This window comes from Phyllostomus hastatus, unplaced genomic scaffold, assembly GCF_019186645.2.
Source record: "Phyllostomus hastatus isolate PE091 unplaced genomic scaffold, TTU_PhHast_1.1 phas_contig_40, whole genome shotgun sequence".
Lineage (NCBI taxonomy): Eukaryota > Metazoa > Chordata > Mammalia > Chiroptera > Phyllostomidae > Phyllostomus > Phyllostomus hastatus.
The window spans coordinates 81,792,380-81,936,558 of NW_025333872.1; the positions used below are offsets into that span (position 1 = coordinate 81,792,380).

A 144,179-nucleotide genomic window follows, 5' to 3' on the forward strand; every position below is an offset into this window, starting at 1 on the left:
AAAACTAGTCAGAGCCTCTACAGTGTTTTCTAATGAGATGCTGCTGCATAAACAAGGAAATAAGGGGGCAGTAGAGGTTCCCTCGTATTCCTTTATAAATATTGATAATGGTTTGTGATGAATGTTAGGGTCTATAGAAAATGATAAAATGGGAAATGAAATCAGCTTTAATTTCAACAAGCCAGAGCTCTGGAATTAAACATCAAAGGATAAAGTTCCAATTTGGGAAGTGGTTTTTTTAATAAACGAAGAAAGGTAAAGTTTAAGACAAGTAACTGAATTTTTTCAACCTCCTTATAGTTGAAAATTAGATATATGGATTTCATTATTCTATAATATAGCATTAAAGATCTTTACAAAATTATCTATTTGTAAAGTTATGCTGACACTTCAAAAACTATTGTTTTAAATGGTCAAAAAAGTTCTAAGTGTTGCTAGTAATGGTCTAACCATGGTTGTCCAAACTTTTGGTGTCCATGGGCCAGGCTGGAAAAAGAATTGTTTTGGGCCTTATGTTAAATGCACAAACACTAATGAAAACTGACAAGCAAAAAAAAAAAGTTTTAAGTACATTTACAATTTTGTTTAGGGACGCATTCATAGCCATCCTGGGATCCATGCAGCAGCGGGCTGTGTGGTGGACACACCTGGAACCAACTGAACACCTAAGCTTAAGTATGAAACCTACCCGGTCAAGTGTGCTTTTTTTTTAAGATTTTATTTATTTATTTTCAGAGAGGAAAGGGAGGGAGAAAGAGAGAGAGAAACATCAATGTGCAGTTGCTGGGGGTCATGGCCTGCAACCCAGGCATGTACCCTGACTGGGAATCAAACCTGCGACACTTTGGTTCACAGCCCACGCTCAATCCACTGAGCTACGCCAGCCATGTCAAGTGTGCTTTTCACATGTCATTTCATTAATATTATTGTTACCAGTGTATATTTGAAGAAACTTGGCTTAGTGGGAGTAATGGATTAACTATTACAAAGCCGGCAAGTAGAACTCTGAGCCTGTCACTCCTTCCACGTCAGCATACCACTGAGAACAAATTTAAGGTAAAAATCTAGAACAGATCTTACCAAATTCAAAAAGGTAAAGGGGCAGCTGGAAGAAGGTAGGAGTATGCAATGACAGCAATTGACTTTAATGATACTAGAGAAAAAATACAATGGTATACTTCTGATCAGTTAGGGCTAATATGTTAGTATTTTATTTATTTTTTAATATGTTAGTGTTTTAAATAAAACATGTTGAGCCCATTAAGGTTGTGTCTGGGTTGGTTTCAACACTATAAGCATTGAGTTGCTGTTCCTGACACCAGTGGCTCAGCTACATTCAGCAAGCGTGACGTGAAAAGAATGACACACAGCAACAGTAACAATCAAATGTAAAGCTGCCAAATAAAGAAAATATCATTCCTAACATCAGAAGATTAAACCAACAGGGCTCAAAGGAAGGTGATTACTGACCATGGCAACCCCCCTACACATATTTTATTACATTTGTTTTCCAATTACATAAGACTTTAATGAGCTGTGGAAAATCACAAGGTGTAGATTACCTATATTAGGCTTACATTCAGCAGCTGTCTATGGCTTTAAATGGCATTTTATTCCACAACAAAGTATTTCAAAGAACATGAACACATGCAGGAACTTGCTGACTTTCAACATACCAATCAAAATGCCATATTTGTCATTGCTCTAATGCCTATAAATGTATTGACTTAAAGAGTACAAGGAAAATAACTTTTGAGGCAATGAAAAGCCTTCTTTCTAAGAAAAATAAGAACGTGTTAAAAAGCAGTTGGTAATATCTATGATGCTAAAAGTATTTTAAGGCAATTAGTTTCTGCAATCTAATTAAATAAGCAAATAATAATAATACAAGAAAATGTTCTTTCTTATTTTATCTGACAAAGGACAAAATGTTTTTAGAATTTGAATAAAAGTTCATAGAATAAAATATCCTATTCAATGTTTGGAAAAAGGTCAATTACACTCTGTTTACAACACACGTTATTTACATGAATCTTACTACATGCTGCTCAGTTCTGTTCCAAAATAACGAGTGTCATGCTTATATTTCTATTTTTTATTAAAGAGCATTGCTTAAATTTATATTTTAGAAAAGTAAAAGAGTGAAGTTTTCAGTTAATTCCATTAGTCTACATTAGGAAAGTGAAAGAACTATTATGGAATATAATGTTTATGTCCACATTTAGAAATAAGCTATAATGGTTTTCATAACTTAGGGGAGATGTATGTATAACTATGAAATTATATCCAGTGCTTTGGGCTGTATTATATCAATCTTCCCAGAATCATCAAGATTCTTAATGAATTCTTGAAGTTTAAATAATTAAAAAAAACATTTATAGTGATATTCCTTAAATATATTGCTAAATTATTTGAACAATAAAGGTCAGTTAATTCTAAGAAAGTCTTAGGAGACTTAATATTTATGGAAAAATTACCACAAACATTTAAGGGAAATAAACATCTTTATGCATGTAGATTCTATACGTTAAGGAAGTGTATTAAATATTTTTTAGTCTATTTTATTCCAAGACTGGATACTGTGTCATTGATTTGCATCATATGCTTTATTTAACATTCACAGACATTTCATTTACCATAGAACAATGATATTTAAATAATTCCTGTCCAGAAATACTATTTTTCACATAATCAATTAAATCTTAATTATTTCCCTTCTTACATTATCACAAAAAAGAAAAAACAAAGCAGAATTCTATCTTGTTATGTTAAAAGGCAAAGATCTAGAGAGATTAAAAGTAACATATTCTACCTCAAGAAATAAATAAATAAGTAAATAAATAAATAAAAAGAAGTTAAAATCCAAATAAATATAAAAAGGAATATAGTAAAGATAAGAAGTCATGGAATTAAAAATAAACAAAAATAACAGATTATAAATTACTTTAAATCTTAGTCTTTGAAAAGGTCATATACATAAAATATTAAAGCCTCCAAAATGACCATAAAAAGGCAGAAGATGCAATTGACAAATTTCAGGATGAAAGAAAGTTCAGATGGTAAAGACATTAAAAGACAATCTGAGAATGATAACAATTTTACATCAATAAATTTGGTAATTTAGATGAAACTGATAAATTTACCTTGAAAAATAAAAATTATCCAAACTGCAATGTGAAATACAAAAACTAATAAGCTTATATGTCTTAAGGAAATAAAGAAGGTGGGAAAAGAATCCTTCTCACAGAGAAATCTGAAAACCTAGGTACCTGGATTTTTTATACTTTTCAAATATTTCAGAAGAAAATAATAAATATTTTACAAACTCTGTTGTAGTGATTATAAGAAAAGGGAAACTCCCCAACTCCTTTTATGAAGCCAGCATTACATTACAAAACAACTAAATAAAAACTTTACAGGAAAAAAAACCCTGATATTCTTCATGAATATAGAGGCAAAACTCCCTTAACATGATATTGACAAATTAAATCCATTGATACATCACAGTGCAGTGGAATTTATTCCAAAAAATGCAAGGTTGGTTTAAAATATTAAAAGCAATCAATTCAAGTCACCATATTAAAAAATAAAAAGGAAATTATATTGTCATTTTAATAAATGCATTTAACAAATTTCAGTGGTTATTTTTGATAAAAACTCTTAGAAAACTAGAAATATGTAAATATACTCAATCTGATAAAATGCATCTATCTATGAAAAACCTACAGCTAACATAATACTTCAGGGTAAAAGCATGAATAATTTACACCAAGGTTTGAGAAGCATATAAAAAGGTCTATCACACCACTTCCATTCGAAATTATACTGGGACAGATCAGTGAAGATATTGCTGCGTGGGGTATCTGAGATTTTCCTGCCTATGTTCTCCTGAAGAACTCTTATGGTGTCACAATTTATATTTAAGTCTTTATCCATCTTGAATTTATTTTTGTGTATGGTGTAAGTTGGTGCTCAAGTTTCATTTTTTCGCGTGTAGCTGTCCAGATCTCCCAGCACCATTTGTTGAAGAGGCTATTTTTGTTCCATTTTATGTTGCTGCTCCCTTTGTCAAATATGAATTGACCGTAGAGACATGGGTTTATTTCTGGGCTTTCTATTCTGTTCCATTGGTCCATGTGCAAGGGACATAAAGGAAAGAATAAAAAAATGGGATCTCATCAAAATAAAAAACTCCTGCATGGCTAAAGAAAACAGCATTAAAATGAAAAGAGAACCAACTGTATGGAAAAAATTTGCCAATGATACCTCAGACAAGGGTTTGATCTCCAAAATATATAAAGAACACACAAGACTCCATTCCAAGAAGTCAAGCAACCCAATTAAAAATTGGACAAAGGCTGGCTGGTGTAGCTCAGTGGATTGAGCGCAGGCTGTGGACCAAAGTGTCGCATGTTCAATTCCCAGTCAGGGCACATGCCTGGGTTGCAGGCCACGGCCCCCAGCAACTGCACATTGATGTTTCTCTCTCTCTCTTTCTCCCTTCCTTCCCTCTCTAAAAATAAATAAATAAAATCTTTTAAAAAATTGGGCAAAGGATCTGAGCAGACACTTCTCCAAGGAGGACATACAGAGGGTCCAGAGACATATGAAAGGATGCTCAGCATCACCAGCCATCAGAGAGATGCAAATTAAAACCACAATGAGATACCACTTCACACCAGTGAGAATGGCCATCATAAAGCAACAAACAACAAATGTTGGAGAGGATGTAGAGAAAAGGGAACCCTAGTGCACTGCTGGTGGGATTACAGACTGGTGCAACCACTATGGAAAACAGTATGGAATTTTCTCAGAAAACTAAAAATGGAACCACCTTTTGACCCATTAATTCCACTACTATGATTATATCCTAAGAGCCCTGAAACACCAATCCAAAAGAACTTATGTTCTTTGCACCCCAATGTTCATAGCAGCACAATTTACAATAGCCAAGTGTTGGAAGCAACATAAGTGCTCATCAGTAAATGAATGGATCAAAAGCTATGGTACATTTACAGTATGGAATTCTATGCAGCAGAAAGAAAGAAGGAGCTCTTACCCTTTGCAACAGCATGGATGGAACTGGAGAGCATTATGCTAAGTGAAATAAGCCAGGTGGTGAAAGACAAATACCATGTGATCTCATCTTTAACTGGAACCTGATCAACAAAACAAACAGGCAAGCAAAATATAGCCAGACACATTGAAATAAAGAACAAACTGATAGTAACCAGAGGGGAGAGGGGAGAGGGATAATGGCGGGAGGAGGGTGAAGGGTTCAGGAACAACTATAAAGGACACATAGACAAAAACAAGGGGGTTGGAACCGGGAGGGAGGTGGGGATGGCTGGGGTGGTGGGTAGGGGTGGGGGGAAAAGACAGACAACTGTACTTGAACAACAATAAAATTTAAAAGTATTTAATAAAAAAAGAAAGTTCTGGTAAGAATTTGCAGGGGCAGAATTGTTTTCTTCAATATTTTTCTTAGTCTTTTTAAGTTCCCTGAGTATGCAAAGTAAAAAGAGAAAATAAATGAAGCATGGTGATTATCAAAGTAAATGACAAAACTGCCCGTGCTGCACAATTAGGAAGGAACAGGTTTCAGTCAGGTGGAAGCACAGGCAAAACCCAAAGTGTACAACCAAAATTATTATGGATTCTCTAAGCAGAATAATAATACAAGATTTAAAAAGGATCTACATTGTTAAATCTTCCTTAAAATTTACTATTTTGTTTATACAAATATGATTTAAAATATCTTTTTTAAAACTTTTACAACTGTATTTATTTATTTTCTAAATTTTTTATTGTTGTTCAAGTACAGTTTCCTGCCTTTTCCCCCCACCCTTCTCCACCACGCGTCTGCCCCACCTCCCTCCCCCATTTCCATCCCCCCTTGTTATTGTCCAGATATAGAAGCTTCACTATAAAATGACTGAATTGTTTTAATATTGATATGTACTAGAAAAATATGAAATGTGAAATTAGTTTGCCACTAATGTTTGAGTAATTCCATTCAAATAAAATATTTTAATATTAAAAAAAGTATCTACATTGGAATTTTTTTCTTTAATGCAAACATCCTGATAGACTCTTTAGAAAATATAAGGAAATCTACAAACATGTGACTAGAACTAATTAGAGAATTTAGCAAAATTGTACATTAAAGATCAATATAAAAAATCAATTCTACATAACATCAACACACAATTTGATTGAACAAGACCACATTAGTATCTATAATAGCATCACAATTGTATTGAAGTATAAAATACTTAGAGATGTCTAAATAAAGATACACGAGACATGTACATTGAAAAATGCAAACTATAACTTAAAGGAAGTAATGAAGACCTGAATAAATGGAGAGCTGTGCAATGTTTTATGGATCAAAAGACTCAATGTTTACCAAACACAATGTACAAAATTTAATTTATTTGCACTACAGCATTAATTGTGAACTAAAATCTATAAAATACAAAACTCTAGAATATATGAGAAAATCTAGTAACCTTAAGTTGGCAGAGTTTTAAAAATTGTACACAAAGAGAATGAATCATAAAAGAAAAAACCTGACAAATTCTACTTTATAAAAATAAAAACTCTTCATCTTTAAAATATATTGTTAAGAAAATAAACTAGTAAATTGTGATCTGGGAGAAAATATTTGCATAACCTATATGATAAAGGACTTGTATCTAGAATCTAGAAATAAACCTTATAAATCTATAAGAAACCCAATAATCTAATCAAGAAATGAACACAGAATTTGAAAATGACACTTTAATAAGGATGATATGCAAATAACCAATAAGCTCATAAAAATGCACATTATCAATGTTTAGGAAAATGTAAGTTGATGCCACAATGATACACTGTCTCACATACACTTGAATGATAAAATTAGAAAGTCAGTAACAAGTATTAGAAAATACAGCCACTAGAATTATTATATATTGTTGATGAGAATGCAAAATAGTACAAACATTTTGGAAAACAGTGTGGAAATTTCTCATAAAGTTAAGTGCATACTTGTCAAATAACCAATGATCCCACTCCTAGGTAGTTACTAAGGAGAAATAAACACTTGAGTACAAAAACGTGGGCCCAGTTGTTCATGGATGCTTTATCTATAAAAACCTCCAACTGGAAAGAACCCAAATGTCCATCAGCTAATGAAAATTGTGGTATATCTAAATTGTGACATACCTATAATATAAAGTACTACCCATCTTTAAAAACCCTACTGATACATGCAGTAGCAGGGGTTAATAATAAAAGCCATTCATTAAATCAAAGAAGTCGCACACACACACACAAATTTAAAACTCTAATCATGGAAGGCAGATCATGTTTTCCAGAGTCCAGGGGATCAAGGAAGGGGTATAGACCACAAAAGTGTATAGGGTTACTTTTTATAATGTTGAGGATGTTTTATGTTATTATTTTGGTAATTATAAACAAATTATCACCATTCTTCAAAATGTACACTTAAAGTTGCATGGATCTATTATATGTGTATTATAATGTAATAGAGCTAATAAAGCTGATTTTATACAAAAATATCTTCCTCGAAGTCACCTACTTGTAAACAGTATAACTAGTTCTCCAATCCAGATATCCCGACTGTGTCAACTATTATCACATGTTTATTAAAGTTAGGGCTCCAATCACGTCTGAAGGAGCCCAGGGGGCATGAGCATTTCAGCCATGAGGAAGCAGGAATCTAGGGGGCCATGCCTTTTTCTTGGTTCTCTTTCTGATTCATATTGTGCTGTGAGACAGATTCATTGCTACCACACAGGCACGATTTATTTAAATGGTACCATTGGTTCAAGTGTGTTCCCTCAAAATTTAAACATTAAAATCCTAATTCCCAGTACCTCAGAATGAGATCTTATTTGGAAATAAAATTAATTGCAGATGCACTTAGTTAAAATGAGAACATAGGGGACCCCAAATCTAATATGATTGCTGCTCTTACAAAAAGGGGGGAATTGAGATAGACCTGAACACAGAAAGAAGAGGAAGGCAGAAACCGGAGTGATGAGCAGAAGCCAAGCAACGCTGCAGATTTCCAGCAACAGCCAGACACTAGGAAAGACGTGCAAAAATTGGCTCTCACAGCCCTCAGAAGAAAGCAATCTGCTACAATGTGATCATGAACTTCTTCTAGCATCTGGAACCATGAGGAAATACATTTCTGTTGTTCAAGCAACCCAGTTTGGGGAACTTCATCATGGCAGCACTGGGAACTAATGCGGGGACGGTGAGCAAGTTCACTGATGCAGTCAGGTCTTCCAGCGGGCTGCTCAGGGTCAGGCCCTGGCCACGGGTACAAAACGTGGTTTTGTACCCTTAAGCTCTTTTTGGAAAAAAAGATTTTAAAAATAAAAATAAATATGTGCTTATACTATATCATGAATAACATTATTCTCTCATAAAGATATTGTTTGTCTTGAACTGTGGATCCTTTTAAAGGATGCTTTCCTTTTCCAGGGTGAAATTTATTTTAGTACTTGTCTCTCCCTATCTTTAGCATTCATAGTCTGTGGAAAAATAAACAATTCTCTGATGTCCTTTGGCATAATTTCCAATAGTATCAATTTCACAAGTTTCAATTTATTTACTAAAAAGTTTGGTAATGACTTTAGAATCACATGGTTCATATAATTTCATGAGTATTTGAATTATTGGAAGAACTCCAGATGCTGTCATGCATTTTCCTAATTCACGTGTTTTTGCATTTAGCTCTGAGACACAAGATTAATGCATCAATAGTAGTTTATTATAATTGTTATTGCTTTATCTTAACTACATATTTAGATGCTTAGTTACCTTAATTTGTTTATTTAGCTAAGTAATTTCACCATGTACAAGTCTTGTTTTCTTTAGCTTATTTACATAGAACAGTTCATTTTCTGTGTAGGTATGAAGGAGCTTTGTTAGTTTTCCTTCTAAATATCTTCATGTGCACCTGTGTAAATCAGAAGACGAATTAAGTTTGGTGTTGGTCTGAATATCATTTCAGGTTGGAGGGTGGGCAGAAGAGGATGAGTGATGGTCAAAGTGACTCATGAAATTCCTGGAGAGCTAACAAGCCTGGTGGATATAATGGCCCAGCAAAAGTCTCTGGAGATGAACTGTGAAGGTTCCCCCGACTATCCCTGCTTGAGGTCAGCCGGAGCATGAAAGGAGACCTGGCCTGCAGTAAAAGGCTTACACATCAAATGGATGTGCATGATGTCACCTTCGCTACCTTATTCTCATGTATGAATAATGACTGGATGGTAACATTGTAAAACAAGAATAAATCTTTTTTTCTTAAAGAGATTAGAATATAAAATGGAAGATAGCCACAGATGCAAAACTGCTTAGAAATACTTTTGTTTACACATGTAAATGACACTACTCTCTCTCTGCCCTATTTAGTCTTAGGGGGAAGATACAGACAGCGCTCTCCATAAGCGCACCCCAAGTCATTTTTGGTGTTGCTGGCTGTTGAAAAGATGAATCAACCTAGCTACCAGGTAACAGAGCACATGTGTTTGGAATAAAAAATAGTCAATAACTGCATCACTATTAAATAATGTCTTCATTAGTGCCACACAAAGCAATTGAACTACAGAATGGAAAGACACCAGATAACAATTAAAAACTTAATAAGTAGTATCTTACAAGTGAGAACTGTCTTACAGACTAATTGCTGATGCTATTTCTTTTCATACTCTGGAGGGACTGTAATGAAGTGGTCACATCTTTAGACTGAGGTCAGAGTTGTCCAAAGATGCTCTTTAAGGCCTATTCCAAGTCTACCCTTCTCTAATATTTCTTATGTTCCTATGTTAGCTCCCACTGGTGTCTGTTTGATCTAGACAGACAATTAATTTATAACATTTGACTTTTAATCACATACTCCCTAGTTAAAAATTTTCATGTTTCCAAACATGTTGGGTGCCTCTTATCCAATCTATATGGATCCAAAGTGGACACTGTACTACACTTCTTTTGTCCCATCTGACTGTTTCAGTTCATTGCTGGGCATGTAGCAAATGTGCTACCCAACTATATGTACAGAAATTGGCACATATTACCACTACACAACTTGCCTTACTTTCACAAGTCGAATTCACTTCTGTAACATGTTCCCAGGTCAAGAAACAGAATACTACCAGAACCCTCAGAAACTTCTTAGTATTTTTTTGCAAATCAACACACTATCCTCAAGGTAAACAAATGTCCTGACAATGAATTGGGTTATTTTTTTTCTTTTTTAAAATGAAATGATGCAATATATACTCTTTTTGTCCAATTTCTCTCTTTCATTATGCTTACAAGATTTATCCATATTGTTTCATGTAGTTTCAGGCTGTTCACTTTCATGAATGTGTACTATTCCATATCTTAACTGTGCATTATTTTTTAAAGCAAGTTTGACTCATTTTCAGTTGAGAACAATTTACAATAAATAGAAAGCTAAAGTATTCCCATTTGTTCATTGGTATCTGGGTAGATTATTCTAAGGTCATCAAATTCTAACATTTGAAAAGCATATAATAAAATATTCATACTACATATGCTAGTACTTGACATTGTTGATATTCATTGCATTTCTTTAGGAAAATGTATTTTGAAAATATTAAGGTGAATGATTTGTGTTACTGTCTTTTTCATTTAGGGTAAGTTTTTAAGACTTCTGTTAAAGCCTAGTCTTGCCTCTTAGAGAAAAGAAGATATTACTTTTCATAAAAAGCATTTGAGGATTGGTGTAGGTGTCCCCAGCTGACTAAGTTCAGACACCAAACAAACCACCAAAATTAATAGATAAATAAACAAGTTTCTCATAACACATCACCCACTCTACTCCCCACATATCTTAACATTATGTGAAATATATACATATATATACAGATACACATTAATATATTTATATATATCTATTTTTAATACAGACAGAAGTTTCTGTATTGTCTGTATTATAAGATATTGTAATACCTTATTGAATTGTCTTCCTTTTAAAAATAGGATTGTGTAAATGGTGATAACATTTAGAAATTTTAAAATCTCTTAGGATATACATTTTTCAGGTGATTTTTATCTTGTTTTATAACTCATTGAATTATAAAAATCCAAAACTTCTTGAGAAATGAAATATGTTCAGGAGTTTACATCTATTTCATTGAAGATTCTTGTATTTATGTGAATATTCAGAAAAGCAATTTCTGTTCTGTTGAATAAAAAGAAGAAAGAAATCCATAGTAAATTACTATAACGATAGATCTTTGTTACAACTTCTACTCTCTCTTTATTCCCAAGGAGAGAAAGCTCAACAGCTTTTGTCATAAGAGAAATTATTGACTATACACTCACTTTTATATTTCGTGCATGAAAAGAAAATCTCAAGACCTAACTCTAAGAGGACTGTTGCTCACTCCCAGTTTTTTTGTTGCAGGGTTATTCTATCTTGCCAAGGTTCACCCATCAGTCTGTTTAATCATTCAAGTACCAATTTATTTAATAGAAGGTGGCATAACTCGGGAACCTCCATGTGTTTTTCCTCTTGTTATATTCGTATGGTATTCAACATGTTAAATACTCTATCCTTGTGTAGATTATATATTATACACTTGGTAGGAGTTATATAGTTATATATTAAAAATAAATCCTCAACTTTGCTCTGAGAAGGTAATAGGATTTTAAGTAAAAATAAATAAATATATATATTTATTTATATTTATATAAATATAATATATAATATATAATATATATATTATATATATATATAATGTTGATGCTGGATCAGGTTTTGATAATAAATCAACCCCTTCTATTCTCTAGTTAATCCCCCTCAAAGAGTTATCCCTTATGTTTCCTTGACAGACACACATATGGAAGAATTAAAATAATGAATTAAGTCCTTCCAGTATCTAAATAATGTCCTCTTAAACTTACTGGACTGCCACTAATGAACATGTTATGCTACTTTTCCAAAATCAAGCTGTTTGTGTTATTAACTAGGATTCTCAGGAAAAAACATACTCACACACAATGGTATTTTACTCTACCTTAGTACATTTTAATTTTAAACCTGTTTTAAGTCTGTCACAAAATGAATTGTGTGACCTTTTATCCCATCGTTTACAACAATCAGAATAGACTAATTCTCTGTATCTAGTTAACAAAGTGTTATAAATCTTCCGGAAATGCGTACTCCACTTACTTTTTGACACACAGTAAAGGGTGGGTGCTCTCCTAAGGGCTTCCATGACTGTCCCTGTTCTCAGTATTTTGAGCAAAAACAAGCCAAGATAAAAATCAGTGTACTGGGTTTATACCCAGTCTTTTCTCTGCTTCATTACAATCCTGATAAGTCTTAAAACTGTCAACCCTGATTTCCTAATAAATAAGAAGAGTCTTGTGCTTTATTGTTCTAAGGAAAATGTATTTCTGAAATTGCTACATAGGCTTTATTTTGTAAAGATTTTATTTTATTTATTTATTTTATTGTTTTTTCAAGTACATTTGTCTCCATTTTCACCCCATAGGCTTTATTTTTGTAAGATAGTATAAGTTTTACATATTTCCTGTATATTTCTAAATACTTAATCATTTTTATAAGCAGTGTTTATGGAATAAAATTCAATATTTTATTTCAGATGTGGCACAGCCAGAGAGAGCATAGACATGTACAGGGGAAAAAAACAATAATTATTCTTAAACTATAGATTTACTGATCATCCCATCACAGTTTTTTCTCCCTTTAGAAAAATCTCATTGTATGCATGAAAGGACATTTCTGATTTAAAGAGAGTATGGTAACATAATTCTATCCACCCCAAACATTACAATTTCCTCACGTGCTAGGGTAATAAGCACATGTTTCTCTCTATTTTCTAATCAGTTGAGTTAATATTCTTAAGAGTATTTGATCTATATCAGATAACATTATATTCATATGGTATCTTTTGATGTGATTTTATATAATTATTGTTCATTTCTGTAACTCATTGTCTTATTCACAGAATTTGTTTCCATCTAAACTTGCAATGCATCTGACTTTTATGTTGAAACTAAAGGAACTCCCTGTAATAAAATGTACACTGATGTGAAAATCTATATCACCTAGAAAACATATCCTCTGTTCATCTGTTGCTACTGGAACAGCTACTGTTGGAGGAAGGTAGCTAGGTTTGGGCGATGCTTGCAGGAAGAGGGAACAAGAGGCAGCAAGGAGGATGCATATGTCCCTTTTTCTTCCTCCAGCTGTGCTGCCTCCTATTGGAGCCCATGCCAGCAGAGCTGAGCTCGGCCAGCTCTGAAAAGTAAGTGTGTTCTGTAGATCCCAAGATCCAGTCCCACATAGTAGAATGTAGATGGGTAGGTTTTAAGGCAGCATATATAATAGCTTAATAACTTATATATATTTTCTTCTATGCTTTTTCATGCATATGACTAATTATTCCCTGCCCTAAATCCACCATACTAATCCTCCATCCTCCAACATACACATACTAAGGATTGAACCAAACTCATAGGAGCATCTGGAACCAACCCTATATACTTATACCACATACACAGTCTTCAACATGGAGATTTATTCCAGAATTTAAAGTGTATCCTCTGTCATTCCAAATAATATCTCTTACTTATTAATTCATGAATTGGGTGTGAGAGAATAACAGAGGCAAAGATAACTCTAATATCTCAGGCCAAGTCATCAGAAGGGTGCTGTAAAGATGTGTGAGGTGCACCTTTGTAATAGACAATCAAAAGTACCCAAAAAGACACGTATGGTTATTTTGAGTCACACCTTGCTCCCAATTCCAGCCCAATCAACCACTAATCTACTTCTGTCCCTATACATTTTTCTTTTTTGGAAGTTTCATATAAGTAGAATTATATAATATGTTGTCTTTTGTGTCTGTCATCTTTTACTTAACATTTTTGAGATTTTTCCATGATACAGAATGTATCAGTATTTCATCACAGAACAGTATTCCATTGCATATCTTTTCATCAGTTAACAGACATCTGGAGTATTTCCACCCTTTGACTGTCATTTGAAAATACTACCATAAACATTTGTGTAGAAGTCTTTGTGTGGACGTATATCTTTATTTTCCTTGGAAAGATACCAAGAGTATAATTATTGGGTTGTAATACAAGTTTAGGTTTAAATTCTTTAGAAATTGCCAAATTGTGTTTAAATTTGTATCATTTTACAATCTCCATGGCAGTCATTCAAAGTTCCACCCTGGCTGGTGGGGTTCAGTGGATTGAGTGCCAGCTTGAGAATCAGGGCGTCACTGGTTTGATTCCCAGTCAGGGCACATGCCTCGGTTGTGGACTGAAAGACCACATCAGTGTTCCTCTCATACACTGATGTTTCTCTACCTCTCTTTCTTTCTCCCTTCCACTCTCTAAAAAAATAAATAAATAAAATCTTAAAAAAAAAGAAAGTTCCAGTTTTTCTATATCTTCTCCAACAGTGATACAATCTTTCTTTCATATTATTGACTTTCTACTTAATGTGAAATAGAATCTCATTGTGACTTTAATTCACATTTCTTTGCATATTATGATTTTAGTTTTGTAATGTTTTAGGCATTTATATATCTTTGATGAAATTATATACTAAAATATTTTCCCATTTTAATTGGCTTATTTGTCTTCTGATTACTGAGTTTTAATAACCCTTTATATACTGTGAATAAAAATTCTTCTCCTGGCTGACATAGCTCAGTGAATTGAGCACGGGCTGTGAACCAAAGTGTCGCAGGTTTGATTCCCAGTCAGGGTACATGCCTGGGTTGCAGGCCATGATCCCCAGCAACTGCACATTGATATTTTTCTCTCTATCTCCCTTCCTTCCCTCCCTAAAAATAAATAAATAAAATCTTTTTAAAAAATTCTTTGTAATAGAATTTGCCCATAATTTTTCCCATTCCATGGCTTGTATTTTCTTTTTTTTTTTAAGATTTTATTCATTTATTTTTAGACAGAGGAGAAGAGAGTGAGAAAGAGGGAGAGAAACATCAATGTGTGGTTGCCTCTCATGCACCACCTACTGGGGACCTGGCCAGCCACCCAGGCATGTGCCCTGACTGGGGATCAAACCAGTGACCCTTTGATTCACAGGTTGGCACTCAATCCACTGAGCCCCACCAGCCATGGCTTGTCTTTTCATTTCATTTCAATGTTTCTTCAAGAACAAATATTTTTAATTTTGGTGAAATCTAAGATATCATTATTCTTTATGGATTTTTTTATTTGGTGCTGCAAATAATAAATCTTGACTAACACAAGGTCACAAATTTTCTCTGATATTATTCTAAAACTTCCTTAGTTTTACTCTTATGTATAAGTCTATAATCCATCTTCAGTTAATTTTTATTGTTTAATAAATTAGAGGTCCAAATTCCTCCTTTTGCAATTTGTTACCAAATTGTTCTAATATTTCTTGGAAAGACTTCTTTTCCCAATGAAATGTCTTAATATCGCTGTTGAAAATCAATTGACTGTAAATGCAAAGGTTTGATATCTAGACTTTTAATTACGTTTCATTAACCTATAGCTATCTTAATTACTATAGCTTTATAATGAGTTTTGAAATAGAAAAGTAAATGTTGCCTAACTGTTGGATTTAAGAGATGTTTATGCTGTTCAGGTTCATTTGCATCTCCAAACCTTTATGAAATTAGAGATTGTGGTGTATCTATGAACACATTTTGAAGAAAATTGGTTATTTTGCTACTCACAGAGTAATTGTACCCATTCATTTATGGTTCCTGGTGAATTTCTAAGACCTGAATTCATAGACATATTGAGCCTCAATTGTGTGGGTCAGGTTCATTCCAGAAACTGAACTCCACTTAACATCTGCTTCTTTCTAGAAAAGAATATTGCTCCTTATCATACAGAATTCTTTGATTTCTTGATTTTCTCTGAGTTTATTCATGATCTTCTTAAGGAATAGATAATCTCCTTTATACATCCAATGCAGACAGCATAATACTGCTGAGCCTGCCAACTGGTATTTCAAGCTTCCACCAAAATATAAGAGCAATGTTAACCTTTAGAAATTTCTGATAACACAACTAAACCTTGTGGTATGCACCTAGGCATCCAGCTTAACATCATGAAATCATAATTTGTACAAGCTGCTTGTTTTCGTTTTTTAGCTAGGGCATAGTAGTGAACATCTTTTCTTGCATCAGCTGTGGGAATAAATAAGGATTTTAACCATATCTTTTCTCAAACTCTGTAATTTGAAAGTATCATTCCCAAACTGAAGGCTGAGGCAGAGCGGAGGGGCAGCCAAGGAGCCTGCTCTGTGTGCTACATCTGGCTCCTTCCACCATCGTGGTATAGTGCCTTAGCTCCCGCCACTGGAAGATGTTCGGTAAAATATAAGAAATTATACCATGTTTGTATATTGATGAGGATAATGCATAAAATACCACCAACATGGATAATATAAAAGAGTGAAGAAAATTGCTGGAGGTATATATCCTTGATTAGGTAAGAAAAGAGATTTCATATAGAGAGAGGAAGAAAGTTTAGATGGAAGAACAATGGTACATCAGTGGATATATAATGGAAGGTAGGTAAATTTATGTATGAGAGCAGGTACTCATGGTGGGTGGAATTTTTCAAGATCATTGTTAGGGTGGTTGGTGATGTGGGCTGTGAAAGAATTCACAAGGAGAAGAAAATGCAGAGACTAAACATTTTTATTTTTACTCTCCCAAGGTAGGGAAAGGGCTGGGTGCAGAGAAATGCACATCTGTGAGGGATAGGGCTTTGGGCTTTTACCCAGTAATGGTGTGGTTGTAGGACAGGATGTTTCAGTTGGGCTGCAAATAGTCTCGATGTTATCTTTGGGTGCAGGGTCCCATCCACTCATGGTCTGGTATGTCCTGTTTCGTAAGTTCCCGGAGCCTCTGTGCCTTCAGGGCACTTCCAGTAATTTTCTAGTCCTGAGGATAAAGGCTCCAGTAATTTTCTAGTCCTGGGGACAAAACAATTAAGGTCAGTCATGCTTTATGAGGTGCAGCCAGCTCTGGGAACCAGGGTCTGAGAAGGTGGCTTTTGTCCTTTTAATTATTACTTGAGTATTCCAATTTTCTCACTGAGTTAGGAGCTCCCTTATTAGCTGAGTGAAAGGATTGGAAATGAAAGATAAGAGATGTGAAATAGTCATCTCAATGAGAGAATAGATGGATGAGGAAATATAGCACAATGGCCAAGATTCATTAGCAACTCACCTGGGATTCCTAGTCATTAATTTAATGTGAGACCACTCAGCATGGCTGTGTGTAAGTCTGTGTGTGTGTATTCCAGGCAAACCCATCAGAATGGGTATGGAGAAGTTGGAAAGTTAGATTAAACAGAGTTTGAATCAGCCAAATAAGAATACAAACAGGAAAATAAGGTAATATGATGTGTACTGATATAGAAGAGCCACAAAGACAAACATTTAAGATTTTAAAACCCACAGTTGTGCAGTATAATCTAATTTGTGTGGATACAAAATGAATGTTAAAACCGAAATCATGGCTTTAGACTGCTGAGATGATGCCAGAGTTTGCTATTGTTTTGGTAAATCCAAGGTGGTACTTCCCCTATCCCCACCTAGCTCTGAGTCAAATCAAATTACCACCACACCCTGAGAGCAGAGGTTTTCCAGAGATCTACAAGTACAGGAAAATATTTACTATGCCATGTGCATGAAGCTTTTAACACAGTTGTGAAAGATGTTCACTAACTCCTTCTAATGCAATGCTACCAGGTTGTAGCTACTAGGAAGCTGAACTGGGGAGAGAGGGCTTGTTGGAACAGCCTGGAGTTGGGACTTCCCAGATACCATGGTATTAATGAGGTTCAGTAGTTTCACTTGGACAGAGGATGTTTCAGTTCATTCTGTGGCATTGGTGAATTGCCAGCGTTCTGACGTGGTTGATTTTAGTTGTGTTCTTCAAATTTTCTTTTTTTAGAGGGAGAGGAAGTTCACCAGGTTCACCAGTTCATTCTGCCATTCTAGAAATTGATCGGGAGATGATTGAATTTTTAATAAAAGAGTATGGTCATAGATACAGTAATAGACTTAGAAAATTTTAACCCAGTGTGCTACTACTTACCTAAGTGCTCTGGAGTTAAGTTTCTCAAACACATTAGAAGTTTATCTCTGCAAGTTCATTTCCAATACTCAGAAACCAAGATATCATCTCTGCTTCTAGCATCATGTTATTATTTTAAATTATTATTTAAAATGGTAATGAGTTTCCTGGAAGTTGAAAGGATTTTTATTACTTTTTCTTTTCTTCATTTGGTAACTATTTAAGAGGAATATATTTAAGCAATTAGTATTTTTACTATGTCATGGCCTCTCTAGTTTTTCATCTATCTCATTTCCAGTTTCCCCACAAGAGATCATCTGTTTATACATTCAGTAAGTGAAATGTCTCCTGCCTTCATATAATTTGTATGTTCCATACAGAAAAGAATGAATCAACTGATCATTTAAAATTAGTTCTTATAGAATCAAACATTGGAATGGAAATAAAAAAGATTATTCCTTTTACCTTCTTCTTTGGAGAACAAAAGAATGTAGACAGGTAGGGACCCCCTTTATCTGAAAGGTTTCTGGAACAGATAATTCTATTATCTTGTAAAAGAAGAGAACAAAAAATATTTGGGGAAATAAAGTGATTTTTTAAAATTTTATTTCCCTACTACAAAATATTTGCCAATTTTATTTAAAACTTGACATTTGGGTCAGGATCAAGATTTTCTTCCAAAAAACTGAGCAAATTATTTTTAAAAGCACAAGTTATCAATCTGCTTTAGATCCAAAAAGACCTTTACTGGATAGTCAAGTTTTTAACAATTATATATAGATGGAATAATGAAGATGTTATTTCAATTATCCATCTCTTTTGAAGTGGTTCTTGCATAGAAAAGGAAAGGAAGAATGCAGATATTTACTAACTATTGAACTTCTTTTCTGGGGAATGTCAGAAAAGGTTACATCCATCACATTTCCTACTAAAAGTTGTTTTCCTAAACATCCAAATGTTTAAATGAGCTGAAGAAGGTATAATCAGGGGAGAAATGTTCTCACAAGTAATATTTATGTATTTTTTGGTAATATATTCATAATATAAGAATACGTCCCTCTGAGTATGTTGGCATAATAATTTGGTTAATGAGGTTTAAGCAGCCTTATTCTCCTCTATACTTTATCTGTAATAACAAACAGAGCTGACTACTATACTTGTAGAAACCAGACCCCCACCACTGAAGGAAAAAAAAAATGAAAATGATGTTCTCCTATCAATCTTAAGCTCCTTTCTACAATGGAGCAAAACCCTAGAATTTGCAAAATAAGCTCTCTTTTCTCTTTGAAGGAATTGAGGTTATTGGCACAAATAAATAAATGAAATAATAAAATTCACAAATTTAAAACATGTTTGATGATACAGAGGCTTTTTCTTAATCTAAAAAAAAAAAAAAAAACCAAAGGAGACACCAGTAAGCATAGGTGTGAAGAGAAGACGTAAGCTCTGTTCTGTATCATAATGAGCAATACTGATAATGATAATGAACAATAATAATCTTGCATAATTAAAACTTTATGCCCATTGATTATCAACTTCCTCCATTTTCCCCTCCCCCTCAGGCCCTTCTACTCTCTGATTCCCTGAGTTCAACTATTTCAGATATAACACACAAATAGTGCAATGATGCAACATTTGAGCGCCTCTGAATGGCTTATTTTGCTTATCATGGTGTCTTCAAGAGTCTTCCACATTGTCCCATATTGCAGAGTTTCTTTGCTTTTTTTAAGGCAGACTGATAATCCTTCATATATATACCACATTTCCTTTGTTCCTTTATCCATCCATGAAAATGTAGGTTATTTCCACATGTTGGCTTTTATGAATAGTGTATCAATAAACATAGGAGTTCTAAAATGTCTTCAGGATCCTGACTTCAATTCTTTTAGAATCAATGAATGAATTGGTATTTTTACTTTTATTTGTTGTTTCTTTTGTGTGTGTGAAACCTCCACACCATTTTTCATAGCATCTGTACTATTTTGTATTCTCAGCAGCAGCATACAAAGATTCTAACATCTCCACATCTTTGTCAATACTTGTTTTCATTCATTTTTTGATAATAGGCATCATGGCAGATATAAGGTGATATCACATTTTTATTTTCATTTGCATTTCCCTGATGATTAATGATATGGACTACCATACATGTGCATTCCACTGACCTTCAAAGGGGGTAAAAAATACACAGTGGTGAAAGGATAGTCTCTTCAACAAATGATACTAGGGAAACTGGATATCCACAAGCAAAAAATAAAATTGGACCCATACCTTACACCATATACGTAAACATCTTATAGTGGACTAAATACATAAACATAAGACCGTGGACTGTAAAACCCTTAGAAAAAAATATACAGGAAAAGCTTGACGTTGGTCTTGGTGACGATTTCATGGATACAATACTCAAAGCACATCAAGGCAACAAAAGCAAAAACAGACAAGTGGGACTACATCAAACTAAATGACTTCTGTGCAGAAAAGGAAACAACCCAGCAGAGTGAAGGACAACTTGTGGAATGGGAAAAATATTTGCAAACCATATATTACACAGGGTTTAATTTCCAAAATATATAAGAAACTCTATGACTCAACAGCAAAAAGACTAATAACCTAAAAATAATGGGCTAAAGACTTGAATAGACATTGCTTCAAAGAAGATATCCAAATGACCATCAAGTTTTAAATGTAAGTAAATTTGATTTTTTTAAATTTATATTTAAACTTAAATTTAAATGTTTTAAATTTAAGTAAACAGACTGGTGGCTAAACAAGAATCGGTGTGGATAATGTAATGCTCTGTGTGGAGACCCAATTTCAGTCATTGGGGTGGACACACAGATATGCTAAACATGTATTCTTCAAAGACAGGCAGACTGCCACAGTTTCTGGGAGTACAGTCAGCAGCTGCCTATTAGCCTCTTGAAGGACTGTCTTAGCTTTACAGAGATACCCATAGTCATGACCCTCTGAAGCCATCCCACCTCCAATGAGTAATTCAGGTGAAGGTTTAAAGGCCCAGTGATTTAGAATTAACATGGACCAACTCTAAGGGCCATTTTCGTCCTCTACTCCCACTGAAGTGGACAGATCCTTTCAGACCACGTTACAGAAAAAATTTTCTCTCTCATGATCCTTCCGCTTCCTCCTCCATTCTGAAAGTATTAATCATAATATCATCCCTCAAAAGCATCCTGGATGTTAAAATCTGTCTCAGTTCTGCTGTCTATAGAAGTCAAATTATGAAAGTGACTGATTGGAGGAACCCCAGAAAGCAGATGCTAAAATGTCATTGTAGAGCTGAATTGCCTGTCACCAGGCTAGCAATGAGGACCCAATCATGGTAGTAGGGAGAACACATATACCCCTAGTATAAGGTAATGGCACAATTGTTAAAATTCTACTGGTGAACTAGAGTCATGTAGTGGTAGAAGAGAATATACTAGCTCATGAGATTAATCTGATATTTGAAAGATAGGGAGAAATAGACATAATAAAAGTGACAGAAATGAATGGCTTTCTAAGATCTAGTAAAAATCTAGATAAGATAAAATGCTGCAAGAAATTGTGGGTTGTCAGTAGAAAGTAGTACATTCTCCTTGCTTGAAGCTAATAGGTTTCTCCACCTCAAGTCAACATAGGAGTCCCTTCTGTCTTGGTCACTTGGCTTATAACTAGGGTTGAATAACAACAAAACTCAGACAGAGATGTGCTGGGCCTGAGAAGAAATAGGAATACACCTCAAAGCAGTTGCTAGACTAAATGAATATTCCAGTAGTAGTTGAGGAAGAATATATGCCACTCACTTCTAAAAGACTTTGATGAAGCAGGCCACTACTTACATTTGAAATCATTTCCTTGAGGTTCAAGATTTACCATCTGGAAAGGACCCCCCAACATGGTGTGATCTCATCATTAGCACGACTGGTCAATGTGAAAGAAAATGATGACTTCTGGTCAATGAGGTCATAATGCTGGAACTGCTATGTCAGATAGTAGAAGAGGGGATGGAACCTGCAGAGGATTTCTTACACAAGAGGGTTACACTAAATCTGGAACATCCAGCAGATGTTTCACGTGCAGGCCTAATGACTGGTATCATATCATGTACTGAGATCATATGAAATGCACTGGTGAGATGTGCCCTCACCCCTGTGAATTTTGGAGGTGGTTCCCTTCCATGGGACAGCACTGTTGGTAGAAGACGCTGCTACAGGCCTTGCTTCACTGATTGCCATGGGGATAGTAGACTCATAAACCAAGAAGATGAAGTGGTAACACTTAACTGTCAGAATCTAGACGGGAGCAAAGTTGACCCAGGGGGACTGACCCACAGATATTTATGAAAATTGTTGCTTCACTTTGTTTCATCCTGCCTGGCACCTTGTTTCTACCCTGTGGCAGTGCGGAGCTCTCTTAACTGTTAAGGAGTAGTTGAATTTCTACAGTCCTAAAATTACATTCGGCCCTTTGAAGGCAACCACAAGGCTGATGTGGCCCCCAGTGAAAATGAGTTTGATGCCCCTGCCCTAGTCGGAAGCAAAGCTGAAGCACCTACCAAGGGGGACTGACTCACAAATATTTATGAAAATGGTTGATAGTACTCAGGATCAATGTGGGTAGATAAGTTCAGCAGTCAACAAACCTACTACACAAAATGTTCCGATAGGTTAGAAAAAATGGTGTAATGGTCTGGAGGTCACAATGGCAGTTGCCTCAGTAAAATGTCAGGATTCCTTGCCCTGTCTCCAGGCCTAACCCAGTTTCTAAACAGGGAACCCATTAATTGCATGAAAAGTCAGCTCTCCAGATGGAAAGACTATCCATCCTAACATGTACACACAGTAATGATAACTCCGGTCCTTTTGCAAACACATTTATGATCATTCATTCAGATAACTGTATCCTGTATAAGGAAAAGGGAAATACTGAACGTTTTAAAGACTGTTGGATACAGAGTCCAAGCTGAAACTGATACTCAGGAACATCGAGCATCTTTATGTTCCTTATCAGCTTGGAGGCATTTGTTTGTGGTCCCAGCAGCAAACAGAGTCCTAGTTAAGGTCCTGTGGCGAAGGCACATTCATTGTATTCACAGAGTCAAACAATTGTGTTTTCCCTGGTCCTAGAATTTACAATGAGGAAAAACATACTTGGTAGTTGCTAACGTTCTCACGCTGTCTTTCAAACCTGTGAGGTAAGAACTATTAAAATGTGTTGGCAAGTTAAAGTCTCTGAAAGTGTCCCCCATACCCAAGTGAGTAAATCAATAACAGTATATCCAATGTCACGGGCAGAAGCTGCAGTCTTCAGAAAGCTGTAAACACACAGGTCAAGTACCTGCCTGGAGCAAAGACTGTACAATGTTGGACACAGTCCTCCAGGACACAGTATATAACTTTAATCAAAGTTATTTATTGTCCTGGCTGGTGTGGCTCAGTTGGTTGGGTGTCATCCAAACCAAAAAATGGCCTGTTTGATTTCCTGGGCAGGGCACATGCCTGGGTGGCAGGTTCTCACCTTGGGTGGGGCATAGGAGAGGCAACCAAATCATATTTCTCTCTCTCATCAATGTTTCTCTCCTTCTCTCTTTTCCTCCTTTCCCCTCTCTAAAGATAAATACTTTTAAAAAATGATTTATGTGTTTTCTTTTTCCTCATAGGAAGAATATATAGATATGAAAACTAAGAGCTGGAGGAGTGAGTGTCCTAGTGCCATCTCTTCCAATAGCTTCTTATGAAATATTTCCTCTCATTCTCCAAAATGTTATGTTTTGCATGATTAGTGCTCCTGGTTCTCAGGAGGGGAATATTTCCACTAGGAAATACTGAAAGGCCCCATTCCATTTTATACTTTATAGCCTAGGCACATTGGATTTCCTATGCTTTGCATTAATAGTTTGGATTAACATGCAAGTTGAGGAATAACCATGGTGGCAGTGGAGACTGATTCTGATGATCAGGAGAATGCAGGGGCACTACCACACAATAGGGGCAGACAGAGTTGGGTTTGGTACACAGATGATGTCCAATTGTGATGAAAACATTTTACCGACCAGGGCTTACTGACCATGGATAACAATATGTTTCACAAGACCTTGAGAGCTCACAAGCTTTCAAGATTGGTAGAAGCATTAGCTGAGGAAGAAGGGACTCTAGAATGGATACTGTAGAAGAGAAATAAGAAGTATTCATTATTGTACCAAGATTGGCTATAACAAGAAGGGCTGTGAAATATCCAAGTCACATTTTTTTGTGTGTGTCCCTGCAGGAAATGCTCTCCAACAAGTGCATGTGAAAATCTGAATCTGTGAGGTGTGAGGATGTACATACTATGGTAGACACACATGCACCATCCCTTCCCATACGCACCCATGGCCCCACTTTGTTGGGAGGGCTGCAATATAACCTTATCCTTCTGTTCAGTTATGTTCCTCCCTTCCTTTCTGCAAGATACAATGCCTACTCCTTAATAATCATCCTCATCATTGCACTTTGTCTCAGACTCTGCTTCTTGGAGAACCCAACCTGTGACTGTTATTTTTAAGTAATCCTTTTTAAAAGTAATATCAATAATATCTACTGTGTGGTTGACAAGAGAACAGGCTTGACAGGTAAACCACTGAGGTAATGCCAGTCTAAACTTCAGTAGCTATTAGGGAAATACAAATCAAAACTCTAATGAGATACTTGCTCACACCTGTAACAATGGCTATTACCAACAAGACAAGTAATAACAGATACTGGAGAGGTTGTGGAGAAAAAGGAACCCTCATTCACTGCAAGTGGAAATACAAATTGGCACGGTCACTACAAAAAACTGTATGGAGTCTTCTCAAAAAATTAAGAATTGTGTTACCATATGATCCAGTAACCCCTTTTCTGGGTGTCTACCCTCATAATTTGAAAACATTTATTTGCTAAGACATATACCCTCCCCCTATGTTCATTGCAGCTGTATTCACAGTGGCCAAGACATGGAAACAACCTGTGTGTCCTTGGATGACTGGATAAAAAAACAGGGTCCATATGGACTATGGCATACAACTCAGCTGGAAGAAAAGATGAAATACTGCCATTTGCCTCAACATGGATTGCCTCAACATGAATATTATGTTAAGTAAAATAAGTCAAACAGAAAAAGTTAAGAATCATATGACTATACTCATATATGGGATATAAAACTGAAAACAATGAATGAACAAACAAGAAAAACAAACAAACTCATAGACACACAAAAAAACCAGTATGGTGGTCACCAGAGGGAAGAGGGGTGTAGGGGGAGTAGCCTGTAAGGGATTCAAATATATGGTGATGGAAGGTTTGACTTTGGGCAGTAGGTACACAATGCAATATGCAGATGATTTAGTATGTACTTCAGTATAGAATTATACACTTGAAACCTACATAATCTTATTAACTATTGCCACCTGAAAAAAATTAATTAAAAATAAAATAAAATACAAACTAAATCTGCTAGAAAGTTCAGTTAGCATTCCAGGACACATGAATATTTTTGTTCACTGAATAGTTTGCATGCCTACCACATGCCAGGGACGGGTGCAGAGCACACAGCAGTTAAGATGACAGATAAGGTATTTGCCCTTGCTTAGACAAGAGTCGAGTGGAATATGTAGAAATTAAACATTAACCACATAAATAACTGTAAGTGTGGTAAGAGGGAAAAGTATAGAATATTTCTCTATCAGTTCAACAAGAGTTCAGGTTAGATTCCTGAAAGAGTAACATCATTAATAAGAATAATGAGAAGGAAAAAAGTAACCAAAGGGCAGAGTCAACAAATATTGTCACATTGATATGTTTGATAAAAACAACAATAACAGAAACAACCAACAACAAACCTATGATATTACCAAAGAAGAAACTGGTCTTTTAAATAATGCCTTCCATCTGTTCCCTCCATAAAATAAAGCTTAGCTCAAGAGAAATCTAAGACTACAATTCAGTTTATTTCTGAAAACTTACTCTGGCAATGCTGATTTGTCATGCTGCACACATAACACCAAACCTTCTTCTGTAATAGTTACTTTTGGACCCCATTTACTCACTTCTTCTAGCAGCACTTTTTCATGCACATTTTCTGGCACTATTCTTTATGATTTTGTGTTCAATCATTGATTACCCACATCAAGGCAATACTCTTATATGCCAGTGAAAGCATCACCCACATTACTTACGGGGCTTTGCATGGACTATGTCAGGAAAGAGAAAGGAAAATTTACTGGAGAAAATAAAATGCTCTATTGAAATCTGTTGAAACAAAACATTTATATATAAAAGCCTTACTTTCACCGACAACATAAAAAATACAGTTATATATGAAAAAGGGGTATGAAAGTAAGAAGATTGAAACACACAAGAGTGTTTTTCCAAACTTGGTTGATTGGTTTTTGTATTATTTAATGAAAAAGAGGATATTGATTTTTAGTAAGATTTTTATGACCACTCACTGAGTTTCCCTTGTGAAAATAACAGTTAAATCTTAAAAAATAATTAGCAAAAGTTAGGCTAAAATATTTTCTTTTTAAAAAAAATATTAAAAAATTCAATACTATTCTTATGTGGAACAAAATAGAACATTTTATTTTAAATTTTTCAGTTTGGAGAAAAATTCAAAATACCAAAGTAAGGTTTTTGTACTCTGAGTTATATAATATCAACATTTCTAACAAATCAAAATTTCATTTGTTTGAATGTCTCTTGGGTACCATTTTAAAATACTTATAATATTCCAAGAATATGAGTGTTTTACTGTAAAAGACATTCAAAGGACTCGATGTATTCTAGGGAAAGCTTAAAATTTTCAATTGGCACTCTTGACAATATAATGACTCTTGTTTTTTTTTCCACTGTCTCTGGCAACATAATTATCATACTAGCATATTTAGTCCAAGTCTCTTGTCAAAACTAGCCCTATAAAATGCCTACTGGAAATTCTTAATCTATTTGCATTCTGTCCAGCCCAATTTGTCATATTTTTCCCCAGCAACTGATTTAAATGCTGTAGCCAATTGTAATAAACTGTTCCCTTTCTTTGAAGACTGCTGTAAGCTATTTTAATTTACAACATCCATCCTTGAAAACTACGCAATGGGTTTTGGATCCTGCTTTTATTTTAATGGGACTCTATATTTCTGCTTCTCATTTTTGTGTTTTATGTCTAGATTTCTTTAGATTCAAAATGAATTATCCCTTCAATTTCAAAGACCAGTTTATTTTTTAAAAATTCTGAGGTTAAGGGAAAATAAAGGCTTATATACAAAAATTATTTGGAAAAATACACAAATTATCCCTTTATGCATTTTATAATAATTATAAATGATTGTCATTATGATATCAGTACCTATATATGCTTTAGCAAGAAATTTATGGAAAAGACTCCAGGCAACAACAGCTTATTAGCTTTGGCTGGTGTAGCTCAGTGGATTGAGCTCTGGCCTGCAAACCAAAGGGTTGTTGGTTTGATTCCCAGTCAGGGCACAAGCCAGGGTTGCAGGCCAGGTCCCCAGTAAGGGGTGCACGAGAGGCAACCACACACTGATATTTCTCTCCTTCTCTTTCTCCATGCTTTCCTCTTTGTTTAAAAATATAAATAAATAAAGTATTTTTTAAAAAGAAGAGCTTGTTTTATTATTTACAAATTATATAAAATTGAGTAATTTATGTGAAAAGCTAAGCAATTTAATTTAGTAGTTGCATCTTATAGTTTTTATGAGGTAAAACTAATAGAATAAAAACAATTTTCAAAGGAACAGCTGTTCATAAAATCCAATTATAAATATTTATTTGCTTTCCTGAAAAAACTGAAGGATGTCTTCACATTTAAGAAAAATTCAGTATGGTGTAACAGAATCTCATTTGGAAAATAAAATCCAATAACCTTATTCAAGACCAGATTTTTCACAATAAAAATATGTGGAAAGGGCAGAAACAACAGCTAATAACCAAAGGTACTTAGAGTTTATTTTACTAAGGTAAGGATTTCATGAAATTATATTATAAAATCATAAACTCTAATATATAATAGTATTAACCTCATCAGTAATATTGTGGATATCAGAAATTTACAATAGGAAATTGTATGAAATTGAAGGACAAATTAAGCCAAAATTAAATGTAAAAGTTCTCCTGTGAAAATCTTTGGAAGGAATGTGAATTTTACTGTTGGATGGGTTTCTAACCTCTTCTGTTTTTTATCTCATCCCTCAAAGCAGAACAAGGCTGTCAAATCTAAGGAAATGGTATCTAACATAGGGAGGCAGACCTAGGTGTCATACACGGTATTACAAGCAAAGTCATATAACGGAGTTCACACAAGCAGAAAGAGGCCTTATTCAGAGGCAAAAATCTTCAGTGTACATTTCAGAGCTACCTACCATAGCTACTGATATTTGGCAGCAAAAGCAATTCATACATATTTGAACCAGTTATAAATAGTTACTAAATATATGCTAAAACTGGAAATCATAATTCCTTCTCTTAATTCTACAACCCATACCAATTTTTATACCATTCAGTGGGTACTTGTTCTGTGGCGTGTTCTTTAACTGTAGTCATGAACACATTTTATACCCTGAGGTAAACCAAGGCCAGAGGTCATCTCATCCCCTTTACACCCCTCTTAGTTATTCTCTTTACATTCATCATATACTCATATTTTTTTCACTGCTTGATCTTTCCTGTTTGGTTTAGCTGTGGAAGTCCAGAGTATACCGGGATTCACTCTTAGTTTTTAAAGCAGTGTAAAGACAAGGAAAATTGAAAGATTTAGTATCAAAACATTTCCCCACCAAGAAAGGACTGGAAATTAGAGAACAAAGAAAGAAAAGAAAATCTAATACCATTGGGTATTAAAGGGCATTCTGACCCTGAATGGCCTATAACTTTTTGCTTTCAGAAATCTGGGTCCTTGGTGAAAGCAAAGCAGTAAATAAATAAATAAAGCAATCAAGCAAGAACATTTTTATAAAGTGTTAAAATTTTATGCCTGGTTTCACACTTTTAGTTTTCCCTTTCGATTTTTTCTGTTGTTAGCATGCTTCATTTCTATATCCAGGAGTTTCATGGATATCATGGCATTAAAATCAAGCCTGATTATGAATTTCTCTTCTCCTGCACAGAAGAAAAGTTATTCTTAGTAAGAAATGGGTACATAAATAAATAAATAAATAAATAAAAGATAGGTAAATGGAAGGAGACAGAAATAAGCAATTGCTGAAGATCATAGAGTCAACAACATTCAAGGTTACTGTGTTCAGCTTATTTTTGTTTTTTTAACTATATCTATTATAATGGCTAATGTTGAGTACTTAGTTAGCAGCAGTCAATGTTACATTCCTGTTATGTGTATCACTCCAATTAGCCTGACTAACCTGTAATTTAAGTACTGTTAATCATGCCTGTTTCATGAGTGAAGAAAAATCTAACCAAGAGGTTAAGTATCTTGCCCAAGGTCGAGCCAGGCCATGGTCCTATGCTAAATGGATCACTGTAAACTGTCTTAAATTGTTGTTTGAAGTAAAGTAAAGAAAAAAATTCAATTAAATGAGCTCATATTTATCACTCCAAAAATCAGATTTATGTTACACACCAATAGTGTATTTGCAAGAGTTGTCAGGTTGAGAACATGCCCAATATTCAGCATAGTGATATTTAATGTCCCCATTATTTTCTCGGAAATTGAACTTTAGGAATGTCAATAATGTGGACCAGTGGATTTCTACCATGCTTATATTCAGGGAGAGCAGAAAATACTGTAGCTGACTATAGGTTTATGAATCTGAACTCATAAATGCTTAAATTAGCACCATCATTAAGATAAAGATTTAAAAAACCATATCTATATGAGTATCACAAAGACATGATGAAAATGGGGCCTCTAGCAGATTATGCAAAATCCCCATGAAGTTTAGTTATTGCCAGAAATTTAACTGTAGTGAAAATAAAGTTTCTCATCCAACAAAAATGTCTTCTCTGCAGAACAAAGCAAGGATATATTGGTTGTTTAGGGCAATACATTTAAATTCCTGTAATTGCAGTATTGGTGCATTTGGCATATAATAATTGAGGAATTATGTTCAAAAGATGTTATTCCACATATACTATAATCCTAGAGTGTAAAAGCTTGTAACAAGTTTTAGAATTCTAAAAAGGCAAAGAAAAGAGGAAGGAAGGATTTTTCAATGAATTTAAAAAAAAATTTGTTGTAATGATGATGAAATTTTTGCCATTCTTCAAGGTCCCTGACAACTACAAATACTGTTCAGGTCCTATCATCGTAAGAATAAAATGCTGGCATATTTATTTATTTATTTATTTATCTATTTATCTATCTATCTATCTATTTGTGTATTTCTTTATTTATTTTGTAAAACTTTATGTTTTTAAGATTGTGTTTATTTTTAGAGAAGGGAAGCCAAGGAGAAAGAAAGAGAAAGAAACATCCATTTGTGGCTGCCTCTTGAGTGCCCCCTACTTGGGACCTGTCCTGCAGCCTAGGCATGAGCCCTGCCTGGGAATTAACTCTTTGATTGGCAGGCCAGCACTGAATCCACCAAGCCATGCCAGCCTGGGCTGGTGTTTTTATATAATCATAAAAATGAGTGTTTGACAAGGAACCTACGCACTCATGCTACTTACTTGCTTTCTTTTCTTTTTAAAGTGGAAAAATGTGGGAAGATGGTCCATTATTTTATACATAAAAATGTCTGGCAGTATTTACCCAAGAATTATAGTTGACAATTTTAATAAATTTTGGTAGATGTATACACTCAATTTCATCATAACAAGGCTTCTGAAATGAAGTTATATGTTTATAGTTATTTCTTTTTGGCTAAACCTGGAAGTTATAAAAGAAAATTCACTTATTTGTATATGTACCTGCACATTATAAATGTATATATTTGTTACTTCACAGCTATAAGTAGTCAATGATACAAATTCAAGTCAGTAATTATTATTTGTACTGGATTATGTTGCTTAACACAGATTTATATTACAAAATGCATTTGAAACATGAAGTCATGGTAATCAATGACAAAATTTGCAACACAGATAAAAGAGTGAATACTATTTAATTTTTAACACTCCAAAACTTCATCTTTAAAATGTGTATAAAAGTCAAGTCAAAGTCTATAAGTTCAAATGCACTGGCATGAGTTGTAAAATATTGCAGCAATAACATGATAGGCTGCTGAATAAATGTTAACATTCATCTACACTTTAAAAATCAGCATCAATAAAATAAACAATTTCCCTAGATTATCTAATTATCATTTTATAATTTATATTATGATGTGATTTAAAAACATGGTATGTTAGTAATATACTCTTATTTTCAATTTTAAAAGGGTTTGATACAATGGCTAATAGTTTGAAACATATGGTGACAGTGCACATCTTTAAACAGTTTCTTGTTTGTTATTTCAAAATTTTAATATATACATGTGGCCAGGCAGCTTATCCAACTCAATTTGATAAGTAGGAAAAAATGTTCAATGAACCTTACAGTGTTCCCATTATATATGTCTTACTTATGAAATACAACAAAGTTAAATTTTAAAGTGTTAAGAAAATAAATTATGTTCAACTGTATTACTTAAAGAGTGTACATAATTGAAAACATGTATCTTTTTAAAGATGCATTTCCTATAGTCATGCATAGCCTTATTTTAGGATATTATTACTCTGTTTTTTTCCCTTCTTTAATAGTGGAGACATTATTTCATCATAAAATATGAGCATTTTTACCCAAATAAAATAAAAATTAATATATTACCATACTGATTAGAGGGAAATAAAGGAATGAAATAAGTAGTCATATAGTCATTCACTGACCCACAGAAGAAAATATGTTCTTCAAATGGATACACAGAAACAAGTGTGAGCTGTTCCAGCCTTGCTTACACCAATATGAGATGAAAAAATCTTGAATTAATTATATGTCGGGGTTTTTTTATTTTTCTAAAATCTCTACTAAAAGAATCCAAGTTTTAAAAGCATTTGAGAAATTTCAGGACATTACATTTCTTACACAGTGATGTGTACAATTGCCTTTGGGAAAAATGATGGAAGAGAAAAGCAACGAACAAAACAAAGTAGGAACAAAGTAGTGTACAAGGTCAGAGACATTAACAGAGAAATCAAAGATCAAAAGAAAAGCAAATCAAAGTCATCATGGCATTTAGATGATACTCTGCTATCTTCTTGGGAGGTCAGAACCTTGTTCTTGAAAACAAACAAACAAACCTGATTTCTATATAAATATTCAACAATGGCCTATCTGAAAAACATCAAAGTTTAGCTTAAAGGGGGAATGATAATGCCAGAGAAAATGTCATTTTATAGTTAAATTCCATCTTTGGCTTATTGAATTTTACTTTGTATAGTTCTATTTTCAGATTTTCTAAACTCTCTGTGTTCATATACTATAATCTTTAAACAACACAATGATCTCGCACGCTGTATATTTTTCTGGCAAAAATCAAGGCACCAACTTTCATTTTCTTTTCACCATGTTAACATCTCATGGCCTTGCTCCCCCCAGAATAAGGGTGAATAACTGAACATTGACTTCCAAATGCGGCTGGGGAGTCAGCAGCAGCCAGAGAATGTCCAGACAGCTTTCTGTAGGACTGTATGTTGAATTGCATGCAGCCAAGTTTGGAGCAGTTGACATTATACATCCTACCACATCTCACTCCTCAACTAATCCCTCTTCTTTGGCTGCCACTGCTCCTGGCTGACTATGCCAATGGCTCTGGAATGGCTAAGTGTCTATGGGTAAATAACCCATGTACAGCACGTGATAATTGTGGTAATTCACTAATTCCTTCATCTAGCTTTGAATTTAATGACCAAAGACCATTAAAGAAGATATTGTCAGCACTACTTTACACAAGCTACCAAACATCATTCCCAAATTTAAGCAGCTATATTAGGTGACTAAGCTGTAGTCTATAAGGGAGTCTGCCTGATGACTAAGACAAGACTGTATCACCACACATGTTGCTTTTCCACGTTATTTCTCTGCTGTTATTTCTCTGCTACATGAAGACCATCTCCATCAGAGGTGAGCAAAATTTTTTCAATAAACAACTGGATAGTAAGAAGTTTTAGGCTTTGCAGATTACCTATGACTCACATGTATTTTTATTATTTTTGTTTCTTTTATGTAAATCTTTCAGAATGCCTATATCACAAAGATAAATGATAACAAGTGTTGGCCAAAATGTGGAGAAAAGGGAACACTTGTACACCATTGATGGGAATGTAAATTGATAGAGCCATTATGGAAAATAGTATGAGAGGCCCTCAAAAAATTAGAACAACCATATGATCCAGCATTCCCATGTTCATTACTACATTGCTCCCAATAGCCAAAATATATGTCTAGATATATACAGTTATTATGCTTTAAAAAAGGAGGTCCTGTCATTTTCGACAGCATAGATGAACCTAGAGGACATTATTCTAAGTAAAATAAGTGAGACACAAAAAGCAAACTACTGTAAGATCTCACATACATGTGGAATCTAAAAAAGCTGAATACGTAGAACCAAAGAGAAGAGTGGTTGACAGTGTGGGGAGGGAGAGGGAAGAGGGAGATAGTGGTCAAAAGCTACAAAGTGGCTTTTTTAATAGAAAAATAAGTGTAGAGATCTGCAACATGTTAGAGTTCATACTGTATCATATACTGATCATTTTTTTCAGAGTAGATTTCAGGTACTGTCACCATAAAAGAAAGAAAAAAATTCTTAGTTTTGAAGCTATGCAACAACATACTACAGACCAATTTGGCCAAGAAACTACAGTTCCCCAGCTCCCAGTCAGAGGCTGCACACACATAATAGTTGCCTTGGCTATGGCACATGCTTAGAAAATATATAAGAAAATAAAACAATGGTTCCAGACACAGTGCTTCCCACTCACCATTTTAAGGCTTGGCTCTGAAGAATGGGAAGCACTGTTTCTGGAATACATATAAAATTTGGTGATCTACACCATCTCTCTAAAGCAACTTCATTCTACCAAGACATTTCTTCTCTTTCTTCTCTGCATTCTCTCTGTCATAAGAATTTGTGTTCCTACCAAATAATTATTTGATATACATAAGAATTTATTGGGTACATTTTTATTCTAAAAGAATACTATGTATTTACCGCATTGGGCTGATCACAGGAGGAAAATAGACATGTACACACATAAACACAGAAACACACAAAAACACCATAGTCTCAATATCCACCAACATGTAATAACTGTCTTTTTGTTTTTCTAAATTCTGAAATTGTATTTTTCTCTTTGAATCTATGGCTACATTTGAAGATTTTACTATGATCTCAAGAGTTTGTTTTATTTGTTCTGTGGAGTTCAGATATAACCTATCTAATCTCATCAAGTCTAACTATAAAATTGATACAAGTTCTGTCCAGAAGCTATCCGGCAATGTACTATGAAAAATAGAGGCATTTATTGAAGAACATACAAGATACAAGAAACACTGTGTATAAGATAATGAAATTTCAGTCCCCTTTAAAATAAGCACCTGGTACCTCACACAGTTCTCCCAATCGCTGTCAGCTGATCTATCATATTTTCCTGAATCTCATTGACAATCTGAAATCTCTCCCCTTAAGATGATTTTAGTTTGGGAAAAGGCAGAAGTCTTAGGGTGCTAAATGTGGGCTGTAGATGGGCTGAGTCACCTGGGCGATTAGCTGTTTCATCAAAATCTCTGCACAAGATGTGATGCATCAGTGGGTGCCTTGTTGCGATGAAGCTGCCAATCACCAGTTGCCCATAGCTGTAGCCTTCTGAATCATTTGAATAGTCTCCGTGGATGAATGTTCAAGCTTAACTCAATTTGATGCAGATTCTTTGCTCTTCTTACTCAGTCATTTTGAATGTTGACTGTACACAGTACACAGACTCACTCAATGGCAATGACCACCCCCACTGACTAGTACAGTGAAGTCATCATTGTTCACCCTTGCACAATCCAGTCCACACTTCTTGTCTTCCAGGTTACATCAATGTCCTACAATTCATTCTCATTATATTAACAATGACTGGACTTTTACCAGGCAGACCTGGTATATTATATGTCATTTAGTTTTTATGCTATTCTTTCTTACTTTGGTTCAAAATTTATGCTATAGATAGTTCATATTTGATTAAGTTTCTTTAATATTTAATTTATGCTCTTCACCATATTTACAAACTATTTGTTATTTGTGTTCTGACTTTAATAGTAACATTTTACTATTGTACAAAGTATACAAAATAATAAAAGTAAAAAGCAAATGGTAAGTATATAACATTATCAAAGAGGGATGACTAAATTAGGTATAATTTTACTCTTGCTATTATTTTATAGATTATATAATAAGTGCTTTTGACATGACACATTCACATATACATGTACCCATGATTAAGTTTTTAATAACTTTATACAGGATTAGTGCATGATATTTTGTTTACCAAATTGAAACTATACAAAATATAGAATTTATCTTTTTAAATTAAACATGATATAAAATATCCTAAAGTTTTTTAAATTTATTGATTGATTTTTAGAGAGAAAGAGGGAGGGAGAGAGAAATGAAAGAGAGACAACAACTTGTTGTTCTATTTTTTTTTTTTTTTTTGCATTCATTGGTTGATTCTTGGATGTGCCCTGACTAAAGATTGAATCCACAGCATTGGTGTCTCATGACAGCTTTCTAACCAACTAACTGACCCGCCTGGCCAGAGACTGTACCAAGATTTTTTGAAATCTTTATTATTATTGGATGCATAATTGTGCATACTTGAACTATGTGGTATTTCATACCACTTCCATAATTATTAAGTCACTATCCTATTTTGGGACACTTAGCTAATCACAAAATTTGCTAAATTTTAAATATTTCTACAATAAATATCTCAGACATAATTGCTAATTTTTTATTGCTATTTAAGAGACAGAGGAAAAGAGACAGAGAGAGAAACATGGATATGTTATTTTTCCCATTTATGCATTCATTGGTTAATTCTTGTCCGTGCCCTGAATGGAGATCAAACCTACATTAGATTATGGGGATGACTCTCTAAAGGACTGAGCTACCCAGCCAGGGCTCCTGTATAATTTTTAAATATGTTTTTATTTGTTTTGACTAAAGTTTTAAAAGGCAATAAGTTAATGAAAAGGCATAAGCATTTTCAATTTTTTTTAAATATTACTGACATCATACAGGGATTTTCAACTGGTGTGCCACAGAACTGTTCAAACATGCAATACCTGCCTATTTAGTCAAGAGCACTGACCTCTTTCTTTCCTTAGGATTGTCAAGTAAAAAACAACCACAGCCAATGCAACAATAGCTTTCTGGTGTGAATAAATAAAAATTATACCTATTTATGTTGTCAGTTTGGCAAAAAATATATGTTTTTGGTGTGCTGCAGAATTTTAATAATTAGTTTATATGTACCATAAGATGAAAAAGGTTGAAAATCACTGATATAACATTCAAGCTGCTTTCAAAAAATGGTACATTATTTACTCTACAGAGCTAAAATCCTCATTCCCCAGGCCCAAGAAAGATGGAGAAAAATAAATATTTGTTCTGTGTGCTATCATGAACCAGAACGCGACATTTTAAAAATTCCTACTGTTCATTCAATTTTTCAAGAGTCTGTTAGATTCATTTCTTTGTTGAGGCTCATACAGTTGGATGACTGATTGGCTGAGTCAGAGGCATATAAATGCAATAGGGTTTTAATAAATTCATGTTAGCTATCATGAATTTTCAATTTTGGTATTGCTATAACTAAAGACTACTTTACAGATTCTTTTATTTTTTAACTTTCTTTTAATATATCTTTTAATAACCTTACATTCTTTTAATTCTAGTGATTTTGAAGCACACTTTGTATTTAAATATAACAGATCTTTTTATTATAGTGAAGAAAAATAATTCATTTACTAACCCTCACCTTATCTGAAATAAAACTGCACATACTTGTATATGTAATTTACCCCATTATGTAGGGTTTTAATTAATATACTCTGGTATTTAAACCTAATTTATTTAATAATAGAGTATAACTTTTATAGAAAACATATATTTTCTTTTTAAGTATATTTTATTGATTATGCTATTATACTTCTCCAATTTTTTCTTCCCTTTATTGCTCTTCACCCTGCACCCCCTCCCCTTAGCATTCCCCTACCCTTAATTCATGCCCATGGGTCATACATATAAGTTCTTGGGCTTCTCCATTTCATATACTGTTCTTAACCTGCCACTGTCTGTTTTGTAGCTATCAATTATGCTTCTTAATTTCCTGTACCTTTTCCTCCATTATCCCCCTCTCACTCCTTGCTGATAACCCTCCATGTGATCTCCATTTCTGTGATTCTGTTCCTGCTCTAGTTGTTTGCTTACTTTGTTTTTATTCTTCAGTTCATTTGATAGTTAGGAGTTCATTGTCATTTTACTGTTCATAGTTTTGATCTTCTTCTTTTCCTTAGATAAGTCCTTTTAGCATTTTATATAACAAGGGCTTGGTGATGATGAGCTCTTTTAACATTACCTTATCTGGGAAGTACTTTATATTCCCTTTCATTCTAAATGATAGCTTTGCTTGATAGAATAATCTTGGATGTAGGTTCTCACTTTTCATGGCTTTGAATAATTTTTTCCAGTCCCTTGACTGTAAGGCTTCTTTTGAGAAATCAGATGATAGTCTTATGGGCACTCCTTTGTAGGTAACTGTCTCCTTTTCTCTTGCTGCTTTTAAGATTCTCCCCTTATCTTTAATCTTGGGTAATTTAATTATGATGTATCTTGATGTGTTCCTCCTTGGGTCCAACTTCTTAAGGATGCTCTGATCTTCCTGGGCTTGCATGTCTATTTCCTTCACCAGATTGGGGAATTTTTCCTTCATTATTTTTTCAATTAAGTTTTCAATTTCTTGCTCTTCCTCTTCTGGCACCCTTATGATTCAGATGTTGGAAGGTTTAAAGTTGTCATAGAGGTTCCTAAGCCTCATCTCATTTTCTTGAATTCTGATTTCTCATTTTATTCCATGTTGAAAGCTTATTTCTTTCTTCTATTCCAAATCATTGATTTGAGTCCTGATTTCTTTTCCCTCATTTTTGGTTCCCTGATTTTTTCTGCATTTCACTTTGTATAGTCTTCATTTCTTCCTCTGTCTTGCATGAGTATGCAATCATTTCTGTGAGAATCCTGATTAGGATTCTGTATCTGAACTCTGTATCTGATAGGTTGGCTATCTCTAGTTCTTTAGTTCTTTTTCTGGAGTTTTGGTCTGTTCTTTCATTTGAGCCAAATTTCTTTGTCTTGGTGCACCTGTTACATTGTAAACAACATAGCCTTAGATTTTCTCCAGGGTGAGGCAACCCACTTTGTGTGTTGTGGCACAGTCTGGACGACTGTTTCTTCTTTAACTCCTTGGTTGTCAGACTTCTGTAGAGTTCAACTTTCTGGTAGTCCTGGTTGTTTTCATTTTTAAATTGGTCGTTATCCTTCTTTAGGTTGTATGAAGAAGTGTAGCTAATCTACTTACACCTCCATCCTTGTTGAAACTCCCATACATTTTGATAATATTTTTGTATTAACCATGTTGTGTAGCTCAGTGATCAATTATCTAACATATTTGTTATATTTAACTGATTTTATTTCTCATTACATTTATTTTATACCACCAATAAATCATTATATTTAAAATTTTCAACCTTCAGAAAAGTTGTAAGAACCATACAATTATTAGTGAATCAAAGAGATTTAGTAACTACCATTTTGTTAAGTTTGCACTTTCTCTGTGTTTTTGAAGTTTTTGAGAGTTGGACACTCTTCTCTAAATGCTATGACATGTATTTATTAATAAGAATGGCACCATTTGATATTGCTATCATATTATCATGTCCAGTAAATTTAATGTTCTTAAATACTACAATACAATAATCAATATTTAGTTTTTCTTATTGCTCTGTCAATGTATTTTCCAGCTGTGTGATGTTTTCATTGTTTATTGTTATTCAATGAAGGAAACAATTAAGGATTATGCCCTGCATTTAGTAGCAAGAAGAATTGACCAACTCATTTCTTTTTATTTATTTACTTTTATCTTTCATGGCATTGGTACTTCTATGTATCCAGGCCAATTTCCTGTATAATATCCTCAACTTGTATTTGTCCAGTTGTATTTTCATGAATAAATTCAATTGGAAATACAATACCATTTTATTGTATGGCTGTACTCAGCAGCACCCATAGTAATCTGTTTTTGGAATTATGCTTACCTTCTCACAGAGTTTTTCAGATTTAAAGGTTCTCACCGTAATAAGGGTAAAGGGGATACAGAGATAATGTTGGCTTTCCCCTTAAATGGACAAGAGTATACATTAGAGTCCTGCATAAGAGCCATATTAACTTTCTCACCTGCTGTCATGATATATTCCAAAGAGGCCTGAATCACTTGGACATCCTGCAAACATAATCCTACTGCATTCTGTCAATATATCTGTATGCAAAGGAGTAATCGGGCAAGAAGTTCAAGATGCATTGGAGGCATTAATAGTACTCATGGCAATGAGAAATAAACCCTGATGTAAATATCAGTGTCCATTGTAAAATCATCTGGGACATGCCAGGGTAACTTCATTGTAATGGATAAATTAGTTAATCTTGTACTTCTAACTAAGAAGGAAAAAAAACACAACATTTGATTCTGCAGGCAAGATGTTCCACACATATGCATACTTCTCTGATCTAGTCACATCAATGGCTAGCTACTGTTTTGGCACACAGATAGAAAAGAACTTAGCAGCTGGTTCAAGCAATTCTAGTAAGTAGCCTACTTGGACAATATGATCTGGCAGACCCAATACTATCAGAGGCAATGTTGGTAACAAAACATGCCTTGTGAAGTTTATGGCAAGACTCAATGGAATACTTACAAGGCAGACTTTCAGTGTTCCTGAGCAAGACTCTGCCATCTATAGTAGAGATTTTTGGAAAATATAGTTGGTATATATGTACATAATATATCCATGGGTACATATTCATTATAGTACTACAGAAATTATCAGTGTCAATTTAAGAAATTTCAGTGATGGACTCATTACTCTGAAAATCAATAAAGGAAAAAGTAAATTATTAATCCTGTCATTCCCTACTCAAGTTTGATTACAAGAAAACCAAATAGATAATAAGACACTTGTATTTTATTTCTAACAGAAGATTCCTAGGTAATAAATGAAGAAAGGATAACTGAAAGGGAAATACACCATTTGGCAATTCCTAGTAAAATAATAACAAAGGATTTAGGCAAAACACTATGAATGGATGTTAAAATCACTACATGAAATGCTTACAGAGTAATTTTAATGGTACAATCTGATTAAAAATATCTTAATACCATTAAGATTAGGACAAACAGATTTTATATACATCATATGACTTGGTTTGATAGGGATTTCATAAAAAGAGACAGAAGCAACTATAAAATATTCTTGCCAGAAAAAAAGAAACGATTACAAATCAAATCAATCTTCCAGTTTATAAGAAACATGGGGTAAGAGGAGTAAGTTAACATAACATGCCAAAGCAATCAAACATCCAGAATAAGAGATACTCTACAGTGTGGATGACTTGATTCCTCAGTTAAATTATGTGTGCATATATACATGTACATACACACACACACGCACAAGTGGGCTGTGCGTACAGCCACTTTAGAAGACAAGGGACAACTTTAGAATAATATCAAAGACAGTGTGACAATGTATGGAATTTGTATAATTTGTGTAATCTGAGCAAATTAACTGAAATCCATCTTTGAGACAGGTAAATTTTAATATGGACTTGGCATTAGATTATTTATTATCCATTTATTTGGGATGATCATGGAATTTTTATTTAGAAATAAATAGTCATAATCATTCAGAAATATATATGAAGGATTATGAATGATACGATGACTTGTTTTGCCTACTCCCAATAAAACAGGTATATATGATAGGAAAAGTCATCAGAAGGGGAAGAACTGGTGAAGCTGTGAGAATGTCAGATGGGTCTTCTGCATACTTTTTCCCCATTCGTGTACAGGTTCAACAATTTCTCAAATAATAAGTAAAGAAAAATAGCTCTTCCTGATTGGAAAGACCAACACATAAAAGTTGATGAATAACATTTTTAAAATATAAAGTAGATTTGTCTTCTCTAACATTGAAAATCTATTTGTTAACCATAAGAGTCATCAAGGATGTGAGTGTCAAACTCACAGATAAGCGCAGGGACACACAAATGTATTTGCTTTAAAATATGAGTGCATTTTCTCATAGTGTGTCTTCTACAGGCACATAATCTATGAACGTGGCTACATGCTTAAATAGAAGACCCTCTCTTGTGCAACAGCCAGAGAGTTATCTGTTTTGAAATTGCATGCATCTTCACATCTCCTATCTCATACATCCCTTAGTTCAATCTCTCATTTAACTCTTTAAATTTGGGTTTTTACTGAAATTAAGTAGATAGTGTATCTACCTTGCTATCCAGTCTTCTCATTCCCACCCATGGGTTTTCACATCCGCATGTCTCCTAAACTATCAACAGCAAATCCTGTAAATAACTGTCAGCAAAAACCGCAGGAGCCATTTCTCCACATGCCTGCTGATTGGGCAGAAAGCAGTCTGATTAGTAAATTGTTCCTATCAAAATAAGAAAGGTCATACAAAACATTCTCAGCTTTCAAGTCTTGAGTCAAACTGGAATTTCAGGTCACACTCTCAGAAATGTGTAAAGTAGTCTCCACACTGCTTTGTACATTTAAATCAAGTTGATTCTAGTTATGACAAACTACTAAGTGATATTTTTTAAGTTTTGTTCACCTCTTGAAAGGCCCTGGTCTTAGAGTTCCAGGATGCCCTAAGGCTGACAGTGTACTTTTCAACATGCATCCTTTTAGCTTTTGATTTGTGTGCACAGAAGGCTAACTATCCAAGTTTCTCCCAGTGCTTCTGTGCAGCCAACAAATTTAATGGGATCTGAGCTCAGAGACCCTTCTTAAAGACTTCTCTAGCTGTACTATACCTGCTGGTTCTTTACCTACTTCCATGGGTATTTCTATTCACCAAGAAACTGAATTTAATTCATAAACTGCAGCTTCGCTTGAATCTTCAACCTGCTCCATTACCATTCAAAAGCCTTTGTCACCTCAGTATTTCTCACTGCATAGAGAATGCACACTTCTAGACTAGTGCATTGACAGAAGACTGTTGATTGTGTTTGTTTAGGGTATGGTAATTATTTAAATGCATGACTGTTTTTATTGCCCTTGGATTAACATTACTACTCTATATTCTGGTGCAAAGTATGCTCTGAATGAAGTGGACTATCTTTTCATGGCTATAAATTAATGAAAATCAATCTACAAAATGTTTATGGTAAATGGATTTGTGAGAAGCAGAAGCTCTTTGTCTTATCCTAGTTTTCAATCCTGATTTATTCATCCTGGTCCCATCCTTCCCCTGTCAACGCGGCTGACACAGAGCTCCAGACATGTCTCCTCTAATCCATTACTTTATTCTACTTAGTCCTCAGCATTTTGAAATTTGGTGAAATTTTTCTTCATATAAAATAGAGCTAGGCTTATCCTACTGAAGCATTCATAACCGTTTCCCATGGAGTTATGTCAAGCCATGGATAAAATATAACAATGATGCACTGTGTTGGAGCATTAAGCTTATGTGAAAGTGTTCTCTAGAGAAAAGTTATTTTAATTAGGTAGTTGTAGTGGGCTGAAAATGCTGTGCCCCTCCCCACCAATCCATGTCTAGCAAAAACCTCAGAATGTGACTTTGAGATTTGGGTCTTTGCAGATGCAATTAAGTTATGATTAGGTCATACTATACTAGGGGAAACCCTAAATACAAAGACCCAATGACTATGGACACCACATAAAAAGGCCATACAAAGAGAGAAACAAAGATTGGAGTGAAGTCTCTACGGGCCAACGCCTGCCAAGGACTGCCAGCAACCTCCAGCAGCTAGGAGAGAAGCATGGGGTGGTTCCTCCCTATGACTATCTAGAAGAACTCGATCTTGCTAATACCTCGATTTCACACTACTTACCCCATAGAAATGTGAGACAGTATATTTCTATTGTGTCAAGCCTCCACAATTGTGATAATTTATTATGGCTGATGACCTAGAAAACAACTATGGTAGTCTAAAAATAGGCATACTACTTTCAATAAAACAAGATACATTTTGGAGTGGACATATTTCCCATAATTATTTTTATAAAAATAAGAAGGGAATATGATAAAGTAAAAAGTAATATTATAAATTTTCCCCAGTCACATTTGGTTTCCTCTACTGTAGGACTATTTCAGCAGAAAAAATAAGTACAATAGTATTCTTTGAAAACTCACAAACATGCTAACTGCTGCACTCAGAAGCCTCTTGGTTTTTGATATCCTCAAAATTTGAGCAACAGTGAAAACTATAGACCAATTTATTGAAAATATATATAAAACTTCCCTTCTTTATCTTCTCCAACATGGAATTATCTCCATTTACTTCCCATCTTTTGCTGTCTACATACGAAGCTCTTAATTTTCTCCTAAATATTCCAAATATGGCATATAACTTTATGTTTATATTTTTTATTATTCACAGACCTCCACTATTATTTCTCTGAGTTAATAGCAAATGTAAATTTCAACAAATTACTTCTCTGGCCTGTATTTCCAACCGCTTATCAGGCCTGGACATTACAGGTTTCCCATTTGTCACCATGCTTCCCATGTAACTCACTGTCTTACCATTCTTACATCCCCAACAAACTCCGTGTTGTTCTTCTTGTGCTTGCTATGGCGCCAGAATTCCAAAGCACCCTGGCTCAAAGCCTTATATTATTTCTTATTGTTCCCCTCTTGTTGTCTCTTTCTCACACATACAATATAACAAATAAATTTTTAAAAATATAATGTGTACGCATATAATGTGTGCTCAATTTGTGGTAGAAACTAAGTTCACTCTTCCTGCAGTAGTTGTAACCCCTACAAAAAACACTGTGTACACTGAAAAAGAGTAACTGAGATGAATAAAACAGAAAGACCTCAGCAGGATTAAAGAAATTTAACAAGGAAGAGTGTAGCACCTTGGATATAGCAACAGTTGGGAGTTGGCTGTTCTTACCTCCAGCCCTGTGGAGACAGCAGCAAAGAGCTATTCCCAGAAGCCAGGGAGAGATGACGGTGTCATGTGGCTATAAGAGAGGGGTTATGAAACAGGAATGTTGCCTTTTATAAAAGGTCCAGCGGGAGCATGGTTACAAAGTTAAATTTCCCAATTTTACTCTCCTCATATCTACTCCAGAAGTAATCTCTTCTCGTTCCTCCTGCTACCCAAAGCCCACCAGGAACCAGAATGCAAGGGCTTCTGGGCACATCCCAGAGAAGTCCACTTCTAGGGGCACAGACTCAGATTGTGAAGGCAGAGAATCAATAGTTGGGACAATACACATTTCCAGAAACTTTTAGCTCATGTTCTTTAAAATATGTGTATAATTTTTACTTATTTGAAATGATGGCATCCTCTCTAGAGCATATCCATGGAGATGGATAAACTCCAATCTCTAATGTATACCTTTCCCTCTCTGCCATAAGCACAGTCCTGAATTGTTCCTGTCTAGGCTTCCTCTGTTGTTTCCTTACTTTGTTACCTCTCTTCATTTTAGTCCAAAGTTAGACGCTGGCTAGATTAATAATTGCAAATAACACCGACAAATCAATCTTTTCCCCTTTTGAAAACAGAAAGGGTTTAAACTCCAACTATAAAGAACTTGGTAGTCACAGCTCTTATCTATCCCTGCAACAAGAAAGACTGAATAAAATGAAAAACTTGAGGCTGTCAGTGAACTCAGGTTGCAGGCACACCACCACCATCTGGACACACAGATGGATCTAGAGAGTCCCAGCTAGGGTATGCGGACCTGAGGCAGAGAGTCCTGGAAACATTAACTGGTCTAAACACTTAAATGACTACTTTGATGAACTGCTGGAGACTGAGAGTAGACTAGCATGAGAGTGAGAAAGTTCTGGAACCCACAGTCTTGAGGAGTCCCCATACTTAAGCAGGTTTTAACACTAAGACCACCAACACGTTCTCATTTCAAAGACCTAAGAAAAATCCCCCTGTGGCTATGTCAGGGTGAGGAGAAGATTAATTAACATGAAATGCTCTGAGAATATGGTGTACAAGAAAGGCCCACTCTCCAGAGAAAATATTTTTACCAGGGCCTCCTCCCAGCTGTGGGAAGGAAAATATTCCCACTGCAGTCCACTCCAGCCTTCCAGTATCATCTAGTGATGGAGGGAGGGGAGTGGGTAAGCTTGGAAAATGTTTGCCAAAACCATAGCACAGGGAGACAGGCCCATAAAGGACTGATATTTAGTAACAATATTATAAAATACTGCCTGCCTGCCATATATCACTACCACACCAATGGGGCTGCAATATAACAGTGGATTGCATTTGGAACAGTTGCAAGAAAGTGGCCTCATTTTGCCAGTCTTAAACATTATCAATAGTGTGTATTAACAATATAAATAAAAATCAAGGTTAGTTTGATATGGTTATTTACCCTCAAGGTTATACACATATTTTTCTGTTGTATCACAAATATCAGTGAAGAAGCACCATGTCCATTAGAAAAATCAAAATTATAATTGGAAGGTAATTAACATCATATTAATGATATTTTTAGGTCAAGTGAAAAATGTGTTAAATATAGACTATATAAATATAGATTTTAAATGGTATAGGAGAAATATACAAAATTTAGGAAGATAATTTATTCTAAAGATAAATAATTTGAAAAATATAATGAACATATACAGGAAGAATGATTATTTTTTAATACAGAAAATAAGATATTCCTATATTTTCTGCATTTGTGAAACTTGTAATATAAAGGGAGGATGGGTTTGAAAGGTATTTTAATCACTTAAATCTACAGGACTTGGTTATTACTTGAAAACTGGGTTAAGGAAGAGGAAGAAATCAAGAGGATCCCCAAGTTTTAGACTTGGGCAACTGGAAGGATGAGGTTGTTTTCATCGGAGATGGGAAACGCTAAAACAGGAATGAGTAAAGGGAGGGGTGTTTACTTATGAGATTGACTTTGAACATGCCGAATATGTCTATGAAGCATCCATGTGGAGATGTCAAGGAAACAGTTCACTGGCATAAGGAATGTAGGCAAGTCCAAGGAGCTGGGGATGAGAGATGAGAAAGCACCAGGGTGGTGCCTTTGACTTTCTTTGTGAAGCAAGAAATAATCATCTTTGTGAAACAATACAAGGGAAAGGAGAAACTGGAGGTGAGGAGAGCTGAAACAGTTTGACGTTTCTGTTCTTCAAAGGAGTGAGAAATAAAGAAAATAAAGAAATAGAAAGATTGACAGAGTGGAGGTTTGGAGGTTGATGAATGACCATGAGTTTATAGTGGTCCAGATCCTATGTTTATATACATTTGTCCTGCAGGTGAAAACTATTGTGCAAAAGTTTCTCCCACCATGCTTGCCAGGTCAAAGACAAGACCAGAGAAAGCAGATAGTGGGGGTTTTGTCAATAGGTGTGAAAAGAGAAAATAAGTTATTAAAAAGAGTGTTACTGATATTATGGACAATAAAACCTCAGCTATAAAAAGAGGGGGGTGAATATATGAGAAGGGTGATTTACTGTGACAAAATAAAGAGAAGACTGCATGTAACACACAAATATGTTGGCTCTATGAAATGTTTGCATGGTTCCCTCCTTGGTACACTAATAATTCAGGCCCATTTTTTTTATTTTACCAACCTCTCAAAAAAAAGAAAAATGTCTTTTCAGATACATGGTGGATTTTCAGCAAGGGGAGAATAAGATCAGAGCAATTTTAGCTAAATAAATGTGAGTCTAAAAGTTAAAAGAAATAAAATGCAAAGGAAATGAAGCTAAATAATTGGGATGAAAAGATGTCATGAATTGTAAATGAGATTTGCTTTGAAGAGCTGACTCACAAATGCAAAGCTTTCTATGAAAGCTTGGAATAAAATAGACCACAATTTTACTTATGAAGAAAAAAAGTCTCATTTTTATCTAATGCCATTTGGATAATTATGAAAAGGACAGAGTAATTTCTACATAGTTCTTTGAATTGTAAGACTTTGATATTAGAACAAAAATTTGCTTTTGGAAACAATTGTGCATTTTAATATTCTCTCTTTTATAATAAAGGCAAAGGCAAATGCAATGGGTTTAAGAAAATATCAGATAGAAAAGAAAGAGAAGTTGATTTATAATCACACATAGAGAGAAGTAGTTTTCTCATTTTCATCAAATAAAAATGTTCAATTTTTCACAGTTTTATCCTTTATTCTAGAAAAGGGCAGATATTTCAACTTTATTAATAGATTCCCCATACACTAGAAGGAAGCCTTAATCATAGAAAGTAGAAACTTTCTTCTCTCACTTCACCTCATTCCAATTTCCCAGGCCCTATATGTACACACGTACCCATACCTATGTCAGCATATGTATATTTAGGTAAGTGCACTGGCAAAGACTCATAAGAGATCAGATCAGAAAAGCAACTAGGAAAACTGATGAGACTACGTAAAACAAAATGTAGTTTAAATGCCAACCTAGCTATTAGAGAGACACACTATGACTGATGAAATCTCAGGTTAAGGGACCTTCTACCTCTTAAAATACTTAACTCTTCACTCATACTTAACTCATACTTAACTCTTAAGTATGTATAATGTGTACAAAACCATTTACCACCACTTATCTATCATTCTATTTAGAAAACACATGCTTTTCTCATGAAATTTTGACTATTTTTCACTGGGTGTGTATGTACACATGGGTCTGAGATTGTGTGTTTGTTACAGGGACAATATGCTTTCTTCACACTTTCTTGAATGACTATTACTGATTTTTATGAAAGAAGACATTATGTAAGTAGAAACATTGGAGTTCTCCTAAATGAGGGCCAAAATATGCCACACATACTATACTATATCTTTTCCTGTATTCCTGAGGGAGCTAACATTTTATAAAATATTTTTTAAAATATATACTTTAACAAAGTTGTATCAAGTTGAATTGTTGAAATATATCCATTTGAAGTTGTTTAAATCCTCAAAATCCTTCCTATGCCCATCTCATTTTCACTCTCTCTTTGAATGTGTTAGAACACAGAATTAAAAGCTTCCTACTAAAATCAATGTATTTTATAAAAGGCGTTACTATTTAATCTGTGTTTTCACTTGCTCTCCCTGCCTTTATGAAATCCCCAACAAGTGCTTTTTTTGTTTCTGTTTTACTTCCAGTTAATGACCATCTTGCAACAGTTTTAATGAATAGAAAACAAAATATCAGTTTTATAAAAGTCTACCTTTTACCTGCCTGGCATAGCTCAGTGGATTGAGCACAGGCTGCGAATCAAAGCATCACAGGTTCGATTCCCAGTCAAGGCACATGCCTGGGTTGAAGGCCATGGCCCCCAGCAACCCCACATTGGTGTTTCTCTCTCTCTCTTTCTCGCTCCCTTACTGTCTCTAAAAATAAATAAAAATATTTTTTAAAAAGTCTACCTTTTAATAATATTATAATTTTGGTGCCAGCTTTGAATTCTAGAACCATATAGAACAGAAGCAAACCTTCATCTGAAAAAAGGAATGGATCTCATTTCTTGAGAATTATACTGAAGTCATGTAATCAAGGATATTGAAACATTATTGGCTTTTGAGCTTCAATTTATAAAGCAGAGGATCACACACTCATTAAATTTTTTTTTAAGTATTTTAGGGGATCTTTAGGACATATATTTCCATTTGGGATATATATTTAGGACACTCTTGACACTTTGTTCAGAAAAGAGGAACTATCAAAAAATGTTTAAATTACGTATTTATTCTACCACAATAATTTTTATTTACTTGTAAACATTTTTGTCACACTTAATGATATTTCTGTGACATATTTGAGACTGTAGGTTACAATTAGAAACTTGCATTTACATGCAATCATGCTACCTTGAGTTTGATTCCTCACCTTTCCTCTTTCTAAGCACTAATTGGTTTATGCGATATTTATGTTTTTTTAACTTGAAATTTAATGAAATGGGCATTAAATTGAGAACAGAAAATATAGCTTGCACTTTCTTCGAAAGCAGAAAATATTGTATTCCACTGAACAGCTGGTCCACTTTCATGCTCTATGCAAATTAGTTTAAAAGTAACAAAAGTAGAGAAAATGTGACTGGATGACTATTTTAAAGTGCAAATGAATGTAAATTTTCTACACATTAAAATCTGTGTGCTTATTTTTTGAAAAACCACTACATATTTTACAGAAAAAAAATGTGTTTTTATATTTTTGCTGTATATGATATGTAATATATTCAACTAGAAACAGAATAAAAACAATATAAACTAGATTGTTTCATTATAAAAATAAAGATTAACTTGGAACCATAACAGGAACAAAATTCAATGTAAGGATTCACTTAATTTTCAAGAATACACAAATAACATTTATTTTCCACCTTAATATCTGATCCTTTCTCCAGTAAGCATCTCTCCGTCCAAAACGAAATACTCCTGAGAGTTCCATCCATCACTGTAACTTTACTTAGTGAAATAAACATTAAATTCCTACATTCTTTATTATGTCTTACACATCTTCCTTCTGATTCTATCAATAAAGGGTCCAGCATAAATAACGCCCCTTTTTATTACAAAGTCTTTTATTACAAAATCATAAGCATGTATTTCTGTAACATGACAATATCACACTCAAGCATACCATATGACATCTTAGGTGAAATGTTCATATTAAAACTACAAATTAATACACCCATATTAATACCCTACCAACCACACTCAAGCAGGCGTTACTTCTGCTATTACAATCATGCAGTGATGAAGTATTTCAAATGACTCTAAAGCTGAGATTTCTGATTGATATCTAACATTGACATTCTAAAATATCAACAAGATATATACATATCACAACTAGGCAACTTGCATATATTAGAACTTTATGTTGTAATTTTAAATTTTATTTTTGTTGCTTTAGACATTATAGTTTCCTATAATGAGTTTTGTTGGAGCAGACTTTTATAAAAAGCTAGACTATTACCTTGAAAATGTCAAGAAAAAATATAATTTTGTTTCAAAATATGCTAGCATTTCTACCATCACACATTGACAGTCATGTTAACTTTTTTTAATTTAAAGGTTTTATGTATTTATTTTTAGACAGAGGGGGAAGGCGGAAGAATTAAGAGAGAAACATCTACTGGTTGCCTCTCTCTCAGCCCCAACAGAAATCAAACCCGTGGCCCTCTGATTCGCAGACCAGTGCTCAACACAACTGAGCCACACCAGCAAGGTGACATTCATGTTAATTATTTATGTGGAATCAGATATGCGAAGAAGAGAGTAGATAAAATCAATTTTGTTACAGTCCATGTCCCAACAATAGACACTACCATCCGGTATATCCATATTTGTTCTTCTTATTTGAAACAACTATTGTTTTCAAAATAAACAACTGATGAAGAAACCATGCTTTTGCTCTTCCAAATAATTTTTGTTGTTGCAAAATGATGTAAATTTCTTTTTATGTTACAAAATTGGATTGCTTGAGTTTAGTAGTTACGTTTTCATTGCTCTACTATTTCAAACACACTTCAAGATAAATTGAGGAAGTAGGATTCCTAAACTCCTATTATCAAAATAAAAAGGAATTGATTAAGCTTTCACCACATCTTCAAATTATGTCACTATGGAATTTCATACTTTTATGTCCCTGACTCATGACAACTTGATATAAGATTTTTATTTGATTTACACATTGGCAAAATAGTAGCTCACCAAGTTCATATACATGTCCCGGAGTAAATGGCATTTTGCCTGTGATGTTTTTCCTGGGCAGGGTTTACCATTCTAAAGGCTTTTTAACACTGCTCCTTTCTGTTGCAGTTTTTCTGCTTACATAGCTGTCTAGGTCACTAGATAGTGAGATCTTCCAGCACTGCTATCAGAAACTTCCACAGCATGGTATTGCAGTTCCTTTCCCAGTTGTGTTGGCTGTAGCCTGGAGAGCCCAGCTTGGGGTTCAGATCCCACACTTCTCAAAGGTATTTCCCTGCTGTTGAAATATCCCTCCAGGTCTTCAACTGCTGCCAGGGGGAGGCCACCCGGCCCCCTCTGGCCTCCTCTGCACCCCATAGCAGTCTCATTGTGGTGACGTGGCTTCCTCTGGTGGTCTGTGATTATAAGATTTCCCTCCAGCTAGTGTTCAGTCGGTTATTCAGGATGATTTTTCCGTAATTCAGTTGCAATTCCAGTTTGGTCCTGGGTGGAGGTTAGAGTAGCTTCTCCTTACTCCTCCACCACCTCTGGTCTCCTTCCCAAACTTTTTAAATAACCCAGGGAGTATGATAATATCCCAGAATTAGAGTCTTCAATATTACATTTTAATGAATATATTACTTAGCATTGTAGGTCTATTTTTTCTAATTTTATGGAGGTATTATTCCACCATGTAAAGAATTTATCAAGTCTTTTCTTGCTGGACTTTTGAGATACTTCTCATAATGTGTTATTGAGTACAAATTTACAGTAAATAAAGATGGGAATATATAATTTTAACACTGGTGAGCAAATCCATGATACTTTTTTGAGAAGTATAATCACTTAAAAAGATTATGTTCATTTTTAAGTATGCAATGTATTGTAAAGTCTTACTAAGACAATTTAGGTAATTTAGGGTTTTTTCCTACAAGTAAATCATGCTGTTGAAATATTAAACATAATGAGAGTAACACTGAATCCAGTGTAATTATAAATGACAAGGTATAAGCCTTGTGATTTCTGCTACCACAGGAACTAGTAAAATACCTGGTATACAGTACTACTTATCAATTTTTAAACAGATAATACATGGTGCAATGTACATTTGTTGTTTGTGCTGCTTTGCACTCATTTTGCTTTCTCCCAGGGACAAACTGTACCATCTTGATTTTGCATTCAGGAAATTACCATTCTTCAATCTCAATCAATGTGCTAACAGTTGCTTCCAAGCCCAGTTCTTGGAGTGACTCATGTGGCTGAAATATTAACAATGAAAACTTGTCATTGCATTGGGTCTGGTGACTAATTCATGACAGGCACTTGACCCAGTCATGTCCACTGAGAAGTGGTGAGGCCTTTCCTTGGACTGCAGATGGAGCAGCAGATACTCTTGTAATCAATTCAAACATGGGACGATAAAACACTAAAGTTGCCTCAGTTACTCTGGCACTTTCTAAGGATGATATATACAGATGGAGATTTGTGTAGCTGGAATAATGAGAAAGGACAGAAAAATCATTAATCCAAACCCTGGCTGGTGTAGCTCAGTGGATTGAGTGCGGCTGCGAACCAAAGAGTCACAGGTTTGGTTCCCAGTCAGGGTACATGCCTGGGTTGCAGGCCATGACCCCCAGCAACCGCACATTGATGTTTCTCTCTCTCTCTCTCTCTTTCTCCCTCCCTTCCCTCTCTAAAAATAAATAAATAAAATCTTTAAAAAAATCATTAATCCTATGAACCAAAACTTTCTGTAATCAACTTAATCCAGGTATTTTTCTATTACACATGCCAATAGATAGATGCTTTTCTTAAGCTAGTTTGGGTGCAATTCCCTGTCATTTCCAATTAAAAACAGTTTAACTGATTCCTATATTCATTAATGTAATATTTATTGCTGTTTCATTTCAGTTAAATCCTCCTATACATTGTTAATGCATTTTCTTTTATCTTTCTTTCTTTGTTCTTAATTAATAATGCAAGATTTATCAGCCTATTAGCCTTTCCAAAGTACTTCTATCTTTATTAATTATCTCTACTTTCTGTACTGAAAATAATTATTGTATGTTTAATTTCTTGATATGAATATTTAGTTTATTTACTTCTTTCTTTTTGAATAATAGATTAATTTTAAACTTGAATGCTTGCTAGGGGAAATCTTGCAAATCTATGTCATATTTTTTGATACAAGATTATGCAATGATCACTCTTTCCTTAACAGCCCTTCTCATTTGATATACTGTTTTTTTGTCTTTAATGCTTACTTAGGATACATATTTTAAAAAATATTAGTTGCATAGATTTCATTGTACAGAGGTCAATGTATGTAACCCACATAGACTTTATGCTTTTAATATACTAAAGTTTTCTTTGTATCATTGAATATGATAAAGTTTACTATTATTTTATGGACATTTAAAAAAGACAATATTAATTTACTTAGGTCATATTATTTATGCATTTTCATCAAACTGATTAAGTACAATTTGCATTATATTATATTAAAATCATAGAAACCCAACATTGTGCTCAGCATTCTATGTAATTTTACTTATACCAAAGATAAAATGATTAGAAAAAATGTTTTATTTTGTCAATGGTAAATGAAGTTTCCCTCAGGTTTAAATTCTCAACTATACATTCTCCAAAAGTAGAGGTTTCATAAATTTTACTGGTTTACATAGCCCTTATATCAGTGTTTAATAATTTAATATAAATTAAATAAAATTTTATAAAGTAACAGCTTTCAGAAGGCTACATAGAACATATTCATCTCCTGAATGAAATTCAACATGTAAACTTAAAGTTTTAAATAATAGATCATTTTATTTTTCTTTTTTCCTAGTATTAAATATTTTATTAAAAAAAAGAAATAAGGGTTTTTAAATAATTAGTATCATGCAAACTGAAGCATAAGAGATCACAAAAGAGAGTGATACTCCAAATAAATCTATGTTATTTCCACAGCATAGCACCTCTGCTCTTTATTTCAGAAAATGAGTAATGTGCTTTGGCAGGTTTCCAGGCTTGTGAATCAGAGAGTACAAAAACTGCTGTCATTCAGGAGTGTCCAGACCAGTAGGGGAGCAGGGTAGACTGCATTGCTGTTAGTAATATTCGGTGTCCCACCTCCCACGGGGAGTACAATACATATACACTTATGACTCGCTTTGGCTAAGGAAATGCAGCAGAAGCAATGATTCTAGGCAGAAGCATTAAAGCCAGATGTGATCTCATTTATATGTGGGACCAAAAAAAGAAAAGGAACTGATACCAACTGCTTAAAAAAAAAGGATGTTTTAGTTACTCTATGAAACAGATATGAAGAGAAGCATTTTCAGAGGTGCAGTCTCTTTGAAAAATAGATCTAACTATTGAATTCAACATGCTAGATGTGTTTGTAAATAAAGTTATGGCAGGGATCCTTGATGCCTCATCTCTGAAATACAAAACATGATCATTTTTTTTAAATGAACTGGTAAGCACGGAGATCAGATTGGTGGTTGCCAGAGTCAGGCAGAAGAGGTTGGGTAAAATGGTTGAATGTGATCAAAATGTATAAAATTCCTATTATAAAATAAATAAGCCCTGAGGATGTGGCATATAGCATGGTGAATACAGATAATGATACTGTACTATGTATTTGAAAATTGCTAAGAAAGTAGACCTCAAAATTTCCCATCACAAGAATAGGAAACTTGTAACTCTGTGTGGTGAGGGATGGTAGGTGTGTACTTTGTTATTAAATCTCTTATTCTTCTGCCACGGGCTCAGCACAATCAGAGAGAAATGGGGGTTGTTCTCCATTACCCTGGGTCCCAACAAGGAGCAGAGCCATGGCCAGCTCATGATGGTAATATAACATGAGCAAATAGTCAGCCTTTGCTGTTGTAAGCCTGTAAGATACGGAGGTTGTTTGTTACTGCACTGTAACTTATGTAAGCTGACTGACAGAACGAACTAAGGTGAGGGCCTGTCTAACCACAGCATCAGGTCGGTCAGGTCCATAAGAGAAATGTGGGATTCCAAAGGAGGAAGAGATCATTTGTGCTAGATCACATCAGGAGCAACCCCAATCCCCACCCCCCCGCACCCTGCAAAAAAAACTTTCTTTCCAGTGTTTTATTTTTTTGTTTTACTTGGCTTTGCTTTGGATTTAGCACTAAGCAAAACAAAGAACAGACTTTTTTATAAATGAAGTTTCAAGTATTTCCCAGTTCAATTTTGTTCAGTTGAAGAAAAAGGGTTATTTAAAACCTGCACTTTGAAGTAGACTTATTATTTATTTGTTTATAAGTAACTCTTTCCAAGATATTTTTTCATTACAAAAATTACTTAATTTTTTTACATATATAGAAATTTATCTGTGTCAAATATGACAATTATACAAGCATTGAAAGATTGTAATTTTGAAGATCATTTCATTTTTGTAGCTTATGCATTCTAACCTTCATATTAGTCAATACCATCATTTACTGAGAGACCAACAATGATAAAGGCAAGAAAAAAAGGACATGTACAATAGCTTGGATGAGCACACAGAGACAGTATTGACAAAGGAAAATGAGTAGGTTTTCCTGACCATTACTGTAGACAACATAACAGTCATAACTGAATAAACACCACACTGTAAATGAAAAGCAGCTATGGACTATTTATTTCAGTTTCGATTCTAAGAAGAATGAACAATTATATTCCTCAGGAGTTAATGGGGCATTCACTGACTCATGAAAGTTTAGAAATGAACCACTCATTTAGCATCCAAACCACTCTGAAGTGGTGCTTATGGATAAATAAAGCCATCCATCCATGGGGCTCAAATAAGATTTAGTATTGACTTTAGTATACATTATCAAAAGCCATCTAGGTGAATCATGGCCTATTACTTCTTATAAGAAGGAAAACTTGAGAAATCTTAATAGAGGCAGGAAAGCAAACATATCATATCTCATGATGTTGAAATTTTTCAAATATGTAAAAATAGGATAAATTATTTAAAAAGTGTAATGTATACTATTTGCTAAGTTGAACTTATTAAAAATAAACCCAACTTCCCAATTTTTCTGAAATAGGCACAATGCCAGCTTTTCTTCCTTCTTCCTTATGTGTTTCTAAAACACATAACTTTTATATGGTTATAAATTAACGTCTATTAAAAGTAATTTATAACAAAAGAAAATGAGAGGGAAGTTTTAAAAACACTTGGAATTTTACCAAGAGGTTACCCTAAAGCTTTGCTTCATTTTGTTGATATCTCTATATACGCATACTCATTTTATGATCATGTTTCTTACACACATTTTAAATCATGCTACAAACCCCATGTATTTATCTTCCTTTGATGCACTTTTCTTAAGGGCAAATTTATCATGACACTGTGAAATTTTATAATTTTCAGAGACAAGAGCTGTTTTCACAAGATGATAAAGAACTAGTATTTACATGAGTGACATCTATACAAATCGAGCCTCTATTGCTAAATGACCTCTTTTTAATCTTCACTAAATTGGCTTACTAAGTGTTTTGGCTTTAAAAATAAAAATAATTATGAAGAGAATTTTATTTTCCCATAAATGAGAAAAGTCCCTTGGGAGTACACACACACACACACACACACACACATGCATGTGTATACATGTGTACATCAGTACAGAGAGAGAGACAGAGAGAGAGAGAAGTCCACAATGGAAGGACTTGAAAGTAATGCTGTTACAATATAAAATATAGACTGGTGTTTTTTGACAGGTCATGATTTCTGCAAGAATCTCAGGAATATAGCAGAAAAGACCTGGATTTCAGGAGATCAAATATCAGCTATGTTCGGGCCTCTATTGATGGGATCCTCTTGTAAAATAGAGTAGGTCTGGATGAAAGGATGGGATGGGGAAATGAAAGAGCTAAAGCTACTTTTATGGTTGTCAGTACTGTGATAAAAATAATATAGTATTATTAAAACTAAATAAAGATATTTGGGTTAGGGAAGTTTTGGGTGAAAGTTATGGAGAAATAATGTGGTTATTTCCTTAAGTGTAACCAACCAATAAAAATGGACTTTTGTATGACACATTAGTATTCATTTAAGGTTTGTCCTGGGTCCATTTCCATCAAAATGGGTGTTAGTTACCTTAAATTCTTATTTTAACACAATAATAGCTAGTAAAATGTATTGAGTGCTTACTGTGTACCAGGCACTGTGATAAACATATTACATTCAATTTATCACAGCACAATAATAAAGTAGGATCATCATTTATAACAATGTAACAAATGAGAAAATAGAAATAAAGGAAAATTTAAAAAATGTAAGGTCATAGAATTTGAGAGAGGCAGAGCTATAATTTAATAATTAAGGTGCTCTAGTTTAAAGGTCAATATAATCTTAATACAATAGAGACTGAGACAACAGATAATGTTGTTACCAGGCCTAGAAGATAGGATGACTTACAAAGTTCTGTCTGTATTATCTGCAGTTTCATTGGTTTTTGTGAAATAACTTTTTTAAAGATTTTATTTATTCATTTCCAGAGAGAGGGGAAGGGAGGGAGAAGGAACAGGAGAGAAACATCAATGTGTGAGAGAAACATTGATCAGTTGCCTCTCAAACACCCCCAACCGGGCACCTAGCCTAAAACCCAGGCATGTGCTCTGTCTGGGAATCGAACCCGTGACCTTTCAGTTTGCAGGCTGGTGCTCAACCCACTGAACTGTATGAGCCAGGATGTAAAATCAGTTTTTACCAGAATAGTGTGGTATAGGTTTTCTTCTACAATGATCAACAAAATTTGTTTGACTTTTAACAAACTAGATTTACAAGTGAGAATATTCAAACTTAGAAATTTGGTAAATAGATTGAATAAGTGGCATATTCATCTCAAGATATACAACTTACAATAACAAAGTAGTTAGCATAGCATTTGTTATTACTATATTGCAAAATGACCTAGGTCAGAAGAAAGATTAGTACATTATTGTAAGATTTTTAGTTAGTCAAGTGTTTAAGAGAGGAGAGAAAATCTGAGTTGAAACATAAAATGGTTTTTCCTTATGAAAACTTTTTGTCTATTTGGTACCCTTTATTTCATTTCCTTACTAAATATGGTCCTACATAAAATCACATTCTTTTAAATAAACTACTTTGGAAAAGTTTCTTCCTCATATCCACCAAAATAAATATTCCTTAATTCATTCTTTGACCATTCTTTTCATTCTCTATTATTACCCAGAAAATATCACCAATATTCAGTCCTTTAAACCTCAATCCCATAAATACTTTTGTGTTCCAGACACTATTTTTCTATTTCCAACTAGTCTTCATCAACATTTCTTCAAAAATCTGTTTCCTAACTATCTGTTTGCCTCCCAACCTCTCCCTCCTGACACTTTCAACAATGTCGCCATCCTCATTATTGCCAAGCTCCTATCTGCAGGCCAATAGCACATACCTATATCAAGTTGTACAAATTCAGGCTCCAGAAGCTTTCACTGCATTTTTCTCCTCCAGTACCTTCCTAAATGACCTATCCTTGGTTATTATTAAGCAACTTCCTCCCTGAATATTGAAATGGCCCCCAATCTCTTCCTCCATATTGCCTCAGAATTTATAAACTGAACCATAGCTCTAATATTTTTTTTCTAAAATACTCCCACTAAAAAATTAACAGGTAGTACCAAATTGTCCCCTAAATAGAACTCAATTTGTAATTCAAACTCTCACATAACCTGATTTTTTTATTGTTGTTCAATTACAGTTGTCACCATTTTCCCTCATTGCTCTCTCCTGCCCCACCCACCCCCACATCCCACATCTCCTTATACTTTTCATATGCTTTATACTTATCCAAAGTGGCATATTTTGGTTTTCAAATATATCTTTTTCTTCAGATGAGTCTGTTCTCATGCCTTATCTTAAGTGTGGAAATTTCCAAATATTACTGATCTTTAAACTCTGGAGATCTGGTTCATATTGTACCTTCTGTAGCAAGGATTTCTCTTCTCTGCCTTGCAAACTGAAAGTAACTACTTCCCTCTGACATATATTCATTTATACTTTCTTCTATTACTAAGGATATTTAGCCTATATCATGGTTTTTATTGATTATTGATTACCAGGACATTATCTCAAAAGCTAAGTGGCTTAAAACAGTAATAAAATGATCTCAGTTTCTATGAGGCAGGAATTCAGGAGTGTTAGTTGGTTTGTTCTGGCTCAGGATTTGTCATGAATTTGGAATCAACATGTTATCTGTGGCTGTCATCATCTGAAGACTTGACTGGGGCCAGAAGGTTCACTTTCCAGATGACATATTCACAGGGCTATTGGCAGGGGGCCTCAGTACCTTATCACCTGAAAGTCTACATTAGGATGCTCAAGTTTCCACAGGGCATGTCCTCATGACAGGGTACTTGAGAGCAAGGGATCCGAGAGAAAAGAGCAAGGAGGCATCCACAGCAAGGTCTCTTTGTTCTACTTCACACACTGTCATCTCTGCCTTATTTGTTAGAAGTGACTCACAGGTCCAACCCACACTTAAGGGAGAAATTAGGCTCTACATTTTCAAAGGAATGGTAATGCACTTGGGCATATTTTTAAATCACCGCACTTGCTTTTAATGTGTATTTTTCTATACTATTCAGCTCAAATGTCTTTGTATCCCCCAAGATAAGTTGGTGTTACGTATGTTCTTTGTTATCTATTTGTGCTCAGGCACATGACTTGAATTATATTTACATATTTTTCAGAAGTCAAAAAAAGGCCAATTCAGTAGTGTTAGTGATACAGGGTGCAGCCAAGAGGGGGGCCCCAAATAGGGATTTGGAATGGGGTCCGGAACTCAAGGTGTCCAGGAAATAGTAGAAAGATATACAGTATGTCCTCACCCCTTCCTCCCACAGGAGGTGTGAGTTGGAGGAAGGGACACATGGAGCAGGAACATGCAGGGCTGTTTTGTACAGCAACAGCTTTGCAGCTAACCTCTGTCATGGTCATTTAACATACCTATAACCTTCAACTGGTTGCATAGATATGTTAAATAGCTGTGGCCATGCTTTGAGCCAGGGGGAAGGGAGGGACTCCCACCCAAGATGTAACTGGGGGGGCAGGTCCTCCGAGTTACAGTACCTTTGTGAGAGCTTGCAGAAGACTGGCTCCATGACATGGGGACAGACTTGCCCAGACTCACAATGGCAGCCCAGTAAACTTGGAATAATACAGGAATGCTGGCAGGTGTAAGCGATTGTAGGAGGAGTCAGAAATGAGGATACAAGGAAGATTGGCACAGGGATTTAAACCCAGACACAGCAGCCACGGGGGAGAGATCCATGCGTTTTCACCAGAGTGCAGACCCCAATAGTGTAGGTGAAAAGGGAACCATGCAGCTTTGCCAAAGTGGGGAATCATCATGCAGCTTTAGCAGAGAACCACCACTCAGCTTTGGCAGAGGGGTGACCCCCACCTCCCTGCAGCTTTGCTGAGAAGAACCATGTGGTTTTGGCCAGAGTGGGGACCCCTGCAGCTTTGGTAGAAGAGGACCATGTGGCTTTGGGGTACTCCCTTTGGCCACATGGCCTGGGAAGCAGGAGAGACTTTGCCTAGAAGAAGGGTGAAAGAACTCTTGCCAGTAGGCCATAAGAAGGTGCCACATGGCTTTGGATTAATTAGAGATCCTGCCTGGGCAGCGATACAGTTGATGGTGCTGGCAGCCTGAATCACGGATGTTTGCTTCTTTTCCTGTGATACAGTACCCCAAATTAGGGCGGGGGGATAAGGAAGCACTGTGGGTGTCTGTGGGTATCCAAAAGGACTTTGATATTTTAATGAAGACATTAGGTCACTACTTTAAGTCTGTATAGCTTTAAATAAACATTTCCTTTCCTTTTCACAAATCTCTGGCATTGAGAGACATCTTTCCTAAGGTGGTGGACAATTGAACCTAGTGGAGGGTCCTTTCAGTAATAGTATATTGTACCCCCCTGGCCCCTGTTCTGTAACATTAGCACAAAACATATTTTAAAATTTTTATTAATTTAGTTTTTCCTTAAAATATTTAATATTTTAATGCAAGTCTACCACCCAAGAGCTGTGCAATTGGTGGCACGTTAATTAAGAGTGTTGCATCTTTGAAATAGATGAGAAGACACACTGTATCACGTCTGTGTCAGGTCCACGGGGGCTGAAAAACAGAAAAGCTGTCGGTGAAGATGCGTCTCTTCTAGACCACTGGCTTTCATGTACAGCTTTGGATATTTCTGCTGGTTATTTTTCTCTGGGGTTTTGTAAAAATAGTGTTTTGTCAGATATCTTTTCAAGTTTCAGTTTTGAAGGACAAACTTACATGGTTTAAGAGGTTTAAAAACATGATTCTGTAAAACATGGATTTCAATTATTTTCAACTGGCAATCACTGAAATGAAAATAATATACATCTGAAAGACTATTTTGTACTTCACAAAGAGTTAATTTTGGATGTTTTATTTTAAATATGGTGAATCTATTAAAAATAAATAGACTCATAAATAAATATAACAAATGATGGATATTTTGAGTAATTAACAGATCATATTCAAATATTTGAATATAGAAAATGTTCCTTTTATATATTCTTATTTTAAGAATCATCTTTAAGTCATTGAGATGAAAGAACCTAATTTCAAGTAAATGGTTACAAAACTCCTATTGTTCTTATTGATGATTTTGAATTCTATCTAGAAAATTATTTAAAATTCTGTTCACCAAACAAAAGCTTTCACTTAATATAAAAGCTCTTTGATATAAAGTTTGAGTGTTAGGCAATAATGTGCAATTACTAAACTCCATTTCAGACAATGTTAAAGAAACTATCAGAAAATAACATATTCAAAACATATTTTCCCAACATCTTATGTTGTGAGCTGAGTATGTCACACATACTAGGTAATGTGCTCTTCTAAAAATGACAGACATTCAATTAAAATGTAAACCAAGTTTTATGATTGTCTGTAAAGAGTGTGATTCAAACATCCTTATATATTTCCCTTCAGTTTGAAGCCTCAAACAAGCAAAATTCATACATAGCAAAACCAATCCAGATATAAAGCAGACATTTTCCTCCATTCCTAAAGAAAGCAGAGGAAAATTTTGTCAGACACAAAGCACAGTAACCATGAAGGAAGATGAAAGAGTCCAAAGTCAGTCCATCAACAAGCAAATGTTTCTCTGGCAGAGAAATAAACCTGGCAGAAATGGTGCAATTGGGTCAATGGAGAAATAAATCTGGGAACCCGAATCCTACCTGTGAAAATATATGTCATAGGAGGTAAATGAATGTAACATAAATCAAGGGGGCTGGTGTTTTAGGAATCCCAAATTATTCCTGATTTAAAAAAAAAAAAACTGAAGAGGAAAGCTCAACAGCATTTCCTAACTTCTTTTATCTTGTTTTTTTTCTCACTTTCTTAATGAAAAAAGAGATATTAAAAAGCTAATCTGAGTTATGACATTAACGGGTGATAAGCTGAACCACATTTTTCTCACTTTCACCTTAAATCTACCCATATTTAAAAATTAATTTTCTACCTAGCATTAAAATCTTCTACTATGAATGATTTCTATAAGGGGTGGGGCGCAAAACTACTTCATGTTTTTCTCATTTAAAAGAAAACTTTCTCATAGTTCCAAATATTAATGACACATAACATATGTAAGTTTAAGGTATATAAGTACAATGTGATGATATACATATATATTGCAAAATGGCCACCTCATTTATTTTTATATTTATGGAAGAATTTATAGGAGGTAAGATATTTGTTTTTTGTTGTTTTTGAAAAATTTATTTGGGTCTTTTTCATACATTGCTAGTATAGAAATTCTTATAGAATATGTTATGGGACATGACCCATTTAAATGCCTAATTTCTAACTTCTATTGTACCTTCTTTAAAAAAAAATTTGTCTCTCTGGAGTTAAGAACAAATGCCCTTTTTGCCGAGAAGTGTGTCTGTTAAATGTTGGTTGGATCTCCCACAGCTGCTTTTCCAGAATGAAGAGAAAACCTGACTTACCCTATTCACGAGTAAACACTGCTGCCACAGGTGCCAGAGAAAGGCAGTCTGAAGCAGGGCCAGCATATCTGCTGTGCAACTTGCCATAAGACATTCATTGGGCTGGTCACGGTGACTCAAAACCGTAGGCCCATTCACGTTCGAGAAGCTATGTGTAGAATTATTTGAAAAGATACAAGACAGTCTCCATTTTAAATCTCACTGTGAGCTCCATTGGTGATTCTTGTGTGCCGAAGGGAAAATCAGGTTTTGGGCACTCTTCCTCCGCCAGGAGCCAGCCCAAGTGTCAGCCCCTTCAGTTCCCTGCAGGGCGAGTCTAAAACTGAGCACACTCTGTTCCTACTTATAAAGCCCTCATGAGTATGAACACTATTTTTCTAAAATGAACTTTCACTTACAAATCCATTTGATGAAATATAATGATGGCATATACATCAACAATTGAATAGCTATTTCTCTATGAAATAAGTTCCTATAGCAAGCAACAATGGTGCCACATTTAAAAATTAACAATGCAATGGCCAAAAATGGAACATTGTAGTAAATTAAGAAAGATACTATTTTCATTTATTGCCAAAGCAATAATAATAATAAAACATCCAATAAAAATGCAGAACAAGGTATTTGCATAAAAACAAGATTATATCCTGCAGAAAACAGTATTTTTGGTGAATACTCCATTACATTACTTTTTAAAACAATTTTATGTGTAAAATAAGAAACTGGATTAGTATTTTTTTCTTAAAAGGGAAAACTTTCACAATTATTTTACCTTTTTCTATTTAACTGCTATGGGATCTTTGAATTTCAAAGCTATGTAGAACACATTTTCTTGCAAATAAATATTTCAAACAAATTGGTTCTTCATATCTTTGAAATAGCACATTTATTGCCAAGAAAAATAAGGGAAACAACAACCCACAGAAAACAGAAGTATGAAGATAGGAAGTTTGATAGGGCTAATCTGAAAAATTCAAATCCTCATTAGAATAGTGCCCCAAATACACCCACATATCCAATTAGTATGTAGTAACTATTGAAAGATAGGAATATCCTCAAGTGAAAATAAAATTAAGTGAAGCAAGAAAAGGCATGAAATCTGAGGCTTTGGGCCAATATTTTTCCTTTATGAGAATAAAGGCACATTTAACTAGGGACTCCTCCCACTCCAGTATGACCTTGACTTAACTAATTACATCTGCAAGGACCTTAATCCTAAGTGGGGTCACCATTCTCAGGCAATGGAGGTGAGGATGTCAAAATACGAATGTGTAGGGGCCCAGAGTCAACCCATTACACTTCTCATTGTGTTTCATTCCTTCTCTCAAATTGTGCAGTTGTTAATACCATCTCCAGGATATTCCTTTTAAACGTTCATTTTTCAAAATGTTTCTCAATCCACCATTCCAAATCCCCATTTTAAAATGTCATAAGGTTGTTGATTTTCCCCTCCCACTTCATCTTCTTACTCTACTATGGCTTTTTCCCCCTTCATTTTAACGGGTTTTAAAGATTGCATTCTTTAGGTTTTGGAGGGGCAGAATTTGGGCAATTGGCTTTAAAGCTACCATTTTTGCAGAAAATGCTCAGTTTTGGTAATGTCACTTTAAAATGATTTGAAAAGTTTATTATTGCTCACTGATAGGAATAAATGGAATCAGAAATTGCTTAAGTGAAATCAGTAATTGTCTATTAAAGAAATATTAGTTACTTTAGATTTTAAGAGACTTTGAATCATAAATTTGTTGGCATATTAAATGAATATGGCATATTTGATAATTAATTTTTATGTTAAGAAAATATCCAGAACAAGATATCTTTATCTGAACATATTGGAAGAATATTAAAGAAGGTAGTTAAAATTTTATCCTGTTCCCTGAATAGAATTTTCCTTTCATGAAAAGGGAGGCACATTGCACCCCTTTTTCTTTTACTTTTCATATTTCACAACTAAAATCAGGCAATAATTACATTGAATTTAATAATTTCCTTGGTAGACATTCTCTAGTTCTTTAACATCTAAAAATAACTACCTTTTTTTTTTTAGTATTCCAACATATGATGCCTTTAAGAGAAGAGTTAAATAATAGAGTGAGTGTGAATGTGAGTCCTTTGGGAGTGGGGCGGCACTAGTATGTCCAAGTCTGAATTTCTTTTATAAAACAGACCAAGATAAAAAGCTGTGGCGAAGTCCAATTACTGAATATTTTACACACTTTACGCAATGAATATATGATATTCTCATTGTTTACCACTCTTAGATTAAGAGTATCTCATCTTCAAACATTGTAGGCTATCATTTAAATGTGTAACATTCATAATAATATATAAAACAACTTTCTTTGATGATGCGATGATGATGATGGCGACTACGTGTATGTATGTGCGCATGCATACGTGTGCGTGCAGAGGCTCTTTTGAGAAATTTCAGAACGGCCTCAAAAGCTTTGTCCTCAGTTTACTCTAACATCCCTTCAGAAGTTGCTGTACGACCTTTTTTTTTATCCCAGAAATCTACAGGGGCATTCATCTCTAAGATACACAGAAGCCTGGCCCTTAAAATGACTTCAGGTTTCATCTCGGGATTGTCGTCAGACTTTCTAGCTCAAATTCTCTGCTTCCCCTCTATTAACCTCTCCGAATAATCAGCACACACATAGCAAAGCCTTAATAATTTCCTGTTGGCTTTCATCCTGTGCTCTATAATTGTTAGTTTTAAAAATGTTTAATCAATATTAAAATGTCTTTGAGATGTTAGTTGTGAGATGATATTGCAAAGGAAATTAATCAGAGGCCCTCCGCTATCACCCCTGATCCGAAGGCAGAGGAGGAAACGAAGAACAGTCACCGAAGGAGATCCAGCTCATTAAAAGGAAAGACCATGAGGGACAGGGATTGGCGTGAAGTAAAAAAGATGAATTTACTTAGCTTCTGTAATCACAATACTTTCTCTTGACTATTAACCATATTATAACGGGTTTTATACCAACGGTAACACATGGGCGCTTAACTATATTTTTTAAATATTTTAGTATCTGTAAATAATGCTATACTTTGTTAAACAATTAAGCTGCAATGGCATTACAGGCTTTTTGATATACATTTGATTTTTTCTCATCTTACCACTTTGTCTTGTTTTTGTTCAAAGAGGACATTATCCATTATCTGTTCAGTGGTAAAGATCAGAATATGGCACGCAACCTGGATAGTGTAAGGAATATTAGGAGGACACAATACTCACATGGACCAAGGGAATTATACTTTAAACAAATTTTAGTGCTAGCAGTTCACAGGGTTCTGAGTTTCAAAGAAATACTAGCTAAGACTATAAACAGATACCACTATAGTCAATGAAAAAATGGCTAAAATTCAAAAGTCTTCTAATACCAAGTGTAGCTAAGGATATGGATAACCTGGTGATCTCATAGATGTTACAATGTACAATTTGATATGGCCACTTTGGAAAGCTGTTTGGTGTTTCCTCCTAAATTTGAATAAATCCACACCTCATAACCTACCAATTTCAATACAACATGCACGCCTATATATAAGAAGAGAAATGCACAAAAATGTTCTTTAAAAATATACAGAGAAACACACATGAAACAAGCTAAACATCAACACCAGAATAACCACAAATTGATAAAAAATTTCAGTGTATTCATAACAGAACACTCTTAAGTATTGAAATAATGATAACGATTTGTAAAGTATAGATAATTCTTACAAACAATGTTGAGGGAAAGATGACATACAAAAGAATACATAATATTTTATAGTACTTACATAAATATCAGAAACTTTTTAAAGTTAATTCATAGTGGCAGAAACCAGAATCACCTTTAGGGAGGAGTAAATAAATGGTAATGATTTTGTGGGTCATAAGGGTCTTGGAGTGCTAGGAAAATTCTTTTTCTTGACTCAGATAGCAGACATATGAGTCAATTCACTTTGTGATCATTGTTTTTGCTGTGTGTTCATGATTTAAACACTTTTCTGTATTTATGTTACTTCAATTGTTTTAAATTTACATTTTCCCACAGAAGTATCTCAGGTGACTTTTAAATTACTTTTTAATATGACTGCTCACCTGACAACTAAAGAACTTTCAGTTAAATTTAAATTTTATATATAGCTATTTCTTAAGACTATTTGTAATTTTTAAGCAATTTGTTTTAAATGTAAAACTAAATTAAATACAACTTTGGATAATGGGAAAAATTTCCTTTGATACCATTTTTATTCTCACAACAATTTCCTTAATCATTAATAAAATAAGAAAGCACATTATGATATAGGCATGAAATGACACATGCTTATTGTTACATAAATTCATGAATGTTCAGTACAAAGTGAACCTCAACACCAAATCAGTTATCTGAGCCAACTGTTTTGCTACATACACATTGTAGGTATACAATTTTAGTAAAAGTGTCAATCAGCTAAATATAGGTAAATATAGGATTGAATACAAATATGGATAAATCATTCCAGTACTATATCAATTCATGAGGTTATTATAACTTATATGGTTAGTTTAAATAGAAGAATTATTCCTGAAAATAAGTTCTAATTATAAAATTAACGTACGGTCATTTAGACCACTAATATGGAAGGTAAGGAGCTGTAATTACCCTCCAGGTCATTATATGATCCCTGTCTACATATGACCGTAAGCTCTTTTCTTTGCCTTTCTGTATTTTTGCCAATCAAATGTATGCGTGGTAATCCTAGGAAGAATGGGCATATTTTTTCAGTCTTCTTTTTCCTATTTATAATCTAATAAGGCCTTTGCCATGTCACTAAAAATACCTTGTAAATACAAACTTTGATGGCTGCCCTTGTCACTGCTTAAATAGAACCCTTAAACCCGTTCTTGGGCATTTAAGGTTTTTGATAATTTTTAATAGTATTTTTTCAAAAAATATTTGGATGTAATATTCTGTTAGAATTCTGCTAATTTCAAGTGGAAATATTGGACTAAATAGATAGTTCATAAGTTTTGACAGATACAAACTATTAAATTACTTAATTTCTAGGTAAATTATTTAGGAGTTCATAAACCTCATTACACTATTACCAGGATTGACTTTTTTAAGTTTACTAAAGTTTGCTACCATATTAAAAAAATAGAATATAATAATGGTCATTTGCTATTATTTTATAATTACTTTAAAAGTTTGTGCTATGTTTTAATAAAAATTAAACATTTCAAATAGTAATTTTTTAAGGGGCTACTATAATTGATCTCTCTTCCATGCCAAATGCTCCATTATTTATAGCCAGGTGAAAAATTATAAAGTCAGTGGTTTAATTTTTGAGAGAATCACTCCATATAAGCTTGTATGCTAGTGCTTTATACAGTTAACAAAAATTTCAGTTTCTTCCAAATATAATTTCTCTAGTTAGAGAGTCTTTTGTTTTTAGGAACCAGTTTTGGAGTTTATATTTTTCTAGAAAATTCATGTTTTAATTCAGTTATTTTCCATAAGGTTGAACAGATTGTTCTCTTCATTTTATTTTGGTGTCTTAAACATGGGGTATTCCACCACTTAACTTCCCAGATTGGTGGAAAGCATTATGCTTTGGCTCTTTTTCCTTTATAAAGGGATATATGTTTAATACATCTCTGCTTTTTTATTTTTGAAGGACAAGTTTTAATCATAAATTTTTGCCTATAGTATATATTTTAGTTTTCATCTAATTTTGTCTCTTTTAATATTTTATTATCTTATTATTCTGTTTTGGCCTTTCAGTATTTTGAAAAATATCAGTTGTTAAAATGTTTCATCATTTTATGGCAATTATCACTCAATGAAATTGTACATTCTTATTGATTTGCCCGTATTTTGAATGATGGCATGGAAATTACTTGAAAGCTGAACTGGGAAATAGATACTTGTAAAATGAATAATTAATTTGCCATTTACTCTCTAAATATTTTTTTAGTACTGATTCCACATGAGGCACACAGCTGTTCTAATGGGACAGATGATTTTATGAATGAGCAATAACTTTTGAACCCAAATGAACCTATTTATGATTTTTCTAATTTCCAGCAGCAAAGATTTATTATATTTGTGCATTTGCATTTTGTTTCTAAACTACAGAAAAAATCTAATACATATTCCAGATTACTTTGGAAAACATTCCAAATAAAAATGTGACTTGTTAAAGTCATTAATTGTAAGGCTTAAAATAATTTTATAATAATTTTAAAATCTTTACATACAATTAGTGTAAATATTTGGACAAAAAATTAAGGCTGAGGGATAACTCTTAGTATATCAAATCCACATTAAATATTCTAGATGAAAATAGAAATTTTTGAAAAAACAAAAACATAAAATGATATTCACATCTTCTTCACACTGACCCAAGCAAGTATCAATCCATAGATACACCTTCAGCACACACAGAAAAAACATCCTCATATTTTTCAGTTTCATTAATGCACTTCAAAAAGTTTAACTGGGTCATTATCTCCCATTGCTTTGATAGTTTAGACAGAAATAAGAGTGTTAGGATTCCTTTTTAAATTAGCCGTGAGCTGCAGAAAGATACATTATTTTAAAAGATCGGGCTTCAGAGAAACACATAGGACTTCCGCCAGGTGGAATCCCTGCCGCCAGGCGCGCTATGTGTACGGCAGGCTCTCAGTGCTCTTTTCTCAATGAGTTGACTTAACATAAAGTATTAATTTGTTTCCATGCCACATGCTTCTAGGTTTCCTGTAATCAAATATTTACTACTTAAAAATTATATCCTTTAACATAGGTTTTTTTTCAAAGATGAGAAAGTATTTTTTTGGCAGCATGAGCAAGATCTAGGAGTGAACGTTTTAGATGGGCTGCCGATAGTTTGACACGTAAGAGATGAATTCAAGTAGGGCAGTCAAGACAGCCAGTGTTTGTTTGTTTGTTTGTTTGTTTGATTAGGGAAGGGGAAAACTGTTCATTTTCATTTTATTTCTAAGAGTTAAGCATTAATAACAATAATTAACATTATTTGAAATTAAGTACTCTTCTAAAGGGAAATTTTCAAATTATGTCTCCAGTAGATATTTGGATTCGTCAAAGTTACATAATTCAGGGATTGAATGTAAAACATATGAAATAGTAATATATGAGTGTGTAAGTTTAAGAAAATCACTGATTAGAAATATCTGGTGTGTAACTCAGGAAATGTTAACATTATCTGCAGAAACTTGTTTTAATTTCTGATTAGGTTCTGAAATTCAATATTTTATTTTACTACATAACTATATAATATACTAATATGCAAAGTGAGTTCAAATGCCTACTATATTTTAAGCCTACTATATTTTGAAATATTATGCATGTTGTCACCACAAATTAATTTATAAGAGGTTAATATTTGAAAACAAGTACAAAATATATACCTAAAATGGCAAATAGGGAAGTACGATGGAATATCAGAAAATATTCAACTGATCCAAAATAAGCAGGAAAAGAGAAATGGTGGGAAAAGAAAACAGATAAGAAAACTTGATTACAAATAAGATTGTAAACTAAAACACAGTCAAATTAATAATTACTGTGTATGTAAATAGGCCAAAAGGTTCATTTAAGAAAACAGTGACAATAAGACAGAATAATAAAAAATAATTTCCATCTCTAAGGTGTCTATAAAATATAGTATCAATGCTAGGCACAAAGATGTTGAAAGCAAGAATATAAAAAAGATATAATATGCAAATATTAAACACATAGAAGCTACTGTGACTACATAATTTTCTGATAAAATAGACTTTGAAACTGGTACTAATGGCAGAGTGAAATGGAGACATTTTATGTTGATGAAAGGATCAATTTATCAGTAAGGTATAACAATTTTTTCACACTTAATATTTTCATACTTAATGACAGTATTAAAATATGTGAAGCCAAAACTCATGTTAATCAAAGAAGGCAGATAAACCCACATATATAACTTCATATTTTAACACTTACTTTTAAACGGTAGAGCAACTGGAAAAAATTTATTAGGAATACAAAAGATTTGAGGCTCTGGCTGGGTAGCTCCTTGGGTTAGAGTATCGTCCCAATACACTCAAGTTCACAGGCACATATACGAATCAACCCTTTTTTAATTGGGCTTTTTTGTCTTCCTGGAATGGAATCACGTGAGTCCTTTATATATTTTGGAAATCAAAGCCTTGTCTGAGGTACCATAGGCAAATATGTTTTCCCATATAGTTGGTTCTTCTTTCATTTTAATGCTGTTTTCTTTAGCCATGCAGAAGCTTTTTAATTTGATGAGATTCCATTTGCTTATTGTTTCCTTTATGTCCCTTGTTTTAGGGGACGTATCTGTGAAGATGTCACTGTATGGAATGTCTGTTTTCCTGCCAATGTTTTCCTCTAGGATTTTTATGGTGTTACAACTTATATTTAAGTCCTTTATCTACCTTGAAATCTTGAATTTATTTTTGTGTATGGTGTAAATTGGTACTCAAATTTGAACAATCTAACAATTGCCAGAGGGGAGGGGGAGGGGACAGTGGGGAGAAGGGTTTTCAGGAACAACTATAAAGGACACATGGACAAAACCAAGGGGGATGGGGGAATGAAGGGAGGGAGGTGGGTTTGACTGGGGTCAGGGGGAGTGGTGGGGAGAGAAATGCAGACAACTGTAATTGAACAACAATAATTTTAAAAAATGTACATAACTGAGAATATAACAAAGTTCTCTTGTTAAAAAAAAAGAATCAACTGAGTGCATCAATACATAGAAAAACAAATACATGCCTCCCTCTCTCTTGCTATCTTTCTATCTCCCTTCCCCCCTTTGTCCCACTAAAAATCAATAAATAAAAATTAAAAATAAAGAATATATATTTGGTAACAGCAGAATGCATATTCATTTTGAGTTACATGAAAAAAATGATAAGGATAGATCATATGCTGGTCCATAAAATATGTGACAATATATTTCAAAAGAATAATACCCATAATATTCACTAACTATACTGGAATTTAATTAGAATATTCAGATAATCAGAAAGCCATCAATAGATTACTAAATAACTAATGTGTCAAAGATATATCACACAAGAAATCAGAAACTAATTGGAAGGAAATCATAAAAATAAAGCATATAATTTGTGCATTGTTGTTGATGTGGTACATAATTATCTCAATTCAGGAAATGCATATGACACAATAGACACACTGATTTAAAAATATGCAATATTAAAGTAGAACTTCCTTAAGTTGATATAAAGAAGGTACTAATAGTCTCAGCTAAAACTACATTTAATGGTATAATAGACTGGAGAAAAAGGCAAGAATATCTTCTTTCTCCACTTAAACTTTTGTCTTACGAATTCTAACCCTGCGTATAATAAGACAAGAAGAGTAAGTAAAAGCATAGATATGGGAAAGTACGAAGTAACTGCACTCACAGTCAACTTGAATGTTTTTGTAGAAAGTCCTAAAAAATTTTCAAAACAACTTACTAGAACTAAAATTAACAAGTTTACAGAGGGGAGAGAAAAGGGAATTTCAGGGGAGACTGGGAAGGGTTTACAGGAACAAATTTAAAGGACACAGGGACAAAAACTAGGGGGAGGGTAGTAATGGGAGGGAAGTGGGGAGGGTTGGGTGGGTGGGCTGGAATGGGAGTAAAAGGGAGAAAACTGTACTTGAACAATGATTAAAATAAAAAAAAACAAGCTTAAGGGATACAAAGCCATTTTTTAAAAAAGTCAATTGACCTTCTATATAATGATACTTGCATCCAATAAGCGCAAATTGTAATCAGAAGATAATTATATCTATAAAAGGATTGCAAATATAAAACAATTTTGAATAAATTTAAGAAAATCTGTACAACCCTTCTATATAATAAACCAGGACTGTTGCTGAGAGAAATAAAGACTTAAATGGAATTATATATCATTTTAATGGATAGCCAATGCTCACATAAAAACTTTCATGCAGATGTTCATAGTAGCATCATTTACAGTGGCCAGATGTCCATCAACTGACAACTGAATAAACAAATGCAGTATATCCACACAGAGGAGTATTATTTGGCCATAAAAAGGAATAAAGTACAATAAATATTAAAATATAGATGAACATTGAAAACACTATACAAGATGAAAAAAAGCCACTCATGCAAGACCACATATTATATGATCCCATTAACATGAAATGTCCAAAACAGGCAAATCTATAGAGAAGGAAAGTAGATCAGTGGATTCTTAGGGCTAAGGTGGGGAGAGGAGATGACAAAACATTCTGAAACTGATTGTGGTGCTGGCAGCATAACTCTGCGACTATATTAAAAACCACCAACTGAACTAATCCGCATTAAGTGATTTTTGACCACTAATCACTTAATTTTTCCTTCATTTTCTACAAATTTATTTTATTTTATTTTTTAATTATGGTAAATGCACATAACACAAAATGTACCATCTTAACCATTTTTAGGTGTCCAATGGTATTAAGTATATGCATACTGTGATGCAAACATCAACACCATCCATCTCTGGAACTCTTTCACCTTCTTAAACTGAACCTCCATATCCATTTATCAGTTCTTCATCTCCTCCCCTACATCCCCTGACAACCACCATTCTACTTTTTCTCTCTATGAATTTGACTATTTTAAGTAGCATATATAAGTAAAATCATACAGTATTTGTCTTTTTGTAGCTAACTTTTTCTCACTCAGCATAACCTTCTCAAGGTTTATCCATGTTGTGGCATATGTCAAAATTCTTTTATAGCCAAATAACCTTCCATTGTATGTCTATACCATATTTTGCTTATCCCTTTATCTGTCAATAAACAATTGTGTCACTAATTATATCTCTTCATGTCCCTGCTTTCAATTACTTTGGGTATATACCCACAAGGAGAATTGCTGAAACATACAGTAATTCTATGTTTAATTATTTTTGAGGAAGCACCACACTGCTTTCCATTCCTACTAACAATGTACAAGAGTTCAGATTTCTCTAGTAGCAGCCTGGCTGGTGTGACTCAGTGGTTTGAGTGCCCAGTTGCAAACCAAAGAGTCATTGGTTCAATTCCCAGTTAGGGCACATGCCTGGGTTGTGGACCATGTCCCCAAAAGGGGGCACTCAAGAGGCAACCACACATTAATGTTTCTCACACTCTGTCTCTCCCTAAAAATAAATAAATAAAAAATTTTAAATAAATAAAATTTAAAAAATTCACTTAGCATAATGTTCTCCAGTTCCATCCATGCTGTGGCAAAGGGTAGGAGCTCCTTCTTTCTTTCTGCTGTGTAGTATTTCATTGCGTAAATGTACCAGAGTTTTTTGATCCATTCATTTACTGATGGGCATCTAGGTTGTTTCCAGCACCTAGCTATTGTAAATTGTGCTGTTATGAACATTGGGATGCATAACTTCTTTTGGATTGGTGTTTCAGGGTTCTTAGGTTATAATCCTACCACTGGAATTGGCAGTTCCATTTTTAGTTTTCTGAGGAAATTCCATACTGTTTTCCATAGTGGCTGCACCAGTCTGCAACAGTGCACTAAGGTTCCCTTTTCTCCACATCCTCTCCAACATTTGTTGTTTGTTCCTTTGTTTATGATGGCCATTCTCACCCTTGTGAAGTGGTATCTCATTGTGGTTTTAATTTGCATATCTTTGATGGCTAGCCTGGCTGGGCATCTTTTCATATGTCTCTGGGCCCTTTGTATGTCCTCCTTAGAGAAGCATCTGTTCAAGTCCTTTGTCATAAGACAGGTGGTGAAAGAAAAATACCATATGATCTCACCTTTAAGTGGAACCTAATCAACAAAACAAACAAGTACGCAAAATATACCCAGAGACCTTGAAATTAAGGACAGTAACCAGAGGGGAGAAGGGAGGAGATTTTGGCGGGGAAAGGGGGAAGGGTTTTCAGGAACAACTATAAAGGACACATGGACAAAACCAAAGGGGAATGGAATCAGGGGAGGGAGGTGGGCATGGCTGTGGTGTGGAGGGGAGAAGTGGGAGGAAAGGCAGAAAACTATACTTGAACAATACAAAAATAAAAAATAAATTATAAAAATAAATTTCTCCAGTTGATTGTCAGCACTTATTAATTTCTGGTGGGGAGGGGCGTGTTTGTTTTATAATGATGGGTGTGAAATAGTATCTCTTTGTGGCTTTGATTTCTATTTCCCTAATGATTAGTGATGTTGAGCTTCTTTTCATATGCTGATTGGGCTTGCATATCTTCTTTAGAAAAATATCTATTCAAGTCATCTTCCCATTTTTAATCTGATTTTTAGGGTTATAGGAGTCATCTGTGTATCCTGGATACTGATCCCTTATCAAATTGCTATTTGGGAATATTTTCTCCCATTCTGTGAATTGTCTTCTTATTCATTTGATAGTGTCCTTTAATTCACAAAGGTTTTTAATTTGCATAAGTATCAATTTGCCTTTTCTCTTTATGGAAATATCCATGGTGGAATTTCATTTATACAGAAAAAAAAACCTTTAAATAAATTTGAAGACATTTGAGGTCATGATAGCAATTTATTTTTGATTAAGGAAGGGTTGCTTTTTAAAATAAGAAGCTTGGGTATGCCTGTGTCCCTTTGGCACTTGGGCACTTAGGAGACTTCAGAAGGACTTCAGGGGAATGAGTTCCCTCTTCCCTCAGCTAACTCTAAAAAAAACAAAAGAAGTCTGCTAAAACATCTGTGGAAGCAATCAATCTTCAATACATGCCTACACGGAGTCGCTTTACTTTGGAAGTGTTCTCAAACTGCAGCCACAGACCTAAGAGGTCTGTGCTCTGGCTGTGTGCCAAGATCTCTGCATTTTCCTCCTGGAGAAGAAGGCCTAGCCTGAGATTTGACCAGCCTAACTAAAGATTTGTCTTCAGATGCACCTTCTCTCTAGTCCTTTCTACAATGCTATTCCAACAAAATGGGGTTCATAAAAATGTACTCATATTATGATTTCTGTCTATATCCTTGGGGAAAAATAGATGTTCAAAACATTAAAACACTGAGTATGATTAATGTCATCATTTGATTTCAAAGGACATCATGCAAAACAGTGTCTCAAAAAAGGCATTGCTACCAGGTTAGTTTTTCAATTACAAGTGTGGCAATGACTATATATTTGTAACATGTAAATAATAGATGCAATAAACTATCCATAATAAACTATGCATTAAAGAGCATCAGTTATTTTATGGGAATGAGTTTTCTGATGAAAATATTCTGGTTTTCAGTTAGGAATACAGAGTATGTTTCAGACCATCTTTTCTATGATTAAGAGTTTGATAACCTTTGAAAGAAAATACTGAGAAACAATTTTTGATTTATAGTGAAATAAATAGAGCTGTAGCAGACATTTTTCAGGTTTAGAAATTTTCTACTCTATGACATGGCTCCATAAAGACAGAGCCTCATAAATTATTGGGATAATTTCATTCAGAGTTCAGGTTTATTACACTGAGGCCAACATACTGGAAATAATCTTTAGGAAAACAATAGCAATCTGGCCTGTCTTATGAATAGATGGGAAAGCAGGTCAGGAGCAATTTACTAATTCACTCAGCAGTAAAGATAATTACTGTTTTTAATAATAATGTACTACAGGCCAATCTAATTGGTTCATGCCTCCTGTTTAAACTGTTCTAGCTTAATAAGTGCAAGCACATTATATTTACTTTGCTTGGTCTAAAAGCCCATGATACTGAAATTTGACCTTTAAATGATCTCCTGTGCAGTTCTGTACTATTTGTTTTGGATTATTGGAGATCCTGGATATTTTTAGCTAAAATGTAACTTGTATGTTTTCATAGGTCCTCATTTCCTCTCTGTTGTGTCGATTAGGACATACAGAATACATTTAGCATGGTCTCAAAAAGCACATGCCAGAAAAGGAAGAGAAGGAAACAGTTTAAATTATGTGAATTAGAGAAACAGGGTCAGATAAAACTTTAATATTCTTCATTCAGTTAGATCTCTTTCTGCAGTAGAAATGAATTCCATTGATTTTTTTTCTCACTCCAAATTAGTGCTGTGTTACACAAAATGGTTTATATATGGAATCAAAAATATCGTGCTGGGCATATATTTACTCTCAACTAAGAATAAGTAATCCTTTAAGTTTCTTCATTGTCCTTGTTATGTGAATGATTTATACTTTATGGGTAATAATTGTGGGCTGGCATTTCATTAATGCTACAGTGCCAAGAGCAGTGCTAAGGTCCTCCCTCCCTCACACCACTAACCTGGATGCACTGATGCTCCCATGGCCGCAGCCGTTGGGTGTATTGTACATCTCAGCCACCTTTATGGAGATTGTCCTCAGCTGAAATAAGTTGTATCACCCAAGGTCATGTCACCTTCCTGATGTACTGATCAGTCATCCAGTGACTGATCAATGTTCATGATATTGTCTGTGCAGATTTCTTGTCTCAATTCAGGCCAGTTGCATAGGACCATCTTAGCACGAGGTATCAAACTCAGAGGATTTTTTTTTTTGATGAGTATATGGTGGACCATGTACCTTGTTCCCAACCCTGCTTCTTTCACTTCCAGAATGTACTGACAGCTAGAATTCTGCCAAATCCACTTCCTGCATGCACATGCCCTTAGAGTAAATATACCAGATATCCTAGCCTGTGAAGCTACTTAATTTTAACCACTCTTGGGTGTGTAGATTGACTTTCTAGGTTTCTTTCTGTTTGTTTATATTTTTTACATTTTGTTTGTTCTGTGGTTGGTTGATTGTTCTTAACCAAAGTAATATCTCCAATACATATTTCTTATCAACTTTTTAGCAGTGATTTGGACAAAGAATATGACCAAACTATCATAATTTTATGACAACAGTTAACATAACTAAATGTCCTTTAAATAAAACCTGAAACATATTAACTTAGATTTAAATTTGTGTATATCTTTTTTTGTTTCATTAATCTCAATCATATTACTAAAGATATTTTGGAAAATACCAATTTAAATTTATCCCAGACCAAGTAATTAAGATCTGTGATTTCTGAGTACCCAGATTTTAAATTAGATTTTTTCCTAGAAAAAAAAAACACTCAAGCTTTGAGTTGATGAAACTAATAATGAAGTGTAAAGGAGAGACTGGAGGAGCTCTTATTAAAATTTGAACTTTGAATATAATCTTAGTGATTCTTCTAATGATAATAAATATATCACCATCTATCATATTGTACTTGCACTAACACATACATAGAGGACAACGACTGTTCCCCTTATTGTAATAAACAGTCTTATAACTGCCCCCAAAAGAATCTTAACACTTTTCCAGGTTTCAGCCTGTAATTTTACTTTGAAAAGAAACACCTTTTCCCTATTAAATTTATGTGATACAGATAAAATCCCTTCACCTACCCCAGAGGTAGAATCTGTGGCTGCATCTACCTCCAGGTCACTTGAGTACACTATTGTTCAATCTAAATGGGTGTGTAGGAATGGTCGTGTGATCCAAGCAAACCAAAACCAATCTGAATATTACTTCAATGACTGAGAAGAGGTATTATCCTTCTTTCCCATTAACCTTAAGACATTCAAGACTGATAGCTCCAAGCCACTTGCCACCACAACATTTAGTGACCCTGTCTCCTCAGTCTGTTTTATACAATATCCCTCAGTTAATATTTTCCTGTTGCTTTGCTCATGATAGACTGGAGTTAATGGTTTTGGGAACAGTTCTTGACATTTTTATTTTTACAAATTTTTATTTTATTTAACAAGTTTTAGTTCTCTGGTGAAAATCTCTATCTTGTTGTATAGTTCCTTGACATATTAATAAAATCCAGCTTAACATCTACAGATGAGATTGCTATCTTCTGGACAGTTTATCTTTTCCTCTGCAAGACGCTTGGACTTGGCAGACCTCCTAAATCAATCAGGCACTGGGCTGACCTGACACTGGATTGAAGCCTCTTTACAGCCCAGCCTACAGTTTACCTTTGGTTCATCTGGTATTGAGGTTCAGTATCTTGAAGATCCCAGTTAAAATCTGGGGTATTTATAAAGACCTCACCTACTTGCCAAGTCCTGAACCACTCATTTTATTTTTTGTACTGTAACACTGTGGAACACTTTGTACTGCATTCCAGCAGCTTTAGGACTCACTTCTTATTGTCCTTCCCTTTGCAATGCAAATATTCAGCATATGTCTCAAGGGAAATTGGCATATTTCTGGATCAATTCCCTATGCTTCATTCTCACCAACATCTTGGCTCTTGTCCATTCCTGGCTCCTTTGGCATCCCTAAGCTCCACTTCTGTCTCTCCAGACCTGTGAGATTGCCAAAAACTGTGCTGGCTTCTTCCTATTGGCAGAGACCATTATTCTTTTTGTCCTTGGCTAGGATTTGTGCCAAGAATTGGCAAATGCCCTGATGATAGAATCAGCTGCAGATTCAGATTTCTTTTGGGGGGGATCTTGGTCCTTAAAGTCTTGGTTACCTCAGCAGTTTTCTAGTATCTTAAAAAATATGTTTTTAGAATTCAATCAGTTCTTCTTTCTAGTTGTTATTTTAAGGATCATAGGTTTGTTGGCACTTTTCAATACTGAAAAGTTCAGAATTTCCATGTTTTTAACTGTATTTGACATAAATAAAGCAAACTATTTAAACTTTTAAAATAATTTATGTGAATTTAATAAAGTAAAAATAAAAACAGTTTTTTTCAGTTTGTTTCAAAACAAGAAAAATCATGTAAAATCTTGAGATTTTTTTCTCCTGAAGTATGTAATACCAAAAAAAGTTTACACAATAAATTAAAAAAAAAACTAATGATGAACAAAAGCATTTAAGAAAATGAATTATAGACAATATTTTTTCAGAAGGAATAGAATTTGAGATAAAATTTCATTTGGGAAAAATAAGAATATTTTATGTCACTGAGTTTGTGCTTCAACATTCATTTAGAGGTCCCACTGAATGAAATAAGAAGATTAAAAAATAAATCTTAAAAGCTAGCTAGAAAGTATTTTAAACTGTTAATATTCACATTGTACAGCTCTTTATCTTAGTAAATTCAAAACGTTTTTCTGGAAATTTGTTTTTCAATAATGAGCTAATTAAGAAGCGATCCACATTAAATGATCAACATGTAAAGTCAAGGAATTTTCCAGCATAAAAACAGTAAAAAATAGACAATAAAAGGAAAACAGGAAAATATCAAAATATATCACACTAAAAGTATAATGCAATGAACTTTGTAAAAATGCAGAGGGAGAAAACATAATATTATAAAATGTCCATTCTCCCGCTTTGCGCTGCAAATTCAAACTAATTCCTTTGACAACCCCCCCCCCCAAAGTGTTTTAAATGAGACTGCAGCTAGAAAAGAAAGAAAAAAAAAGAATCAGCCATGGTGTATGAGAATGTTGAGAAATGATGGCAAGTAAAACAACATAATATTGATGGATAGAACTGGAGAGTATTGTGCTAAGTGAAAAAAGCTAGGCTATGAAAAGTACCATATGATCTTACTATAAGTGGAAACTAATCAACAGAGCAAATGAGCAAAATAGAACCAGAGACATGTAAATAAAGAACAAACTAACAATGACCAGAGAAGGAGGAGGGAGGGGGATACTGGGGAAGGAAGAGGAAGGGGAAAGTCAAGGAACATGAATAGAGGACTCAAGGGCATGGACAATGTGGCAGGGGATTGGCTGTGGGAGTGGGGGGGCAGGGCAGGGGTGAGAAATGGGGAAAAAGGCAGGGCAACTGTAATTGAAAAAACAATAAAAAATAAATAAAACATACAAAACTAAAATAATTAAAACAGTATAATAATATGTAGAACTAGTGTAAAAAGCATAATAAAAAAGAAGAATGTACAGTGACTTTAAATTGTCAACAACATTGATTGGAGCAAGTAGTAACTATTCAATATCAATACATATTTTGGGGACAATGGTCCATAACCTTTGTGATAGCAATTGGCCATTCATATGTAAAATAATTAAATTCCTAAAAGTAAAATCAAAGCAATAAACATACTAGATGAAAATCTATTTTAATATTATTATGAAAAAATAGGAAAAAAGAACATACAACTATAAAGAAAGACTTTATAACCTTTACACATTTGGTTCAAAAATAAAGCAAATATTAATTAAGATTTGAGGGAAGTTACTTGTATTATGAACAAAAGTGAGTAAGACAGATTAACTATTCATTAAGTTAACATAATATACAAATAGACAATTCACAGAAAAATATTATGGATTGCTTGTTAAAGATTTGTCTGGTTCAAGATTTGCTGGTATATACAGTGAATATTTCACCACATTAGAATGGAAATGCCAGAGTAGAGAAGGAACCTTGATTGAATTGCTTAACTCTATGTCCCCAGGCCTTAGGATAGTGATATCCTGGAACAGAGTTGTTTTTCAATTAAAAATATATGTGAATACATAAATGAATATTATGAAAATACAAATAAAATAATAATATATTCTAATTTTAAAGAGATAAATAATTTCTCTCTGAAAAATGTGAGGACTATTTCATTCCTACAATTTCAGGGAGACTATAAATTTGTAGCACCCTTCTGAACAGCAGTGTGGCAGCATCCATCAAATTCAAAATGTTTATTCCATTGGACGTAACACATCAGGGAAATCATTTCCATGACATGCTCTCACCTTCATAACCCAGCTGGAAATGGCATATGGGCTGGGTAGGTAGGTCAGCATAGACCAACTTTCTCTTGGATTTTTGGTGTACAACCAAAAGACCTGTTGACATGGACCTTTTAGACAGGACCGAATGTCTATGAATCAATAAAACTGTAAGTATACTGAGACCAGATACTGATTTTCTTTCATTGTTTTGTCCCCTAAAGCAGTTAGTACAGGCTTTTCTAGGTGGGAGGCACATAACATATTTGCTGAATACAACTGGAAGTCTGAAATAACTTAAATGAGAAGATCAGCACTGCTCTGAAGAAACACCTTAAAACAATTAAGAGTAGAGGAATTCTTTTGTTGTTCTCTTTGAGGACATATTTTAGAGTTTACTAGTTATGAATATAGAGAGCTACCACTTATTGAAATAACTATTTGAATATACTCCTATAAATCTACATTCACTCTTGTTCAGTTATGAACATCACCACTTTATCCTACAAAAAAAAATGTGTTGTTTTTTTTAAATCCCAACTTCAAGAACAACAGACTTTTCTAACAACAACAACAAAAAATCAACTGGCTTCCTACTTGACAACCCTTTCTGAGAGACCCTTTTCTGTGTGAGTCAAATGATATTCACTGGCAAAGCATTGTCTCCCACTTTTTTTATAGCTTTCTTCAAAATGCCATTGGAGTACTGTGACCAAGAAAACTACTGATCTTTGGCTAAAAAAACTGTTTAATAACTTGCAATATTTTGGATGGGCAATGATAAATATGTATTCAGGCAAATGTAGTTGAATGACAAAGAAATAATTAACAGACAGGAATCCTAAGAGAGTAAGTCATTGAATTACCAATCTTTTAATTTGTCATATAAATATAATCTAAACAATATGAAAGCCTCTATTTTTCTTTTAATTTAACTTGAAACAATTTCCTGTTTGTTTACAAGAAAAACAACACATTTGGTTTTTGGCAGGCAATGCCCAATAGGGAGAATTGTAGTTTACCTTTACTATTTGTGAAAATCAGAAAAGGAAGCAACTGCTGCAAATTGTTCTACATAGTGTTGAAATGACTGAAAATAAGTTTGGACTTTAGAAATTATACAAAGAAACTACTGAGGAGACTTTAGCTTATCAGTAATTATCAATAACTAAGAACTGCTTAAGTTTTCTTAAAGAGTAGCTAGATAAATAGATGGATAGATAGATAAATAATAGATAGATGATAGATTCACACGTACATACAAACATCAATATGCTCCCTTCCCCAAATTGTTGCTAAATTTTAATTGTTTTACATTAAACAATTATGAAGATTTGCAAATATTAGTACCTCCACAGCACTTCACAACACTTTGTTACTGTTTATAATTTAAAAAGTCAAGCCCAGGTAGCTCAGTTGGTTAAAGCTGAGAGGTGAAACCCTACAATGCTAGGGTTTCAGGTTCCATCCCAGGTCAGAACCCATACATGTAAGACTCAACCAATGAATGCATAGGAATTGAAACAACAAATTGATGTTTCTTTCTCTCTCTCTGGATAACCCTCTGTAGAGAAAGCAAAATGACTGAACTTAAAGTTTTCGTCATTTTAAATATTAATTTAATTTAGTGAGAAGAGTGAAGAATTTAGCTGGAACTAACATTCAATCATTTTATTTTGTCAGTGTGTATAGCATTGATTGATAAATATAACTCTTTGATATTTTTTCCAACTTGATTCAATGCTATTTACAACTATTTATTTTCAGCACAGAAACACAGTGTTTTCTCTTCCTCCATAATGATTGATCATCTGTGCTATAAAGGTTCTAGCTTTTATTCTACCTAAAATGTACCCTGCAGTTATTTCTGATTAGTGAAACTGATTCTATTTTTCCAGGACTCTCAGAAATAAATGATGGCATAGATTGATGTCCTACCAGAAGGAAAAAAAAAAACAAAATAAAACAAAACAAATACAAGGAAACAAGGAAGAAAAGAAAGGAAGAAGGCAGGGGTAGAAGGAGGATGGAGGAAGGAACAAAGGGAACCGGGAGAGAAGGAGGAAGGGAGGGAGGAGGAATGAAGCAAGAAACATAAAGAAAAGCAAAAGCTAATGAGTTTTGAATTGATTCCATTAGCAATAGTCATGATTGCCTGCACAGGGGAAAAAAAAAGATTGTTATAAAATAGTCTATTAAAATGCCAGGAAATTCCTCAGTAGTTTAAATACTCTTAAATTTTTAAATGCTATACTAGTTAGCAGAGCTGTAGTAGATTGAATTAAGCATCATTATTGATTTCCCAAGACTTTGTTGGTGTATTGCCCATTTAAACACATTATCAGATACTTAAAGTGTAATTTCTAATGTTTGAAGAACATTTACCTCATTTAAAATAGCTAATAACATCATTCAAATGAGAGAAGGTGTCAGGACTTAATAAATGAAAATGCTGGATGCAGACATAATGTCCATTAGAGCAGAAGCCAAACAGATTCATATAATGTGTTGAATAAAATATTTCAAATATAAAACTCTATTAATAATTGAACTGCATTCTAAACTATAATTATGAAGAGTCAATTAAATAATTATGGTTAAGAACATCCATGATATTATGGAGATATAGTAGAAAATCATCTTGGAAATGTAAGGTTTCAATTCATGTGTAAAAGTGAAATGATTTTCTGTGTGAATAGGCATTTTAATTTGTTTACTGAAATTTTTACATTTGAATACTAACATTGCATATAAACGTTCAGCTTTCTGTAAAAATGAATTAGTGGTGATCTTTTTGTTTCATATTTTACAGCATACAATATCTAGTCAGAATTTTAATGTATTTTTAAAGAGAAGAAATATTTATTTAATATACATATTAGTGAATTATACTTATTCTGGGTATTACTATGAGACTTTGCCAAAACTTGCTCCTTACTTCTCTTACTAATAGGTTAAGTTTGAGATATGCAAAGAAAAATTAAGAAAGATAAACTTTATTTAGAAAGTCTCAGTTTATACTCATATTTCATTGGCCAAGTAGTCTGACTAGGTCATCCACATGTTTGACTCGTTCAGTTCATACATGTTATCATCTAGTTGTGTCAGAGGATCTAGTGTTTAAATGGAGGAATTTATTCTAAGTGTTCAACATTACATTAGTGTTTTATCACCATTTTCTGGGATAAGTGCTTTTAACACACGAGTTAAAATGCAAGTTAATGAATTACTATAACACAAGTCAGTTACATTAAATAATTTCCTTGGAGTCAAAGCCAATTATTTTAGATTGCATCACACAGAATATTCCATTATATCAGTGAAGCATAATAAGAATTACTAGTTACCTATGTTAACATCCAAAAATACAGAAACTTATTACAATATTGTTTATTGACTATAGACCCCTTCACATTCTGCAGCTGTCCCCACAACTCACTATCCTCTGGTAATTGGTCCTTTGGTGTCTGTTTCTATGAATCTGTTTTTCTTTTGTTTTGTTTCTCTTTATATCTGTATTTCAGTTTCGATGATTTCTAGTGTCCTATCTTCAAAGAATTTTTCCCTGTCATATTAAGTTCATCAGTCTATTGAAAGAATTTCTCATCTTTAATAATGCACTTTTTTCTACCATTTATGTTGTACTTATTAAAATATTTTCCTGTCTCTCTGATGAAATGCCTATCTGTTTATACATGCTGTGTATATTTTCCACTGGATCCTTTTATTTTTTTATCAGTCATTTCATAGTCCCTGTTAGATATTTCTGACATCTAGATATTCTCTGTCCCTGTTCTATTATCTGCCTTTATCTCTTGCTGATAAGTGTTTTCCCCATTTGCTTTTTTATGTCTTATCAGTTCTGATGCAATGATGGACAGTGGGTATAAAAATCAGTTGAGATGGAGGTAAAAAGTTTTCATGTTCAGAATGGCCACACCTCATCCTCTGTCATGCATTTCCTGTGAGGCATTGCTGAGTAAGGACTTGAGCTGGTTGGAATTTCGGTGTTGCTGTAATTATCTTCAGCAAACACACACTTCAGATTTTTCCAACAGCATAGAGTTGCTGCCCTGTGGTTAGGGGCCTAAAGTGCTAAGCAGTTTTTCCAGCAGTTATGCTCCACCCCACTCCAGACTGTTCTTCATTATCATGTGATTCTTGCAGGGGAGGTGGGGGGAGATGCACTAGATTCCTAGGACTGCCTTAGCAAAGCACATATACTAGGTAGCTTAAAACAAAAGACATATATATTCTCTCATAGTACTGGGGGCTAGATGTTTGAAATCATAGAGCTAGAAGAGCTGTGTTTTCTCCAAGGCTTCTCTGAGAAATGTTTTATGCTTTGCTTTTAGCTTCTGTCTTTACCAGCAATCCTTAGCAGTCCCTGGTTTATAGATACATCACTGTAATCTTTGCGTCCATTAACACATGGCATCCTCCCTGTGTGTCTTTGTCTCTTCTTCTAATAAAGACACGAGTAATAGTAGATTATGGTCCACACTAGTGAACCCCCTTAACTTGATTACATCTGCAAAGCCCCTTTTCCAAATATGGTCACATTCTCACAGATAAGGCATTGAATGAGAAGGGGTAGGACTTCAATAGATCTTTTAAGGTACACAGTTCCACCCATAATGGAGTTTTTCAGTTCCTTTTGCCAGCTTAGTGAATGCAAGTGCTGTGTGTCTGATTTTGGGGAGGTGAATCTTTGTCAGCATTGTTTCCCACCCTGCATAGTGCATGAACTCTGCCAAGCATTTTGGAGGGTCTTGAGCAGGAGGAAATTTTTCTGCCGCACCCCAGCAGTAGCAGACATTTTAGTGTCACTATGGGATCCTGGTACCTACCAGGTATTCGTGGCCTCTGCCACAGGTAAAAAACTTTTCTCCTACCCATCACTCAAATCTTCAAATGCAATGCCTGGGCCTTGGGGCAGGTGGGGCTTTTACTTCTCACTCAGCAGCTTCCAGCTCTTGACTGACATGTAAAAAGATGCAGGAGTTGGGTGGGTTTACTTTGCATTTGTGTGACTGAACAGAGTCCTCTTAGGCTTTCTGCCCTGACCTCCGCCTCTTATGTGAGCACCTGGAGCAGGCTTATAGGAAATAGGTGATGGGGATGAACTCTGATGTCTGGGGTTCACAGAAGTTCCAAACCTTCACAGTATTCCCCATCAGGAAGTGTTCCACATTTCAGCTGTTTCCTTTTCATATCTCTAACTGTTTCATTGTAAATAACATGTTTCTTAGCTGAGGGTAAATTTAGCTCCTACATTTATCATTGATGTTCTAAATTGTACTAAGAAATGTTTATCTTAGTCACTCTAGATGCTATAACAAAAATACCATAGATTGGGTAGCTTATAAACAGACAAATATATTTCTCCCATTTCCAGAGGTTGGGAAGTCCAAGGTCAAGGCACCAGCAGATTTGGTGTGTGATGAGGGCCTCCTATCTGGTTCACAGAAAACTGTCTTCCCATGGCAGAAGTGGGTGAGGGTGCTCTCTTGAGTCCCTTTTATCAGAGTACTAATCCTATAAACATTCAGTTTATAGCAATGTCTATGTTTGAAATGCTTTTTATTATTCTGTTTGAAAGTCACTGTGATACCTGTGCCTGAGGGTTTATGACTTATATTAGTTTTAAATGTTTATCAGCCTTATTATTCTGAATACTGCTTTTCCCTATTGTCTTTCATTGATGTTTCTGGAAACTTTAGTGGACACATTTTGTGCATTTTGAATCTAGCCTTCATTTTTAAACTTCTTTTATGTATTCCAGTTTCTTACATTTTCATGTCAATTTTTATTTCAAGGTTTATTTATTTGGTGCTTTTAAAATTATTTTGTTAAATTTTTATATTTTGTTGCATTGTCCTATGTCTATGATGATTTTATAGCTTATTTATTTATGGTTTATGCCTCCTATGATTTTGTTACCTGAGATTTTTTCAGTGTTTTATTCTAATGTTTATAGTTACTGCTGAGACAGGCATGTGATGGATCATTCCTTTATGTGTTTTGTAATTTTAAATGTGATGTCATATTTCTTACCACTTTAACCATGGGAATCCTGTCTGGATGAAAATGAGTGAGTGCCGTCCCAGATTTATGTCTGCTTATTGCCAGGCACCTTAGAGGCCTAAGTAATCAGAGAATAGTTTTACATTACATTTTTTTCTTTAGACCTCCCAGACCAGGTAGGTAATACAATTTTAAAAACACGCTCATAGTTATTTTATTTTTTCGGATGTATTTTGGTAGCTGATTTTTAAAAAATGAAAGTAGTAATAAAAGTTGTTTTCCTTAAACGAATTACAAATACCTAGTGCTAGCGTTGCTATTCCTCATTGCTCCTTCTTTTTTCCCTACATAAAACTTTTCACCACTGAAATGCTTGAAGCTTTACTGATTGTTGTCTATGAGTAGAATAAAAGGTCCTTAAGGATAAAGGTTTTGTCTGCTCGGTTCACTACTTGTACCCAGCATGGAAGCCCACCATTATTTGATTAATTTACCTTTTATCTCAAATCACTTTCACCAAGAAAGTGAGCAAGTCTCCTGGCTGGTGTAGCTCAGTGGAGTGAGCGCAGACTGCGAACCAAGGAATCGCAGGTTTGATTCCCAGTCAGGGCACATGCCTGGGTTGCAGGCCACGGCCCCCAGCAACCGCACATTGATGTTTTTCTCTCTCTCTTTCTCCCTCCCTTCCCTCTCTAAAAATAAAATCTTAAAAAAAAAGCGAGCAAGTCAGATTATTACATGTGGGATTATATTTTAATAATGTGGCATTAAAGGAATTTTTCCTATAAATTCCAGATTAGGAGGAGGAACAGTATCATCTAATTTATCCTTCTTGGACAAGTAAAAGGATTCAGTTTATAAAGAAAGCAGAGGATGATTATATTAAAATAAATTATTTGTCTATTCTTGAAAAGATGTATTTTTTCAAAATTTTTAATTTTATAAATCCAGCTATATTTTTATTAAAGCTGTAACTAAATCAATAAAATATTTTATACCATAGAACCCTTTTAATATTTAATACAGTAAATTTAAGGTATAATGGTTACCAGAGAGATGTCTTCCTGAGTTAAAGAAAAACACAGTTTTCCATATTTTGAAAACATTTTAGAGTTAATTTTGATTATATATATTTTGTCAAAACATAAGTCAGTTAAGAAAATAAAGATAAGGTAACATTTGAAAAATATAGTAGATGGATTATTTGGTAATACAACAATAAAAATATTCAATGTATATAACATTTTAGAAAAACACTTGGTATGTTGAATTAACAAATTTGAAATGATATAGAGTTAGTATATCAAATTAATACCATTTTAAAGTTAATACAAGGTGAAAACAAGGCATTGCTCTTGTTTTGTGTTATTCTGATTGTTGCGTATTATTTCTAATTTGTCCACTGTCTAGTTACATATATTAAAACTTTGTCAGTATCTCTGAATAATCAGTCATCTTTGATGAACAGGTGATTAGGTGGAAGAAATGAAGACAAAAGAGTTGCATTTAGTTGGATTAGGAAAAAGACACATTAAAAAAAATCAATGATGATTAGCCAATTTCATCTTTTGCTTGCTGTTACAAATCTATATCTTTTCTATATGAGGTAATATTTTAGTTGATGGATGGAAGTTAATTATTACTGAGACATGAGTATCTCAAACAGTCAAGTCAGAAGGAGTTGTCCTGAAAGCTCTCAGCATTCATGACCTAGGACCACTCAACTATGTCCTGCCAAAAAATAGATACATTTTGAGAATTTCAATCTAGAACTTTGAATGTATAAAAAGAAGACTGTTTCACCTCCATTTTGGACAACCATGAAAATATATAAATTATATGTTTATATAACAATATAAACATATAATATAATTCAAGATGTCCAGAGTTTCACTGTAAAGTGGTACTGAGGTCTTGCTTCAGTAGTGAGAAGATTCAGGGATATCAAGTGAAAAAAATAAACTTGATAGTGAATATAGGATATGTAGTTATATACACAATCTACCCCTGATCACACGGGCTTACATGAAGTCATTAATCTATCTTTTCTACATCAATAGAGGTGAACTATGCTTTCTATGTAGAAACTGCTGCACACACTCAGTTTTTATAAGACAGTCACAAGTATTAGCATCTTTCCTAAAACAAACATCAGATGAACAAAATTTTTAAATGTTTCTTGCTTTATTTTGAGAATGTGATCACTCCACATTAGAGGTAAAGCAACCTGCCTGACTTTGAGAATAAAAAGGGAAAACAGTGCACACCTCCTCCACTTGAAATAGTCATTAGGGACAAAAACATAAGACTGATACACTGTTGGCTTTAGCGAATGTTTGGATTCCCATCTTATCTATTTGTCCTATCTAGAATTGAAGAAATCGTCTTGCATGGTCACTTTTGGACTAAATACTCAGGGCAACCTGAAGTGTACCATCAGCATCCGAGGCGGTAGTAAATTTCCAGTTTACTGCATGTTGCCAGAGCCAAGCGAAGATAGAACAGGATGGTGTTTTGTGTTCCAGACATAAACACAGCAGCCATCCCTGTCAACAGTTGCTATTTGGATGCATGTATGGTCTTTCTCTAAAAATTCAAAGCAATTTTACTTGCTATTTTAAATCATGTTTATGCATTAACATTTGGAATATCAACGATGTTAAACCAGAGGTTAATGTTGTGGTCTATTTATTTTGTGACTGTTTAAATTATCTTTCAAAATACTCTCCACTTTTCAAAGTCAGAATAGTAGTTACCTTGGGGATCTGGAAACTGCATGGAAGAGGCCCGAAGGGCTTCTGTGTGCAGGTCATAGTTCATTCCTTCCTCTGGGTCTGCAAACAGATGTATTCAAGTTGAGGACATTAATCAGTCTCACGATTGTGTGCCAGTCACTTTTTTGTGCATATACTTTTCTTCACTCATAGATTTACTCTAAAAATAGCTATGTTCCTTTGCAGTTACGTTCTAAAACAAAAGTTAAAATAGTACAGAAAATTAGATTTCTTGTTCACATTAGATCATTCTGGGATATTTTTATAATATAAAGGCCATAAGACAGATAAAGTGACATGGAAAACAGAACATTAAATGTCAACTGAACCGCTGTATTTCTTCTTTTTAATTTTTAAAAAGGCTAAGGCTGGTGTGAAAATAACCAGTGCTCATGAATAACTTTATAATTTATGACCTTATACAACATTATTGTCTGATAAATCTTCATTAAAAGAGTCACAAATACTATTTATAATGTTATTATAAATAATTAGATTTATAACATATAATTATAATTTAATATATATTGTAATAATTAGATATACTATTATAAATAATTAAAACAATTTATCATTATTATTACTGTGGACAAAGCTAAACACAAAAATTCTATTTTCTTCAATAATGTCAGAACATTCCTTCTATTAAGATTTAATATATTTATTATTTTTGAAGTCTGTGTAACCACCTTAAGCCCCCATACTCAAAATACTTCACAATAGCAAGCCAATTATTTTAAAGGTACTGATGAACTTAATGACAAGTATATTCTCTATATGTTTATAATGTGAGAAAATAAAATGCATGAAAGGCAATTTGTTTGGGCTCATTCTGATAAGAGTAAGTCAAATGCCTTCCATCCTATCATTTCTGCTCATTGATCAATAATATTAACATTGGAAGAGTAGAACCAACTTTTCCTTGAGAAACTTCAAGGTGGAAACATCAGGAAGTTCTACATCCTAAAAAAAATGCATGTACTCCTTATTCCCACCATTTTGTTCTTGCCTAAAATACCCCTGTAACATTTTTTTTTCCTAACTGATGTCCCAGAATTACTTATATACACCCAAAACTCTAGAGTTGGGGCTGTACATAGCAATGCACTCAGCAGATGAGATCACAGTACACGTTGCTTACCACCATGTTAACAAATCCTTGCAGAAGAGCAAATAAAAACATGTAATAATTCAAGTGAAGTGGGATTTTGAGGAAATTGTTCAGTCACAGATCTGGGCTCAGTGGAACCAGCCCCTGAAAGCCTGCTGCCTGATTTCTTTGCTGTGTCATCCCGTGCATCTGCACAGCTTCAAGCGTCCCCTGTGTCAGGCACGCAGGTCTCAGAGCAGCAGCCACCTCAGTGTGTGCCTGCAAAGCCTCTCCAGGGGCTTTACACCAAACTGCCAGAAAACAGGACTGAACTGGAATTAGAAGCTTGAATCTCCTATCCAGAGAAGTAAACAGTACACGGCCTAGAAGTATTTTCCTCTCCGTTTAAAAATAGAGATGAAATTTAGCTGCTAGTGCATTGCTCAATCCCCCACCATCTCAGTGAGTTCATAGTGTGTAAATATTGTGATCTTCATAAATAAATACTGAGGCACAGCTGGCGCCGTTAAGATATCGCTGTTAGGTTGCTGTGGCCCTGTTATCACCAGTGGGTGTTGCTAATTATTCTCAGAACTGAGGTTCTGGCATAGGAGGGGAATGGAATGTAGAGGAAAGTCAACAGAGGTTGAAAAAATAAAATAAAACATTGTTTGTTTCTGTCCATAGCAAGGACATTCCACCCTTGTGAAAGCCAGAGATACTTACAGCTGTAGGTGTGGGTTGCTCTTCTCTGTGAAGATGGTTTAACAACACAATTTATTTCACCCTTTGATTGCATTCCAGCTGATTAAAATTCACACCACTTGTTTGTAAGGGCAAGAGGAGGTAATTGGGGTGTTCAAAGGACAACGCTGTGAACCTGAATGTCTTGAATGAAGGAGTTTACCAAGGGGAGGGAAGGTTTTTTCCCTTCCTCCCACCTATTCTGACAGGTGTGTTAATGGCCTGCCTTGCACACTGCACACAGAAGAGGTTCCTTGTGTGTAAACCATCTTGACTTGAGAAAGCAAGTGCTCTTTAGATGTATTGTCAAGCAGAGGGAAGCTGTGTGTGAATTACTACATTCTTTTTTGAAAATGCCAAGGTTAATTTTTAATTGTTGGCAGCAGGGTAGACCTGATGACCACAGCATTCCACACAGGTAGAGCTTGTGCTGGCTCATCACATTGTTGCTGCTTCTCAAGTAATCTTTTTTGACTTTGAGCCCAATGGCTAAGCAGAGAGGATACTGTTAAAGGGCATTGTGTTGTGCTCTTATGTTAAAATATCTACTCTCATTTACTGTGCTCAGCATTTCATTATACAACAGGGAGGTGTGACTTCAGAGAATGCAAATAAGCACAAGTCAGATCTTGGTCCGGTTCTCCTCACATCTCTTCTCAACTAGCCTTACTCTGGGCAACCCTTCTTCCCCAACCTGTAACACCACCTTTACCCTCAACCCCCATATTTAAAAGGATTCAGATCCTTAGGGATGGATCCTTAGAGTCACAGCTGTTCCTGTGACTCTCACAGGAGCACCCCTGTCCCCTAAAATTTATTACAGGACCCGAGACTATTGGCAATTCCCTGCTGTTTTATTCAACAATATCTCAACAGGAAGCAATATATTTTGGGGTTTTTTCTAGCCTAGGGAAGAAAAATGTCCAATACTTACTGAAATTGTAGGCAAATTTGTCACACAAAGTACATTTAGAAAAAAACTTTCGTTGCTTCATAATTCTTACTCTTGCCTAGATTATTCAACCAAAATCATTGTCCATGTTATTCTGTGTCCCAAATAAATTTACAAACCAGATAATAAAGCTAATAAGGCTTGAAAAAGACTGATGTGTTTTACTACTCCTATGTAAATGTCATTAGTATAGTTGCCTGCTTGAGTCACTGTATTAGTAAAGTGATATTCACTTCTATTAAACAGAGAACACATTTAACATCTTGTATAGTTCTCAGGCATAACAGTAATTGATTCCAGGGGCACAATTGAAAAAGGTGATTATTTAGTGGTAGGATGTGGGCATGCATCGGGGCTGCATAACTCCTCAAACTTAGTACAGCACGATTCTCATTTGCTACAGGACTTGCTTTCACAACTACAGCTCTTTCTATCTCATCTTTCCAAAGATGTGACTTCCAAATGAATGTAGGAAAAGTCTACATTTCTAGTAGTTCCTATGATATACCTGTTTTTCCATTGAATATTTAAAATATCCTGTGGCATCCCTTTGAGGTTCTTTGCACAGTTTAAGAACCATGAGCTTAGAGTTTATTTCTTGTTTAATGTATTGGCCTTCATCAATATCAATGGTCCTATGATATGTACCAGAATTTTTTTCATATGAAATCAAGAAGTACACTGTGTCAACTCAGATTTTTCATGGATCTTGATTTGTCACCAAATCTAGTAGATCTTTTCCATCTTTTCCTTAGATGAAGTCATATAAATTAAAACCATATAAACTCATTGTTTCTTATTCTATTCCTGTTAGTAGCTGATAAACCACAATAGACTCAACCACAGCATTACCAATAGTGATTTGAGGCATGTTGTCATTTTTGAGAGATGATTTTTTATACAACATTTCTCATTAGGATCCAAATTAAAGATACTACAAAGTCCTTTGATAATTTAAAGGCTGGCATACCATACTCCCAACTAATTTTAAGGAATCAGGACTTACAGGTCCTGTGGTTTTATTTCTGTTCTCTTTGCTTTTCTGAAATTAGAAGCTGGAATGCACAAGTGCATCTCTTCAGGGTCTCCTGGGGATTCCTTGCATCCTTGTTAGGAGACAGGACTGCATACCGAAATCATTTTAGAGTTGTCATCAGTGATGTGTGTTAGTGATCAACGACTGTACTTCTGAGACATGGAGAAGACTCCCTCAGGCCATAATGTGCTTGGAATAGTTCATTAGTAAACACTCTTCTCGGGTAAATTCACACAGAAGCTTTCTTTTCCCCAACTCACTCATCCCTATGGCCTATTCCTTGGCCATATGAGCAGCAGGTCTATGACTTCTTTCTACCAGTTTTATAGAGGATGATTATATCCTTCCATGCAACCCTTTGAGCAACGTTACACTCTAGTGGGAACTTTTCCAAATGAGCTTAACATATGAGGCTCAAGGTTACTTTGTAGTAGTAGAGTTTTGGTTTTGTTTGTTTTTTTTGATCAGAATATTGAAAAGTTGGTCTCAGGTAAATAGGACCACTATAGCAAAGTAAAATATTCTATCTTGTGAAAAATAATAGGATAGTAGGACAAACATATTATTAACATGAACTACTTGCTCCAAATAATGTAAAACTCCTTTGTGCTATTCCATGCAAATTACTTTAGTATAGCTTATTATAAATAGTAAAAAGATTTCAAAGATATTCATGTAGATCTATTTGCCAAAACTTTATTCTTAAATTTGTGTCTCAAGACAATTCTAGTAGTTGATTTTATTAATCATGGTTATAACCATCATCAGAGTTTTTAGATGATCCTAGAATGCATTACTTTGAAATTTTTATTTAGTACAATGTTTTCATTTGGTGTGAGGTACCTATCCTATAATATTAAGAATATTACTATTTTTATTTTACGTAGATCAAATTTTCATTATAAGCCATTTCCATATCACAGATCCAACACTATAACGGTCACATCACTTAGATCCTAATATGTGTCTCACATTACAGCTCCCCTCCTCCTCCCCAAACGAAAATGAAACAAAACTAAAATACCAAGAGGGTAAAACTGTATCTATCCATGTCCTCATTTGCCAAAGTATACTTTCATATTTACAAAGACCTAATATATATTTTTGAATAACCACAGTTCATATTTGGCACTGTTGCTTTTATCCTCTCAGAACTACATTACTCTCTACTGTTACGCAAATTGTGTAAAATTTTCTGGTTATATAATTATTAGTCAAATACCTTCTCAGATAGTACCCTTTTCTATATAAGTCAAACACAATTAAAAGACAACAAAAAATACTGCGCAGTAAAACAAAATATTATGCAACGATATGTTACATGTATCAGGGCAGAAAAACATTCAGAACATAGAGTTAAATGGTCAATTGAACTCTGTCAGAAAAATTTCCTTGAAAGAACTTTGGAAACACACCAAAAGGCAGAAAAGAAAAAATAGGGGTGCGTGAAGAGCAGTGAGTGGCAACAGGGGGTCTCGACAGCATCATAAACAAAGCGATGGTGGCATGGAAACTGCTTTATGTGTATGTGGCACTTCGTGCAGTTTCCTATGAATGAGATCCTTGTTCAACTATGTGAGCGTGAAGGTCTGTGCGTGTGTGTCAAGGGGAATAGGTTCTTGCTGGTGAAAAGCTAAAGAGGTAAGCCAGGGCCAGTTCACTGAGGACTATTAATCATATATGTGCAAACTGATTATGCTTGAGATTTAATCACTCCAGTAGCCTAGAGCTGGGAACCTAGGCAAAAAGATCAGATAGGAGGTTAGAGAAGAGACCTCCAAAATCCCATTCTCCCCGATTAGATATATTCCTGCTACTTGATAGCTGCAATGTGTGGGACAGGTTACTTCATATTTTTAAGTTTCATAGTGAAGGTAATAGTACAACTTGCAGGTAGTAGGAAGTTAATAATAATTCATACACATTGATGAACTCAATGAATGTCACGTAAGTGTTTAAGAGAGAAGATGATAGGTACACCTGTTTAGAGGTATATCATTGAAAATATGCTGATTGGTCAGATAAAGGCAGTGAAAGATGAAGAGTTGAGAGCAGAGGTCAGAAGATTATACCCTGCAGGCCAAATCTGGCTATCTACCCATTTCTGTAAATACTATTTTATGGGAACAGAGCCATGCTAATGTATTTACATATTATCTTTAGCTCATTTCTCATTACAATGGCAGTTTAGAATTCATGATGGAGACTTTATGACCCTCACAACCTAAAATATTTACTCTCTGTCCTTAACAGAAAAACACTGTCAATCCTGGCCAACAATTATAATTTATCATATTGGCAAATATTTAAAAATTTGAAACCTGAGGTTCTTAATGACAAGCTCTAAGATCAGTATTCGTGCTCCTCCCAATGCCAGTTTGCACCTTCTCCACCCACAGTAAGCCTCCGTAATCACTTAAAGTCTCAAATTTGTCACTGTTTGTTTTTGTCTGGTCTCATTTTACAGAGAAAGAGTGTGATTTAAGAGCTTCCAAGAAGACCACTCTAACCAAACAAACAACCTCCTCTGGTCAGTCTTTATAACTTAATTCTATCCCGGAAGGACCACAAAAATATTGTCTTCACATTTCTACTCAAAAATCAAACAAAATTGAATATTCAAGCATCAGTAGGCACACTGTGTAAACTGCTGACTTTGAAAAACAATTTGAGTTAGAGGTGGGAAGGAAAACAGAAAGAAAGAAGGAGGGTGAAGGAGATAGGAATGACTTGCAGAGAGTGAGCAAGAGGGATATGGTAGTGGGAAAAAGAAACTCTAGGGACATAACTAGAGACCCAGAAGAAGAGCAGAGGAAGGGAAAATCGTGGATCTGGAAAGGGGCCTGGGATACAAAGCTTACCTAGTTATTTATATGCCTTAGATTATAACCTCTCATTTCATAGCCATTGGTAATCCAGTTGTTGGAGAAAGGAAAGCTGAAATGTATTCTCACTCACCTGGAAATACCTAGTATTTGCCCTTTCAAAGAGATTTCTAATGATATGATTTATGCACTGCTCTTATGGGAAATTTTAGACTCATGTCAGGAGAACTGGAGTCATCCTACCTCTCAGAGTATCACATCCCCAGGCCAACACTTAGGCATGACTAATGCAGGCAGCAGCATCTACTAATGAAGAGTGACGGGAATAAAGGAAAAAGGGACAGTAGCATGATGGGCTTTGGATTCAGAGGAAGTTGCATGTTTACATAGGTCCACCTTAAGCAAGTTACTCCTATTCTCCAGGCTTCAACATTTTCAAACGTAAGATGAGGATAAAAATTCTTCACGTGGTGGTTGTCACCACAGACATCAGACAATACACACTCTCATACAGAAACAGAGAGTCAGGTATCTGGCACGTAGTATATGTTGAACAAATTGCACATGGTACTAGCATTACTGTAATCATTATTATTGATAATAAATTGCTAAATGTCTAACAGAGAAATAGCTAGTAGCTCATGGCCAGTATACTTGTATATTCTTTGAGTTTAGGGCAAAAAATCAAAGTGCAGGCTTTGGAACCGAAAGGATGTGTGTTGTTCAATATCCCCTTGGAATCAACACTGCCCCTCCATCCACGGGAGCCTACAACTCCAGGAGCTTGCTGTGCTTTTCTCAACTTGGATAATATTAGAAATTGCCAATTTTCCTATGAAAACCTGATGGAGCAGTGGTCTACTTAGGGTCTACAGTAAGTACTCTAAGGAGATATGTATTCTTGACAGGTAGAGTGCCCTGATAAGATGTAAGAGACCCTGGTGCACAGAAGAACAGGCGTTTCGGATGGCCAGGAGAGTAGAATTTTCTTTGCTCTGCAGGTTTTTCCATTTAAGCAGTTCATGCGACATCCTAGAAATTTACACCTTTGTAGAGATACAGCAAATGGAAAAATGTTAGTTTCCAAATCGGTCCCCCTCTGAGGAGCTCTCCTGCTGGGCTTAAGCTGACTGTTCATTTTAGGGCTCATTTACAGTTTAGTTTTCAGAAGAGTTTTCAATATGGCAAAGTAGCTTTAATTTTACTTGTTTTTAACCTATTCATGAATAAATACAATTTTTCAAAGCTGCAGGACCCAAAAACAGAATAAACACAAAGACCATGTTCAGATTTCACTAAAGAATTTAAAAATTTAGTTCATTAGTATGATAGACCTACTTCCAAATATCCCCATGAGTTATTTTATTATTACAAAATATTAAAATCCATTAGTTCCATTTCATCAAATCCTTACTACATTATCAACCCTACTTTAATAAAGAAAGGATTTGATGTACCTGAATTTGTGATCATCTTAGAATTTTGGCAAGTTAGTCAAAGAAAGGAAATTAAAAATCAGAGTCCTTGATTTCCAAAGGGTTAATTAACTCCTAAAACAGCATAGCATAACTTCTACTATAATCACTGTTCAAACTTAGAAACTCACTATTTTAAGAGAATAGAGAAATCATGCAAATAGAACTAACAGGAAAAGACCGAAAGGTTTTTTTAGAGTCATTCAGGTCTATGGACATTTACTAAAGTGGAGGCAGAGCTAATTAGCATCTGTTTCACAAAATGATGCATTTAAGATGAAGTAAAGGAATATGAAACATATCATTCTAGGTAGTTTGTAACAATTTAGTCCACCTGAACTAAGAAGTATAAATAAAGGTGGGGTCCATTGGTTTAAAGGGGGATCCCTATATGCACCATGACACTAAGTGATCAAAGACCAAGTGCAGGGCCACCCAACTCTTGGTAGAAATCATGAGCACCACAGAACTTTGGTTTGCTCTATAGAAATAAGCAGCAGCAAAAGGGCACAGGATAAAAAGAATGGCTGCTGTTGTGGAGAAAGGGAGTGAAGAGCTGAAAGGCAACTCCCTGTAGTAATAATTTGGAGGGCTTTGGGCATTGGTCACCTGGACAGTGACTGGATGGGGCTCTCTAAGTGACTACTAATTTCCAGCTAGAAACATGGCAAACTAAATACCTTTCCTCGAATCTTTCATTTTCACTCAAAAGTGATTAATCTGCTTAAGAGAATGAAGGCCTGAATCTTCTTCTACAGGCTTGGTAAGTTTATTAAATCTCTTTTAGTACCAAGGATTCAGTTTCCCGGCAAATTTTCTCACCTGAAACATCTATTTCAGAAAGAAAAACAAATCCTATGTAAAAAAGAAAAAATAAAAGCTAGGCAGCATTTATTTAATCTCCTTCTATTGGTAGATTAACCAGTTTTAGGCTTATACTTGGGAGAGCAAAACATATCTAAAAATAAGACAAAGATCACAGTTATTTGAAGCCAACCTTTGTGTCCTTAGCACTCTTGCAAAATGGATGGATGAGAAAGAAAAATTGCACCCAATGTCTTTGATACTTGTCTGTATAATGGAATCTACTCCCATGAAAATTAGGCCCAGTAGGGCTCTTCTGAGAATGACATAATGGACTCAAGGTATGGAGAGAATCACTGGCCTCCTAGGATCCAACATTTTAGTTCTTTATCTTGTTGTGAACCATGTATGGCAGAGGAGAGACCTGACCAGGGTGGCGTATTTCTTAGCCTTCCATTAGATATGCTCTCTGTATTTATTCCAGATTACTGTTATGAATCCAGGGTCCTAACTGGGAGTTCAACCACAGTGAATGTTTAGTGTGCTGCAATGAATAGGAAAAAACACATAAGAATAAATTCAGGGTTTCAGAGAAAACTGAATGAGATTTACATATCCTCAAGAGGTCAAAACTTTGTTAAAGGAACTTTGTCTTTGGAAGTTCCTGGCTTTTTGACTCAGAAAAATCCAGGTATAGTGTAAGAAATGTAGTCAGTAGGAACAGTGAATATATGATCTCTTTAGTGAACAAAACTGTTTTTCTTAGAACACATTTAGGTTTTTCTTAATTAAACTTTTCATTTCGAGATAATTGTAGAAGCACATGCAGTTGTGAGAAGTGAGAGAAAACGATCCTATGCATCTGCTTCCCATATCCTCCCAGTGGTCACGTCTTGCAAAATTATAGTATAAAATCAGAACCAGGATATCGACACTGATGAAATCCACTGATCGTATTAGAGTTCATCTGTGTTATGTGAACTCATTTGTATGCAGGGTGGGTGCAGAGGGTGTACTTACTTCTGTAAAATTTTATCACATGTTTGTGTGTTCATGGATCTACCACCACAGTCAAGATACAGACATGTTCCATCACCAGGAGTTGCCCATGTACTACCCATTCATACCGTTTAAATTAAACTGAAAAGGAAACTAACCCTAGATCCCTATATAAAAGATTAAAGTTTAGAGTCAGAATAAATACATATTAAGGGAAAAGTGAAATAGACATAAATATGAACTGTCATTAAAGATAAGAAATCTAAATATTTCCTGCTGGATATTAGTGGGTCATACAAAGTAATTAAGGGTAGGAAACACTTACAAATCAATATTATTGAAATATATTGTATGTAGCATAAAATGCATTCACTTGAAATTGTACAGTTTAATGAGTTATGACAAAATATGTACCCATAGAACTATCATAGGACCAAAATATAGAACGTATCCATCATCTCAGGCAATAATCAATCTGATTTATATCACTTTAGATTTGTTTTATATGTACTAGAATGTCTTTTAAATTGATCTGCACAGTATGTCATTATTTTTGTAGAACTCTTTAGCTTGTAATAAATGTTGGAATATAGCTTTAGCTCATAATTATATTTTTAAAATATAATCCCTATGATCCCTATGTTATATGTATTGATAATTTATTTTTTATATTTGTGAGATGTATTCCATCATATTCATATGCCACAATCTGTTATTCATTTACTTATCAATATTTATTTAGGTAATTTGTAGTTGGTCATTATTTAAAAATTTGCTATAAATATTTCTGTACAGGTGTGTGTGTGTACATTCATCTTCACAGGGGGTAAAAGTAGGTAGATAGAAATTTTAGGAAGTATGGTAAATATATGTATTACTTTTCAAGATGCTCCACTAGTTAGGAATGAGAGTTTCAGTTTTTCTACATCTTTGCCAACACTTAGATTTGTCACTCTAAAAAGATTTTACCCTAAGTGTATAGATGTAGCTCATTTTTTGTTTTAATTTAAATTTCCTTGTTAATGGCTTTCAGCATCTTTTTATGTGCTCGATGAGCATGCGTGTCATCTTCTTTGGTAAAGTGCTTTGTGTCATGCCCGTGTGCCATATGTGCTTAAATCTTTGGTTCATTTTTTAAACTGAGTTGCATATATTCTTATCTTGAATTATAATAATTATTCAAATGTTTTGATGTAAGGCCTTTTCTATTTAAAAATATCTTTAAAAGATCACTTATTCTAAAAATCTAAAAAATACAAAATGTGTGTTGGAATTTATAACAGATGTAGCAATGACATTTATGCTAATAATAGCTAAACAGATGAGGAAGAAAAATGAAAGTATATTGTTATAAGGATTTTATAGTTTATGTAAAGAGGTCTAAAGTTACTTGAAGCTATTGCACATATTGTATGATTCCATTTATAAGAAATGTCCAGAAATGTGATACCACAGAGAAGTAAAGCAAATCCTGGTTGCTTTGGCTAAGGGAGGGGAGTTGGAAGAAGGAATCGACTGCTAATGTGATTAAGGGGCCCTTTTGAACAATGGAAATATTCTAAAACAAAATTGTGGTGACAGAAGCTATTGGTGATATAATAGATTGGATTTGGGATGAAGTGGCAATTATTAGACTTTACATGTATATTTTTGGTTCTTCTCTTTTTGAGCACATTGTATGATTTTTCTCCCCCATCTCTTGCAATTAAGTGAGGCCATGTGACTTTCACTGGCCAATGGTATGGTATGCACTCCCTCAGGAGGGAAACTTTTAAAGGGCCAGTGTGTGATTTATCCTATCTTTTCTCCCTACTGTCGCAAACAAACACATTGTAGATGGCCACAGCCCTGTGTTACTGCGTGAAGAGAGAACTCACTGAGGTAGGGGTAGGGGTACAGAACTGCAGCTAATCCTCAATGGACAGGTAATAAGAACAGGCAATAAACTTTGTTATAAGAATTTACTCTTTTGATGTTTATTACTGCAGCATAGTCTCACTTCTTTGTATATATAGGTGATATGTTCATGAATATTCATAAGATGATAAAAAACAAACAGATAAATAACAAAAATATTTGTATTAGTTTAGTAGTCTGTCAAAACAAAATGCCAGAACCTGAGTGGCTTACACAACAAAAAGAACATGTATGCATGAGCCATAGACACAGACAACTGTGTGGTGATGGCCAGAGGGAAGGGGGGCGGGGCTGCGTGGAGGTGGGCACAGGGGTAGATGGGGACATCTGTAACAGTGTCAACAATAGATAAAGTTAAGTATTTATATATAAATATTTATATATTTATTTATTTATGTGGTCTCAGAGTTCTAATAGCAGAAGTTTGAGATAGAAATGTCAGAAAAATGTTTTTCTGAGAGCTCTAAGGAAAACTGTGGTCTTTTGTTTTTTTGCTGGCAATCTTTGGCATCCCTTAGCATAAAGAAGCATCACTCCAATCCTGGCCTTTATCTTCAGATGCCATTCTCTTTGCATATGTGTCTCCAAATTCCCCCATTTTATAACAGTACCAATGATATTGTACTATGTGCCCTCCTTACTCCTTAACTAACTCTATCATTAATGACTATTTTCAAGTAAGGTCACATTCTGAGGTACTGGTGGTTATGACTTCAATGTGTGAATTTTGGAACTACATGAATTCAATCCATAAAAAAAAATCTATAGGCTACAATATAGACATATATGGACCAATAAAAAGGGCCCTTGTCAATCAAGGATTATGGTTACTCCATTTTCTCTTTCTACCTCCTTCTCACAGATAGCATTGTTTCCTCTGTAGCTTAGAGCTAATAAAGAAAACATGTATAACATCACATTTAATGTAATTTGGAACTTGGAAGTATAATATTATTCTTGCTCAAATAGAACTGTATTAAGAAATTATACTTGGCTTATAAACTTTAGAGAGGTAGCATTTTGGGAACTTCTTTGCATGTTCTCTAGTTCTGGATCAAAGGCTGCCTGCATAGTGTTTGCATGTGTGCTTTTGGAAACTGTGGAAAAGTAGTACTTCTGAGAGTGTGAGGACGGCGGGGTGATGCTGAACTGGTGCACTGTTTTAGTGACAGCACTGCTGAAGGCCTCACACCTGTTCTAGCACGTAACCCCTCTGATTTGGGTCACAGTACAATGAGAGTGGAGGGGGAGATTTTAGAATTTGACTTTTAAATTCATGTAATCACACAAGGGTAAGGATTTATTTTTTAAGCATCATTTCTCTCTGTCAAAGGCAAAGCTTGTGGATTGGTGAGCTTGCTTGGGAAACACATGTGACCAGAATTCAAAGCGGAAAAGAGAGTGGAGGATGATCAGCAGAACAGTGTGTAATGTGGCCTCACTGGGCTTTTTAGAACCCGTTTAGAAGATCTGGAGGTACTATGGAGGGGTAGTCAAAATGTAGGGAGTCCATGTTTGTCAGAACTGCTATGAGAAGTTCACAGAGGTGCAGCCACACGGACCTGGGAAGTGGCATTCAAAGTTCAGGCAATGCTTGCTTTTCTGATTGCCTTCATTTTCCCCCTAAAATGGGCAGTCACAGCTCTGATTCACTACAGACATCACTATAACCACATGGTGCTGCAGGCACTAAGGAACTCTGAGACTAAGTCAAAAAATATCCCTCCCCCTGGCCTTACCTCCCCATTGCACTGTTTAAAGATAGCAGGTGTTGATCTAAATAAGTCCCATTACAGGATCCTGACTGGGCCTGTTTACTTCAAGGGTAATTTTCAAACAGCTTTAAAGATCTAGAAAACCACAAAAAAGCAGCTAAAACCTAGTGTTTAGGCAGTCATTTACAAGATTAATTGGAGAAATCTTTCTAAACCTCTTCTCTCCAAAAATGTAGAGAAGTGCAGTAATACTTAGGGGCTCCATCCTCGCTTGTCAGTTTGGCAGCTGTCTTCCGGCTGCTGTGCTGGCCTAAGGTAAACAAACAGTCGACTGTAAATATTGGGCCAAGTTGCCTCTCTCAGGCTCTGTTCCCACACTCCCCCTCTCTGTTGCTTCGCTCCACCCAGATTTTAGGCAAGTGCCCAACATTCCCCTCATCAAACTGGTGAGAGCCAAAGGTACACAATGGTTTTGGACGTTCTATGGAAACAGATAAAACAAACTTTACAACTCTTATTATTTCAAGGATCTCTTGAGGCCATCCTAGAAGAGATATTAATGTTACTTAAGTGGGGTCCACCTCAACTTGTTCATGATCTAAATGGAATTTTGGACTAAACTCAGTAAGTATTAAAGTGTTATTTTGCTTGTCTTGATCCCCTGTATATGAACCTCCCTCAGGAGTTTGGGTGACAGATTTGCTTATTTTGGGCAGGATTCAGACATTACTGCCTTATTAAGCCAATTACCACCATTAAATTCACATGTAGCTCTTATTACTATGTCAATTTAATCCCAACTTCTAATATTCACCTTTAAGTGTTTTAAAACTGATTTAAAAAGCCTGATGTGTATTGGGCAAAAATTTACTCTCACTTTTAGATGACAATGACAGTAACAAAACTTTTACAAAGTGAGTTCATTTACTACATTCTCACTTCCTATGGTTCAAGGGCAGAATTTCCTTTAAAAACAAAACCAGGCCAAAAAATAGAAATAGAGAGGATTTTAGTAATTGTTTATTTTGCACTGCTTTTGCACAGGATATTATTTTTGTCCTTGTTAATAAAGGAGTACTACAAATTTAAAGCAAAATTAGCCATTATTCATTGCTCATTACTTCTTTATAGGCTTATTGTTTTATTTTAAATACAGGGGAACACATTCATGCTGACTTTATGAATTAAAGATATGATTTAAGTGTATAAAGTATTGATAGTTGATGTCTTTAATTCTAAGTTTCAAGATTTTTTAAGCATCTAAGTTACAGATGCTGTATATACCTTAAAAACTTGCAGTGACTCATACATTTGTGTCCACATATATGGACTTAGAAATAAACCACCACTGAATTTCAATTGTAGTAATTTTTTCTCTTTTGAATTTACAATGGACAGCAATATCCAATCCTGTTACCCTTCACATGACACATAAAGTTTTCAAATAAAATGCAAGATTGTCTCTTTAAAACTTAAAATACAACTTTATAATGTAATGTATTTCCCATAATATTTTACATATCTCCTTTCATGATGGTCTACCGAATATATAATCATTACATTTTATGTTTTTAGTTTCAAGTGTCCCATTAAAATGAAAACTAAAACTTCAGAATTTAAGTTATATATATATATGCACATATATGTAATTTTACATAATAAAAATATCATACTAGAAACTGAAATATCTGTTTCCTCTTCCATCATTACTACATATTTAAAACTGTGCAAGATGCCCTGGCTGGTGTTGCTCAGTGGACTGGGTGCTGGCCTGCAATCTAAAAGGTTGCCAGTTTGGTTCCCAGTCGGGCCATGTGCCTGGGTTGCGGGCCAGGTCCCCAAGTGTGGGTGTGTAAGAAGCAACCATACCATGACTCTCTTGAACACCATTTCTCTCACACATCAGTGTTTCTCTCCCTCTCTTTCTGCCCCCTTCCTCTCTCTCTAAAATAATAAATAAACAAATAAATAAATAAATGCTGTAAAAAAATTGTGTAAGTTACCTAACCCAGAAGTTCTTAAATTTTTGGCTTCAGAGCCCATTCTATGGTCTTAAAAATTATAGAAGATCCAGAAAAGCTTTTGTTAATTGAAATTAAGACTGAGAAGTTAAATATATGTGTACTATTAATTCATTTTAGAAATAAAAATGTTATAAATGAACATAAAAAGTTTCATGAAAGTTATTATATTTTCTAAATAAAAATATTTAGGAAGAAGAGTAGTATTGTTTTGCCTATTTTCAAATAACTTGAATGCGTGCCTAAGAGAAGAGAGTGAAATTCTTGTCATTGTCTCATATCTCTTAAGCCATCACAGTGGTGGTTACATCACAAATTATATATATTCTGAAACGCTCCATTGTACCTTCAGAGGAGAATCAATGGAAAAATACAAATAATGTATCACTATTATATTACTATGGAACAGTTTTTTAAAAGATTTTATTTATTTATTTTTAGAGAGGGAAGGGAGGGAGAAAGACATCAATGTGCGGTTGCTGGGGTCCATGGCCTGCAACCCAGGCATGTGTCCTGACTGGGAATCAAAACTGTGACACTTTGGTTTGCAGCCCACACTCAATCCACTGAGCTACGCCAGCCAGGGCTATTATGGAACAGTTTTGACCCCTCAGATCTCTTAATAGGATTTAGGGCCCAAGGGGCCCTGGACCCCACTTTGAAACCATTGACCTAAACCTGCTGTGTCAACATATTTTTCTTTGCACAGGAAGGGATTTAACATATTGATAACAGAATTTTTTTGGCCCTCCTATGGAATTAATCCATTTTCCTTAAGGTAAGTAAAACATTCCAATTATTTTTTTACATTTTCATTAACTCCTCTTTGTATGTTTTTCAGAAATGGTGCTGGCTGCTAGAGAGAAAAGGATGAATAAGAAGTTGCACTTATCTTAATGAGCCAAAGTTTGGAGGTTTCAATTTCACCACAGCCACGCATGAAAAGGAGCACTGGAGGATAGCAGGACCATTTGGAGGTCATGTGCCTGGAGGAAATAACTCTAAGTACAGGACAGGACTAGGAGGGCCCAGTGCTTCTGCAAGGGCTCACTCAACAGTCTCCTTGCTTGTCCTGTGACTGCCTCTGTCATGAAACCACTACACAAACACTGTGGTGACTAAGGCCAGGGGCTGGCAGATGTCAGTTGTCCACTCCACTCGGACTATTTGGTTGTTTAATACACCTTTTCCAGTGGATGTGCCCCAGCAAGCATTGACCTTTGCACCTTACATTTTGTACCCACTCCCATAGAGCCAACTATATGCCTTTTTCCCCAGGCATCCCTTTTCCAGTCTTCCAAACTTGTTCCTTCCAGGCCTGTGTGTTTTCAATTTATTGTACCACAGCTCCAGATCCACCCATCTTTGCTCTTCATTGTAATATTCAAGCTGGATTCTGTAAATAGCTCCCCTTTGCCAGCCAGCACTATGTTACGGTTTGTCAGTGGAGGGCTCTTCTTGGACACTACAGAAAAAAGAGGCTTCTCTTCCTGGTTCTGAAGTGCTAGCTTCCTTTTTGATTTTGTGTCACTGGGTAGACAGTAGCATGAGAGACACCCAGTGATATTCACCTTACCAGTGATATCCACCTTACTAATGACACTCATTGGACTTTGTCCCCACCCTCATGGACAGCTGCCCAGCCAGTTTCATCAGCACCCCACAGGTGGCTTCTTAGCAAATTTGCCAGCATTTCAGAGAGCTAATTTTAGGCACAGCCTGACACTCTGGCCAGTTTACCAAGGAGTATTTCCAATGTACACTTTCCTCTCTAGAAACTCAGAGAATTTCTGTACCATCTAATGGGTCTCCACTACATTCTTTCCAATGAGCTCTATGGGTACATCTCACTCTTCCCATTGAGTTCTTCCAAGTTTGTGCCTTTCTTGGTTGTTCTACCTCAGTCCTAGAGGTAGTGGCTGCTTTTGGAATCTTCTGTTCTAGAGTTTAATTATATTCCTTAGTAGTCCATCCATTTACTAGTGAATAATTACGTTTATGAAAATCCCCTGTTCAAGTGAATGGTATACATTTGATCTTCTCTCTTTTGACCCTGACTCATGCAAGCCCCCCTGAGTATCCAGCCAATTTATTCACTACTATCAATAAGTCTATGTATACCATTTCTATGGGCCATTTTTCTCTTTCACCTAAGAGAATGATCAAATGCGCTGTCTGAAGCTTGACACACTAATAGCATTTTTTTCCTCACTGTTTCCTTTCAGAACCGTACCAAAAGTAGCACAGTAGGAATCCATTTTTTACTTCAGCCAATTACACCCTTGAATGGATCAGGCTTGGGCTTTTTCCTCCTTCATCAGCTCATGATAAGTGGCACCTGTGTGAACATGGCATAGGTTTCGTGCAAGGCATTGACACAGAAGTTATAGGTGACATAGAAACTCCAGACCAATTGTGTACGTGGCTTGGTTTGACTTTTATAGCTTAGTTTTACCAGTAAGCATTACCCAAGAAATGAAACTTCTTTTTTAAAATTGTTTGCTCTTGGGCCTGGTCAAACTTAGGATTTAACAGGCCTGACAGCACACTGATGGTAATTACAACCAGATGGGCCCTTGAAATGCCATGGTCAAAGGTTGCGTTTCTAGCATGGCCCAGTCATTTGTTTTTCTAATTGTGAATAGTTCTCTGTTAAAGATGGCCTGTCCTTGCTCCAGAACCTTAGGGGCATGGATTGTGACACTTCCAGTGCTCTTTGCCAGAGGCTCTGCACATCTTTCTCAAACATGGACGATAAGTCTAGTAATGGGACCAACTGGTCTGCGTGCCCTATGGCAGGCCTGCTCGTACTGTAGCTTAGACCTGTTGCTAAAGCATTTCTCATTCTGGGCAAACACAAACATCGCAGCCTTCCAGGCTGCCTGGTGAAAGGATCAGAGAAAGAGTCCGAGGTGTGGGGTATGCTGTTTCCAACCTTCAAATGGAATTTTCTCTGATTGAAAGAGTTACAAGGTAACTTGGGACAGGATGTATCAACATGCTCCAGACGATGGGACTTCCAAAATACAGAGTCTGGCACAAATAACACCTCCTTTTTTATTACGAAATATTTTATTATAAAATCATAAGCATGTCATTCTGTAACAGAACAATATCACAATCAAGCACACCATATGGTAGCTTAGGGGACATGTTCAAATTGAAACTATAAATTATTACACCCATATTGTTATCCTACCAACCACACTGAAGCAGGCATTACTTCTGCTGGACCCTGTATCTCCTGATGTGGCAGGTCCCTGACTTTCAGAGTTTTCTACTCCCTCCCTCTAGAGCACATGTATCTTATGAGGGTACCCAGAGTACTTAACAATTGCTGCTCATCAGTTATGATTATAATAACAGTAATGGGGTAAGCAAAGATGATATTTCCCAATGTCTGGATTGTCCTGTTCCTATCGGACTGCACTGTGTCAGGGCTTGGGACAAGTGTTTATGATTATCTGTCCTGGTGAACGGGAATGCCTAATGATTCTTCTTCCCGATGGCAATAGAAAGGAGTGCATTCTCCTCATCAAGAGCTGTGTACCATGTACTAGAGGCTATTTTAATCTACACTGGAAAAGATACTATGTCTAGAAATGTGTCTCTATTTGAGGCCACCAATTAATTAACTTTTTGGTAGTTCATTTTTTTTCAAAGCCTAACTGATAAATTAAATATGTAATGTGGACCACAATCTCTGCATCTTTATGTCTTAGGGTAGCAATGATCTCTCTCATTCATAGTTGATATTGCTTTTGGTTACATATTATGGATCATCCTCAGAGATATCCATCTATCCTTCGATACTACAGTAGTTATTATTCCACAGGTCACAGAACGAATGTGAGGGTCCTGCCAACTGCTCTATATGTCCTTTTCACTTACCCATATTGGACTAAAAATGACTACTGGGTAGGTCTGTATTTAGTTCTCCCTGCCTCCTCTATGAAATGGACAAGGGCCATCCTCCATTCATTATTTGATCTCCAGCAAATAAACAACTCTTATGGAGGCATTATGAGGGTACCACAAAGCTCTGTATAAGCACCAATCAGCCCCCATCTTCAACAACCTTGAAACATCTGGATCTTCACCTTTCCCCATTGTAGGATCACCTGATGAATGGCTGTGGTTCTGTTCAGGAAGGGTTGAAGAAAAAACCGCCATGGTGTTGCAGGTCCACCCTACCTTCTGCCAGTGAGTTTTGTTTTGGAGAATTAGCTCAGTTCTGAAAACTGGGTAAGGAATCAAGATTTTCCATTGGGGAAGCTGACTTCAGCCTTTTTCTCATCCATCATGCTGAATTTCTAGCAGAGCCCCAGAAGCAGGGTGAAGTCTCCACTTCAGACACTGTACAGTCTTCTCCTGGAGATAGCACAGCCTTTCAGGAGTAAGTCTATTTGAGGAAGACACAGACTGCCTTTAAGGTATCTGTTTCATTTGAAGACTGCATAGCCTTTAAGCAAATTGAGTCACGAGTCTATCTTCCAATGAGAAAGGGTATGCCACTTTTGCTGGCCAAGAAGGTTCCAGAGAATATGAAGAATCAAAGTTCTCATGATGCTCACATCTCAAATTTCAAGGCTTCACACTCTCTCTATCAGGGCCCCTACTTGGGTGTAGATTGTGTAGACTGAGAGTTCAGCCTTCTCTGAAAGTTTGCCGCACTTGGAGTTGGACCCTGTGCCATGTCTGCGGCCCTGGGTGTTCTCTGACTGCGCGAGTTACTCTTTAAGTGCTGGCAAGAAAGCTGGCCAGTTGTACATTTTGTTTTAAAATAATTATTAATGGTTCAATGTTACTGTTCAATGGAATTGAGCCTGTCATTTTTAAGCATCAATGGCATGTAACAATAGTAATCTAATCCCACATTGCTCTTAGCTACTATTTGGGGAAGGGCTAAGAGATGAAAGGGGAAGAGGATACCACGTTAGGCATAGAGTTGCCAGATAAAATTCTGGACCCTAGTCACATTAAAATTTTAGATAGTAAATAATTTCATGGTGGGAGTATGTCCCAAATATTGCATAAGGTATACTTATACTGGAAGATATATGTCGTTTGTCGGGAGGTCAAATCGAACTGTATCTTACATTTTTATTTGCTAAATTAGGCAAAAAAAAAATACCCAGGCCAGGCAGGTCCTGTTCAGTGTAGAGCTATTTGGGAAGGAAGCAGCTAAGTAAGATGTTAGCTGCTATGACACTCGCTGAAGGTGAAGGAACCTCAGGTGACCAATAAAGGAAACAGAACAAGATGCCAATGAATTTCATATGATATCCTATTTAGTGCTGGTGTTATATCTGTCTGGTGGCAGAAGAGTGGGGATCCTGAATTAGAGCTCGAAATACATGTTTAAAAAGAAGAAAATTAAAACAAATGTGACAAAATAGAATCAAGGGATTGTGTCAGATCTATAATTCAAGGTTAATTAATGCATGAAGAGATCACAGAAACTATTCTAAGTTCTTATGTTTTCAAATTACTCATTTATTCATTCGTTGTCAGTAACCAGATATCCCACTCTCCCAGCATTGTTAATAGGGAATTCATTGCAAGCCCTGGCCAAGCCCTGGCCAAGTAGCTCTGTCAGTTAGAGCATCACTGATTTGCAAGATTGCAGTTCGATACCCATTCAGGGCATGTGCCATTGGTTGATACAAGAATCAACCAATGAATGAATAAATAAGTGGTACAACAAATATATGTTTTTGCTCTCTCTCCTCCCCTCTCTCTCTCTCTGTGAAATCAATAAAAATATTTTTTAAGAAAGGGAATTTATTGTAATTCAGCACAAGTTAGAACTCCTGAATGTAGGATTTTGTGTAGTAGGGATGTCCTTGGGTCTCAGAAACAACTAGAACCAGTCCCTTAGCACGTTTGCCTTTCTTGTTTCATTTCTTCTTCTCTTTTCCCTTCTCCCATGAAAAACTGGTCTCCACATGAAGACTAACTCATCTTGAATCAATCAGGGCTACAATCCTGCTCCCTGCTCTCCTACCCCTACTGGTACTTGGTGGATATGGTAATAGGTTTCAGCAGTTTCCTGTGAAGAGAAAGCAGGGGTGCTGGACCAAAAGAAATCAATAAATGTCTACTGCAATCTTCACTGAATAATAACAAAACATGGAAAAGATATGGTGAATTAGAACAGTTAGAATGAAAAGTCAAAGTAAATGAGAGTCAAATATTTTTCTCCCTTCTTCTTGAATAGAGTGCAGATGGAAAAAGACTATCATTGGCAATGAAAGTTCATATACTTTTCCTTGATGTAAAATTGCCCTGATTGTCTTGCAAACCATCCTGAAGGCATTAGAAATGTTAATTTCTAATTTATACAAGAAAGTTTTACGCCAAAAGAACAAATTAATATAAAAACTAGAACATAAAACACTGTGAAACCTGAAAAAGTAAAACAAAGTAAAAGATAGTGTTATGTCAATTAAAAAAAAACAGAAGAAAAGAAAATGTCGAAGAATGCCCTTTGTCCTCAGAGTAGGAATAACATGTAAATACAGTGAATGATGTCATCATTAAACTTTAATTTCTGCAACAGTGACTAAAAGATGGTGAGAATGTTTTCACAACACAGTGGAAAAATCCCCTGCTTAAAAAAAAAGATAACTGGGCAAGACAAATAATGGAAATGAACACCAGCCCTCCACTAACTTGGAAGAAGTGACATTATTGTTGAGCATCATTGTGACAGATGAGAAAAGACAGAGGCTTAATGGCTCTCAAATAAAAGTTGTGAACCACTCCTCCTGATCTGGCCAGAGAAAGATGAACATTGAGATTCTGACATTGCAGCTATTCTACTGAAGGTCAAAGGATAGAAAATCCTGCCATAATTGTAGTTATTCCTCTAATACATTGACTGTACACTTGGGTTTGAATGGCCTAGAAATTCCTGTTTTAATCATGTCAGTACATTCATAACTCATTCAACCAATACTTCTCAGGATGATAGAATGTTATCATAAATACATGGAATTTGAAGGCTGTGAAGGATCTTCAATATCCAACCTTTCCTGCCAAGGGAGAAATAATTTCTATTCCTGAAAGATGGACATTTCTAACATGTGGCATCCCATACTTTCTGAAACAGCTCATTAGACTGTTAAACAGTTCTAATTTCTGGCAGATTCCTCTAACATACAGCCAAAAACTGCCTTCTTAAAATTTTCACTTATTGGTTTGGTCTCATTTCTGCCCTCTGGAGATAAACAAAACCTGAACACTTTTCTATATATTACAGTATTCCAAATATTTGCAAATGATTATTATAACCTGTTAAGTATTCTCTTTTCCATGCTAAACAGTCCCAATTCCCTTAGCAAATGCTGAGCTGGTTTAAAAATATCCTCTACAATCTCAGAGGCTCTCTTCTTCTAAATCATTAAACCCCTAAGCTAAACAAAGCAGACATGAATTCGGTTCAGAATAGAGTAGTATTTTTGCCTTCTTGATTAGTATAACTTAATATTATGCAAATTGTAAAATCAATCATCTTATTTTCTTTCACTGTTTCAAAAATATTACTCTTGGGAAGAAATTAATAATTAATAATTTTTATACATTTTACATGTAAAAATCTTTTGTCATGTTTTTGAAAGACAATTTTTGAAAAGAATCAGAATTGCTATTCATATATAATTTTGGTCTCAGTCAACTGATTCCCACATATTGCAAATCTTTTTGAACCTAAAATCTGCCATTTACATTAGCCATCTCATCTACTGTAACTATCCATTAATCTACTTAATAAATATTTTTGAGTACTCATTAATTATTAGATACCACAATAGGTGTGAATGATAGAGTGTCAATGCTGCATATCTAAATTTAATCAATATTTGCAAATTTCAGCATTCATTTCACTTTCTATAATAAACTTTATATAGGCACACATATTTTTGTAGAGGTACTATATAATTTATTGTTGAAGCTGGGTGATGTTGAGAGTGAAAATGATATTATTAATAATAATACCCATGTAGCCCTGGCTGGTAAGGCTCGGCTGGGTATTATATTGTAAACAGAGAGGATACAGGTTTGATTCCCAGTCAAGGCACATGCCTAGGTGGTGGGTTCAGTCCCCCGGTAGGGAATCAATGAGAGACAACTGATAGATGATGTTTCTCTCTCACATTGATGTTTCTCTCACTCTGTCTCTCCTTGCATTCCCCTCTCTCTAAAATCAATAAGCATGTTCTTGGGTGAGGATTTTAAAAAATAAATAAATAATACCCATGTAAGTTGCATAAATTGGCAATGTACCTTTCTTTGCATAAATTGCATGTTTATTAATATTTGAAAGCCATTTTAGATAGTAAATTTTGTCTTTGATTCGAGATTAACAGTGTCAAATGAGCTGACCTCTTTGAATTTCCAACTGTTAATCCACCCAAAACCTATATAGATTATGGGAGCAGCTCTTGCTTAAACCTAAAATACTGTTTAATAACTGCATTAATAAAGAGAAGACTAGTAATATTTCAGTAAGTTAAGAAAGCTAGATGACTATTATAAATTTCATAAGTTAAATTTAAGGTCATATGTGAACTCATGTTAAAATAATGAAAGTTGTATAACTCATAAAACAAAATAATAGTTTCATAACTCATAAAACAATTGATTTACTTTCTAGTTTTGTAACTGAATAAAGTATGTAAAGTTAGAAAGTAAAATCTGGTCAAAGGAAGTATTTTTCTTTTTTAAATATTGTACTTTATTTGTTTGTTTTATAATTGGTCATCCTACATTTAAGAAAATCTCTAGAACCAATTTCCCTTTGAACTATTAAAACTTTAACATTCAGAAAAAATTTAACATTCAGAATATGTTTATTGTACCTTTTATATCCCAGCAAAGTTAAGCTTATCCTTGGAAACTATGTCTGTCCATTGAGAATGTTTTTTATAAAACATGTGACACAGCCCTGGTTGGTGTGCCTCAGTGGATTGAGTGCCAGCCGATGAACCAGAAGGTCACTGGTTGGACCCCAGTCAGGGCACATGCCTGGGTTGCAGCCAGGTCCCCAGGTGGGGGTATGCAAGAAGCAACAATGAATCAACCCCTCCCTCTAAAAATAAATAAATAAAACATTTTAAAAAGTATATGATGCAATATATTAGCCAAAGACTTTTCAAAATATAATTTGTTTTGGTGGATTGTATCTTAGGTCATATGCATATGTAGCATTTGAAGTTTCTCATAGATCAATGTTATTCTAAGATGATGACTCTCCCATGTTCAATTAAATATGTAGTTCTCTAACCTGTCACATATTGAATAAATGTTGAATCAGCTCAAATAACATTATATCATTTGATTACATATCACAATTTTCATGATTGTTAAAATTATTTCTCAGTCTCAGGAATTGTTTGGCAGAGAGAGAAGAGTGGTAACATATTATTTCCTTTTTGTGTCTCTCAGGTATGCTGCAATGACTGATGTCATTAAATCAAAATGATTTAATGTCAATGTTTTATTTCTCTATATGCCCATGACATATCATTAAGGATCTCTGTTCTTCATGTTTATTTAGGGCAGAGGCTTTCATGATTACCTTTACAGATAGAAGAAGTCACTAAAATGGCTGGCAATAGCAATTGCATGCTTCCACCTGCCAGGGACATGTCACAGTTCTGTTCGTATGAAGTTGGCTAATTCAAGCCACTTTACCAATTCCAGGCAGACATACAATTCTTTCATGTGGCTAAAGGCACAACTGCACAATTTATGATTAACTCAATAAACTCCCACAGCCCTTTTTCATTAACAACATATTGAGAAGTTTTGAAATTAATGCTTGCAAACATTACTAATGGAAGTCAAGGATCCTTTAATTTTTCTGGGTTAGATCACAGGATATTAAATTAGTTTAAACAGATACATTTCATAATACAGAGTAAAATCAACACAAAAATGCTTTGACATAATGACTAATCTTATGAGGAATTAAAACATATCATTTATTCTATAATTTAGAACCATCAAAATCTCACAAACATAAAAGTAATAATTGTACATATATTCTTACGGAAATTCGGGAAATAAATAACTTTAAACCAACATAAGTACTGATACAGGAAAAAATGAAATGATTAAATAAAAAGGCTGGATCTCATTTTTAGTGTCGAGATGGGCTCTTCAGTAAAACACAGGAAAATATGCTTTTATCATTGAAATGTGTTCAGAGAGTTTAGATTATCAGTAGTCATTACAAACATTTTATTACAAGTAATGCAGCTTTGTTATTAGAAGTTTTCATATTTTCTTGACTACCTGTATTTCTCAAACAGGGGTTTGGGGCACATTTATGCTCAGATTCTAGCTTTTTAAAAAATATAACTTGTTCATTGCAAAATGAAATTTGCCTACTTTTTTAAGGCTTAATTATTTGGCTACTTTCTGAGAAGTGTACTACATATATTTTTTCTTCTTAAAGATATTTTATTGATTATGCTATGACAATTGTCCCGTTTTTCCCCCTTTATTCCCCTCCACCCTACATCCCCCTTCCACCACCACTCCCCCCCGTTCAGTTCATGTCCATGGGTCATACATGTAAGTTCTTTGGCTTCTACATTTCCTATACTATTCTTAACCTCCCTTTGTCTATTTTCTACCTGCCATTTATGATATTTATTCTCTGTACCTTTTCTCCCTCTCTCTCCCTCCCACTCCCCACTGATAACCCTCCATGTGATCTCCATTTCCCAATCTGGCAAAGGAAATAGACTTCCAGGAAGTCCAGGAAGCTCAGAGAGTCCCAAAGAACTTGGACCCAAGGAGGAACACACCAAGGCACATCATCATTACATTACCCAAGATTAAAAATAAGGAGAGAATCTTAAAGGCAGCAAGAGAAAAGTAGACAGTTACCTACAAAGGAGTTCCCATAAGACTGTCAGCTGATTTCCCAGAAAAGGCCTTGCAGGCAAGAAAGGGCTAGAAAGAAATATTCCAAGTCATGAAAGGCAAGGACCTACATCCAAGATTACTCTATTCAGCAAAGCTTTCATTTAGAATGGAAGGGCAGATAAAGTACTTCTCAGATAGCGTCAAGTTGAAGGAGTTCATCATCACCAAGCCCTTATTATATGAAATTTTAAAGGGACTTATCTAAGAAAAAGGAGATAAAAATATGAACAATAAAATGATGACAAACTCACAGTTATTAACAACCATACCTAAAACAAAAACAAAAACAAAAACTAAGCAAACAACTAGAACAGGAACAGAATCACATAAATGTACTACATATTTTTTTTCTTAAGAATTATACCAATAAGCCCTGGCTGGTGTAGCTCAGTGGATTGAGCACGGACTGAGAACCAAAGCCTCACAGGTTCGATTCCCAGTCAGGGCACATGCCTGGGTTGTAGGCCACAGACCCCAGCAACTGCACATTGATGTTTCTCTCTCTTTCTCTCTTCCTTCCCTCTCAAAAATAAATAAATAAATAAATAAATAAATAAATAAATAAATAAATAATAAATAAATAAAATCTTTTAAAAAATTATACCAATAAAAATGAACCTGCATGGTTCCTGTTTAAAATACTTTTATTCATTTACTTAAAATTTCACATCAATCTCCATTTCATGAATGTTTGTGTAGCATATATATGTGTCTACCAGACTGAAAAGTGAAAAGTTAAAAATGTAAAGTAGAAATACAAATAAAAGGATCCATGGGGAAAAGGTAATAGCCAGGTGAAAGTAACTTACATGCAAGAGAAATCAAAATGCATACTCTCCTTGGATTTAATAATCAACTTTTCCTCATATGATGATATTTTAATAAGTACTTATTATACAGGGTCTGGCACAAATAACACCCCCTTTTACTACAAAATATTTTATTACAAAATCATAAGGACGTAAGTAACCCTGTAACACAACAATGTCATATTCAAACACACCATATGACATTTTAGGTGAAATGTTCAAATTAAAACTATAAATTATTACACCCATATTATTAACTACCAACCACACTCAAGCAACCATTACTCCTGCAGACCCTATATTTTTAATTTTGAATGTTTTTGTAAACAAAATTAATACGTTTGCCTTAATTTTCAACAGAAGACAAAATAGTAAGAGTAAATAGAATTTTATTACCTATGTGCAGAAAAGATCATTTGAGACAAGAACCTAAGCTTTGAATTTATTTTTAAAGACAATGTTGGATTTCAAATAAAATGAATTTTAATATGTCAGCACAGCCGCTACACAAGTATTTTTAAATAAGTGCAAATATTATATGTGGTATCGTTTTATTAGTACTTTTTTTTGCCATGAGGCATAAGTGTGAGCTTCTATAAACATAGGAAGAAAATTTCACTCAGAATAGGCACATTGCATAGGGAAAAACTGCATTGCAGATGTATCACAGTTATTTTGATACTCATATTTTTAAAATGCTTTTGCTTAGAAAAGAATTCAGTGATATTCATTCCTTTTTCTGTGCTATACAGACAAATTTGGAACTGGTGAGGAGTGGCATTGTAATGCATAGAAATATACATGATACAGGAAAGTGATTTGTTATACCCACAACATTTTTCTACTCCTTCCACTATCATAAAGCATTCCACATATCATGATTAGCAAAACTAGATAAACAGAATTTCTACTGATAGATGTTCTTTCCTCCAGATTGTACTTGACACCCAGATATTTGTACATCTGCCCAATAGTCTGGAGCACAGGGTTAGTGCTTAGTTGTTTAGAAATTCCCTGGCCGATTGCCTGGAATTTCCTGTACTTGTTTAACTCTTTGTTTTTGAATTCCTGACAGTGCTCTCACTGACAAATTCCTGACAAGGATCTTTTCTCTTTTTCAATCACTGCAATGTTACCAACCTTTTTATTCTTTATTATTCTTTTCCTAGCACAGACCTGAAGAACATACTAGATTCCTCTACCATAAGTGTTTCTCCTTTCATCTAAACTAATCTCTTAATAACTGTTCCCAATCTCAATCCATACTTGGTTGGTTTCATAGTTGAATTATTTTTCACATAAAATGCTAGTGAACTAGTTCTTGTTTTGGATCTCATACACTCTGTCCTCTAGGCCGCTGCAAACAAGTAACCAGTCTCATGTAGTTTCCCTTGCCTAATCCTTTGACTCACAATAAAAATTTATTATGTGAAATATGGTGGGCTAGAAATGTATTTTATGTATTTTATCTCATTGGCTTTTCCAATAACTCCATGCTATAGATGGGAGAGAATCTGTTAGATACAAATAAGAAAAAAATACTTGATTCCTCAGCAGCATTTCATATCAGCTGTCCTTTCTACTGTCTTACAACATCAGTTGTCCTTGATGTCAATGACGCAGCTCTTCTTCTCTGGGGGCTCTTGCCCTTCAGGACACGTCCTATCTAACATGTCATTAAATATTCTAATTCCGTAAGCCTCATCCCAAGGTCTTTCTGTCTTGTTTCTATCATTCTCTCTCTCTAATCCATTTCACCAATTAAATATTTTGCTTGGAGCTCCACATACATATTTTGAGCTAACTACTTAATATTTCTTTTGAATGTTTCTTAAGAATCTAAAATTTTACATTTAAAATTGAGTTCATTGCCTACCTTACAAATCTTATCCTTTTCGTCCTATGTTTTTTATCAATGAATAATGTCAAAAGCACCTTCTTGGTTTGTAAGCCAAAAACCTAAATGGCAACTTTTATACTACCTGCCTTATTACCTCCTGTCCCCATCCATGATCAAATCCCCTAACAAGTTTTAACTATATCTTCAACCAAAATTAAATTTAATCTTCATTTCCACCATCACCACCTTACATTAAGCTAGGTAACATCTTTACCCTGGACAGCTGCAAATAAATCGTCATTGTTTAACCTTATATATTCTTGGACAAGTCTGATCCATTCAAACTGATATTTTGTATGAAGTTTTTCTTCTCAAGGCATTCTACTATCTTTCACTGTGACCTATGCTAAAGAGTACTACTAAACAAAAAGACAGAAAAGACAGATTTATGATATTGTATTAATATATGGAGATAGAATTTGAAATTTAGACCTATCATAGCAGTCAAAATTTGAGGGACTCAAATGACACATTGTCCCTTTGAAATATTTAAAGTATTGTTAACCTAAATAATACAAATAAAAAGGAAACCCAATGGAAAGTCACAGAGAAGTAGAGCAAAGTTTTTGGCAACACCATAATCTTAAAGGGAAAAAATTAAATTTTGGCTCAGTAAACAACTAAGGATTTCAGTTGGTACCATGCTTTTTACACCCAGAGTTTGGATGAAGTGCAGATATAATGAACCTTCGAAAATGTACCCCATTCTCAAGTTCATTTTCTAGTTACATGAAGGTTATATATAGGTCACCACTCTTATAGCCTGTTGGAGGACACAATCAATCTATTCATCATCCAGAGCTCAACAATAAATAATGTCTCTTAATTAAAAGAAATCCAATGGAATACTACGCAGCAGAAAGAAGGAGCTCTTCCCCTTAGCAACAACATGGATGGAACTGGAAAGTATTATGCTAAGTGAAGCAAGTCAGGCAATGAAAGACAAATACCATATGATCCCACCTATAAGTAGAATTCATTTAATAAAACAAACTGGCAAGCAAAATATATCCAGAGACATTAAAATCAACAACAAACTGACAGTAACCAGAAGGGAGGGGAGAGGGAAATAACATGGGGAAGAAGGGAAAGGGACATAAAGGAGCATGTATGGAGAAAGCCAAGGAGGGGCGGGATTGAGGTGGGGGTGGACATGGGTAGGGCAGGGGAAACTGGTGGTGGGAAAATGGAGACAACTGTATTTGAACATCAATAAAAAAGTAAAAAAAAAAAGAAGAAGAAATCCCCGAGCATATCAAACATTTTGAATAAAGCAGAACAATGTGACCAATGATCTAAAGATGGTAAAAACAAAACCTACACTTTTTGATTAGCAAGCAAGAACTTTAAAATGATAAAGTAAGTTATTTAGACTGAATGAAATTGTTGCCAGGTGGAAATTTAATCTAAAGGAAGAAATGGAGAACACTGAGAAAGGGAAAAATATGTAAGTAAATATAAAATATTCATTTTAATTAATAAAATAAAATCTATTTTGAGGTTAATAATAAACAGGTAACTATATTGATAGAGGCAAATATATGGAAACAAAAGCCCAATGTGTGGGATACCATTTAGTAAAATTATGCTGTTAAAGGTTTTTATATATGTATAAATCAATATAATATTAGTTCAATGTAGAACAAAATAAGATAATCATCACATTTTTACCTATTAAAGAAAAAAGTGAATTAATAATATATAGAGGTAGAGGTAAAATGATATTAGAGGAGGTAAAAATAAAATACTAAAACAATTTCAAGTAATACTAAAAGGGCAGTAAAATAATCACAAAGGAGCAAATAGCAAGTGGGGAAAAAGAATAAAAGCAGGAGCAAGTTAAATATAAATTCAGTCATAGCATATACTTTTATTAAAGTAAATTGAATAAGTGCTCTAAATAAATGCTGAGATTATAGAATTGAATAAAAAAATCAAGAACCAGTCTATACAAGATGGCACAAATTGTCTGTTAGATCACATCCTAAGGCAAAAAGTATCAATTTAAAAGTACTGAACTCTTACCAAATATATTCTCTTATCTCAATTGAATAAAATTAGAAATTAGTAAAATATACTTAAAATCTCTAAATATTTGAAAATTCATAAAAATAGGAAAAAATATTGGCTCAATGGTGACAAAGTCATGTTTAAACTGCATAATAAAAATACATATGAAATTATGTAGAATACAGAATAAGCAGTGCTTAAAGGGATTTCATATATTTTTTGCTTATTTTAGAGAGGAAAAATATTTTTAAATCAAAGATCTAAACTCTGACCTCAAAAAACTAGATCTTCTATATACTTACTTATTGTTATCCACTTGATGTGTGTTAAATTTTGAAAGGGGTTTTAAATACCCCAGTATAAATATATATTCTGTTTTATGCATCATGAAAGTTTTGTTTTTATATGCATAAATATTAATATAGATGTTCTAACTGTAAATATTAGCATTATAATGGTTTCTTGGTTTTACCCTTTTATGGTTTGAGTTTTATTCTGTCAAATATCATGAAATTGATCCTTCCAAAATTTAATTTGCATTTTTTTAGTAAGTATGAGTTTTCCTCCTCTTTCAGCCCTTCAAGAATATTTTTAAGGATTCTCTGGTTCATGGCAAAGTTTTGGATTTTTGTTAGACAAACTATTTTTTCTATAATTCATCTGACCAGGTAAATATATTAAATCCAAATTTTATCAGAGAGAGAAAGAGATGAGTGAGAAAGAGAGAAAGAGACAATCTTACAGGGAATCTTTTACTTTTATCTAAGAGTTTATTTTTATTAGCATGCTGATAAAATGTTCAATTTTCTTGTATATCTTATAATTTCCTACTTTAAACATTATGATCACTTTGTATATTTGTTTTCTTCTTTACCCATAGCAGCTAATTTAAACTAACAGACATTATTTTCTCAGGAAACAAAATAAATAATCAACTTAATTTTATGTTTCTTGTGATTTTTTCACTGTCTACTAATTTATGTTTTCTTACATCTATATTGTCAATATATATCACCATAATATTATACAATGGTCTGTCTTAATTCCATCAATTAGTCTGAGTTCTACAGGTAAATTTATATTCAGTATTCAGCACAACCATTTGTTGATGATATCCATTCACTTTACTTGTCTGAAGCATGATCATTATTGCCTGTCTAAAAAGGGCTCACGAGAACAATACCTAAGAATCTTACACATGTGGCAAGGTGTCTGCAGCCATTATATTCAATAGTATCTTTGCCTGCTGTAAAACCCATGGCTAAATTGGCTTTCTCTGTGCAGGCTTAAAAGTCATTCTGTTTTCTGCTGGCATAAAATGTGGCTATGGAAAACTCTGATGTTAATTTGGTTTTCTTCTCCTTATAAATGAGTATATCTTTTTTTTTCTTTCTGAGGATTCTTTTAAGTTATTTTTAATTGTTGTTTAACTAGAGTTGTCTGTATTTTCTCCCCACCACTCCCCCCATGCCAGCCAAACCCACCTCCCTCCCTTGCTTCCACTCTCCCCCTTGTTTTTGTCCATGTGTCCTTTATTGTAGTTCCTGAAAACCCTTCTCCCCTCTGCCTACCCCCCTCCCCTCTGGCCATTGTTAGATTGTTCTTAATTTCAATGTCTCTGGTTATATTTTGTTTGTTTTTTTTCTTTTGTTGATTATGTTCCAGTTAAAGGTGAGATCATATGGTATTGGTTCCTCATCGCCTGGCTTATTTCTGAAGTTTTACTTCAAAGTATAACAGTAATACTGGAATGTGTCTTGGTATTGGCTGTTCTGAGATATTTTTCCTCATTGTGTGGTACTACATTTTAATATATAGGTTCAAGTCATTTTAGTGCAGAGTACAAACATTAATTGTAACTGTTAGTATTTGTTCTGTTCCAATGCTGTGATTTTTCCCCCAGTGGAGACCCCAGTTATCTGTATGTTGGACCTTTGTTGCCTATCTTCTATAATTATCACATTTTCACATTTGAAAATTCTTTCCTCAATATTTTCTTTATTTGCCTCCTTTTCTCTTTGCAATTTCTGTCATTTTATAATATTACCTGTGACATTTATTCACTCTTTTGTGTTGTGTAGGTTAATCCTCAATATCAAAATAAATATTTTTATCATTTCTAACTTTTTCCTGTTTACTATCAGCGCTCTTTTTAAATTTCTTAAAAATGTCTAATTTCTAAATTTTTAATTCTAATGTATGTTCTACTTATACACTGATAACATTTTAAAATTACTTTATCTTGGTTTTAATTTTTAGCTTGACTTTTACATATGCTTTCTAGGTATGTGGTTTTACTTGGCTTTTATTACCTCTAATCTTGCTCATTATTATTTTTGTGTGTGTCTTGTAATAAATATCTCTTCTTTGTCTTTGACCAATATTCCTGTATTTTTTCAATATAAACTCTACTCTGAACAATTTCTTTTCAGTGCTGGATTTTATTCTCAAAAGGATCCTCCTTTGATTAATTTGAGAGTTCCTGCATGACAGAACATTCTGGCATCTGTAACCTTTCCACAGACCTCTTGTATTTGCCTGTGAATGGGAGCTTGATAAACTCTTCTCTAGTTTTGGCAGTATTCCCAGAATACTGCTGAAATTTCCATTTGAGTTGTGACCCCTCAGTTTGGTAGCGACAACTTATTAACAATAATGTTTTAGAGCTCTCTTGCTGTTTGAAATATAGAATCCCCTTGGCCTCTTCTCCTGTTCCTCTCAAATAGTTATTTTTACCACACGCCTTCTTGCTTTGAATAAATACTTTTCACTCAACATTTTGTAATTGTTGTCTGCAGGTATCTCATTTTGTTAGCCAAATTGTTCAATCTTTGTTAATGGAGGTATTCATACACATTCAAAACCAGTATAGCCCACTGATCTGCCTATTCAACTGATCTTTTAAATCTCAATACGATGAATGGCAAATCCTCAACAGATGAATCTTAGAATGCAAATGGATAAACATTTTCAACAAAGGCTTTAACAAATTTGCTGAGGTAAGCAACTCAGAAATCTACTATTTGTCCAGAAAATAGATTATGTGTCATTAAAACATTTAAGGTAAAATTGGATTTTTTTTTTACTTTTTTGCAGCTGGGTCTTAGGTCTCTGAATGATGGCATAATAAATTTCTTGTCATTACTATATATTATTTTCTTTGTCTCATCAGATTTATTCAGTTATTGCATACAGCTTCCCTGCTGCCTTTTTAAACACTGGATTGTGACAGATGTTTAATGAAAGTTGAAAGTGTTATTCAATACCATATCTTTTCAGAATAAAGAGAGTATGCAAATTTAAGCCATAAATAACTGAAGTGAGAATAAAGATGCTTTTCAAAGGAATACCTAAGTAGAATCTTAAAAAGAGATAAAAATATAATGGCATTAGTTTTAAAGGGTTATGAAATTAAAGAATGAATAATTCCAAAATGTTTTAATGTTTTGAAGAGGAAGTTTAATTTTGTTTCACCTGGGTGTCTACCTAGAGAGAGAAGAAAGAGAGTATAAGGCACATTAGATAAGTGGGTCTGCAAAAAATTACTATATAACTAGAAAATATCTGCTGAACAAGAAATAAATGCAGTTATAACAGACTATCTTCCAAATCATCAATATTATGGGGGAATTGCTTAGGTCAATTATGACTCCATCCTTTTAATGGAACATTGTTTATACAGTGTTGTTTTAAAAATTCTAATAGAAGTGAAATATATCCATATTAAATAGTGTTGACATATGTGTTTATGTGTTTTGTTAGAAGGATGCTTACTCCCACTTAACGTTTCCTTCCAAGTGGAGGGAATCTCACCCATGGAGCATTCCTGACATCCACCATTTTAATCATGTGCATGGAGAATGTTAATGTATTGGTTTATATGAGAAGAAATAATTGATTATATTCATCTCTATTCTGCAGTTTTCTTTTGGGGACCACACTGTTTGCCTGATGCAGGAATTCCTCATTTCATCACATCATCAACATCACCAGTGCACATACTGTGCTGGGGAGCTCTTCTCTAAAGTTGCAGGTCAAGAGGTGGGTAATTCTGTCCAATTGTGGGGTTCAGTTGGCACATGAATTTGGCTCTCATAACAGGTAACTTAGTCTTTATTAATATTACTAATATTAATATTACTTTATTAATGTTACTAATTTTCCTTTATTTCTTTTTCTTTCTTCCACAAACAATGAAATCATTTTAATGGGTCACCACAAAATAATTTCCCCACTCATCCAGTTATTCATGAAATCTCAAAGGCAACTATTTGGAAACACATATACACATTTGAATTGGGATAATTCACATTTCAAAAATTCCTTCGAGTTTCAGTTTAAATGTACTCATGTAATTTCCACTACTCAGAAAAATTTGTTATTGCTCATTTTTAATTTTTTTATTTTTAAGGTTATTATTATTTTATTACAATCATCCCAGTCTGTCCCCTTTTGCACTCCTCCACCCATCTGCACTACCTGCCCCCAGTCAATCCCAGAAAGTTGTCCATGTCCATGTGCCATTGGTACTGCTCTTTAGCTAGTCACTGCTTCTTCTTTTTACCATTATGTCCCTCCACCTTCCTCTCTGGTCACAGTCAGTTCCATGTTTCCATGCCTGTAGTTCTATGTTGTCCATTAGTTTATTTTGTTCATTAAATTCACCTTTTGGTGAGATCATATGGTATTTCTCTTTCACTGACTGGCTTATTTCATTTAACATAATGCTTTTCAGTTCCATCTATGCTGTTGCAGAAAGTAGGAGTTCCTTTTTTCTTTCTGCTGCATAGTATTCCATTGTGCAAATGTACCACGGATTTTTGACCCACTCATCTACTAATGGGCACTCAGGCTGTTCCCAGCACTTGGCTACTGCTATGAACATAGGGCTACATAGGCTCTTTTGAACTGGTGTTTCAGGATCCTTGGGATATATTTCCAGCAGCTAAATCACTGGGTCAAAAGGTAATTCCATTTTCAGTTTTCTGAGGAAATTCCATACTGTTTTCCACAATGGCTGCACCAGTCTGTATTCCCACCAACAGTGCACTAGCATTACCTTTTCTCCACAACCTCACCAGTACTTGTTGTTTGTTGATTTGTTTATGATGGCCATTCTGACAGGTGTGAAGTGCTATCTCATTGTGGTTTTAATTTGCATCTCTCTGATAGATATTGATGTTGAGTATTTTTTCATATGTCTGTGGGCCATCTGTATGTCCTCTTTGGAGAAGTGTCTACTCAGGTCCTTTGCCCATTTTTAATTGGATTGTTTGTCTTCCTGGTGTTGAGTCATGTGAGTTCTTTATACGTCCAAACCATTAGCAAATACATTTTCCCATGCAGTTGTTTCCCTTTTCATTTTGATGATGGTTACTTTAGTCATGCAGAAGCTTTTAAATTTGATATAGTCACATTTGTAGTATTGAAATTCAAGGGAAAAAATATTTCTGCCATGGGAATAAGAAAATGCTACAAAGCAATCCCTCCACACACAGCCAGATGTGAAATATTTTCCAGCACATCATTGAATCTTCGGATGAAAAAAGAACGTGGAATTTGGAATTAGAGACATATTTGGGCTCTAATCTCAGTTGTTACCAGCTATTTAACCTTAGAAATGTATCAGTTACTTATTTCTAAAAGAGGAACAAAGTGTTTTAATGTGATAATAATTAAATATGAAATCCTATGTAATGTCCTAGTCAGTCACCTGGCACACAGTGTATCCACCTAAGTGTTAACATTTTCCCTTATGTTAGAAGAGTTAATCAAAATTCAGAAAATAAATTGAACCTGCAAATTTTCTGCTTAATAATATTCAAAATATGTTAACATTTTCTGGATCCCAAAACCCCCTATGTGTTTTTTAGGAAGTATAAAAATGAAAGTGAAGTTTGTGTGCCCATTAAGTAATTGTCTTTCAAAAATGGAAGAAATGCCCTGGCTGGTGTGGCTCTGTGAATTAAGCAATGGCCTGTGAACCAAAAAGTCACTGGTTTGATTCCCAGTCAGGAAACGTGCCTGCATTGTGGCGTGGGTCTCTGGTAGGGGATGTGTGAGAGGCAACCAATTGATGTTTTTCTCTCACATCTGTGTTTCTCTTCTCTTCTTTCTCCTTCCCTTCCCCTCTCTCTAAAAGTAAATAAATAAAATATTTTTAAAAAGGAAGAAGCTTAAGCTTTAATTGTGGAAATTAAGTTATTCAAAAAAATCTTCATTTATGCTTATTTTCTAGGAGAAAATCCACATGGCTTTAATATTTCAATTGAAAATTATATCTAAAATTAGTAACTTATCATTCCTTTGTAGGATTAATGACTATAGTCTCCTATCTTTTTTCTGTTATATTTTGCTTAGAATGTATTTAATAAAGACAGCTCCTAATTAAGTATTGAGGAAACAATCAATAATGCCAGTAAAAGCTCTTATATCTTCCCAGGCCAATGAATTTTTAGTTATTTCTATATCCAAATATAATTAATATAAAATCCAAATAATTTATGTTAAATATTTATTTGATTTAGAATGTCCTTAGATATATAATACAATGAGAATTTGGAGGCTGGCAATATTATTTTCAGCTTAGAGAAAGTAGAACACTAGTGATGGCTGGGCACATGGAGGTGAGATTTTAGATTATTTTCTACAACCGAGTGGAATGTAAGCTTGGTGCTAAACTAAATGGGGTAGAGGACAGATACAAAGGGAGGAAGGAGAATACAATTCTCTAGTGTGATTGAAACACTAGTCCAGGGAAACAGCCTTAGGTGGTACAGGAAGTCTAGTCACATAAGGGACAAACACATAAATATCAATTTTTGTACATATAATTATTCCATAAACTATTTAAAAATGTAATTGAACCATAATACCTACTTTTAACTAGGCATTTCAATACAGATAAAATATAAAAGGAGGGGCTTTGTATCCCCCATGATTGAGTATACTGCTCAGTAGATGTTTACTGATAAATATAATATGCCAGCTCATGAAGAAAAGGAAAATGCATTTCAAAGATATATGACATCATTTCTGAAACATGATTTCCACAAAACATGAAAGACCACTGGGAAGCATTATTAGTCCTAAGAGAACAAGAACTAAGCAAGGACTATGCCTTTTTCAAACTGTGGCCCAAAGGATAGCACTATGTATAGAGTCAAATTAGAATTCAACATATGTTTGTTGAGTCTATTCTGAAATATAAATATTAAGTGTTAACTGACAAGTTATATGTTTTTTCAGTCCTCACCTGAGGACATGCTTATTGATTTTAGGGGGAAAGTGGGAGGGAGAGAGGGATGGAGAGCAGCATGGATGTGAAAAACATCAGTTGGGTGCCTCATACGTGCCCCAATCAGGGACTGAACCACAACTCAGACATGTGCCCTGACCAGGAGTCGAACCTTTGACCTTGCCATTTACAGGATGATGCACCAACCAAATGACACAAACTGGCCTGTGTCAAGTTATATGTGATTATATATATATTGTGTGTATATATATATATACACACACATATACAGAGAGGAACCCCCCAAAATGGAATTATCTCCTGGAGAGAAGGGCCCTTGTAGTACAGGCCTCCCCCCTGCTAGGTGAGTGTTCTAGGAAACCATCTTTATCAGTTCAGGAGCTGGCACTGTTGTGAGAGGCTGTGTTCATCTTCAGTGAATTTTTTTGAAGACAATTTCAACTCATTTGCCCATTTTATGATGGGTGATTTACAAGTGCACCTGCCCACACCATGCTGAGTGCTCAGCAGTTATTGGCCAAAAACGGCATGATCTCCATGCCCCATCCTCCCTATTCACCAATCTTACCCCTTTTTTCTCCCTATGAAAAAAGTTCCGAAAGGGAAACATTCTCCCTATGTGGAAGAATTGAAACTAAAAATGGAAGAAGCACTAAAAGGCATCAAAATAAATGAGTTCAAAAACTGTTTTGAGCAGTGGAAAAAACATCCGATAGATGTATTGCATCAAATGGAGAATACTTTGAAGGTGACTTAAGTTTAAATGTGTGAAAATAAATACCATGTTTTTTATAAATTAATCCCATTTGGGGGTTCCTCTTTATATATACACACATACATATACACATATGTATATACATAGTATACATATATAAGTGTGTGTGTGTGTGTGTGTGTGTGTGTGTGTGTGTGTGTAATATCAGATAATTAAAAAGGCCTAGGTAATCATGATTTTCTCAAAAAGGTCCTGCCAAGAAATCATGGATTCCTACTTCCTTGGAACATGTTATGTTTTCTTCATATTTTTCTCACTGAAGTGAACAAAGCAGACCATCACCAAAGCAGATGGCATGCTTTCAATCAATGTAAAATCTTAACTTCTACATATTTAATGCTTCTCTTAAATAAAATTCATTAACACCTATTTATATACTCAGTTTTATTGGATGTGTGTATACTGTTAATTATTAGGAGTTATGTGAGTTTATTCTCAATTTAAGGTTTTTTTAATCCAAAATCATTTATTAAATGAGTACCATATGTTAGCATGCAGGTAGCGGTTACAGAGATAAATGAAGCATTCTCTTAGTTTGAAGGTCTTCACAGTTTCAAAGTGGTGACAGACATATGAATGAATGACTATAGTAACATGATAAATGATAATTGTGAAATTTTTTGTAAAGTAGTATGAAAGGATAAATAAATGAATGAGTAAATCTGCTTCATGATAGCTTGCCTGTGTGTTGATCATACCTAAGTATGTTTTTTTGCATAAAAATATCGATTAAAACTATAATAGCATTCCCTTCCCTATAAACATTTGAAATATCTGTAATTTGGGAAGAAAACATATCCAACAACACAAGCTCATCAACAGCAAATAATGATCACAAGTGAGGACGTCATTTTTTTTCCCAAACAGCCTTATGATATGACAGTTCTTCCTAATTTATGACCTGCACTACAGTTCTAAAAGTCAGTATTCATTTCTTTCAGCCTTGATGCTGTACCAGAGTAGCAATGCGGAGTCCAAAAGGGATATATCATCCCATGGATTCAGAGCTTCTGTGGCTCCCCTTAAGAATTACAGATCATTTATGAGCTTTTTCATGTTCATAAATTATATTTATTAGAGAGGCTTATTGCTTAATAACCTTTGGGCACATTTACAAAAGTAATAAGACAATCTCTGCCACTGCAGCTTCAATTTAATAGGCAGCAGAAAATCAAAACATACTTAGCCACATGAAGCAAAAATGAAAAACAAGTGCAGATTAAATTTGTTCCAAATCTCAAGAATATAAAAAGAGATACTAACATTTCAAAATTTATCCTGGCTTTGGGAAATAGTCATATTTATTATCATTTTATGTATGCTACCCAGTGGCATATATTCTCAGTTTCAGGACATGTACAAGGTTAACGGCATGGATAAGCCTACCACAGAGAATCAGAAAAAAGAATAAATAAAGGGCGTAGTTCCAGCTTTTGAATGGCGCTACTTATTCCCTTGGGAATCAAGAATTTTGACTCACTGAGGTCAGCATGACTTTGAGTATATCTACCACTTCTTTAACACTCCTATTTCAAGTGCAAATATATCACATATCATGTAAAGGACACGATTATTTTCCCTTGGCTGGAGGGAGCTAGTATTTTCCCTGATTGACGTCAAACAGAATGTGAGTTAGAACATTGTTGATTCCCATGCTAGGAAAATATTTTTATGTCTCCTGAATCTTATTATGGGTTGAATTGTGTCCTCTCAAAAAAGACATATGGAAGTCCTAATCTTGGGATGTGACCTAATTTGGAAATGAGGTCTTTGCAGATGTAATGAAGTTACAGTGAGGTCATACTGGGTAAGAGTAGACCCTAACAAATCACGGAGGTCTTTAGAACAAAATGGACATTTGGACAGTGATGTACAGAGAAAGCTGTTTTGAGATGGAAACAGAGATTGAAGAAATTCATCTGCAGTCCAGAAAATGCCACGAACTGCTGATAACCACTCCAAAAGGAGAAGACATAAGGAAAGATCCCTCCACTGGAGCCTTCTGAGATGGCATGTAATTCTCAGCTTTGGACTTCCAGCCCCCAGAACTGTAAGAGAATAAATGTACATTGTTTGTAGCACTTTGTTATGGCAAACCCAGAATTCTAATGCAGTGCCTAGTCCAGAGATGAGAACATCATATAAATAAATGCTATAGATTTCCACACAGATAATACTATAGCCAAGGGTGTCCAAGCCGTGGCCCAGGATGGTTATGAAGGCGACCCAATGCAAACTGTAAATTTACTTAAAACTTTTTTTTTTGCTTATCAGTTTTTGTTAGTGTTTTTATATTTAATATGTGGCCCAAGACAACTCTTCTTTCAGTGTGGCCCAGACATGCCAAAAGCTTGGAAACCCCTGCTAGAAAATAGACCATCCACAGTTTTCTATGAAAGGGTAGATAGGGATAGACTTTGGTTCTGTAGGCCACATGATCACTGTCACAATTATTTTTTCTGTTCTGAAAGGTTTTGTATTATTTTTATTTTTTCTTTCAATTTTATTTTGTATTGGTTTCAAGTGCACAGCTTAGTGGTTAGAGAATCATATATTTCATATAGGTCTGCCTCTGATATTTCCAGTACCGCAACTGGCACTGTACATAGTTAATGGAATGTTATGGGCTGTATGCTCAATGCTTTATTTACTTCCCCATGACTATTATTTAACTACCAATTTGTGCTTCTTAGTCCCTTTACCTTTTCATTCAGTCCCTCAATGCCCACCCTTCTGGCAACCACCAGTTCCCTCTCTATTTCAATTTTGTTTGCTCATTAATTTTTTTATTTAGATTATATGTATAAGTGAAATCATATGATATTTGTCTTTCTTTGACTGACTTATTGACTTATTTCACTGAGCATAATACTTTCTAGGTCTATCCATGCTGTTGCAATGCATAACATTTCATTCCTTTTTATGGCTGAGTATTATTCTATGGAATGTATGTACCACCACATTTTTATTTACTCATCTATTGATGGGCCTTGGGTTACTTCCATAGGTTGACTATTATAAGTACACTGAAATTAACAGAGGGGTTAATATATCTTTTTGAATTAGTGTTTCATAGATATATACCCAGAAGTGAAATTGCTGGGTCATAAAACATATTCATTTTTAATTTTTTGAAAAAACTCTCTACTGATTTACATAATGGCTATCCCAATCTTTCTTCCCACTACCAGTGCATGAGAGTTCACTTTTCTCCACAATCTCACCAACATTTGTCATTTGTGGATTTATTGATGATAGCCATTCTGACAGGTGTGAGGTGATATCCCATTGTGGTTTTAATTTGCATTTCTCTGACAATTAATGATGTTGAGCATCTTTTCATATATATATATATTGACCTGTATGTCTGCTTTGAGGAAGTGTCTATTAAGGTCTTGTACCCATTTTTTAATCAGATTGTTTGGCGGTTTTTTGGTTTTGAGTTGTTAGAGTTCTTTAGGACAGTATTTTGGGAACTCCCTTGTAAGTGACTCTCTTTCACCTTTTTAGATTTTCTTTTTGTCTTCAACTTTTGCCATTTTAATTATGATGTGGCTTGGTGTGGATCTCTTTGGGTTTGTCTTGTTTGGGACCCTCTGTGCTTCTTGGACTTGTGTGTCATCCTTTTACCATATTGGGGAATTTTTTAGCCATTATTTCTTCAAATATGTTCTCAATTTCTTGCTCTTTCTCTTCTCCTCCTGGTACCCCTCTGATACAGATATTATTATGCTTCATATTGTCACAGAGGTCCCTTAAACTATTCGAATTTTTTTCCTTGTGCTGCTCTAATTGGGCCTTTTCTGTTATTTTGTTGTCCAAATTGCTGATTTGGTAATCTGTTTCAACTAGTCTGCTCTTGATTCCTTTTAATGTATTCTTCATTCTGATAGTCCATTCTTCATTTCTTATTGGTTATTTTTATGGTTCTTATGTCCTTTTTCATGCTTTCAAAGTTCTTGCTAAGTTCCTTGAGCATCCTTATAATCATTGTTTTGAACTCTGTATCTGGTAGCTTTCTTATCTGTATTTCATTTAGTTATTTTTTAAATTTTTTTGGTGATTCCCTCTGTTATTTCATTTGGGGCACATTTCTTTGTCTCCCCATTTTGGGTACCTCTCTGTATATGTTTCTGTGTGTTAGGAAGACTTGCTATGCTATGGTACGGTGGCCTCGTATAGTAGGTGCCTTATGGGTTTCAAAGGAGCATTTTCCCTGATAGCCTGAGCTAAGTGTTCCAGGAATGAACATTTCGTGGGTTATGTGAGACTCAAAATAATTGAGTCTTTATTACCATTGGCACGTCCATGAGTAGGGTTACCCCTCTGACTGGCTATGAGGATATAACCTGAGTGCAATGTATGAATTGCTGTGTAAAGGCTGGTTCCACAAATGAATTTACCCCAAGAAGGCCTGGTGTCTGACAGGATCTTTATGTGTGTGTCACTTGTGGAGCTAATTGGATCGTATTTTGATGTGGTCCAAACAACTGGTTGTGTTCGTTTTGGGGCCCCTTAGGAGGGGATTCACTGCAGGTGAATGTCATGTGCTGCCAGTGACAAGCCCTAGGCTATCCGTTTGGAGCTACAAGGCAATCCATGGTTTGTGGATGTCTTTGCTGGGCCCAGGTTTCTGTGAGAGGTGCCTAGCTGCACACCAAGTCTGGTTTCCACCAGCACAGGGTCTGGAGGCAGGTCAGCAAAAATTGCAACATGCCTTGAGATCTGCCTTCACACACTAGTTGCCTGCTAGGCTCAGTTTCTGAAAGAGTTTCTGGCAGTACATGAGTTGCTCAAGGGAGGTTCTCACTGAGCCATCAGACAGAGGCAAGTGGTGTTCACAGACTGGTACAGATTCAAACTTAGTTCTAGTGTAAGATTTGGTATCACTTGGCTACAGTGTCAGTGTACATCAGCATCACCCATCACCCACTGTGTGTCTGAGGACCTTTGTGCTGGAGCTGGATCTCAGGGATTCATCATGTTGTGGCTAGTAGTATTCATTAGGCCCACAGAGACCAAGGTTTTTGCCATGTGAAGGGAGGGCTCTGAACCATGGTGCTTGACTGACGTGCATGGGAAAAATGGTTTCTTTCAAAAGCCACGCAACTCAGTTCTTTCCAGAGTGTCCCTGGACCTACTCGGGGGCCAGGCTAGCCACTGCCAACTGATAATACTGTAGAACACTCGGTCAGCAGGGTGGGACCATTAAGAGTCAGGAGGATGAAGCTCATGGTTCTCTTCTGATGGCTCTAGTGTATCTCCTGTTGAGAGTCAGGATGCTACCACTCTGGCTACTGGGGCCAGGCCACTGTGGGCCTGGGCTCAGTGGAGCTTTTCTGTCATAATTATTAAACTCTGATGTTGTGGCACAAAAGCAACTATAGGCAATACACGTATGAAACATGGCCATTTTTCAATAAGTATAGCATTATTTACAAAATACATGGCTGACTCATGGTTTAGTCTCTGATTTATACTGTTTTCCTTTAACTTTCTAATTTTCATATAGATTTCCTTGACTTATTTCCTTTCAGCTACTATGGGAAAATGTGTTCTCTTAGCTTTTAGATTGATGTCTCTCTGGATATGTTACCCAAATATGATAGACAGATTATTTGTTCCTGAAAGATATCATGGTAGATAGATTAATGGTTCCTGAAAGAGATTCATGTCCTAATCCCTGCAACCTGTGACTATGTTACCTCGCATGCTAAAAATGGGCTTGAGAGTGGTGATTTATGATGGATCTTCTGATGATGTAATTATGCTGGATTATCTGGGTGGCCTCAAGGTAATCATAAAGGTCCGTATTACTACACTGCTGACTTGAAGATGGGGTATGGGGCCATGAGCCGAGGAATATAAGGAATTTCTAAAAGCTAGAGAGGGCATGGGATCAGATTCTTCCTAGATAGAAAGTTTAAAAAAGCAGGCAGCCGTGCCTACCTATTTTAGACTTCTAAACTTCAGAACTACAACAGAATACATTTGTGTAGTTTTAATGGACCAAATATGTGATAGTTTCTTATGGCAGCTATAGAAAAACAATGTGCAAGGTTTTTGTTTCTTACAGTCCATGAATATCTTTTAGACTCTCTCTACCATTTCCATGTGCTAAAATGACCAGTAATGAAACTCAACAACGTATTCAGTATTATTGCTGGAAATACTTCATAACAAAAGGCCTATAAATGTAGGCCCTGCTTTTCTGAAGGGTTAAGAGAAAATGGATCAGTACAAACAAAAACAAAATAATCAAACTTCTCAAATGTGAATTATCCTCATTGAATTGGTGTGATAGTTGAATGTGGCTTCGCATATATGGTAGAATACACAAACCCAATCTTGAAAAATAACTGCATTGGTTGTGAAATGTTCTTGGTGTAGACCTAAAAGCCTCTAACAATAGGTCACTGGCTGTCACTGGCTTCTCTACTAGAAGAAAAACTCCAATTGGGGAAGACTCTTATTCAATATACATAGATGTACTAAGCTAATATTGCAACTCAATTCTTATGTCATTAAAAGGCAATCTTCAGAGTATTTCCTGGAAGAAACATTCTCACATACATCCCTGGAAATTGAGTTCAATGGTAGTTTATGATTCCTTCTCAAAAAATCAGTAAGGAACAATTTCTAGGATGTTCAAATTAGCAGTCCAGGCCTAGGAAATATAGGCATTATAGAGTACTACTCGTTTGTTCATATGTTCCCCATCAAGTTCAGGGTTGAACCTGGTAATGATTATTTGTCTTGGAAAGTTAGTTCCAAACCTACTCAAAGCAATCATTGCAAAGATTTTACCTTTCAGTGTAACAGCCCTTTACTGGATAGTAAACATGTACACATAAGCGTGACAGAAGAGCCTGCCATTGCATTTCCTTCTCACACCCTCCTCCCTCTTCCAACAGCATCCCTGGGCTCTGAGTGTTCCCAGCTAGAATCACTTCTCACTTAGGCTCCACTGGGGACTTGAAAATGCCATTGGGGCTACTTTTCCAGAAAAAAAAAAGTACAACAGAAGAGACTTTTGCGGGATACACAAAACACACCCACAAAACAAACTTGCTGTGCAATTTTAACAGATAATTATCCACATGAAAAGATAGTAAACTATAACAATCTCATTGCTTTTGTTAGTGGTGCTTGGGGATGACTGGATCGATTGGAATGTGGTGATGTTATTGAGACCTGATTTTAAAACATGAAGACATGTGGTATAGATCATAAATGAAGGTTGATTATGACTCTAAAGGCATTAGGCAAGAAAATAAAAGCTCTGAAAAGGAACCTTAGAACAAAGGCAAACAGATGACAAGAACTGGTCTGTCACCCATGCTGTTGCTTTTTAAAGATGCTTTTGCAATACAATCTGACAAGCAATTGTTACCATATTCCTACTTGTGGAGCAACAAAATGTTCCTAATACATACGAGATAAAAACTTCATGGTTCTGCTAACTTCATGATTTTGTTAATTCTTGAGTAAATGAATTTGCATTGAACAAAATGTTGTCATAACAAGAACTGATAAATAAACTGTATTGTTTTACCTGTATTCATATGAATAAATAACTAGGGTTAGTGAAATGGCCAGTTTTTCAAAGTTTTCAAGCAATTACTAATGATGAAAAATACTTTTAGATATTCTTCATTTGTTTTCCATGAGCAGTTTATATTACAAATTCTTATTGTTGGAAAGTTTTTGAAATATTAAAATGCACATTCTTATATAAATGTCTATTGATATACATGTGAAGAAGTGGAGAAATTAGTCATCCAGTATGTTTAAGCTCCAACATCAGTCATTCCAAGAGCAGCTCTCAGGTGGAGAAATCTTTCCTAGTTGAAGGTACATTTAAAATTAAATAAAGATATTCTTGATGTATCCTTAAAACCTTTCTGATATTCTTCTTGGATAAGAATAATTATTGTTTTAATTACTAATAATGCTATTTTATTCTTTCACACAAGACTTTTGTTAGTTTGTATTTAAAAAATAAGTATCTATTAACTTAGTACATCAGATATAGAACATTTATTCTTATATCCAATGTGACATTTTGTCATATGGCGCTATATGCCACAAAGTTCACACATGTGCTAAGAGGAATAGTTTTCTCTATTAATACTGTTGTTGTTTTGAAGAGTTGTCACATGCTTTGAGATGAAGAGTTTATCTCAATGTTGGGCACAGTGTAAAGTTTTAAGGAAATGGTATGTAATTATATTTATTATTATTATCATTTAAATGGCGACCAAAACTGTGAAGTTGAATCAATGGAGAGTGAATTCTTCGAGATTAATGTCTTTTCCTACTGGTTACTGACTAGACTTTTGACTACCACTGAGAGTGGAACACTGTAGCCATGGAAACATGCACTAAACCTTCTTGAATGGAAATATGTTTAATTTTTCTGCTCTTTATCAATATTTTCACCATTCAAGATAGTAATTAAGAAATCAAGGTTACTCATTAAAACTAGCCTGCATGGGCTGAAATGTGTAAAGTCTGAAATTAAGACTACAGTATAATGTTTCATTTTTGTCACTTTTCATCAGAAAAGCATAGAAGAACTAATAGTTGTTTTATATAAAACATATCACCAACAAGCTGAAAATAGAATGCATTACCTATAAAAAACCAAAACTATGTTTTATCTTCCATGTATGTCAATACACATTATACATGCTTCTAATAATGCATTTCATCAGTGGTTAGTTTAATTATTAAAATAGCCTTTCATGTTCAAATTTTCTGATATTTTTACCAACAGAACTGTGTAGATAATAGTTTAGTAACACTACCAATTTTACTGAATGATTTTTCTGAATAATTTCCCAGATATTATTGTTTTAAAGTTTTATATATCTTAGACTGGAGTACACTTATATATTGTACCTCATATATCAGCAAATTTGAAGTTGTCAATTAAAAACTATAGTGTCCAAATAGAAGACCAACATACTAAGAAATTAATATGTACATGTTTTCATTGATTCAGGAGCATTAGTTTTAACTTCTCAAAGTAAATTTTGAACTACCCACCCATTCAACTTTCCTAATCTTTTAATATGTTCTAAATAGGTATATTGCCTTCATAAAAGTTAAATTATTTAAATAATCTTGCTTAATGCCAAGCCTAAATGAATTCTCTAATGATTTCCACCTACAGTTAAGAGAAGTAATTTAGATTCTGTATCAATTATTCCAAAATACTGAAGGAATGAAAATCATACCCTAGTCATTCTAAAAGACCAGCATTGTTCTGATACCAAACCTGTCAAATTTATTACAAGTAAAGAAAAGTGCAGACCAATATGCTTTATGTCTACAGAAGCAATAAATATTTTAAAAATTTTAGCCAAACAAATCCAACAATATAGAAAATGAGAATTCATTATTACCTCATGTGTTTTAATCTCAGAAATGAAATGTTGTATCACATTAGAATAGCAGTGGATGTAATTTGCAATATTAACAGGCAAAAGAATAAAAGCTTATGGTTATATTAATGATGTAAAAACTCAAACATTTTTCAAATCTAACACCCATCCCTGAGAACAACTCTCAGGAAGCTAGGGGCAGAAGGCAATTCCCTCACCTGACAAAGGACAGCTTTGAAAAACCCAGAGCTGACATCACTGAAAAGTAAGACTAAGTGCATTTTCCGCTAAGATCAGGAACAATTCAAGGATGTCCTACCTCAGCACTTCCATTCAATACTGTGCTGGAGGCACCAGCTCATGCAATAAAGAAAAAGAAATATAAAACATACAGGTTAAAAAAGAATTATCACTGTCTTTATTCAGTCATCCAAGTAGAAAGCCCTATGAAATCAACAAAAATGTTATAGAACTAAGTGCATTTAACATGAGTGCATGATACAATATCATTGTTCAAATAATATATTTCTATGAACTATACCAAACAATTTGAAATTTAAGTAAAAGACTAGTTATGATTTAATGTCACAAAATATGATCTGATTGGGGGTATATGTGATAAAATATATGTAAGGCTACACTGAGAACTATAAAATATTGCTAAGATAAACTAAAGAAGACACAAATGAATGGAGCTGTATAATATGCTCACGTTTCACAACATTATTAAGTGAGTATTACCCAAATTGACTTATAAAAACATCATAAATCCAATAAAAATTCTAGCAGGATTATTGTAAGGCTCAATAAACATGTAAATAATCATATGGGAATGGAAAGGGCCTAAAGTAGCAAAACTAATTTGGACAAAAAGATGACACTACATACCAATTTTACCTGAATTTTTTAAAATTTTGACATCCAATTCAGTATGTAAGCAGGGTATACAACCTGTGGCCTGCGAGCTGCACGCAGCCCAGGATGTCTGTGAATGCAACCCAACATAAAATCATACATTTATTTAAAACACTATGAGATGTTCTTGTGATTATGTGTCACAATGTATTTGATATGTGCCCCAAGACAACTCTTCTTCTTCCAGTGTAGCTCAAAGACACCAAAAGTTTGGACACCCCTGAATTACAAGGTGCTTAGAGGTTATCACTCTGTCTAATAATAAAAAGCTGAACAGCCTGAAAAAATATCTCTAGGATTCACAGGACAGGGGAAGATACCGGGCAAACCACTGCCCCTACCACTGGAGAGAAAGGCAAATTTCCTATCTGATTAATACATTTTATGCAAAAAGTATAATGTCTATCCAAGCTCAACAGTTAGGAAATAATCAACTTAATTAAAAAGTGGGATATTTGTACTTTTCAATCCATTTCACAAAAATAGTCACCGGGATATCAATTACAGCACAGGGAGTAAGCTTACCAGCAGATATTCATAAGAGGAGAGTGCTGTGGGAACCAGAGCTGGGGTAGGAAGAGATGAGCAGTAATTGACATGTTACTGAAGGTTCCGTGTGTACAATTATGAGAATGAAAAACCCCAGGAGAACCCAGTCACAGCGGCCACCCACCCACACTGTGAGATTTACTTCTAGGAAATGGATCAAGACCTTTCTTGCTTCAAGTAGAGTGTGGGGGCAAGGTGGAGGTGAGGAAGAGAAACTTTGAAATGAGTCATAGCACTCACTTCTTTTTTTTAAGAAATAGCTTTCTTTTTTTCTTCTTTTTTGTTGTTTAAGTACAGTTGTCTCCATTTTCCTTCCACCACTCTCTCCCACCCCACCCACCCTCACCCTCAATCCTACCCCTCTTTGGCTTTATCCATGGGTTCTTTATATATGTTCCTTTATGACCCTTCCCCTTCTTTCTCCTGTTATTCACCTTTGCCCTCCCTTCTGGTCACTGTCGGTTCTTTATTTTCATGGCTTTGGCTCTCCAGTTCCATCCATGCTGTCAGGAAGGGTAGGAGCTCCTTCTTTCTTTCTGCTGTATAGTATTCCACTGTGTAAAAGTAACAGTTTTCTAATCCACTCATTTACTGGTGGGCACGTAAGCTGTTTTCAGCACTTGACTATTCCAAATTGTGCTGCTATGAACATTGGGGTGCATAGGTTCTTTTGAATTGGGATTTCAGGACTCTTAGGGTATAATCCCACCAGTGGTATTGCTGGGTCAAAAGACAGTTCCATTTTGTTTTTTGAGGAAATTCCAAACTGTTTTCCACAGTGGCTGCACCAGTCTGCATTCCTACCAACAGTGCATTAGGGTTCCCTTTTCTCCACAACTTCACCAGCACTCATTGTTTGTTGATTTGTTTATGATGACCATTCTGACTGCTGCAAAGTGGTATCTCACTGTGGTTTTAATTTGCATCTTTCTGATGGCTAGGGATGCTGAGCATCCTTTCATGTATCTCTGGGCCCTCTTTATGTCCTCCTTAACAAGGCAGCACTCAACAGAAACTTCTTAAGCAGAACCATCTGCTGGGATGTTATCAGAGACTAACTGACCTGAGAGAAGGGAAATATCCAACTCCAACTTGCTCTAGCCCTCCTCTCACACATAAGGGAGAAGAAAACCTGAGAAATATTAGTGAAGTTCACAGTGTAGAAGCAGGCTATCCAAAATACCGAGATGTAATCACAAGAGCAGAAACTTTCACCACCCAGACCTCACCATCACAGTACTAAGTCTGTTTAAAGCCATTGCCTTTACCCTGTAAAACCTCTCCAGCTACCAGAAAAAAAGTGCAAGTCATACCAAAAATCAAAAACACAATCTGAAGAGCAAGCATCAGAACCAGACATGGCAAGATTGTTGGGATTATTAGACTAGGAATTAAAAACAACTATGATTAATATGCTAAGGACTCTACAAGATAAAAAAATAGACAATGTGCAAAAATATAAGGATAATGAAAGCAAAGAGATGGGAATCCTAAGAAAGAACCAAAAACAGAAAAAACCTAGAGATCTAGAGATAACAACCAAAAAAAACCAAAAACAATGCTGTAATAAAAGTGAGGCCTGCCTCGATGAGCTTACTAACAGAATGAACAGAGTTGAGGAAAGACTCTCTGAACTAAAAGTTATGCCAGTAGAATCCTTGAAAACCTAAAAGCAAAGAAAACAGAATGAAAGTACAGAATATTCAAAGATTGTGAGATAACTACAAAGTTGTTACATATATGTAATGGAAATACTACAAGACAAGGAAAGAGAGAAAGGAACAGAAAAATATTTGAAATAATAATGACTGAGAATTTACTCAATGCCAAATACCAAAACCACTAATCCAGGAAGCTCGGAAAACACCAACATACTAAATGCCAAAAAAACTATATGGAAAAAAAGTCAAAGATCTTGAAAAAATCCTGAGAGAAGCCAGAGGAAAATCACCTTGCCCATTGAAGAGCAAAGATGAGAAGCACACCCAATTTCTCTTCAGGAAACAGGCAAGCAAGAAGAGAAGGGATGAAATAGTTAAAGCGTTGAGAAGAAAACAAACACCGACCTAACATTATTTACCCTATGAAACTATCCTTCAAAAGTGAAGGAGAGCCCTGTCACATAGCTCAGTTGTTTGGAGCATCTTCCTGCAACCAAACGGTTGGGGGTGGGATTCCTGCAAGAGCACAAGCCTACATTGTGTGTTCAGCCTCGGGTCAGGTGTGTACAGGAAGCAATGAACTGATGTTTCTCTCTCTCACTTGAATTTCATGTAAAATAAGAATTGTTCTTTGAAAGATACTGTTAAAACAGTGTAAAGCAAACCACATACAGGGAAGAATAGTTGCAAATCTCCTATCAGACTAATACGTTTTATCCAGAATGTATAATGTCTATCAAAACTCAACAGTTAGGAAAGGATCAACTTAATTAAAAAGTGGGCAATTTATCCTTCTTATTCCATTTCACAAAATATTCACTAGGATATAAAGTACAGCATAGGAAATATAGTCAATAATATTGTAGTAACAATGTGTGGTGCCAGATACTAGATTTATTGTGGCAATCACTTCATAAGGTATACAAATGTCTAATCACTATCCTATATACCTAAAACTAACACATATTGTATGTCAACTGAAAAGATAACTAAATTAGGAGAGAGAACTGGACAAAGTACTTGAACACTTTATATGCACACAAGAAAAATGGCAAATAGGCCCAGGAAAAGATGCTCAGCATCATTCTACATTAAGAAAATAAAAATTAAAATTCTACCTAAATATAATTTAAAACCTATTACTATGACTAAAACAAAAAAGAAAAATAAAGAAACAATTGCACCAAGTTTGACAAGATCACTAGAGCACTTGAAACTCTCATCCATTGTTGGTGGGAATATGAAATGATATACTCCTCATAAAACACTTTATCAGTTTCTTAAAAGTTAACCATATTCCCAACCCATGATCCAACTATTCCACTCCTTGGTAATAATCCAATAGAAATACAAGCATATTCTCATCCAAAATTTTACATGAATGTTCAGAGCAGCTTTATTTGTAAAAGCTCCAAACTGGAAACAACCTAAATTCGAAAAACAGGTAAGTAATACAATTGTGGTGTGGCCATATAATGGAATATTATATATCAGTTAAAGGAATAAACTATTGATATCCTTAACAACATGAGTGAATTTCAGAATTAATATGCTGAGTGAAGCCCCCAAAAAAGAATATATTAGATTATTCTATTTACATAATATTCTAGAAAATTTGCACTAACCTATAATGACAGAAAAATATCAGCAGTTGCCTCACTGTGGGTAAGTGGTGTGAAAATGGGTAAGAGAAAGGAATTAGAAAGAAAGGCAAGAAAATTGGGAGAAGTAATGCATATTTATGTTGTGGCTTTGATGTTAGAATCATGAGTGTACTAACATTTGAAAATTTACCAAACTTTACATTTTAAATATATGCAATGTAATGTTTGTTAGTTATACTTAAATAAAGTTATTTC

At 34.8% G+C, this 144,179-nt stretch overlaps 1 long non-coding RNA gene across 2 annotated transcripts; it reads right to left on the reverse strand.

Moving 5' to 3' along the window:
- Window positions 1–16,715: 16,715 nt before the first annotated feature.
- On the reverse strand, window positions 16,716–92,374 carry LOC123822000. 2 transcript variants are annotated; one of them, XR_006786194.1, is made up of 5 exons: window positions 92,355–92,374; window positions 90,521–90,598; window positions 18,141–18,286; window positions 17,867–18,039; window positions 16,716–17,011 (listed from the first exon to the last, which is right to left on the reverse strand). It is a non-coding gene; the product is annotated as an uncharacterized LOC123822000 (long non-coding RNA). The 2 variants fall into 2 exon arrangements; XR_006786195.1 differs by lacking the exons at window positions 90,521–90,598; window positions 92,355–92,374 and adding an exon at window positions 40,104–40,144.
- Window positions 92,375–144,179: the final 51,805 nt, after the last annotated feature.